The 121,896-nt window shown below is 39.2% G+C and overlaps 1 protein-coding gene across 4 annotated transcripts; it reads right to left on the reverse strand.

The window, feature by feature from the left end:
- Positions 1–33,187: 33,187 nt before the first annotated feature.
- On the reverse strand, positions 33,188–120,402 carry SLCO4C1 (solute carrier organic anion transporter family member 4C1). 4 transcript variants are annotated; one of them, XM_050716294.1, is made up of 13 exons: positions 120,295–120,359; positions 114,128–114,391; positions 106,953–107,147; positions 103,847–103,943; positions 103,077–103,198; positions 102,090–102,205; positions 101,659–101,803; positions 99,690–99,885; positions 94,542–94,695; positions 92,548–92,735; positions 90,542–90,606; positions 89,265–89,402; positions 64,121–64,202 (listed from the first exon to the last, which is right to left on the reverse strand). In XM_050716294.1, exons 1-13 carry the CDS (start codon positions 120,323–120,325, stop codon positions 64,171–64,173), a joined length of 1,743 nt encoding a protein of 580 aa, XP_050572251.1. In that variant the 5' UTR covers positions 120,326–120,359; the 3' UTR covers positions 64,121–64,170. The 4 variants fall into 4 exon arrangements, with proteins under 4 accessions (XP_050572252.1, XP_050572251.1, XP_050572250.1 ...); XM_050716293.1 differs by lacking the exon at positions 64,121–64,202 and adding an exon at positions 87,297–88,141 and having other exon boundaries at positions 120,295–120,402; XM_035570019.2 differs by lacking the exons at positions 64,121–64,202; positions 120,295–120,359 and adding exons at positions 87,297–88,141; positions 119,684–120,019.
- Positions 120,403–121,896: the final 1,494 nt, after the last annotated feature.

The following is a 121,896-nucleotide window of genomic DNA, read 5'->3' on the forward strand; positions in this document are numbered from 1 at the left end:
ATATGTTTAGAAATATCCTCACAAAAAAAAAATGTTACTTGTGCTGTCTGCTACCAATAAAAAGGAACAAAAGAAAGAAATAATTCAGCATTCACAAGACTACGAAAAGAAAACAAACAAAAAAGTGCAAAAAAGTGCAGTAGCTTAGAAAGAGTAAGAAGAGCTGGCATAATTTCAAGGCTTAATTTTGATTTCCAAGCTAACCCAACTACAGTGTCCTGTTGCCTCTAGGAGCATCAAACACTGAAGCTGCAACTAAGGTAGTGGAGTCAGTACTGGAACTGATGGGAAATTCTCCCTGATTCTTTGAAGTCCTATTTCATGATACTCAGAAATCAATGAAGAACTTGTTAATAACCCTATTACAGCTGCTTAAGACTATAAATAAACAATCCAACTATTTTGCTGAAGTAAGATTCCCATTTTCATGCCAGTTAAATTGTAAATCAATTATGGAGCCACTGATCAGCAAAAAATGGGTAGAAGATGAAAGATTAAATCATTCTAAGCCAGTGGTCTGTTTCCACAGATTCTTTAAGTCACCAAATAGTGTATATTCTCAGAAAAAGAAAAAAAGAAGAGATATGTCTTTATATCTATCACTTACACTTTCATATGTCCATATAATTACTTAAACAGGTCTTGCAGGAGAAAACTTGTAGAAATTATGCACAATAAGCTTCTTTACAAACAGTTAATTATAGAATTTATATAATAATTGTGTATCATATTCATGCTTTATCAAAGATTGTTTCCACTCCACTATATGCACCTGAAAATAGCTTTTGCTTCCTTAACCCACCTTATTAAAGTTTCATATATCACTTAGCTGAATTCTGATTTCAGTTACAAGATTTTAATACATTATATACCATTGCATGGTGGGGTTTGGGTCTGTAACATCATGTGTTCTCAAGGATTAAAGTTCTTGGTGGCAAATCCGTCTCAGCAGAGTGACAACATGCATGCAAGGATTAAAGTAGTATGTTATAGGAGGAACCTGAAATGACAAAAATACATGACCAGAAACGACCAAGTATGAGAGCATGGAATAGAAGATTAATATATGGTAGCCTTCACATTGTATGGGTTTTATTTAGTTGTTTATTTAATGGGGACCTAAATCTAGTAGGAAAAGAAAAAAGAAAAAGAAAAAAGAAGACTGTTTGAGACAGCTCACAGGGCACAGGAAGAATTTTTTAGCATACTGAATTCCTTATCAAAATTTCCTGTTTTTCTTCAACAAAACATCAGCTTCTATTTTTGCTTCAGAAATATGTTTGTATGCTTTTTGAAAGGGATTACTCTATCATTTGTAAGGATCTTGCTGGGCTAGGTATCTGAAATCACTCTGAGACCCTTGTCTGCATGCTGTGCAGTCCTGTAGAATGTTTTTTTCTGTTGCAACTGCACGTCCTTTATGGTGTGTCTGGTATAAATGCATTAAACCTGACATTCTAAAAGTAAGCACTGGATCAGAAATATACTCACTGCTTCCAGATAGATCTATTAGTGCAAATAGAATGTTTACAGTAAAGGAGGATTAAAATGCAAGTAAGCAAGATGAAACAACCATTATAAACAGAGAGCTGAACCAATTGCACATTCAGTAACCCATCTGTAGTTTTGAAGAGTGTACAGAACCCTTATTTTCAGCACATTCTAGACTGTGTCAGACATGGCTAATATTGACTTGATTCAGTCTCATACAGGTCATCTCTATCACTCAGATCCAAACATGCAACTTCTCTTCGTTAGAGTGAAGGCTAGATAAGTGCCTGCTGCAGCTGGAATACCCTTAAACATGTAACTGCTGTACAAAGAGCTTCATGGTCAAAGACCACTCCAGCATCAACTTTATGGTCCATCAATGGAGTAAGTCCAAAAGTACTTTATATGCAGAGCAACTCTGAGTTTGCAGTTACTTTTCTAAAAACAAAGCTGTGATCTTGAAGACGGCAGCTCAATAGCACTTGACAGTGTCAGTTTGTAGATTTTATCTACTAGACTTCTTCTACTAGTCTTCCTTTTTCTCCCTTTCATATCCCTTATGGTTTTTTGCCTCCACACAAGAGCAGAAATTCTGTTAGACTGGATAGGGTTCTTTTCTTCCTTTATAACAAGGTCTGAAGAAAAGATAGACACAAGAACAGCTACTGACTGCTGACACTACCCTCCCATGTAGACCTGGGCAACTTCCAACCCACAAGCATGAACATGCTGGCATGCATTCAAACTTGTACTTTACATTCACTCAGCTGTAGAAACTGACAGCCTGGAAAGGTGAGGTGAGTAAGGCCCTGTTGTTGTAATTGCCATTTTTTCAGGCACTATCCTACATTCTTTGTGTCAGAATGAGAAAAAAGGCAGACGTAACACTGTGTAGACAAGTCTACAGCAATCAGCTGGGGAGAAGAGAAACCCTAATAGCTCTAAATATTCCTGGACTGTGTGTTCCAGGACTATTCATGTGTCCTAGGACTATGCAAGTGACCTGCAAGAATACAATTTTAATACCAAATAATGTTTTGTGGGATTTTTTTTTTCAAATTTCAGATATTTTAACTAATAAGGTAATAAAGAATTCACACATGTACCAACTGGAGTCTACCTTTCCATGTTACATAAAATCTCTAAATGGTTTTCCAAATGTTCAGAAAGTCATGGATTACTGTGTGCTTCTACATTTGTATGCATGTAGTCTAGGCATTTACAAGGAGAATTAATGCCACTAAAAGTCTCATTTCTAAAATAAAACTTAGGTAAAACCCTCATCCAACCAAAATCAGTGGTTAATGCTATTTTTTCTTTAAACAAGGCTACAATTTCACCTGCAGGTTCAAATGCATCATATTCTAGGTATGTATGCACATTTCACTTTTTGTGCCTTGTAAGGAGTGGTGTTTTATTTATCTCCAGCCTGTATGAATTGAAAGTTACATACTTTAATATTAAAGTTGTTGTAATATTCTGTTACAATCCAAATCTGTGTTTCACAGTTAAAGCCATTCCTACCATTGCATGAGTAAAATAGCTCTTGCTTGGATGTATAAATCCAATCACTTCAGTAGATCAGTCACAGATTTTACAAAAAAGCAGGACCGGGCCCAAAGGCACATAATTCCCATAATGTTGAAAGGTAAGAAAATGGAGATTCACATGAATTTAAAACTTTAGGTTTTGGTAATAAGATTAACATTGCCCTCTTCTGGTTTGAATGCCCAAATAGGATAATTCACATAAAACCACTGGTAATATATATACTACTAATGCACATGTTAGTCACAAAGTCTAGTGTTAAAAATTGATACTAAGACCACGAGAAAGGAGAAAAAATAAACATTTTTGATTAATAAAAAGCAAGTCTATATTTTAGCTGCAGTACATCAGAAGGAATGAGTAGCAAAAAGAAAGAGAGCAGGATGGAGAAAGAAACCTACCATGATACCAGTCTTATAATCATGGTGCGTGGGGAAGTCTGTCGTTTTCATGGTAACTGTAGAATTCTGTCATTAATATTACTAGCTTATTAGCAATTTCATTGAAACAAGAAGACATGAGAAGATATATACTGCTACTAATATATGAGAAGATATATGCTGCTTCTGTTCTCCCACGTGCCTGGTGACAGGACGAGGGGGAATGGGCGAAAGTTGCGACAGGGGAGTTTTAGGTTGGATGTTAGGAAGTACTTCTTTACCGAAAGGGTTATTAAGCATTGGAACGGGCTGCCCAGGGAGGTGGTGGAGTCTCCATCCCTGGAGGTCTTTAAAAGACGTTTAGATGTAGAGCTTAGCGATATGGTTTAGTGGAGTACTTAGTGTTAGGTCGGAGGTTGGACTCGATGATCTTGAGGTCTCTTCCAACCTAGAAATCTGTGTCTGTGTCTGTGTCTGTGTCTAATATTAATATTATGAAATAAAAAGAAAAAAAAAATAAATAAATATAATCCAGGTCAAAAACAAAGGAAAAAAAATCTGTAAAAAATGTTGGGTCTCGTGAAAAGTACGTTCAAGTCTTATTGTAAACCATTCCACCTGGAGAAAGTCTGATCAGGGGTACAAGGATAAATGTTAAAGAAGACTCAGTCCCCTAGCTTATCAGTGGTGAGCCTTGCTTTGTCCCTTTCCCCCTTCAAATCTAGTTCAGAGCCCTATCAATCAGTCCTTCTAACTCCTGGGCAAAAAACTTTTTCTCCCTCTCAGAAAGGTGCTCCCCATCAGGAACTAGAAGGCCTGGTGTCATGATTCCATGACTCTTCTGGGCTATGCTGCCCAAGGTATGTGCTACAGCCTGGGGTCAGTGGGGCCCCTCTGTTGGGAGGGTGGTATATCTGTGCAGTCCTTTGCCAGGAGGGGTGGGATGCTGACGCAGCAGCTCCTCATCCTCATCTCCCCTCAGCCTGCTGCTGTGTAGACCATGGCTGAGGAACAGCTTGCCTAGAGAAGTGTAGAAGGAGGGGGAGGTGGTGCTCCAAGTGCCAGAGCAAAGATTCTCCTCCAGCCCATGATGAAGAAGACCATGGAGCAGGCACACATCATGGAATCATAGAATCATGGAAGCACAGAATGGTCTGGATTGGAAGACACCTCCATTGAGGAAGGTCGAGGGATTGAGTCGAGGCCGGCCCCAGGCACAGCGCCTGAGCATGAGTTCAGGGGGATCTAGGGCCCTCGCTTTGCCAAGGGAGGCCTGGGACAGCAGCACAAACAGGCCGCACCCACCAGCTCTCCAGGAGAGGCTGACAGGGAGTGGGTATTGCCAGGCCAACAGCAGCTGCACCCAGGCCCTCTGCCTAGAAACAGCCTCTGGGAGGGCGGTGACATGTTGACAAGCAAGGAGGGGCCAGCAGCAGTGTGCAGCAGTGTGCGGCTGGTGTGGCAGTGTGCGGGGCTGTGCACCAACTCTTGGCAGTCTGCAAGATCGCACACCTACTGTGGTGTCCACTTGGCAGAGAGCTCTCTCCAAAAAGTCTGTGGCGACCCAGATGCAGGGCCTGCCCAGAGATGTGGCTGTTCAGGCCTCTGGCTGCAAGGAGTGCCTGAGCCTGCCGCTGCCAGGGGAGGGCAGCGGGGAGACCGCCTGTTCTCAGGGGGAAGGGCTGCTCAGGTGGAAGGGCCTGATATGCAGAGTTGACGCTCATTGAAGGGAAGTCTGCAGTCTAGCTGGAGCCTGGATTGGGGATATCACCAGGACACTCCCCAGCCTGGTGCACTCGACAGACTACTACCCGCTACTGATCTTCCAGATAGTTGGGGAGGAAGCTGTGTCCCACAGTCTAGGGGAATGAAGAAAGACTTCAAGGCCTTAGGACAGTTGGTGAAAGAGTCTGTGGCACAAGTCATTTTTACTTGCTTCCTTCCATTCTGGGATGATGACGTGGGACAGAATAGAAGGATCCAGTCCGTAAATGATTGGCTCTGTGACTGGTGCTACAGGCAGGGTGTTGAGTTCTTTGATAATGGCTGGTTTTATAAGACACCAGTCCTGACAGTAATATGTGGGAAAGGTTTATCTCACAGGGGCAAAAGGGTTCTGGGATGGAGTTAGCAGGACTCATTTGGAAAGCTTTAAACTAGATCCGAAGGGAGAGGGGGTTGTAGCTGGGCTTGTACTGGTGGGGCAATGCCCTAGCAGTGATGAAGACCAGGAGACCTCCCACCCCTCTAGGGTGAAATCAGCATGCTCAGCTCACTCCCTGAAGTGCCTGTACACCAATGCACACAGCATGGGGAATAAGCAGGAGGAGTTAGAAATCCGTGTTCGGTTAGGAGACTATGGCGATTACAGAGACCTGGTGGAACAGCTTACATGACTGGAATGTGGTCATGGATGGGTATGTCCTGCTCAGGAAAGACAGGCCAGCAAGGTGAGGTGGCAGAGTTGTTTTTTGCTGGAAAGAGCAACTACATTTTATCAAGTACTGTCCAGGGATGGATAAGGAACGAGTTGAGAGTCTGTGGGTGAGAATTAGGGGACAGGCTGGCATGGGGGATACTGTTGTGGGTGTCTGTTACAGGCCACAAGATCAGGATGAAGAAGTTGACGAGGCCTTCTACAGGCAGCTAAATAGCAGCCTCGTGATCACAGGCCCTTGTTATTGTGGGAGATTTTAACTGTCCTGACATTTGCTGGAAGGCCTACTCAGCCAGCCATCTGCAGTCCAAGAGGTTCCTTCAGTGTATTGAAGATAACTTCCTGATCCAAATGTTGGATGTGCCAACTAGGAGAGGAGCGCTGCTGGATCTTGTCCTCACTAACAAGGAGGGGCTGGTTGAAGCAGTGAAGGTTGAGGTCAGCCTTGCTTGCAGCAACTATGAGATGGTGGAGTTCAGGATCTCATGTGGCAGGAACAGAGTACCGAGCAGAATCGCAAACCTGGACTTCAGTAGGGCTGACCTTGGCCTTTTCAAGCATTTGCTGGGGGAAATCCTATGGGACAAGGTACTTGAAGGAAAAGGAGCCCAAGGTAGCTGGTTATCATTCTAGGACTGCTTCTTCCAAGCTCAAGAACAGACCATCCCAAGAGGGAGGAAGTCAGGAAAGAGAGCCAGGAGACCTGCATGGTTAAACAGGGAATTGCTGGGCAAACTCAAGTGGAAGAGGAGAGTATACAGACCATGGAAGGAGGGGCTGACCACTTGGGAGAAATATAAGGCTCTTGTCAGAGAATGTAAGGAAGCAACTAGGAAAGGTAAAGCCTCCTTAGAATTAAACCTTGTGGGAGGGGTCAAAGACAACAGAAAGGGCTTCTTCAAACATACCGCAGATAAAACTAACACTAGAGGCAGTGTAGGTCTACTAGTGAATGAGGTGGGTGCCCTGGTGACAGAAGGTAAAGAGAAAATGAAATTACTGAATGCCTTTTTTGTCTCTGTCTATACTGCCGGAGGCTCTCCTGAGGAGCCCTCTACCCCTGAGGCCCCAGAGGAAGTTGGAATAAAGGAGGAGTTTGCCTTGATTGATGAGGGCTGGGTTAAGGACCAGTTAAGCAAGCTGGACATTCATAAATCCATGGGTCCTGACGGGATGCATCTGTGGGTGCTGAGGGAGCTGGCGGAAGTCATTGCTAGGCCACTCTCCATTATCTTTGGTAAGTCATTGGGCATTGGGAGAGGTGCCTGAGGACAGGAGGAAAGCAAATGTCATGCCAGTCTTCAAAAAGGGCAAGAAGGAGGACCCGGGTAACTATAGACTGGTCAGCCTTATCTCTGTCCCTGGTAAAGTGATGGAACAACTTATCCTTGGCGTTGTCTCTAGTCATATCAAGGATAATAGGGGCAGTCAACATGGTTTCACCAAGGGGAAGTCGTCCTTGACCAACCGGATAGCCTTTTATGAAGGTATAACCGGGTGGATAGATGATGGAAAGGCAGTGGGCGTGGTGTATCTGATTTCAGTAAGGCATTTGATACTGTCTTCCACAGCATCCTCACAGCTAAACTGAGGAAGTGTGGTCTGGATGATCAGGTAGTGAAGTGGACTGTAAACTGGCTGAAGCAAAGAAGCCAGAGGGTTGTGGTTAATGAGATGGAATTGAGTTGGAGTCCTGCATCTAGCGGAGTCCCTCAAAGATTGGTACTGGGACCAGTGTTGTTCAATATATTCATTGATGACTTGGTTGAGGGAATGGAGTGCACCATCAGCAAGTTTGCTGATGACACTAAACTGGGAGGAGTGGCTGACACGCTGGAAGGCTGTGCTGCCATCCAGCAGGACCTCGACAGGTTGGAGAGTTGGGCAGGGAGAAACTTAATGAAATATAACAAGGGCAAGTATAGAGTCCTGCATTTGGCAAAGAACAACCCCAGACACCAGTATAAGTTGGGGACTGCCCTGCTGGAGAGCAGTGAAGGGGAAAGGGACCTGGGGTCCTGGTGGACAGCAGGATGACCATAAGCCAGCACTGTGCCCTTGTGGCCAAGAAGGTCAATGGCATCCTAGGGTGTATCAGAAGGGGTGTGGTTTGTAAGTCGAGAGGGGTTCTCTTTCCCCTCTACTGTGCCCTGGTGAGACTGCATCTAGAACATTACGTCCAGTTCTGGGCCCCTCAATTCAAGAAGGACAGGGAACTGCTTGACAGAGTCCAGCACAGAGCCACGAGGATGATTAAGGGAGTGGGGCATATCCCTTATGAGGAAAGGCTGAGAGAGCTGGGTCTTTTTAGCTTTTAGAAGAGGAGACTGAGGGGTGACCATATTAATGTTAATAAATATGTAAAGGATAAGCGTCAGGAGGATGGAGCCAGGCTATTCTCAGTGACATCCAATGATAGGACAAGGGGCAATGGGTGCAACTGGAACATAGGAGGTTCCGCTTAAATATGACACAGAACTTTTTTACGGTGAGGGTGACAGAACACTGGAACAAGCTGCAGGGGCGTTGTGGAGTCTCCTTCTCTGGAGGCATTTAAACCCCACCTGGACGTGTTCCTGTGTGATGTGATTTAGGTATTCCTGCTCCAGTAGGGGGATTGGACTAGATGATCTTTCAAGGTCCTTTCCAATCCCAAACATTTTGTGATTCTGTGACCTGAAAGATCATCTAATTCCCTGCCATGGGCAGGGACACTGTCCACTACATGAGGTTGCTCAAAGCCACACTCCCACATCTTCTAGCCTGGCCTTGAATACTTCTAGGAATGGATCATCAACAACTTCTCTGGGCAAGCTCTTCCAGTGCCTCACAGCAGCCAGTCACTGCACGCTCCCCAAGTGAACCAGGAGGCTAACCAACAAACCATGCCAGAGCCTCAGATGCACCTCAAGACTTGTGCTCCAGACCCTTCACCAGCTTCATAGCCCTTCTCTGGACACAATCCTCACAAGAAGAGGGAGAAACCAACATGGCTATGGACAGCAGCAATGTCTGCAATGTCAATAATACAGAGACTCTTTCGGTAGCATTTATTTTCTCTAAGAGGTAGAGTGAGAGAAAATGGAGTGGCTCCTAGTCCCCTTGAGATGTGATGCTGCCAGCTATGGAGTGCCCACCTAGTGACACCATCACGGTGTCCTCTTGCGGGGCTGGGGAGAGTCCTCGGGGCTGCTGCTGGCCCTCCTCTTCAGGGCGTGCCGGGCCCCCCAGGCAAGCACTCCCTGCCCTGGGCAGAGGGACCTGCTGCCGCCTGCCCTGGCTCCTCAGGTGGCTCCTCCTCTTCTGGAGCGGCAGGAGCACTTGGGGGGTGGCCAAGACCCCCACCAAGGATGTCTGGGAGCTCCACAGGGCTGACGGAGTGGCCTAGGCCATGGGCACAAGTCCCCTGTGGAGAGGTGGTGTAGCCATGGGCTGCTGTGGTGCTGTCCTCCTGGCCTCCTGCAGCATGGGCGTCCTGGTGGTCATGCTGCCGGCAGATCTCTGTGCTGCACAGCTCCACAGCGGCACTGATGAGCCATGAGCGTCTGGTTTTTCAGGCAAGGCTGCAGCACCCTCACCAAGCCCTCCTCGTTGAGCCTGTAGAGGCACAGGAAGCCGACGACAGTGCTCTGGCCTGCAGCCACATCCCACCACTCGGCACCGGAGATCGTCTCCAGCTCCTGCTGCAGCCATGCGAGCAGGGGCTCGACGTTTTCTGGGTGCTCCCGGAAAAAGGCTGCCCAGACCTCGGGTGGGAAGCTGAGCTCAGGAGCCCTGGGCACCGGCTCTGTAGCCCCCTGCTCATCCTGCTGGCCCTCAGCCAAGCGGTCTGCAGGCTCTGGGACAGCACACTCCAAGTAATCTTCAGCTGACCTCACTGAGTACTTGACGGTCTTGATTGTCTACCTGCAGAGGGGGCAACTTGGATTTTTCTTTGCCCACCACAGTGCACTGCTGTAGCAAGGCTAGTGGAGACAGGGGTTCACATAGGTGACATCGTCCCAACTGTCCCCACAGGCTGGGCAGGTCCAGTCTGATGGCACGTCCATGACCACCGGGCTCTTCAGTGGGCTGGGGAGAGCTGAGGTCAAGGAGTTTCTCCCCTGCCCTGGCGCTACAGCTGCCAAAGGGTGTCCCAAACTGCCCAAGGGAGAGAGGCCAGAGTCACTCGCTGTGCTGGGGTGAGCAGCAGCAATGCCCCAGCCCCTCAGCAGAAAACCCCATGACCCTGCAGCTGGGCCGTCCCATGCCCCCCACCCGCAGCCCTGGAGCCCATGTCCCTGCACAGCTCACCTCCGCTGCTGCAAGCGCACCACATGGGTCCCGGCTGCCTGAGCCAGGCAGGGCCAGGGAGACACAGGTAATGGCTGCAGGAACGCGCACTGCGAGCAGCTGCCAGCAGCCCCACAGCACGGCTCAACCACACCCTCGCTCAACGCTCCAGGCCTCGCACACACGCTCAGCTGGAGTCCAGGCACGAGCCAGGTGACATGACCTCTGCTGGTGCCTGAAGATAAGCAGCGAGGGCTGTGGGGTCACAGCCCATCACCCAGTGGCATCACCATGGGCCATCTGCCCCACAGGGCCTGTGGCACTTTGCCCCAGCTGTTACAAAGACTGCTGGGTTGGCTTGGTGTTTTGATTTGTCTGTCTTTTTTTATTTTTTTTTCACCTTGATTTACCATGATGTTGAATATTGGTTGAACAAGCATGCTAAGAGAGTGGGGATCACTGTAAAGGTTTATTTCCTCTTCTTCGATATGCAGATCTGATCTCTGAACTCCTTGCTGTAGTTTACTCTATACACACACACACATGCATGCACACACACACACACACACACGGAGACACACTAGCTTCCTGATCCACAATTTACATGAACAGAAACAGGATCTGAGCTCTTCAGACATTACTGTTTCCAAACTCTGCTTTTGCTTCTCCCTTTTTTAACACTTTGCATAAAGGCTTATTATAGGAAAAGCCAAGGAGACAACAATTCTCATTTGTAATCACCAAACATTAAGGCGTGACAATTATTACCAAAAAGATGGGCACCCTCTGCTACTCTGACCTACAGAAGTTACCTCCGAGTTTCGAAAGCCAAAACAAGTAAGGCTGCATTAGGCTTGCATATCTTGCAATGGCAAAATCTTGGTAGCAAGGAGGCTGCAGAGGTGGTGTCTGTGAGCAGAGCGCAGCAGCTGCCCCATGTCAGATCAGAGCCAGTTCCAGATAGCTCAAAAAGGGACCTGCTGCTGGCCAGAGCCGAGCCAGGGAGTGACGCTGGATGGGCCTCTTGGAGAGCAGATTAAAAGAAGGGGAAAAAAACTGCTGCACAACAGCAGCTGGGAAGAGAGAGCGAGGAGTGAGAAGCAGCCCTGCAGCCCCCCAGGTGAGTGCAGCAGGAGGGCCGGAGGTGCTCCAGGCACGCAGCAGCAGTTTCTCTGCAGCCTGTGCAGGGAGAGGTCCCTGGTGGAGCAGGCTGTCCCCCTGCAGCCCAGGGGTCCCACATGGAGCAGATCTCCACACTGCAGCCTGTGGAGGAGCCCCCAGTGGAGCAGGTGGATGTGGCCTGGAGGAGGCTGCGGCCCATGGAGAGCCCCCGCAGGAGCAGGCCCCGGGCCGGAGCTGCAGCCCGTGGAGAGGAGCCCATGCAGGAGCAGGGGGTCTGGGGGGAGCTGCCGCCCACCCGTGGGGGACCTGTGCTGGAGCAGTTTGCTCCTGGGGGATGGATGGACCCCGTGGTACAGAGCCATGTGGGAGCTGTTCTTGAAGAGCTGCTGCCTGTGGGCAGCCCCCGCAGGCTCAGTTTGGGAAGGACGGCATCCCGTGGGAGGGACCCCAGGTGGAGCAGGGGCAGGGAGTGACCATGAGGGAGTGGCAGAGGAGAAATGTCAGGGACTGACCGATGCCCCCATTGCCCAGTCCCTTGAGCTGCTTGGGGGGAGGACGTGAAAGGGGATGGGTGGGGGAAAAGGTTTTTTTTTGTTTGTTTGCATGTGTCTTCCTTTCTTTCTTTTCTTTCTTTCTTTCTTTCTCCTTTTCTTCCTTCCTTCCTTCCTTCCTTCCTTCCTTCCTTCCTTCCTTCGTTTCTTTCCTTCTTTCCCTCACTGCTCTAGCTTGTTAGTAATGGGCAATAAATTTTATTAATCTCCCCATTCTGACTCAGTTTCACCTGTGATGATAATTGTTGAGTGATCTACCTGTCCTTATGTCAACCCTTGAGCCCTTTTCGTTGTATTTTCTCCCCTTTTCCCTTTGAGGAGGAAGAGTGAGAGAGTAGATGTGGTAGAACTTAGCTGCCCAGCTGGGTAAAACCACCACAAGAGTTCATGCATTTAAGTATACCACATATGTTTTTGGACTATCTTCTACCTGTTGTCCTTGAAGGGAACACATTGCACTGTATCTTTGAGCACAGATTTTCACGAATTAGCTGAGGACATGTTCCTCTTAAAATGGACTTCTTACCACACTTCATGCAAATAAGCTCTTACATGTTATATGACAATCCACTAAATTGTTCGGTCTCACGATCTACTTCAGTTAACAGAGTTGGTTTCATAATGGGACTCGGTACCTAGTTACCTTACCATCTTATAACACTTCAATCCAAAACTGAGATCTCACTTCTGGCTGTTAATTACCTTTCACCAGTCAGCCTCTCCTATTCACCTGCAACTCTTCCTTTTGTCATGCCTGAATCAGTCTGAGATCCCAGAATCTCAGGTAGAGATTTGTGTGACACGGAGCCATGGCAGATGGCAGATCCAGGAGGTTGATCAAAGCCAGAAATACTAGTCATGTGAACTGCTCCCAGAAGTCTATACGAAGAAAGGTAAGGAGCATGGAGCTCAAGATGCACTTAAGGACTACTCTGGGCTACTCTAGCTGTTCAGTGATGCTAGCTTTCGTGGCACTGTTCTTGAGGCTACAAAGGGCATGTGTGTATTGGTTATGGAAACACACTATGTAGATTCCCCAGTAAGACTCAGCCTCAGATGGGAGGCTCCCATAGAACAGCACTGGCATTGGATTTGTCAGTTATGGATTACTATGTCCTAAATCTTCTCTGAAACATAGACAGCTAAGGTGCCGAAGCCAAGCATGGATTGCAGTGAATACTTACGGTATTCAGCTAAAACTAGGTATGTTATCTGCAGCTTTAACCCTCACAAAATATGCAACTGAATGCCTTGCAAGTCCGTCAGCTTCTTTAGGCTAAAATGAAATTAATTGGCAATATATTGAGAACACAGCCTATTTGAAAAAAATAACACCAGATTAATATTTGCAGGTATTTTTTACCCTGTTTTACTACAAAAATATAAAAATATTTCTTCCTTTCCAGCTGGAAATTTATGATAAGCACCACAGAATGTTTTTATTATAGCGATGGTTTATTGCAAATGGAAGCTTTCTAACATTATGACATGAATTAATATGCTTTGCTATGCAAGCTATTCAATACCTTGCTGGCTGTTAAATTTTAAGCATATTAAGATTTCCTCAGTAATTTCAAACTCAGCCAAGGCTCTTCACATAACTACTGGGAATCTGGATCCAAACATGATAAAGAAGAAGTTAGAATAAAATGTTGCCTGGTGGAAACAGTGCTCAGAAGAGAATGGTAACTGGAGTTAGTTTACCAGATGAACTCTAAACAAAACACTGAGAGAAATGCTTGTTATAAAGAGCAAATATTCATCGATCCGGCACTTCCTGAACTTGAGCAATATTGTGGTATTCATAGACATACAAAGGGTGTGGTTTAGGAAGACATTCTATCATGTAGAATAGTAAACTGCCTCACCCAATTGATTTTCCAGCTCTCATTATTATTCCAAGGATATAGCCATGATTGTACCATGATGTTTGCATTTGAGTAACAAACACTTTCCATTAAAAAAAAAAAAGGCTGTGATTAGTCACATCTTTGGCACATATCAAATTCTGATAATTTCTTTCTTTGCCACCTCTACATGTACTAAAACATACAATTGCAGTTTCCCTTTCACAGCCTTAGATTTCTTTCTCACAGAGTATTTGGAGAATCACACTTTATAGAAATAATGTTTCCTGTGTTAGGCAGAAAGAGAAAAATAAAAATTAGTATTTCTTCTTGTCAGTATAATAATTTACAATTATAAACACATTAAATACAATTGAAAAATGCTCCATTTGAAGTTCACTACAGAGATATCAATGCAAAAGAGATTTATAGATGTGTATAACTAATTTCATTTTGATGTGATAGAGAACAGATAGCATTGTGTCAGAACCACAGATGAAATTTAATCTATGACATAACCTTTAATAGTTCGTAGTACTACAAGCACACCTTTTCGCATTTGCATGAGGTTATGGTAATTACAGTTCAACTGATGAGAAAGAAGTGAAGAACACAGTACAGTAGCTGTATTTGCTACAATGAAAGCTATGATAGCTTTGACAATATTGTATTCTGTGACAGGCACTTATTTTCTAGCTTGTCCTTAGATATTGATCAAAAGCAAGACAGAAATTTTTTACCCAGGAAGTTCTGGAATGTTTAAAATTAGAATGGAAAAGCTACTGGAAAAGCTTTAGGTGGAATGGTCAACATCAGTATCATGTTACTGTTATATGGCACCTGCAGAGATTTCTGTGAACTAGAACATGCAGAGATCACATAGGCCATCATGTCATACAGATCACTGTAATGAAATCATTGTTCCATGTACCTATACAGAACATGATGTGTCATAAAGTGATTTATATCATTGCTAACATAATTCAGCTTGTGAAACCTATGTATTATTTCATAGCCAACCTACACATCACAATTTTGTCTTCACAGGCTTCACCTTTCTAATTTCAAATTTCTGTTATTGCAAGAACAAGAAATAAGAGACCAGAGCACAGATCTATGCAAGTCAACATGGGGACACAGACTTATTGCACCAGATCAGGGACTGATGATAAAAGCGATGCCCAGACCCTGTCACTGAAATTTTTCCATGGGAACTGAAACCTTTGTAATGGTTTGTGGAAACCTTTTCCTTCAGTTCTAGTTTGTATGGGCTTGTACTCTTGTTTTCCCCAGAATTTGGAGTATTCTTAAAGCAAAATAATAAATAAATAAAAAGAATAAAGTTATAGAAATATAAAAATTTTGCATAGCTTTCACTCAGCATTTACACCTATCTATATGCTTACTTCATTATATAGCAGTAAGTATTCACTATTCACCATTTCCATTGACACTTATCACAATATTTTTTAGCATCATTAGAGCTGAAAGACTTCCCTGTTTATTCTCTGTAATATTGCTTTACAGTTGTCAACAGACATGAAATTTCAGTTCTCTAACATCACTACAAATTAATCTAAATGTTGTTTTTTTTATACTGGTAAGTACAGATTCTTCCATGCAAAGAGCTTTGGAATTCAAAATATAAATGTTCAGGGAAACAAAATGTTACAAGACAATGAAAATTAAATTTGAAGTTGTCTGGTCATTTGAGCAAGTCAAATGATCTGATATACATGCTATATCTTTGATTTCTTCATTCACTGTATTCCCCCTGCCACCAAGTTAGCAGAAATCACATTATTTCTGAGAGGAGATGATTTCCCCTCCTTAGGATGTTTTTCTTTTGTGCATGTGCCAAGCCAATATATCAGATAAAGGTTTGGGATCTGATTTTACTATTTCCGTAGTATTTCAATGGTTTCTCTGACATATGCTGATATTCATAAAAATTAAGACAAGGGCATGTTGTTTTTGTTGTGCTTAAAATCTGAGATAACAACAACTGTTAAGGCTGTGAACAGAACTCTTTCCCCCTATTTTAGTATACCTGGAAAAGCTTTCTTTCCTCATACCTGGAACTGCAGGCATTAAGTGCAAGATAATGATTATTCTACATGCAGTTTTAGAAAGGAAACAGTGCCTTAGAAAGATGACAGCTCTGCTGTGGCCTGACATCAGACACAGACTTCAGAAATGAAACTAGTCAGCAGGAGCAGCAGGAGTGATTTTCCATTCTCAAAACAAGGAGGCATTTTTCCAAAAAAGGCACCTTTAACAAGGGTCAACCTGAATGTTGGGTCTGGCCCTAGGCATTATAACAGCTTCCTCAGCAGTGATAACCTCCTGGAAAACCATTTAGCTGCAGATCTCAGAGGCCAGCTGCCAAAAAACGTGTGTCTAATTTACAAAATTAGGAGGGAGGTCTTAGAGGTGGCCTACAGAGAGAAGGCCACTGCTGCTCACAATGTCAAAATGGGAGAGATGTGTCAGGTCATCTGGAACAAGCTGTCACAGAGCCTGGAGAGGAAGGAGAAGCAAAAAGCTGCTGAGGGTGAGTAGAAAAGGAGAGGAGACAAGTGCAGGCTCTCAGTAGGATGAAACTGCTGTCAGATTGTCAAGGCAATGCCTCTGTGACCACAGATGCAAACTGTGTCAGTGCTACACATGATGAGTGCTGGGGATGCTGCTGCCACTTGTCTGATCTGCCTCTGCCCTGAAGTCCCTAACACAAAGACAGACCTGAGCAGCACCTGGTGACTCATTCACAACTCTGGCAGTGTGCAACACACAAGTTATACACAAATTTTTTAACATTAATGTGGGCCCACGTGCTGGAGTCCTTCTGTTGTTCCTTCTCTTGTGTGCAGACACTTCTCAACTAAATATTCATCTTTAACTACTCCAATAACTACTGCTATTTTTGTTGTTGCCAGCTCTAGCCCAAATCCCATCAGAAATGCTTGTTTAAAGCCAGTTCCCGTTGGTCTTTCTATTAATGGGCTTTATGGCAGTATTTGCTTTGCCCACCCTTAGCTGGACTGCAACAGCTGTTAAGTTAGGAATGTGAGTATAAATAATACATGTGGACCAAATATATATAACCTGCCTGCAGTGTCACTTGCCAAAAACTGAGTACGTTAACTGATTGTATTAAAGAGGAAGATTACCATCAACTGGATTATACAGCAACTAAGGAATTTCAGAAAGACTAGAAAAATCTAAAAGAATCATTAAAATTTGTAATAATTAAGTATTGCAACTTATCTGTTGAATTTCTGATACTGATCCAGAATGTACAGTTTCACTGACAGTTAACTATGTTTTGTTAGTAAAATAATCATGCACACTGATACTTATTTAAGTTTTTCCCTTCTACAGGCTTGACCAAGGAATTAGCATTGGGGAAGGAATATATCAGTGGCCATGCATGGATCAGCTGCCCAACCCCCAACCCATGTCTCACTATCTTTGCAGAAGAAAAACCGGTAGGTGAGAGGAGGAAGCACAGGATAGAACTGCAGCAGCATCAGCAGCAGTTAGACACTAACAAAATCACACAGGTGAGAATCAATTGCAGGAGGAGGATGCAACAGGCCAGAGGCTGATGAGCTATTCAAATCCCCTGGTATTGCAGCTTCCAACAAGAGTGTCAATACAATTCATGTGATGTGTGATGGCAATTTTATCCTAAACACTGTGGTGATAGAACAGAAAACACGTCTTAGTCATGTTCGGTAAAGCAATATTTTTTTTCTTCTTTTTTTAACACCAATAATACTCATCCCTTGACATGGCTACATGAGGCAATGCAGTCTGGCAGAGCTAACACCTCACAGTTAACCTAGATCCTCTACTGAGGGAATCATCTTTAGAGCAGAAAACCACTAACATAACTGGGGTACTTCTGGATCTTCAAATAACTGAGCTGGAGCCAGATGAGATGCAGCATGTTAGAAGCATGCACATAGAGGAGGAGAACATTTACAGCTCAGAGACCCTAAAAGCTGGTCTGAAATCCATGACCTTCTCTAGTATTAACAAATTGCTGATTGAAAGGATAGGGAGGACAGCAGGAGATATTTTGACAGTACTGAGGCAAAGACATAGCAAATACAGATAGCCTTGCAATCTGTGCTTATTACACTGACACAGAGAGCTCTTGCAGAAAACTGCTTGGCTATTCGTATATTGAAGAGAATTTATGAAATTTATGGCTCCAGAGAGCAGGGAAATACAAAAGTATCTTAAGTCCTGTTCAGCTCCCATGGTGAGCACAGCTGCCTGGACATCATGATGACATGCAGAACCTTCTGCACATGTTTAAAATCCTACTTTGCAAATTCTCAGAGCTTCTTTTCAAGTAATTGCATTTGAAAAGTCAATCCCTTACCTGCCTGAAAAGGGGAAACAGAAGAAAGAAACAACAAAAAAAAAGAAATGCTGGGAAAAAAAAAAAAAAAAAAACACTTTCCAGTATTACAAAGCTTTACTTGTCAGTCACTTCAGTGAAAATGAATTTCAGGCTGCTGTCCGGCAGACAATGATTACTGCTTTGTCTCCCTATGTATCACAAAATTCTCTAATTGCTTCCTTTTCACTGATCTCAGAATGTGTGACTTTCCTGCAAGAAATGCTAAGTGGAAACAGTCAGTAGCAGCACCCAGCAAACCAAGAATATCTTAATAATATATTCATATTTTTTTTCTTTGCTTTGTGCTATATATACATACTTTGATTTTTCAATGCAAAGCTTATCTACTGATTCCTACTCTGCTGTACTACATGAAGGTTGATTCTGAAATCACTGCTGGTTATTGTAACATTTCAGCTGAAGTCTGGGCATAAATATCTTACAAAGCATGGAAGTATACTGTTAATAAACAATCCTCATTTTCAACCTACCTAAATAGTTTGCATGTGCTTTCCAAGCTTTGATGAAACTGCATAAAATTTTCAAAATTATTGCATTATTGTACCTGAAGTATATTAACTGCCTTTTCTATGAAAAAAAAATGTGATCTTTTTGAAGAGATTCTAAACATTTTGCAAAGCACCTGTTCTAATATGCAGGCCCTACAAATGAACCATGAAAATATTTTATTGGGCTAAATTTTTTGCTTGTAAATTAATCCAGTTTTCCAAAAAACAGAAATGCTTATTCTTTAGACTTGACATGGCAGACCTGGAAATGAGATGTACCTGAAAACCCATTAATAAATGCATTAATGCGATCCAGATATGGCCAAGCACTGGCTGGCAAGATCCTGCCTTACCTGGTTTTCCCTTTTATGATCTCATGTACTATGCATATTAAATTATATGACATTAAATTGAATTATTATTGAATTATATATTACTAACTGTATTGCAAAAGTGTGAAATGAACTCCATACTTGTCCAGACAATATACTTTGAAATTCTGATACTTCTGAAGTGACATATTTCAGAAATTTCATTTCATAACTAGTAACTACAAGTCAAGATTTCACATTTCATTCTGGTTTAATATACAAACAAGAAGATGTTTTGACCAAGTCTGCTTCCCACCATTATTGCCTGAGTCAATAACAGATAGTTCTGGAATAAGTTCCAAATCCCTTCACTCTCAATTTACAGTCCCTTATATATATATTAGAAATTAAAGTGTGCTTGCTCTAAAACCAATAATCCCCAAAGAGGTACCGTCACATTCTCAGCTCCAACTCAGTCTTGTTCACAGCATTTAATGCCATATTCATTATGGACAACTGCTAAACCTGTGTGGAAGTGTGGAGGCTACTCTAATTTCACAAAAAAAAAAAAAAAAAAAAAAAGTTTCAGCAAGTTATTTATTCAATTTACAAAATGAACCTAACCTAGCTTTTCAGAACATTTACCAGACTTCACTAAACCAAGGATGCTGTCGTTGGCAGACAAAAAAAAAAAAAAGAAAAAATCAGAAAATCCCTTAACTCTCACAATTACCTATACAAGCTTTACATAAATAAAGTGTAAAATCATTTTCCTTTGTAATGAACAACATATTTCCTGGAACATTTCCTACTCTTCTGCTGTTAAGATGTTTAACAAACTATGAATATATAAATAGTGTCTATTTTAACATGTAGATATGTTAATAATAGCACATTAAATCATTAATACCTGAAAGCAAGCCTTTCCTTAATTTTATTTCATGTCCTATATTAATAAATAAATAGATAAATCAGATATGCAGTCAATTGATATAATTACATGCCATAACTGTTATCCCATAAAGCTCCATGATCCCAAACATGTAAGTCTTGGCAACGTATTGCACACAGAACAAGAAATTTATCCCTATTTATCTAGAAGAGTGAAAATGAATGATATGAAACTACACATGCTTGTTTGCAAATTACAGGCAAGTAGGCCTACAGACTGTAGGCAGTTTTCTTAGCGGTTCATGGTGGTCCTTTCATTATATATATTTTGTACAGCATAGGTATTGTTCTAGCTACGTAGAGCTCGTGCATTAACACACTGGAAGCCATCACTGCTACTCCCAGACAGAATGATTTGGCCAGCAGAAACAAAGTGACAAAACATCTCTATTTGGTGAGAAACAAAACTGTCCTTTGGGGTGGTCAATATCCTGAAAGATTACTGGCTATGGGCAGGTTTTCTTCTGTAAATCATTCACCATGAGTATGACAGACACTCTAAATGCACAGTGCAGAAGTGGCTCCTTGATGACAGTACACAGAAGAGCAGAGCTGAGGGGAAACCTGTGGCAACTCCCATCATGCAGCAACATCAAGAGCAGGTCTTCCTCCTGTCACAGAAAGTGGAGAAAGTCTGTACTGCCCAAAAGAGAGAAGGGCAAACTCCATTTACCATCAGCACCCTCTCTGCAATCCCTCCCTGATACAGAAATCATAGTACCCATCAGGGCAGTGATGGTTTGGCATCACGCAGCTCTCCCCAGGAGACATGAGGACAGACCTTCCCAGCTGCACTTTGGGATGCTGCTGCCTGTCAGCTGTGGATGGGTTCAATTGCTGGAAATGGATGTGCCGCAGAATTTGAGAGCATCAAAGAGGCTAACACAAGGAGGAAATGGCACAAACAGAGAGTTCTGTCAGAGTTACTTGCCAGGGAGGGAAGGGGATTTTTCCTTAAACTGTGATAGTAAATCTATATAAAAAGCTCTGGCCAAAAAATAAAATCACAAATTATAGTTTTCCTAGTGATTCACACAGGGATGGTGGGTATGAAAGTAAATCTAAACTGAGGACTGCTAGGGAAGGTACTGAGTCAAAGCAAGGAAACTTGACTGTTAGTTTGAGGAGGAACTTTTAAAGGGTTGAAAACTGACTTCTGCTGGCAGCACCAACAGTCATGGCATAAGTCACAACAGAAATATCCACAGCTTCTCTTGGCAACCTGTTCAAGGGCCTCGCCGCCCTCTGAGTGAAGAATTTCTTCCCAATATCTAATCTAAACCTACCCTCTTTTAGTTCAAAACCGTTACTCCTTGTACCATCACTACACTCCCTGACAAAGAGTCCCTCCCCAACTTTCCTGTAGGTCCCCTTTAGGTACTGGAATGCCACGGTAAGGTCCGCCCGGAACCTTCTCTTCTCCAGGCTGAACAACCCCAACTCTCTCAGCTTCTTTTCATAAGAGAGCTGCTCCAGCCCCTTGATCATGTTTGTGTCCCTCCTTTGGACTCATTCTAATACGTCCATGTCCTTCTTTTCCTGGGGGCCCCAGAGCTGAACGCAGTGCTCCAGGTGGGGTCTCACAAGAGTGCAGCAGGAGAGAATCACTTCCCTCAGACTGCAAGCCACTCAGCTTTTAATGTAGAATATTCATTCTATCTAGTCTGAACTATAATGATGTATTTGTGCCTGAGTTACAAAACTGTGCCATATCCATATATGAAAGAAAGGATCAGTGAATACATTAAACAGATTTAATCAAATAATAGGTTGAAACTATAGTTTAAAAGTAACTGCCCACATGATGAAGTTATATGAATATGAAAGACATGCAAACAGTACAGTCTATCATATTAATTTTAAAAGCTCACTTTTTAAGACTGAGGTCTCAGGCTTCTCATTCCACATCCCTTTTGCAATGATAAGAAGAAATGCATAGGATGTAGAGAAATTCAAAAGACAAAATGTTTTGAGAATTATATATCACTGCCTGTATTTTAACATCAGGAGGGAATAGATGACAACTCATTAGATCTGATTAGGAAGCAAATGCACCATTCTTCTAAACATGTTTTTATCTTTTAAAAAATATTTCTGATAGAAAGACATGGTTTAATTTAAAGTTTTAATAAGAATAAAAAATAGGTTTTAAATTCTTAAATTTCTATTTGAAATCATTGATTTTCAATTTTTACCCATTTGAGTGTACAATAATATTTTTTTTTTAATGAGGAAATAAAATATTATCTTAAAAATTTCAAAAGTAAATACCACTATTAAGACTTGTTTACATATTCATTTCCCATTTGAAAAATAAAAATAAAAATAAAAATAAAAATAAAAATAAAAATAAAAATAAAAATAAAAATAAAAATAAAATGTGAAACTGATCTGTTTCTTGCAGGAAGATTTCAATTTGAGGAATCCACATCTCTTTGGAAGATCCTGAACAGCAGTGGAGCTTAATCTTTTTCATAATACTTAAATGCAGACTCACAGCAGAACATAAAAATAATGTGTTCAAGAAAGCCATTGATAACCTCCTCACAGCTGAAGCTTTTCACAGCCTTAACTTCATCATTTTGCAGCTATTTCAGATTATTTTTAAAAATAACCCTAACAGGAATAGCTCTTCATTTTCTTGATACAAACAAACAAACAGAAACTAATCTGAGAATTACTGTGGTTTTTTTAGCCTTGTGTGCAACTGACTTAATACTTCTAACCAACCACAATGTGGGATCTTTTTACAGTGCTGAGATCTTATTCCTGAGATGTCTTTTAACTTCCAAATAAGATGTTCCCACCCCACCCCCCAAACTCTTTATCCTGTTTGTTATATTATTCTTCATAAGAAAAGTTGATAACAATTATATAAATAATGCTAATTTCAATACGAGTGTGCCACTCTTTATAGCACAAAGTTGTCCTTTGTGAGTATGCAAGACAGTTAGACTTTCAGTGATGCTCAGATGTCCACTGAGCATCTCCAGATCTGAGTGCTACCTTTACAAATATTGACCTAGAGAAAGGAAGGAAGCATTCTGAAAACAATTTACTATAGAAAACAACTTGATGTTTTACAGTATTGGCTTCCCAAATGGTAACCATGGTAATTTCTAGTTAAACAATGCATTATGAAAAATTTAAAACGTTTTACCAATAGATACCGTTACCTTCTTAGATATTTAGGCTGTAAGATATTTGTTGAGACATAATGTGCCTTTAAATCGGAATACATGAAAGCATTGCCTCAAAATCATTGACTATCTCATTACAACGACTCCATGTGAATTAAATATTTATCTCTGTATTGGAAAAAAAAAAAAGGTATGGCCTCCTGATAGTAATGTAACTTATTTACCTGAGTTCATGCTACAAGTCTGGCTATAGGAGCCTTGTTAAATGAGCCAACTTTCTTCTCTTCCTAAATGCTAGATGACCAGTCACAGCCTTCCAAAAATGACAAAGCTAAAATTTGTCCTCCTTTTTCCTTTTTACTATACTTCAAATCAAGACTGCAGGAGCCATGAAATAGTTTCATTGATACCACCACCCGAGAAACATTTCCAGTCATGACTGTTTGTCAACAGTATAGATCCAAGCAGCTTCTATAATAGGATCACAAAAAGTTTGAAAGTAAGAAGGTTTTGGGTCCGCCATTGGACAGGATTACCAGTGCCTGAACAAGAAAAATTTTGAGAAGTTGAATTGGCATTGGTTATATCATCATAGTACAGGTCTTGTTACAGTCTATTTACAGCTGCAATAGTGAAAAAAATCTTCCTTCCCTCTCTCTTTACTTCCTTCTCCTTGAGGCATGTAGCTCTATTAGGAAGGTGTCAAGGCCTCCTGGAAGGCAGGGGAGTGAGCCAGCTACATCTCTCAGCATTACTACAGCAAGTCCCTCAGGGACTGTAATAGATGACACTGCTTTCCCTTCCTCTGGCTGTGTTTTCCAGTTTTTTTCTTGTAGTCTTCAGGGCTGAAAACAGCTTCTTGTTTAAAAGAGGATCTCTGAAGTCACATTGCTCAAGACAGAAGGGCAAACACAGAACTGAGGTCTTGAACTGGCTTTGAAAATGGGTGGTGGGAGGACATACAAGGCACATAGTAAGCTTCTTATTATCAAAGCTTTGAGACCAAGAGCTGACAAGGAAGCACTTTGCTTATCTACCACACAAGTAATTCTCCAGCACACAGTTCCTTTTCTCAAATACAATGAAATGTGCAGCAAGTCAGCATGATGTTTATAAACTGTGAAGAACAGAGTGTAAGTGTGAGGTAAGTTATACATAGGTCTTATATTTGCACTGTGATGTGAATTACACCCCTTGAGGACATAGAGCATAATCTGGTGATACATAACATGTATACAACCGTCATGCATCAGATAAGAATTGCAATTTTTTTGGATTTTTCTTTGTTCGTTTTGTGTTTGTTTTTATATGAAGAGGCTCTGCCAAACAAAAGAAAAAAAAATCAGTTACAGTAATAGTAGGGCTCTGGAACAAGAGAAAAGAGTTTCAGTTTCAGGTAGCCGTGGTAGATTATAAACAACAAAAACAACAACAACAACAAGATGAAAAACTTTCAAAAATATCCTTAATTATTAACAACTTCCTATGGAATCACAACAGCACTTTCATTGAGCAACCATATAACAGGAATGAATAGCTGTTTCCTCTGGAGTTTTCTGTCTATCAGATTGCATTTCAATTTGTAATTTCACTGCATCTCTATTTCTAGAGCAAAGCAACATGGAACTGGACAATAAAGAGAGCATCTTTCCTGCCAATCAACAAAGGAAACCTCAAAGACTAATTATTAATAATTATGCTGGTTATTAAACTGTCAGGAATAAGGAGGCTGGTTCCTCAGTAGATGTAGATTTTCTAATTGAAGGAATAGGGCATACTGAGCAGCAATAAGCTATTTGGCGTGACAAGCCAGTCCAAAAGGATGTGTGACTCCATGGTCTTTTTTTTTATTCCTTCCAATCACACAGAAATTACTTAAATAAATGCTTTGACAACATAAACTGTCAAATGTAGTTAAAATGTTCCATGCTGAAACTTAACAATTGCTGGCAAATGTTGAATAGCCCGTCAGGCTCACTTTGTGTTCCAGCTGCTTTATAATATAATCAGAGACTGATGAATTCTGTTCATTGAGAAATGAAAAATGAATGCCTTGGTTACAGTGTTGAATATGATAACCCCTGAATTTGGGATGACTGACACATCTTATCTTTTGTGAAAATATTACATGATAGATAGATATGGTGGTTTCACACCAATGGCCAACTAAACCATACCACACCACTCTCTCACTCCTCCTCCTCAAAGGAAGAGAGGGAGAAATTATAATGCAGAAAAAAAAAATGCTCATGGGTTGAGATAATGACAAGTTAATTAAAGGGAGAGAAGATAAGAGTGAGAAAAAAAAAAAAAGGGGGAAAAAAAAAAAAGGAAAAAAAACAAAAAGGCCATGCAGAAGCAAAGACAGAGAAGACAATTATTCTCTATTTCCCATCAGCAAGCAATGTTCAGCCATGTCTTGGGAAGCAGGGCCTCAATATATGTAGCGGTTATCTGGGAAGATAGACATCTTCATAACGAGAGCCACCCCTTCTTCTCTCCCTTCCCCACATTTTATTGCTCATTGTGACCTCATATGGTATGGAACATGGCCTGGTGAATGAGAGAAAGTCTGTTGATGTAGTCCACCTAGACTTCAGCAAGTCCTTTGACACAGTCTCTCATAGTATTCTCCTTGAAAAGCTGGCAGCCCATGGCTTGGACAGGTACACTCTTTGCTGGGTTGAAAACTGGCTGGATGGCTTGGCCCAGAGAGTGGTGGTGAACATAGTTAAATACATTTGGCAACCAGTCACAAGTGGTATTCTCTAGGGGTCAGTGTCAGGGCCCATCCTCTTTAATATCTTCATCAAATATTCAGATGAGGGAATTGAGTGCACCCTCAGTAAGTTTGCAGACAACACCAAGTTGTGGGGAACTGTCGGTCTGACAGAGGGTAGGAAGGTCCTTCAGAGGGCCCTGGACGGGTTGGATTGTTGGGCAGAGGCCAGTGGGATAAAGCTTAAAAGGACTAAGTGCCGGGTCCTGCACTTGGGCCACAACAACCCCGTGCAATGCCACAGGCTAGGGGCAGAGAGGCTGGAAAGCTGTGCAGAGGAAAAGGACCTGGAGGTGTTGGTCAATGCTCACCTGAACCTAAGCTGGCAGTGTGCCCAGGTGGCCAACGGCATCCTGGCTTGTATCAGGAATAGTGTAGCCAGCAGGACCAGGGAGGTGATCCTTCCCCTGTACTCTGCTCTGGTGAGGCTACACCTCGAGTACTGTGTTCAGTTTTGGGCCCCTCACTACAAGAAGGACATCGAGGCCCTGGAGCACGTCCAGAGAAGGGCTACAAAGCTAGCGAAGGGCCTGGAACACAAGTCCTGTGAGGATTGGCTGAGGGAGCTGGGTTGTTTAGTGTGGAGAAGAGGAGGCTCAGGGGAGACTTTTATTGCTCTCTACAGCTACCTGAAAGGAAGGTGTGGGGAGCTGGGGTCAGCCCTTCCTTATATATAACTAGTGATAGGACTAGAGGGAGTGGCCTCAAGTTGCACCAGGGGAGGTTCAGGTTGGAAATTAGGAGACATTTCTTCTCAGAAAGAGCAGGACATTGGAACAGGCTGCCCAGGGAGGTGGTGGCATCAGCGTCCCTGGGGGTGTTCAAGGAAAGGTTGGCCATGGTGCTTAGGGACATGGTTTAGTGGGTAATATTGGTGGTAGCAGGACATCTGGACCAGATGATCTTGGAGGTCTTTTCCACCCTTAATGATTGTATGACTTTATCCCTTTTATCAGTTTAGGTCAGCTGCTCTGGTGATGTTACCTCCTCACCTCTTGCCCACGCCTCACCTACTGGCTTTGGGGAGATGGAGAGTCTTGGTGTTGCGCCAGCACTGCTTAGCAATAGATAAAATATTGGTGTGATACCAATGGTGTTCCAGCTGAAAGCACAGCAATATATGAGCTGCTGTTGGGAAAGCTAACTCCATCCCAGCTACACCCAGTACAGTAATATAGAATGTAAATGTGTAGTCTGTGCATTGCATGCAGTGCCAGTCAAAAACCTGAACTGACCAGAGTACGAACCATCCTAACTATGAAAGAACATTTGTCCTGATAGCTCCATGTTCTGTTAACTTTATATTCCTGTATGGTGCCTGATGTGGAGCTGCTATCTACTGACACTCTTAAAATGCTATAGTCTCATTTTCTTCTATCAAAATTTCATTTTACAGTTGAATTCAAATTCCCTCCATTCATGTGGGTAAAAGAGCTGCTGAACAAGATGTGTTTTTTTTTTTCTTTTTCTGAATTTATGAAGATTTTTGTTCCCCAATATCACGAATGAGATTATCGCCAGCCCTTTTCACATGAATCAGTAACTCTTGGACCTCTGATTGTCAAGATAATACAGTAGAGAATACCTTACTCCTCCAGTAGACTTCAATTTTTCCACAACTGACCAATTTGAATTTTTACAAAAAGAAAAATGAAGTAAGGACACAATGACATATCAGAACTATATGATCTAGAGAATAAGTTTTCTCAAAATAACTAAGCATGTATCATATTTTGGAAATTAAACCAATTCACTTATATAAATGATAGCTGATGGAAGAATTAAGTCCTGTAAAGGCAGTTCTACTGGATTAACAGCATGGAACTTATTTTGTGTGTGCTTAGAGTGCAACTTATAGTGTGCAACTAAAGTGCTTGTGAAAGACTTTACTCTCCACTAAAACTTAAAATCCAGTCATGTCTCAATTTGCATCCACAAAATTATTTAAAGAACATCTACATTAAAGATGTCCTCACTGAATTTTCTCAGGTTAAATGAGAAACTCAGCTGTGAATTTATATAAAAGCTCCTCTATTATTCAGGAAGTTTTAATTAAAGTCTTTGTACAGAATACCTTGCTATATTTTTTTTATTTTTTTTTTCCTTTAAGTTTCCCATGCTCTGCTCAGCCGCCAACAGTTTGGTGATTTTCTTCCTCCATGGACTGATACTGAAAATGACAGAATTTGATTCCACGGGTTATTACTATGGCTGAGTAGATGCAGGTATGTAATGCTGAGTATTATTCCTTTTCCTGCAGCAGAAATACAGCTGTCATGGAAATATGGGTATCAGACGAGATATCCCAATCCCTTCTTTCACATCAGCTTTCCAGAATGGACAAAGGACATAAAGAAAATATTTGTCTCTTATGTGACCGAGTAAGGAAGAAGCATATAGTTTTATCATTTTTATTTTGAAATGTCTTTTAAAGATTTATTTTTGTGAATAGTGCTATCAAACTGAATGTTGACAAACCTCGCTAAGAATTGGCTTTTAGAACATGCAGAGACACTAATACACTGCACATTTTCTGATATACAGACATTCTGATATTTCCATTAAAATGTGTTTTTATAGGCTACTGACTTTATAATCAGGATGCCATTCAGTTTAAAATTGTAATGCCTTTCTTCCATTCAAAACGTTGAACTCTTCATCGTTTGTTTTTAAAGATTCCTTATTATATGTTGTGTTAACTAATAGATTTGCTCAAAACCCCAAGGGCTCTACAGAAACAAGTATTATTCATTTATTCTGGAAATATATACCAGAAGTCCTGTTAGTTCCTATGCTTTGTTTACTGTGACATCCTAAAGAGAACAGGGAGAAGTACAAAAATAATCAGGGGCTGCATGGCCTGATTAAAGACTGGAGGAACAAGTATTTTACTTAAGAAAACTATGAATAGGTAAAGGACATCAAAACACTGCAGTGGGAAGTAAATATACTGAATTCCTCACAGAATATGAATGTAAAAGTTCAAGTCACAGTCATAAACTTCACTTTATTTCTTTATCTCATAGGAACCAAAGTATTTAAGGAAAAATCATGTTTATTGGCTATAAGGATCTTCTCTAATACCATCACCAAACAAGACAATGTAAAATCAGTACAAATGTGGGCATTTGTATTATAAAACTTCAGTCAGTGTCTAACAATACTTTTCCTTTTGGATCAAGATGGGAGGAGTACTGAGAATAAAACTGAGAAGTTGAAAGCTGTATTTATTTCTAAATATATCCTCAGTCTCTAATGAAACATAAGAAACCAGTAAAAACAGACATTCAGTCTCTGGAGCCACACTACCTGCCATCATTATTCAATTACTTCTACTTGAGTAAGGAGACTCCAAACAAATGCAAGTATTTGTTGCTGTTATTTTTATTTCTTCCCCTTAATGAATTCTAAAATGATTATTCATGAATGCTAGACGACAAAGAAGTGAAGCAGCTTTCCAGGGCTTATCTACTGGTCACGCAATCTGAAAAAATCAGAACCAGAATCAGTAAGCCTGTATCTCTTCCTTGTCCAAATGCACCTATTAGACCTGAAGTCCAACTCTTGAGGTTGAAATATTTGTTGTCTGTTTCTTTCTTCACTGATTGCTTTAGGTCCATTTTTGTGAGTACATTTTCGAAGAACTAAGTAGTAATAATAGTAATCCTGATTAATTTGTCTTCATTTGAACCACTGCAGAAAGCACTACCCAGTTCCTACATTTGAAGTGTTTCACGAAGTTCTAGAAGACAGAATTTCAAGCTATCAATCAGTCTAAAGAAATGCAACCTCCCTTTCCAAACAACATAATGAAGGCCTGCAATAAGCCAACAAAGCTGTCAATAGCTTTGGGGAAAGAAAAAAAAAAAACACTTGAAAGTGAAATACAGGTCTTGTCTGTTCTCTGTAAAAACTAGCACATCAAGTGTTGGTTTAGAGGCAAACAAGAAGGAAACACAGTAAAGAACACTTACCTTGAGAGTAATTGTTTTTGCAATTTGGATAATTTTTATAATGTTTTCAAATATTTTATGAATCTTGATTCAGGAGGAGAGCAAATTCCAAACAAAACAAAGAATTTATTTCTACCTTTACAAAATACAAAGACTTACTTCTATTGGTGTCAAAAAAATAGTTGGAATATATTTTCTAGAAAAAAAAAAATTATATATATATATTTTACTAAATAGCTACTTAGTTATCACTACATCATCATAAACACTTACAAAATATGCAATACAATGCTTTTTAACTGTCTGCTTTATTAAAAATTGAAAGATCCCCATTAACTTTACTTCAGGCAAAATTTTATTCCAAGACACTATTGAGTTAGTGAGTACTACTGTGGCTGAGTGCAATTCTACAAGCACAAAAGAAAATTATGTTTAGCTCTTGCCATTTACAGAAGACCTGTTTCCAGTAGCTGAGCTCTGGAAAAGCTGCCTCCTATTGATCAAAGACCACTGTGATTATGGACAACACCAGGACAATACATTTTTAGAGCATTTTCTTCCCTGTGCTCCAGATTTTGTCCAGTTCAAACCAATAAAAAAGTTCCCATTAATTTCCGATGAGAATCAGAGATGAAGTCCATACAGACTGACACGGAACAAAAGGAAGCCTTGCAAATCTCAGTCTGAAGGAAATGTTTGCTTGGTCTCTTCTGAGACATTGCAGGTCAGAAAGTGAGATTCCTGGGAACTATAATTTCAGAACATCAGAGTTAATAGCATATACAACCAGAATACTGAATTATTCAACACTACCAAGCACGTATCAACACAATAACCTGATTCAAAATTCTGAATGACACTAGCCTGTGCAGTCATTCAGCATTACTCTTACTAACAAATTCATTGCCTAGGGGCCATGGAATTACAGAATTTAGGAGGGTGATTTAGCAAAGATTTATAGTCACTCATATAACCTTTAAGATGGTGTTTTATTACTAAAATTTCTGGGAGAAGTGCTTATGTAAAAGGCAAAAAGTATTTAAATACTTTTCGGGGGGGCGGGGGGGAGGAGAAAGGAAAAAAGAAAGAAAAATTATATTTCTAAGGCATAAACAATATTCTAAAAACACAAATTTAAATGAGAATCATGTCCATATCAGATCTACAATAGCATATCATAAAATAAAATTATGGGGCAACAAGAGTTATTTTATTTTCTAATTTTGTCTTTCTAAATGCTGACTGTTTCTCTAAATCACTGCCTTCAGCAACAAGCCTCAGCAGCTCTGTCAGCATGTTTATTGCTTCCATGATCATGCTGAGAAAAACTGGGAGAACCACTATTTTCTAAGAGATGTTTTAGACTATATGAATGAGAATTATATGCCATCTTCCACAAGAAATTGTTGGTGGTGGCCAGCATTAAGTTCTTAGTGCTCTCTGAATTGGCATGCACCATTTATCTCCTTTTAATCTCTACCCCCACATTTTTTTTCTTAGTTCAGCATTTCAAGGTGGAGAGAGTAATGCCCAAACATAATTATTGGAAATCAATGCAATTCTATCTCTTTCTCTCTCTCTCTCTCTCAAAAAAAAAAAAAAAAAAAAAAAAAAGTATGCTGCTGAATATTTAAAAGATCTCATTTTATCCTTGGATTGGGACAACAATCAGAAACAAACAAAAATTTTAAAAAAAAGGAAAGAAAGAAAGAAACAAGCAAAGAGTTAAGGAACAAAGAGGAAGTGTAACATTATTTATATGGAAACTAGATGTCTGGAAGAAAAATGGAGAAAAGTCTTAGTGAAAAGGAGGGAAATAGAGGGGAAGAAAAAAAAAAAAGATTAAAAGGAATTAAACAGGAGTTATCCTGATGTCAAAAATTTAACACAATATCCATTGATTTGCATTGTCAGCTTTTTCTCTTCAGTCTCTAAGGACAGATATAAGAATATCCGTGTAAGCTCAAAAGTAGCTAACGAATGACCATTACTGAAAATATATGAAAATCGTTATAAATATCTGACAACTATAGTGAAACTCAAAGGAAAGCATTTGTCTTCACCAAAACTCAAACTAGCTAGTAAATGTAAAACATGAAAGAAATCCTTATAGTACTACATAATATTTAGAAAGTCTATTGCACCTTCTGCTTGATGGCAAGGCCATCAGAAGGCCCTAGATGTTCTGGAGATTTGGAGGGGGGACGGGAAGAAAAGAAAAAAACAGTAAGGATATGAGGGTTGACATTTTTCAAGATTTTCAAAATCTTTTAAATCTATTTGTGGTAACTTTATTTGATTATTTACCAATAATGTTATATAGCTAAATTACTTCTTTTTCTTTCTAGAGGTCATGCCTTCACTTTGCTAGGCCAAACAACCCATAGTTCTTTTCATAAAATCATAGAATCACAGAATAGGTTAGGCTGGAAGGGACCTTAAAGATCATCTCATTCTAACCCCCCTGCCATGGATACGGACACCTCCACTAGACCAGATGCTGAAAGCCCCATCCAACCTGGGCTTGAGCACTTCCAGGGATGGGGCATCCACTGCTTCTCTGGGCAAACTTGTGCCAGGGCCTCACCACCCCCTGAGTAAAACATTTCTTCCTAATGTCTAATCTAAATCCACCTTCTTTTAGTTTAAAGACATTACCCCTTCTCCTAGTATTATAGTTCATAAAAGATCCTTTTCTATCTTTCTTGGAGGCCCCCATTAGGCACTGGAAGGCCGCTACAAGGTTCTCTTTGGAGTGTTCTCTTCTCCAGGCTGAACAGCCTCAACTCCCTCAGCCTGTCTTCACAGGAGAGGTGCTCCAGCCCCTTGATGATCCTCACAGCCCTCTTCTGGACTCCTTCTAACACTCTGATGTGCTTCTTGTGCTGGGGGCCGCAGAGCTGAACACAGTGCTTCAGGTGGTGTCTTACGAGAGCAGAGCAGAGGGGGAGAATCACCTCCCTCACCCTGCTGGCCACGCTGCTTTTGATACAGCCCAGGATACGGTTGGCTTTCTGGGCTGCAGGTGCACATTATAGGCACATATTGAGCTTCTTGTCAACCAATACCCCAGGTCCTTCTCCTCAGGACTGCTCTAAATCCATTCTCTACACAGCCTGTATTTGTGTTTGGGATTGCCCCGACCCAGGTGCAGTACCTTGCACTTGGTCTTGTTGAACCTCATAAGGTTGCCACATGCCCACTGTTCAAGCCTGTCCAGGTCCTTCTGGATGGCATCCCTTCCCTCCAGAGTGTCGACCACAGCACACAGCTTGGTGTCATCTGCAAACTTACTGAGAGTGCACTCAATCTCATTGTCCATGTCACCAACAAAGATGATAAGCAGTGCTGGTCCCAATACTGACCCCTGAGAAACACCACTTTTCACTGGTCTCAACCGGGACATCATGCTGTTGACATGCAGCTGTCTGTGTGTGCAATCATCCAGCCAACTGCTTACCTACTAAGATGTCCATTCATCAAATCTATGTCTCTCCAATTTAGAGGCAAGGATATTGTGGGGGACAGTGTCAAAATCTTTGATCTTTTCTCATAAGAGACTGCTTTTTCACATACACCTGTATAAAACAATTAAAAAAAAAAACTGCTTAAGAAACAAACTTAAACTTGAAAAGAATAGAGTATACTAGCAAAGAATCCTGGGATCTCATTGTTCTTTTTCTTTTTGTGACTTTTGGCTCATAAATGTGATCAGCTGTTATATTAGATTTCTCCCATTTTTTTGTCATTTCCAACTAAACAGCTTTCAGTTAATAATGAAGCTTCTTATTACCACTCCCTAAGGATATGAGTAAGCAGTTGTACTACTAAATTTAATCTCATACCTTGCAGACTGTTCCTCAAGGTGACCCAGTTTTCCAACCCTCTTTCTGATGATGCTGACTAACTTTGTTTCATCAGCAAGTCTCATTAGCACTCTTCTGCCAAGGACTGCAATAAAAATATTAAATGAGACTGGTCCCAAGACTGATCCTTGAACACCTCTAACTGTAACTTTCCTCCAACTTGATAAATTCCTTTTCAGAACAAGCCAATGTAATTTCCTCTTTAACCACATTAAAGTTTTTGGTGTTTGTTGTTGTTGTTGTTTGTTTGTTTGTTTTGTTTCTTGTTTTGTTTTAGAAATCACCATTTTAACTTATACTCTCCAATATGGCACTACAGAAAAAAATTTCAAAGGTCAAGTACATCAGACTTACTGCATTTTTTATTCTATCTATCTATCTACCTGTCTGTCTATCTACAAATAAATGTTTTGGATTATTTTCAAATGTGTTACTTTTGGTTAGTTCATGAGGTAATTTATTCATTACTCATTATTTATGTCTGTATTTTCTCTTTCCTTAAGATGTTCCAGTAAACTCACATTATAGGTAAGAACAGAATAATGCATTTATCACTCTTTTCCTGTAATGTGGAGTAGTTGTTGGATTTTACTTAATGAAAGCTATAAAACTACCTGGAAGTTTTGACTTTGCTAAGGAAAAGAAAAATGCTGAGAATGTTTCCAAGTACTTTTATGTGCTCTTCTCCTGAAATACTTACACTTACAATGTTATAACATTTACACTGAAATATTAACACTTACGATGAAGCTTGCCTCACAGGTAATAAATATATGACACTTCTTTCAGTAGCCAAGAGGGAAGGCTTGATGGCCTGTTTTGAGAACATTCAGTTGAGTTTTATTTCCACACTAGAAGAAGCAATACTTTAGCTTTTCCCTTCACCACTGTTGTTCATTAGCTCTTTTTTTCAGTATTATTGTCCTAGATGAAAATTGACACAAAAGTTCCACCTGATTTTAGGGATTTGCCTACACTACTCTGAATCTCTATGTTCACGGGATACTAAGCCTGCTTCTTCCCCTTATTCTTTTTATTGGTAAAGTTGAAAACTATTGAGCTTTTTGTTTTACTGGTTTTCCAAAGTCAGGCTCTGTTTTCAGCAATTCTTAATTCACGCCTAACTTTCAGGATTTCTAAGACTAAGTAAGCTGAGAAAGCTGAGAAAATCTTCTCTTATTTCTGTTAATCCTAAATTAACCCGCTTGTACTAACACCTAACTTTGCTGCGGCAAGTACTTAAGGCTTTCTCCTTTGTTTCAGATAAAAATTCTATCTTGAATTTTTTATCTAACTGCTTTCCAATGTATGTAAACTCATGAAATTCACCTGAATACACAAAGTTGACCTCTAATTTCTGAGTGTTTGTTATTCTGCAGCAGCTGTGCTAGACATTCTTCATTATCCTGAACCAGTCTTCAGTTATTGCAACTGGAATAATTTCCTGAGCCAATTCTTCTATATCATCCTTATTATTTATCAAAGTCAAACCTGAAACATCATCACCTTTTGCCTGTTAAGTGAATTTGAAGAAATATGTTAGCTATCTCAGCAGGAAATATCCAGGTGTACCTGGCAGTACATTTATTTTCTAATCATCATTTAAGAAGCTTAATTCTCCCATCACTCCGTTATAATTTAAATAGAAAAAACAAACAAACAAACAAAAAAAATTCAAGTAATAGTAGTATTGCAAATCTGAACCAACTCCAACAATTTTCTCAGTGGAGACTTTCTTACTCTCATATACTTCTTTGGAAAAAAAAAAAAAAAAAAAAAAACACTTTATTTCTTTCTGCACTATTCTTGCATCTTCTTTGTATTCTATTACACAGTGAACATCATACTGCTGCCTTCAGTAGTAAAGCCTTGGCCTTACCAAAATTGTTATTCTGTCGTATATTTCTTTTAGTTCTTTTATAGCCAGGGTCAAAAGACTGCATACAAACTTTTCATTAACTCCACAAGACACCTACTACAATCAGTAGTAGTGCTCCCACTGTCCTTCACCTTCACCTTCCTACATGCCCTCACCACTTTTTAGATCTTTGTTTAGCATGCCTCTCCCCCCAAGAGGCAGTCTACAGATAATGACCAAACCACATTCTATGTTAACTATAAATAGCAGTAAACCAAGAGCTGCGAAACAATCTCATCCTTCTCCAGGAGCTCTCTTCCTTTTTGATTAACTTCTGTTAACCACAGTTGACTATCTACAGAATCATATTCCTTTTTCCCAGGAACTTCTTTCGTATCTCCTGCAGCTCTCTGGAGGGTCTGATACAGAAAATGAACATTTTCTCACAGGAGATATTTCTCACAAGATTCAAAATACACGGGACAAAGCACGCACAAACACAACATACTAGTTTTATCCTCTGTCATGGAGAATTTGAAAAACCTCCAGTCCTGTTCAAGCCTCAGGCTTTTTTACGTGAATGGAAATGCTGCCATGGGTAGCACTCTGGTCTTGCCCCATACACAGCCTCTTAGCAGGCAAGCCTCACCAGAGACCTGGCCTGCAGGACTGTGCAGGCAGCTGGCAGAGGAGATCACAGGTAGGGATCACTGAGTGAGCAGAGAACATATCAGGCAGAAAGAAAGGGAAGAAAAAATGACTATTTACATTTAAAAGGTTCTTATAGACTTCTGCAAATCAGTATCTGAGGTTTGTCTTTGCCCCTGATTATAAAACAGCAGAAAATTTGGTTATCAGGATGACACTGCCAGCTGTCATATTGCCCCTGCCAGAGCAACAATAGGAACTTGTTTACAGCTGCTAGCTGTGAATTCAACACAAGCCATTCATCGTCTCACACTCCTTGGAAAAAAATGTTTCTCGCCTGGGCAGCATGAGGAAATAATGTGCACCATGCCGCTAAGAGACAGCAGCCACAATAAAAACTCACACCAGAGAGAGTACTTGTATAGACACAGTATTTATGACTCTCACAAGTAGCAAAATCAAGGCATGCTTTGTTCTTGTGAAATGTGCTGCAGAAGAAACAAGCACATGGGCCCATCTGGTGGTGGCCCTGGCAGGGCCTAGGCATTGTCCTGTCCTTGTGGTGGTTGCCCAGGGGTTTGGCTGCTGGTATCAAGGCAGCGGGCCCCTGTGGATAGTGTCATTTTCAGCATGCCCAGCAGCCCTGGGCTTTGCTCCCGGGCCTTCTGGGCACTCTGTTTGGCACCTTAAGATGCCATCTCTGGCCAAGGGAGAGAGAGTGGCCCAGCTGTTGGCCCAGCCATTGGTGGTACAGCCGTTGGCCCAGCCGTTGCCACCACAGGCAGTGCTGCATGGGGCGCTGGGCCACTGGGGAGGGAGCCTCGAGGTGTTGTTGAATGGGGGTTTCCACTAGGGAGGACAAGGAGGGAATTGATAGCATCATAGCAGAGTGTTTGGAGTGACCAGGCTTAGAGTTGCATGCAGCAAGGACAGCAGGAGACCATGCTGATGTGAGGGGCAGAGGGTGGCCATCGAGGCAGGGAGAGCTAGAAGCCTGTGACTTCCATCAACAGGTGTACAGGTCCTGATCCACCTGCAGCTTCAGCATAGGCATAGTGTCCTGGTCACTGGCAGAGACAGATAGCAACTGCCGAGGAATTCATCAGAACCAGCTGAGCCTGAACTTAGTATCTGCAGGAAGGAGAAGGGTCATGGGACTGCTGTAGGAGACTTCCCCCCACAGGGGCTGGAGACATCACTCTGACAACCCCACCTGATGTCTTGGGAAGTCTCTTGCTTGCTAGTGACTGTGATTTACTGTCTTCATCAATGACCTGGAAGATGGCATGGAGTGTACTCCCAGCCAGTTTATAGATGACAACAAATTGGGGTGAGTAGTGAGTAGGACTGCCATTTAGAGGAACTTGGACAGGCTGTAGAAATGGACTTACCCGAACCTCATCATATGCCCTGAAGAAATGCCCTAACCAGTACAGATTTAGGCTATTTCTTTGTGTTGACAGTGACATTGTAAACAAGTTCCTCACTCCAAATGACAGTGCAGATCTATGCCAATGGGACATTGTATGCAGAAACTTGCTTCAGAACAACAGGCTTACTTTATCTGCACTTCACTTGCCAATTGTTCCAATTTAAGCTCGCTCATGAATATGCTTCTTGCTCATCTTTTGAGTGATTTGTATTGGAAATCTGTAAAGCTGCATCAGATCTTAATAGCATAAGAATGTGTTGTGGTTTAGCTCCAGCAGGCAGCCTGTACCCCACAGATGCTTGAGATAAAGACAGTTTACTAGGTAAAGCAAAAGCTGCACATGAAAGCAAAGCAAAACAAGGAATCCATTTGCTGCTACCCATTAGCAGGTGGGTGTTCAGCCACTCCCAGGAAAACAGGGCTCATCACACATAAAGGTTTCTTGTGTAGACAAACACCATCACTCTGAAATCCCCACCCCAACCCACCCCCCACACACACCTTACCCCAGCTTTTATTGCTGGGCATGATGCCATATGGCATGGGACATCCCTCTGGGCAGTCTGGGCCAGCCATCCTGGCTGTGTCCCCTCCCAGCTCCTTGTGCACCCCCAGCTTCCCCGCTGGCAGGGCAGCACAAGAAGCTGAAAAGTCCTGGGCTCTGTGCAAGCACAGCTCTGCAACAACTGAAAGATCGGTGTGTTATCAACACTATTTTCATAAAAAATCCAAAACACAGTATTGTGTGAGCCTCTCTGAAGGAAATTAACTGTGTGCCAGCCAAAACCATGACAGAATGCTACCTGCTACTTAAATGGTACAACAACTAGTATTACGTGGGTTCTGAGCTTCAGGATAGGTTTAATTGCACATCATGCCAGGTAACCTTGAGCTCATCAGCAGATATCTGAGAGTCATAAATGTATTTGTAAATGGTTAAAGTAGAAAATAAAGTGTCATAGATGTCACTCGACCATTAAAAAAGAAAAAATATATAGTTGCACATTTGATGCAGTTTCATTTTGTCAGTTATTCATTACCTCCAAAACAAGTTACTGAATACATTTTATTAGGTAAAAAAAAAAAAAAATCTGAATCCAACTTTATGTGATGGCAGCTTCAAAAAGAAAAAACAACAAAACAAGAAAAACAACAAAAATCTGTTAATTCTTCTCCTGAAAAAGCATTCATAACAGAGGCTGAAAACTGTACATGTTAAATAAGTGTCTGTCATAATGATGTTGCAATTGCTGTGTCTCCATTTTCTTCCCAGTCTGTATAATTAGACATAATTGCACATACATACATTTGTGATTGAACGGCCGAATGAAAACATTTGCTGTTTGATTATCATCCATGTTGTTGCACATAACATTTGAAATACTGCATTTTATCTGAACATTTTAAAATAGATGAACAAATACTTCAAAACATCAAAGCTCAAGAGCTATTTTCTACAGTTGGTTTATTGTTCAAATAAGGTTTTCAGTTCCCATTTCACATTAATGTTTGTAACATCGCTTAGTGTCATCAGTTGAAGTGTTATTTCTCACTAATGTGCTCAGTAGTGACCCATGAATAGGTAATAATACATATTTTAATTTACCAAAGGAATATATAGTTACCCTTGCTTAGCTCATATTTACAGAAGTTGAACATACAAAATTTATGTTCATTAAACATATGACACAATAGTTGCACAGTAGTTGAACTTATGAGATAGACTAAAACTGCCAGAGCATTAAATATTAATATTCCCATTTTAAACATGGCAGAAATAAAAATATATTTAAATATTTAAAATAAAAAATGTATTTAAATAAATTTTGTTTAAAATATATATAAGTCTAACAAAAACTACAAAACTAGTGAGTACAAACCCACTGTTAGAATTCAGGGGTACTTCTAATCTGGCTTTCTACTGAGCTTACTGAAAATTATTATATTTTTTTTAAGGTTGCATATTAATTCTGCTTTATCAGAAATCATCAAATGTATTTTCAACAGAGCAGTAAATTGAAAACAGAGGCTATGGAAACAAACTGGAACACAAGGTTCTGTCTAAACATCATGAAGCACTTTATTGTGCAGGCGACAGAGCACTGGAACAGGTAGCCTAGAGAGGATGGACAGTCTCCCTCACTGAAGATGTTTAAAAGCCTGGACAGGGTCCTGGGTAACCTGCTCTAGGTGGCCTTTCTTGAGCAGCGGGGTCAGACAAGATGACCTCCAGAGGTCCCTTCCAACCTTAGCTATTCAGTGAGTCTATAATTCTGTGAACAGAACAGCTAAGCTATAGAAGTAAGCTACAACAAATGGCCCTGCTAAAGAAGATATAAACAGTCTTGCAGGAATAGTACACACAGTGATACATTATATAATCCATACTGAATGATTTTCAATGGCAATAATGGCCAAACCAAGGCTCAGCTTGAACAGTGCAATTCTCTGCATTGGCTTAACCAAATTTAATTTCCCAAAATAAATAAATAAATAAATAATATATATATATATATAAATAATACATTATATATATATATATATATATAATGAGAAGCATGGACTAGTATTTCTCTTCTCTTCTTTTGGTTGCCTTCAGCAACAAAGGAGAGAAGACAGCCAGCACTGCCTTATAGAGGTTCAGTGGAAAGAAGCCTGTAGATCCTTGTATGTGTGAAGAAGTAGAAACGTAGATTCAGATAGCTATCGCGCAGGTCTATTGATGTAACTCATAACCAGAGTTGTGAGTTTGGGCCCAATGACCACTGGAAGAGACCTCTTAAAGCACCCAACTCTAGTCTTACTGGACTGGGGATTTTAGATATTGTTAAGCTATAAATGCCTAAACCCTATATTTCTTTTAAAATACACTTAATTGGATTTTAATATCAGGTTTTTAATTCTATACTATTACATGTTTGCAATTCTATAAGCATAGCTAGTCTAAGACTTTAACAAGGCTGTAACCAGCTTTATTCTAATTACAATATTCTCTTTATAATTGAACCTTAAAAAATTTGTATATACATCCCAAGATAAGCTGATTCCAAGATTAGTACAGAGGTATATATATACACTTGTATATATATATATATATATATATATTTGTAAGTATGTGGCTTCAGAAAATCTTCACTCTTAATCCTGCAGTACTAAATGTTAAACTCCTAATCTATTACATTTTACTGAACCTTTGTATTGTTCTGTCACTTCTGGAAGTTCTTCACAATGATCCACCTCCACCTCCTGCGCTTTCCTTCTATTTTCCTCTCCTTTTCCTCACTGTTATTACTTTCTGCTCCTTGATGTGTTCCTGCCTTCAACCATCTTTGCTTATTAGCTTTCTCCTGAGGGTTTCTCCCTTCCTTGGATTTTCACACTGATGTTCCTTGTCTTTAACCTACCTCCTGATATCTTTTTTTCTTCTTTGTTTGGTGTTGTTGAAGAAAAAGATCTTGTGGGGCTGAAATAAATAGATAAACAGCTTTCCTATTACAAGTGGCTATTTAGGAAACAAGTCATTTTCTCAGCCATGTGGTATCAGCCTAGCTAGGCATCATACTTATCATGTAGGGTATTTCTCCTGCCCTCCATGCACAAAGTAACAGACAGAAAAAATTACTTTTCTTTCTCATTCTGAAGTAAGGAGTGAAACTGGATAGTGTGTGTCAGAGAGAGGAATGTGGGAGGTAATCAATTTTGCAAAAGAATCCTGCAAATCCTCCTCTTAACAGATCACTGTTGAAATTTACTTCCTGAAAACATGCCATAGTAGATCTTGTTTGAATAAAATAGAGAAACCTTCAGCATAATCATATATTCCAAAATGATAAATCATGCTTATTAGCCTGAAAACCAAACATTTTCAGGCTAGAATTGAGTTACGTACCATAAGGGAGAAAGGAAAGTAACACCACACAGCTGAATTCACAGGCAAGGTGGGTACAAAAATCTCTACAGACTTTGGACAGCACATCTCCCTTCTCCCAGGGATCAGACTCTACTCATTTTGCATGTGGGAAATAGTCCTGAAATTTCTGGATATGGCATCATATGCCAGTAGGCCACATACTGAGTGGCAAGTAAAAAAGACTTTTGCCTAGTTAAATTAACAACTGCAATATATCTGAGACAAAAAAGTTAATGAAGGATAACATGCCCCCCTGCTAGCATTAATAAATTTGAGACCTCTATAGCCTATTTCATATGAAGAGACACTGATCATAACTTGTCATCGTGTGAACACTTTAATATAAACTGCAGATTCATTACACTTTTATGGAAATTTAAATCAGCCTGGAGTGCAGAGCTTCTTCGTAATAAGCAAGAAAATGCAAAGGAATTTTGATTATTACTAGATTTTGGTGACTCGGGTGCACAACTTAGTAGTAAGAAGACTGTGAGCTATTACTGGATTAAAGAAAACAAGATCAGGCCAGAGAACTCTTTAAACATGGATTTTTTTAAAGTAAGGAAAGTAGGAGAACTTACCATCTCTTTAGAAACATTTACATCACATGCTTTATTTTATCCCATTTAAATTCTGCAAGTTCTATGTGAATGAATTCTGTTAAATAACCCTTGAGCATCTACAGATATTTCAGCCATCAGTTCACTTTCTACATATCCATACAATCGTGAAACATAATCACTGTAACCTATCAGCTCTCTTGGAATTAAAAATAAACCCCAGTTATCATTCAAATCTCTCTGGATATAGCAGCAACTTACTTCACAATCCCATGTGAAGATGGTGCAGTAAGAAATTGAAAGTTAGAAAGCCTATGTGGTAAGAGAGGACAAACTGAAAGCAAAGAAGAACACATTAAACTAACTTTGAGCTGATTCTAGATTTTAATAAAAATAATTTAGCAATCATGACTGCAAGGCTGGAAAACAATACAAGTTCTGGGACACCAGGAGTTCTCTAAAAGGAACATTAATTTCAATGAAGTAGCAGACATGGCTTAGAAACAAGCATTTTTGTGAGAAAAATATTTTCCAGTGTTAAAGCTTGTGGGATTTGCCGCATTTTTAAATGTCTCCACAACATTAAGTTTATTAAACCTTTCCATTTTATTCAGACACTTAATTCAACAAACAGCTCTTAGGAGCTGTGAGGCACAGTTGACTCCTGTACATCTCAAAGCACTAGGTCCTATCTTGAGTTGCCACATCCCCTCAGTTACAGTGGGAAAGTAGGACATCTGTGCTTCCACATCTCCCTTGTACACAGCCATGAATCAAAAGGGATGTGGCCTGTAAAACACAAATCAGCATGAGAGCTTACAATAGCACATTGGACTGAAGCTGAACATCATTGTCACAGAAATCTCAGAACAAAAGCTGGATGAAAAATTTCTAAGGAATAATTCCCTCACACAACATGCTTTTCTGTTAGAATATGACCTATGTACTTCAGTAACATATGAATTCCACCGGAGCTTTTGAGAGAAATGAACCTCTGTAATAGCTGGCCTGGCCTGGCTGCCCCACCAGGGTTTCTTTGATCCCTGTAAGGTTCTCTTGCACCCCGAGTATTGTAAGGAAGTTGCTTGATTTAGAGTGTGATAGATAGTAACAGTCGACACATTATAAAGTGTTATCAGAACATCAGAGAAGGTTTAATGAATGATGAAAACAAAATCAAAAGGTAGGGAAAAAAAAATATATCAGGATGCTTTTACTTTTTAAAAGATGAATATTGAAGAACTGACTTAATAAGTGAATGCAAAATGAAGAATATCTTAGAAATAAATACTGAGAGTTTTTCTGCTTTTCTTCACAACATAGAGGTGGATTTTCAAAGCAATTAAGAGCAGTCAATAAAGAAAATAAAGAAAATAAAATTTGAAGATTTTAAGACTGTGGAATTCACTTTTGCAAAGATCACCATAGAACTTAGCGAAATCAAGAAATAGATTTGAACACTTACTTGCATATTAAGAAAGTACAAATGCTAAATAACTGAAATTATTTTAGAAATCTCATATAAAAGAGTTTAAGACAGTTTCTAGCAATAGCAAATATGCTGATGTGCATAAGTATGTATGTTGGGCTAGAGAGTAGAAAGAGTATTGCCAATTTATTTCAGACTTTTTAAAGTTCTTAAAGATCTACAACTGCCAAGATATATATGTACAACATTCCATTTTTGTTTGGTTGTTTGTTTGGTTGTTTTGGTTTGGTTTGGTTTTGACGTATATTACCTGATTTTTATTAGTGGCCGAAATTTGAAGAGCAGGAGTTGATATAAAAGTTTGAGATAGAGATATGCCCGAAAGACAATCTTCAGAAAGAAATCTGAATATTCCCACTTCTTTTGAGGATGAAAGACAATGTAAGATTACACCATGATCCACTTTTTAGTTATAAAACACATCAGTTGGATACAATACACATTTATTACCTTTTACATTTTCCCAGAAGTCAAGAGTTCTTTCACAATACACTCACTAAGTGTATTTTAAGCAGAAAAATAACTATAATGACATCAGACTGAAAGTATCTGAAGTGTCTCAAGATACTTTGGCTTCCAGAACATCCTAGGACAATGAATTCCACAGTTCAGTAATGGAAAAAGCAAGTTTGGTGCAAACTTTTGAGAATTTGATTACAGTCCCCCGTTGTCAATGTTTTTTTATGGTTTATTATCTTTTTTACTATGTAAGTAATCCCTTTATAAACATTATTTTGTATTTATTAAAATTGAAGTTAATCTGCCATTTTACTACCTTATCATTTGTTATTGTAAGATCTTTTTGCAATATCACTTTCACTGACCTTATATAGATATGCTGTGGTTTAACGCCAGTAGGCAGCAAAGCAGCACATGGTCACTCTCTCGTTCCCTCCTGTATTCATTCCATTTAGTATGAATATCCTCTCCTATTTTCCTCCTTCCCTCACACTTTCTGTGTGCACTTAATCATTTTGTTGTTGTTTACCATTTATTTCACAGCTGGCAGATGTCTGGTTAAAACTGCCCCATATAATCACTGTTTACATACAAGGAAAACACAAAGTCTCAAGCACTGTTTTTTTCTTTCTTTCTTCTTTTCTTTTTCTTCTGAATATAGAGCTAATGCAATACACTAATCAATATTCTAAGTGTTTGTCTTTCAGACAATGCCTCACTGCCTACACTGTGTACTTTAAAGACAATCTTGGTTTATACAGTTTCCTTCAACAATATAAAAGGTTTTCTTGTATGAAGGACACTAAAATATAGGCCATTTGATAGTAATTGCAGCATACAGCTAAGTGTGTGGATTACATAAGAAGAAAAAAAAATGTGAACAAGACCTAAACCCAATGTGAAGGGAAGGTCTTTTTGTCAAGACAAAGCATGATATTGGAACCTCTAGTTTCTGGGTGGTAACCCCACGGGTTAAAAATGAAGGTAAGTGTCATAGAAATTAAATACAGTTCCTGGTACTTTCATACTAAGAATTGTGGTAAATTCTGAACTTTACTTCCTTTTAGATGATTGTTCACATTTTGTAGTATACTGACATTGCACTACAAAAGAAAAAAAACATAATTGTAGACCTAGAAAGGAAATTTATCAAAACAAGTCCAAGACTCAAGTGGAAATATTATTTAAATAAATTTAGCCCATGAAAAGTACAACAAGAGTATCAAGATCTGAAATGGCAAGACTGTTATGAAGGTAACTGTATAATACACAAGAATATATTATATTTTTAAATAAAGATAAAACCAAAAAAAAATACGTGCGTCCCTTTGTAACTTGCATACAGAGTTTATATACACAGCCTCCATTTTAGACAGCCAAGCATTCAGTGATTTACTTGACATGTCTGTTCTCAAATATATATTGAAGTATTTTGCTGAATGTCACTGAAACTTTTCCAGCATTTTTGGTTTAAAAATTATTTCTGTGGTTTACTGGGAAAACTATGCTCTCATTTATCAACTTGCTTCTCTTCCAGAGGGATTACTATTTCTAAAGTTCTTCAAATATATTGTTTTATATAGATGTTGTATTATTGTAACTGTATTACTAATACATTACATCTGTATAAGGAACCCCCAAATACCTAAAACAGACAGGGACAATATACAACACTCCCAATAATTCTTTGCGTAAACAACCAGTGAGTAAGGAGAGTATTTCTAATCCAGTATCCTTTTTTTTTTTTTTTTTTTCCATTTTGCAGAACACTTAGAACTTGTAACAACATTCCACATTTCCTCTTGGCAAGGAAGTGAATCTTATGAATATTAGAATAGCATTATTCAAAAGCATTAAATGTCTATTAAAATTTCTCTGTATACCATGGACCTCCATATTATCCCAAAAGAGAGAGCTGCCTTCAAAGAAAATCGTATACCTGACCTTTAAATGGTGAAGGTACACATCAGCTACTTTTCTTTAAAATGCAAGGTCAAGCACAATGAATGCTGTATGTCTTGGAAGAATCTTGCTCTGATAGTAATTACTTTAAAGATAAACTTATGCTATGCTTGATTTCTTTGATTCCCATAAAATTAAGTTATTCCATCAGGAAGAAGTTATACAAGTTTGAGATTTAGTGGAATATGAACAGCTATACCCATTAAAACACATCATCAAAATGTCTGCTACCTGCTTGGATTGCTACAATAGTTGCCAAATGTCACGCGTGTTATCATATTGCGTTGTGGTTTTTGCCCTCCTGGTAGGTTTTGGAAGCTTGACAGCAGCCTGCTTCATTCTCCACTGTGAGATTAGCCTCTCTTGTGGATTAACCCGATCAGGAAGGTAAGCACCACACAGTGCTTGCTCACCTCCCTCACCCACCACCCCACCCCATGGGACAGAGGAAGAGGAAAGGAAAAGTAAAAACAAGCAAACTTGTGGATCAAAATAAAAATTGTTTAATAACTGAAGGAGAAGTAGAAGAAGAGAGAAAGAAAACAAAGCAAAACCTGCAATACAAAGGTAATTGTTTGCCTCCTCCCATGGGCAGACCAATGTCCAACCAGTTCTTGAGCAAAAGCTAGCTAAACTACCTGAAACCCTCTTCTCAATACTGCTGAGCATATGACATGGAATATCTTTTTGGTTAGTTGGTGTCATCAGCCTGGCTATATCCCCTCCCGGCCTCTTCCAGACCCCCAGTCTATTCATTGTTGGGGTAGAGAGAGAGAGATAAAAAAGGCCCTAATGCAGCACAAGCACTGCTCATCAGTAACTGAAACATGGGTGTTATCAACACTAGTTTTGCCACAAATCTAAAATACAGCATCATACAAATTCCTTTGATGAATCATAGACTCATAGAAGGGTTCAGGTTGGAAGGAACCTTAAAGATCATCTAATTCCAACCCCCTGCCATGAGCAGGGACACCACCAGCTTGCTCAAAGACCAATCCCACCTGGTGTTGAACACCTCCAGGGATGGCGCATCCACATCTTCTTTGGGCAACCTGTTCCAGTGCCTCACCACCCTCAGAGTAAAAACCTTCTTCCTTGTATCTAATCTAAATCTACCCTCTTTTAGTTTAAAACCATTTTCCCTTGTCCTATCATTATCTACCCAAGTTAAAAGTCATTCTCCATGCTTTTATAAGCATCCTTTAAGTACTGAAAGGCTCCAGTGAGGTCTCCATCCCAGCCAGACCTGGTACAGCCCCCATCAGCCACTTTCTCATGATATTTTGTACCTCTCAGCCCAGCAGTGATACCTTTTAATCAGAGGTAAGAGAGAAATTTATTACATTATGTCATGTGGCTTAGAGAAGATGTGGTACCTCCATTCCTAGAGATGCTTAAAAAATGAAACAGACATGATCCTGCGCAATCTATTGTAGCTTTGACAGCCAAGCTCTAAGCTAGGGGTTGGACCAGAGAACCACCAGAGGTCCTATCTGGTCTAATTTATTCCACAAGTCTGTGATAGTTTTATATTGCCAAAGTTAAAAAGCTCTATCTAAAAAGAGTTTATATTCGGCATATTTTTTTTTGTGCCTTTGTCATTTATATAACTAGTGGGAATATCCAGTAATTAAAAATTCATTATAGTATTAGGGCTAATTCCTTGTTCCTCCTAAAACATTGTATGTAAATACAAAGAAGGCCTTTGGTGAATTTGTATTTAATTCTCAAGCTCTGAAAGCAAGGGTAGTAGCTCTGCCCTGACCCACAATACACCTTGAGGTCATTAAAAAGGCTTTACAGAGCAGATTGTGCTAATTTAGCCATAGCATTAGCCATCCAAGAAATATCCACAGATACATGGAGCTATATGGCTTTATGAAAGCGAGACAAAAATATTAAGCATATAAATGATCAAGAAAGAATCATTTCAATGAATTCTACAGACATCTTAAGATCTTGCAAATTTCTAATATTAAAGCTATACACAAAATTCACGTCTGTGATCTAAAAAATATGACAAAATTATTGTGTTGATCTTCTCTGCTAATAGTTTACTCCTAGTAAGAATAAAAGCTGACATAAAATTCTGAAAACTCCTGAAAAAAAAATACATAAGCACAAGGTTCATTAAATACAGTTTTATTACATTTATTTTTAGAAATACTTTGTATATGTTTTGTGTATATTTATGGTGCACAATTGATTTATTTCTGAGGCGCAAAGGCTATAGAAACAATATATTCTTCCTGATCTACAGTATGTATTTTGGACCTGGAGCATTTCCACATAAACAGACGTCTGGGCCTGACATGAGCCTTGTGAAAGTCAGTGTGCCTCTGAGCAGGTGCAGTGCCTGTCAGTACAGGAGAGCCTAAAGGTAATGACATGAATCACACGTGCATAAGTTATAGTATCAGAGCCTTATTTTTAACCCAAGAAGAAACCGCAATTGATCCTGACAACAGTATGAAATGTATCAACCTTTCAAGGTCCACAGGCCATCTGCTGTGCTGGCTGGAGATTTAAGGCACTCACTCATTAACGAATATGTGAAGAGTTATAAGTTTATTTTTACTGCTGATTTGTAGTTTCAGGGTTTTCATTGTTTCCTTTATTTTAACCAAAACTTTGTCTTTATTTTAAGGCATAAAACATGACAGCATAAGTCTTTATTCCCTTAACAATCAAGACAGCACTTGATTTAACTTAAGTGGAAATTTGTTCCATAATGGAAAAATTTATCATAATTTTGCCAATATCATCCCAGAGCAATTGCATTTAACTACACACATTAGACCTTGCAGAATATCTATGGAAACCACATCTCAGTTACTGTGGCTCTTTCCCTTCACTGATATCAATCACTGCTGTCTGCATTTCTGTCTTACTCTTCTCCATGCTGCCAAAAGAAAAAAGCAGATCTTGAAATCAATGTGAGCCCCACCTATCCTCAAATTAATCCTCAGGCCTTACTCTTTTGCAAGTGATGGGATCAGCTCTTTATTAAGAGCAGCAACAGTGACACCCAATGGTCAGTTACAAATTTCAAAACAATGTCTGAGGAGTGAGGTACATACTGTTTTTCACTGCAACTGAATAGCTCACACCTGTAGTTTAAAGTGAATACCACATCCACATGTTTTTCACTATGACTCATCATAATCATGATATTTTAAGTTAATTTGAATTCATCTTGCATTTGGATAAATGACAAATAATAGCAAATTTAAAAATAATTTAAAGCAAAGAAAAAATAGCAAAGGAAAAAAAACAGTTTAGGAATCCTGTAGTACACTGGAAAAACTCGTGAAAGACCTTGAGCTTCGACCATTTTCCTAGTGGACTGATATCACAGGGCAAACTTACTCAAAGGTTTAATCACTTTAATGATTGCCATCAATGATGGAATAGCCAGCTGCTCAGACTTCCTTGAACTGCTCCATACAAGTTTAAAGAACATGATGATGAAAGTACAGAAGTAACTAAAACTTTTACATAACTGTCAAATCTTGAAAAACTAAATTCTGTATGGACTAGCACGTTGTACCACATTTGGAATAACACATGCTTCTGACAGTAAAAATTATCTTACAAATATTAAACATTGTCACTTATGACTGAACCCTAAAGTCATAGGACATTTATAAAGTTAGTCAAAGGTATTTATTGATCGTCACTGAATCTTTCACTACAAAGCAATTTATATACGTTATCAATTTAGAGACTGAAGATTGGGGGATTGGAGCTGTTTTTTTGTTTTTTGTTTTTGTTTTTTTTCCCCTTCAATCAGCATTTCTGTTGGCAGTAGCTTTGACTGACTTTAGTAGGAGTTAGTTTGTGGTGATGAAAAGACAAAGATTTAACACGAAGTAGTTCTAGAGAAATATGCACCAGAAAGAACAAAACACATGAGCTACAGTCTTTTCTTTCTGTCACAAGTAGACTCTCAGATTAATTTATTTTTATTCAGAGAAGGCATAGATCTCTGATCTCTTTCTCTCTCTCTTCTTTTTTTCTTTTTACAGTTGAACATAGTCTAAGTGTGTAAACTGATGAAAAATATGAGCTGTGGTTTTTTTGTTTGTTTGTTTTTTCATATTTTTTCATAACAGGAAATAACACATTGGTTTCTAAACCACTCTGAAATATAAGACTTGAAAGTCTCTCCATCCACCAATACTTACTGAACTGTATGAAGATGTGCAGATATATTTCAAATCCAAGACAATGTAGCAATTTAGTTATTTAAGTTAATATCCAAAGAATGAATTTGAGATTGAGCTCTGGTTTTCAACTATATCACCATTTAACTAGATTGATTATATGTAACAGCATCCTCACTAGTCAATGAATGCACTCTTTTGAATTTACAACTGCTGCACAAATAATCTGATTTGTATTTCTTCTTATTTATCATGTACATATATTAGATTGAACACATAGTTAAAGTTTCCCTTAAGTTGAAGGTTTTAATAGTTATATTTCAGACTTCACACACAATTGATGTAACAGAAATTTCTTCATACATTCAGGGTCCAAACCCACAAATATTCCCTTTCCCTTACTTCGACTGAACCAAAAAAAAGCTGGTAAAATGAGTGCTCAGCGGCACATTACTTTTAGCTGAGGTGTTTCTGTGAAACCATATGTATCACTCTGTCAGCCTTCTGTACAGTCCTCACAAACACAAGCCTGCAGACCCATCCTGTTTGTGAATTCTCCAGTCCTGCTTTCACTAGTGTAGAAGGCATTTCAGTCTTCTTTTGTTACATTTATGGAAATCCGTATCAAAATATATTCACATCCTATCTGGATCTGGAGCCTGTTTTATGTTTATGAATCATAAAACTTTTCTGCATCTGTTAAGACATTTTTAAACACAGAATTTTATAAGAAGAAAAAAAAATGAATATTGTAGTTTAAAATGGCAGTTTCAAAAAACAGTAAAAATTCCAGGCATCATACCAAATCCTTCATCAAAAATAGATCTCTCTTATCTCTCTTTAAGAGTAACTGGTCTTAGCCACACAAAATTAATGGCTTTAGAAAAAATCAAATCAAATAAAATGACATCCATGAGTCATGATAAAACAATGTGAACATCATTAATACTGTCATTTTTTATTCTTATTTATACAAACAAGTTACTGTCATCCCTAGTGATAATTCTGACCCTGTTTAATAACTGAAACATAAAATGCTGAGGTTTAGTCACTATCTTTCCTCTGATGATTACTGGTGCCAAACAAAATGCTCCTGGGTAGTAACATTTCATGTTACTGCACAAGTCACTAAATGAAATGGTCAGTAACAGATCAAATTCAAACTACCCCTGCAATACTGTGTCAACATGAACCCTGAAGGTGGACAGAAGAAAGGCAACTATTTCTGACACCAGAAGAATGAAATTTTCAGGAATTTCACACCACTAAATCAGCAGGGAACTATCAATTCAAAAATCCTTCAATGACCAACCCGATACAGTACATCCATCCAGACAAGTTCCTGTTAATACTGCAGGCTATTTACAGCAGCTTGCAAGGAAGAATATGAAGACTTACAGGGTGGTTTATTCCCTCACCTCTACTGACGTGGCCTGGAGGCCACCTTCAGTCCCATAAACTAGAGGGCAAAAAGTCACAAGGCTGCACAGCTCCTACAGCAGGGTAAATGCTGAGCCCATCTTCCATCCCCGTGACTGCACTCCTAAGGTGTCATTCCCAACCACCCCTGTGAAGTGCGCTTCTCTTCTTATAAGCCTTGTAGTTTCAAAAAGGTCAAACATTTCTGTAGCTGATCTGTATTCCATGTACTCTCATGACTTCACAGATGCAAGGTTAAGGTGGTACTTTTTCCTCTAAGCCCACAACAATTTATTTTTTTTGCTCCTTTTGAAATAATGGAATAGAATCAGAATGGGTTGGGCTGGAAGGGACCTTAAAGATCATCTAATTCCAACCCCCTGCCATGGGCAGGGACACCTCCCACCAGACCAGGGTGCTCAAAGCCCCATCCAGCCTGGTCTTGAACAGCTCCAAAGATGGGCCATCCACAGCTTCTCTGGGCAACCTGTGCCAGGGCCTCACCACCCCCTGAACAAAAAATTTCTTCCTTATATCTAATCTAAATCTACCCTCTTTTAGCTTAAAGCCATTACCCCTTGTCCTATTATTACACTTCATGATAAAGGATCCCTCTCCATCTTTCTTGTAGACTCCCTTTAAGTACTTGAAAGCTGCTATAAGGTCTCCCCAAAGCCTTCTCTTCTCCAGGCCGAAAAATCCAATTCCTTCAGCCTATGAAGACAGGAGAGGTGCTCCAGCACTCTGGTGATCCTTGTGGTTCTACTCTGAACTCACTCAAATGGATCCATGTCCTGCTTGTGCTGAGGGCCCCAGAGCTGAACACAGTGCTCCAGGTGGGGTCTCACAAGAGTGCAGTAGGAGAGAATCATCTTACTTGACCTGCTGGCCATGTTGCTTTTGATGCAGCCCAGGATATGGTTGGCTTTCTGGGCTGCAAGTACACATTGCTGGCTCATGCTGAGTTTTTCACCAACCAGCACCCCCAGATCCTTCTCCTCAGGGCTGCTCTCAATCCATACTCTGCACAGCCTGTATTTGTTCTTGGGATTGCCCCAGCCCAAATGACTTGCACTTGACCCTGTTGAAATTCATGAGATTCACATGTGCCAATATCTCAAGCCTGTCCAGGTCCCTCTGGATGGCATCACTCCCCTCCAGCGTGTCAACTGAGGTTGCTGATGGCACCACACAGCTTGGTGTCATTGCCCAACTTGCTGAGGGTGCACTCGATCCCACTGCCATGTCACCGACAAAGATGTTAAACAGCGCCAGTCCCAATACTGACCCCTGAGGAGCACTACTCATCACTGGTCTCAGCCTGGACATCATGCCATTGACTGCAGCTATCCAGGCAATTGCTTACCCACTGAAGGGTCCATCTGTCAAATCCATGTCTCTCCAATTTAGAGACACAAATGTTGTACAGGACAAGGTCAAATGCTTTGCACAAGTCCAGGTAGATGATGTCAGTTGCTCTTCCCCTATTCACCAGTGCTGTAACCCCATCAAAGAAGGCTACCAGATTTGTCAGGCACAATCTGCCCTTAGTGAAGCCATGTTGGCTGCCACCAATCACCTCTTTATTTTTTATGTGCCTTTGCATAGTTTCCAGAAGGATCTGTTCCACAATCTGGGGAAGCACAGAGATGAGACTGACTGGCCTGTAGTTCCCTGGGTCTTCCTTTTTTTCCCCTTTTTAAAAACAGAGGTTATGTTTCCCTTTTTCCAGTCACTGAGAACTTCACCTGACTGCCACAGCTTCTCAAACATGATGGAGAGGGGCTTAGTAAATTCATCCGTGAGTTCCCTCTGATGCATCTCATCAGGTCCCATGGTCTTGTGCGCATTCAGATTCCTTACATGGCCTCAAAACTAATTCTCTTCTACAGTGGGCAGTTCTTCATTCTCCCAGTCCCTGCTTTTGCCTTCTGTGACTTGGGTGGTGTGGCTGGAGCACTTGCTGATGAAGACAGGCAAAAAAGACACTAGTGGAGTCCCCCAGGGCTCAGTACTAGGGCCAGTTTTCTTCAATATCTTTATCGATGATCTGGATGAGGGGATCGAGTGCACCCTCAGTAAGTTTGCAGACGACACTGAGTTAGGTGCGTGTATCGATCTGCTCGAGGGTAGGAAGGCTCTGCAGGAGGATCTGAATAGGCTGGACCGATGGGCTGAGGCCAACTGTATGAAGTTCAAGAAGGCCAAGTGCCGGGTCCTGCACCTGGGGTGCAAAAACCCCAAGCAGAGCTACAGGCTGGGAGATGAGTGGTTGGAAAGCTGCCTGGCAGAGAAGGACCTGGGCGTATTGGTTCATAGACACTGAATATGAGCCAGCAGTGTGCTCAGGTGGCCAAGAAGGCCACCAACATCCTGGCTTGTATAAGAAACAGTGTGGCCAGCAGCACTAGGGAAGTGATTGTCCCCCTGTACTCGGCTCTGGTGAGGCCGCACCTCAAGTACTGTGTTCAGTTTTGGGCCCCTCACTACAAGAAGGACATCGAGGCCCTGGACTGTGTCCAGAGAAGGGCAACGAAGCTGGTGAGGGGTCTGGAGAACTAGTCTTAGGAGGAGCAGCTGAGGGAGCTGGGATAGTTCAGCCTGGAGAACAGGAGGCTCAGGGGCAACCTTATCGCTCTCTACAGGTACCTTAAAGGAGGCTGTAGCGAGGTGGGGATCGGTCTATTCTCCCATGTGCCCGGTGATAGGATGAGGGGGATTGGGTAAAGTTGCACCAGGGGAGGTTTAGGTTGGATATTAGGAAGAACTTCTTTACCGAAAGAGTTGTTAGGCATTGGAATGGGCTGCCCAGGGAAGTGGTTGAGTCACCATCCCTGGAGGTCTTTAAAAGACATTTAGATTTAGAGCTGAGTGATATGGTTTAGTGGAGGACTTGTTAGTGTTAGGTCATAGGTTGGACTGGGTGATCTTGGAGGTCTCTTCCAACCTAAATGATTTTGTGATTCTGTGATTCTGTGAGTACCTCAGCCTTCTCTTTATCCTGGGTAACCAGGTCTCTTGTTTCCTTTTGGAGTGGGCCCACATTTTCCCTACTCTTCCTTTGATCTCTAACATAGTTACAGAAGCCTTTCTTGTTGTCTTGATGTCCCTGGCCAGATTTTATCAGGGCTTTAGCTTTCCTAACCTGATCCCTGCCTGCTCCAATGATTTCTCTGTATTATTCCCAGTCTACCTGTCATTGCTTCCACCCTCTGTAGGCCTCCTTCTTCTGTTTGAGTTTGGTCAGGAGCTCCTTGTTCATCCGTGCAAGCCTCCCAGTGTTTTCACCTGACTTATTCTTTGTTGGCATGTGCCATTCCTGAGCTTGGAGAAGGTAGTCCTTCAATATTAGAAACTTTTCTTGGGGCCTTCCTTTCCTCCAGGGCTTTACTTTTCTTATTCTAGCAAGCAGATCTCTGAAGAGACCAAAGTCTGCTCTCCCAAATTCTAGGGTGCTGAGCTTGCTGTGCTCCCTCATTACTGCCCTAAGGATCAGGGCATTTCATGGCCAGTGCAGCTAAGGCTTCCCTTGAGCTTCACATTCCCCACAAGCCCCTGTGATCATTGTACAGTTTTTCTCATTTCTTTATAGGCAGTTAAGAGATGGTCAACAAAGATCTAGAATTTCCCTTTAATAATTCTTTAACCCTCATTAGTGCTGATAAGAATTATAAATCTGACTAACAAGAATCTCAACTGGAAGAAATTACATTAAAATCACAATAAATTACATCATGACACATATGTAAATAAACCCTAAATGGTCTTTAAGAAATTGTACTTCAGGAAGAAAAGAAACCGTACATCGAACTTTTCCAGCATCCCTCATCTTGGCACGGTAAAGAGAGCTAAGTATACAGCAAAATCAGTTTGGCTTACAACTGGCCTTTTTCTCCAATTGCAAACTGCAGTAGAAAAATGATTCTACAATGATTCAAAAAAATAAAATAAAATAAATAAAAAATAAAAAATAAAAAGAGGAACTACCCTCAATAACCTCCAGAATAAAAATATAAAATATTAACGTTAGTATAAACATAGTGCATCAGGATACAATGCTGACAACTATATAAAAAAAAAAAAAACCTTGGTATTGCAAATGCATAGCTACCCATTTTGTCGTTCTTATGTTTTGTGTTTTTTTTTTTTTTAGATAATATTTTTGCTACTATTTTATTAATCAAAAATTGAAACACATGTAGTTAAGTAACTTGATAAGTGAGGTAATGAATCAAGGTGCATACATATGGTGACTCGTCAGTCCAAAATACTGAAAAGCACTTAATTAGGACTTGAGTAAGAAACATTTAACTTAAATCTAGAAAAGAAACAGAATGTTGGTTCATTCATGGTTGTGCTAATTATCAAGATATTTATGTTTCCATAGAAGCATGCTACTCTGGGAAGTACACTATTGAAAGCATGCACAGTCATTAATTATTTTAATGCTACATTAAGTTAATTGTGGCTCTGACTTAACACCAATGAGAAGAAAATATAATACTCAGAGAGTTAACAGAAGGGAATTTACATCTGAAAGTATTAATTTTATTTTGTAAACTTCTCAGATGAGGATCAAATAAATAAAGTTTTGTTTACCAAAACAGATTTCAGAAGTCACTAGAGTACATTTCACTGAAGTTCTTTCTTGGCAATAGACCTACCAGTTTTTGAAACAGATTCTGCCATATAAAGTCATCTCTGTCTTGTAATATTTTGTAAACTTGTATTTGTGATATCCATGTTTGTGAAATACCATAAGCCCTTCTTTGTGTTTTGTGCTTAGGCATTATTGGTGCACAGGCATTTTTTAGGCTCTGCTATTGATAAGTGGAAAGTCTACGCAAAACATTCCCCATTGACTGAGAAAAGAGGTTACTGAGGTAAGGTAAGACAGATGCATAAAATCATGAATGGCAGGTATAAGGTAAATTACAAAAAAGTGTTTATTTTTTCTACAGATTATCCACTTTTTATTCTAGACCAAATAAAAAGAAAAAAAATCACCTGAATCAGTGTTCGAAGAGTAAACCTTAACCCAACATCTATGGCACCTTCTCCTGAGTTGCTTTACACAACTGTGCTGACTTCATGTACCTTCTTGTTATTCATCCCAGATATTTAATATACCTTTCCAGAGATAAACAGTATACTATAAAGAGAGGCTCAACACCTAAATAGTTGAGGTTCTTCTCCAGGGTCAATTGCCAAAATAACAGGAGTACTTTTTTCTGCTTCAGACCCTAATCCCCACTTTGAATGGTACTTGAACTCATAATTTCTTTTTGTCTATTGAAGATAGTTTACACCTTGTCCTCTGAAAGTGTAGGAAATTAGGAAACATAACTGCCTTATCTATTTCAGGCATCTAAATACTTCTGAAAATCTTGACTTGAAAATCTTGACTCAAAATCGAGAATTTTATAAGCATTTCTTAGACATTGAGAAATGCTACTTCTGGTTAACTATTGTGTTGTCATATACAAGTACACATTTTAAATACTACTCCTAAATTCCTCCTAAAATGGGGCAAGGTAGAGCACGGCTATGGACTATACAAGACCAACACTAAGTCTTCTTAATATAATGAAAGTTAAGTTTGCTGAAGTTTACATCACAAGATACATAGCCATATACCTTACTCATTGTAAGAATTTTACAGCAACAGAATCTGTGGAATCTGAACCCTAAACTGTTGAGCTTAAGTTGTTTATGTGTGCTGCAGCTGCTGTAGCACTGAACACATGTGAAAGTCAAAAAGGACAAGTTTACACTCTAAATCTAATAAACTGTATAACCAAGAGGTTAATGAGAGGTTTCAGAGACTCTGAAGTGTGACAATTTAATACCAGAGTTTACACTAATTGTGGGGCTGATTTATGTACTAAACCAGTATGTTAGTTGGCTGTGAGGAAATAGAAAAATGACAGTTTGGCATGGTACCATTTAAAGTTAGGACAGGAAAAATTATTAAATTTAGGTTACTAAATAGGAAATGCACTGATCATTGCCTTTTCTCTACTCCCCTTCTTCAGATTTACTGGAGAACAGCTTTTGCAAATAAACTTTTTGGACATAGACCTTAGAGTATCATCCCAAAGCTCAGTTCTGTTGCTGAGATGGAAAAGAATCCTTTTCTTTGCAATGCATGAATCCTTTCCTAGGATAATAGGCTTTGATGAAAGGCAATAAGGATTTTATTTAAAAGAGTTATTTAAATGACATTGTTTATCAGTGCCAACTGTTTGATGCAACCAAACTCTCACTAATGTAATCTATCTGCTGCAGTGGGTGTGTAAAGCATGTAATCTTCTCACAAAGCTCTAAAATAAAAAACATACATTTCATTAATGCTCAACATTAAGAGAGAATGTATGTTTGACCAGCTAGAAAACAGACTCTAGTTTCAAGACACAAATGTTGGCACACTTCCATTCTTTCCTATTCTACATCAGTCAACACTTATTTAGTTACTTCAGCCTTGCTGAAAAAAATGTGCTCTTGCACCGAGGAACAGTAAATCACGCACCCTCTGTCGAGACCTGTTTCTGCCCAGGAAAAAAAAAAAGGCATAATGGAACTCTGATGCAGCAAATACTTACAAGCATTCTCCAAGTCCCATAAAATCTTCCTTCACAAAATGGGTCAGAATATAAATGAAGATATCTGAACTAATTCTCACAGGCTTGAGAAGTGGGCCCACATGAACCTGTTGAGGTTTAACAAGTCTAAATGCAGGGTGCTGCACCTGGGCCAGGCAATCCCAGACGTGAGAACAGACTGGGAGAAGAACTCACTGAGAGCCGCCCTGCAGAGAGGGACTTGGGGGCTCTGGTGGACGAAAAGCAAGACATGAGCTGGCAGTGCGCACTTGCAGCCCAGAAGGCCAGCTGCATCCTGGGCCACATCAAAGGATGGGTGGCCAGCAGGTGGAGGGAGGTGATTGTCCCACTCAGCCCTTGTGAAGCCCCACCTGGAGTACTGCATCAAGGTCTGGAGCCCGCAGCACAAGAAGGATGTGGAGCTGTTAGAGTGGGTCCAGAGAAGGGCCTGTAGTGGGCTTACCTGGCAAGATTTTGGTAGTGGGGGGCCATAGCAGTGACTTCTGTGAGAAGAATCCAGAAGCTGCCACATGTTAGGTAAGGGCCCCGCCACTGGCCAGAGTCAAGCCAATCAGCAATGTTGTTTGTGCCTTTGTGAGAGCATGTTTAAGAAAAAGAAAAAAAAAAAAAAAAAAGGAAAAAAAAAAAAAAGAAAAAAAAAAAGGAAAAAAAAAGAGACTGGGAGAGAAAAAGGAGTGAGAAGCAGCCCTCCAGCCCCCAAGGTCAGTGCAGCAGGAGGGCAGGAGGTGCTCCAGGCATGCAGCAGCAGTTCCCCTGCAGCCTGTGCAGGGAGAGGCCCCTGGTGGAGCAGGCTGTCCCCCTGCAGCCCATGGGTCCCACATGGAGCAGATCTCCACACTGCAGCCCGTGGAGGAGCCCCCCAGTGGAGCAGGTGGATGTGGACTGGAGGAGGCTGCAGCCCATGGAGAGCCCCCGCAGGAGCAGGGCCCAGGCTGGAGCTGCAGCCCATGGAGAGGAGCCCATGCAGGAGCAGGGGGTCTGGGGGGAGCTGCTGCCCAGCCGTGGGGGACCCGTGCTGGAGCAGTTTGCTCCTGGGAGATGGATGGACCCCGTGGTACAGAGCCATGTGGGAGCAGTTCTTGAAGAGCTGCTGCCTGTGGGCAGCTCCCACAGGCTCAGTTCGGGAAGGACGGCATCCCGTGAGAGAGACCCCGCATGGAGCAGGGGCAGAGAGGGACCGTGAAGGAGTGGTGGAGACGAAGCATCAGGGACTGACAGCAGCCCCCATTCCCTGTTCCCCTGTTCTGCTCGGGGGGAGGAGGTGGAAGAGAGTGGGTGGGGGAAAGTGTTTTTGGTTTCTTTCCTTTGCTTCTCACTTCTCTAGTTTGTTAGTAATATGCAATACATTTCACTAATCTCCCTACTCAGTGTCTGCTTTGCCTGTCACAATAATTGTTGAGTGATCTCCCCATCCTTATCTCAAACATTGAGCCACTTTGTATCATATTTTCACCCCCTTTTCCTTTGAGTAGGGGGAGTGAGAGAGCAGCTGTGGTGGAAATCGGCTGCCCACCCAAGTAATGATCAAGGATGATCAAGGGGCTGGAGCACCCCTCCTACAAAGGTTGGCTGAGAAAGCTGGGGCTGTTTAGCCTACAGAAGAGAAGGCTCCTGGTTGATCTCATCTCAGCTTTTCAGTACTTAGAGGGGTCTTATAAGAAGGATAGAGAAGGACTCTTTACTCAGATAGATAATGATAGGACGAGGGAATTGTTTTAAACTGAAAGAGGCAAGATTTAGATTAGAAGTTAGAAGGAAATCCTTCACTCAGAGGGTGGTGAGGCACAGGAACAGGTTGCCGAGAGAGGTTGTGGACGCCCCATCCCTGAAGGTGTTCAAGACCAGGTTAGATGATGCCCTGAGCAACCTGATCTAGTGGGTAGCAGCCCTGCCTATGGCAGGGGGGTTGGAACTAGGTGATCTTTGAGGTCCCTTACAACCTGAGTCATTCTATGATTCTATGATAATTCAGAAAATGGCAATCCTAGTTCTGTTTGTTAAAATATATTTGACTTAAATGGGCACCTTTATTCTTCAATGTGTTCTGACAGTTTACTCTTTTTCAGTGTCAAAGAGGAGTATCTCAGTCCCATCTCTCAAATGAAAATGTAGCTTAATGATTTTGTCGTATTTTTAGATGGCTGGTATAGCCATAAGTATTTCTATTAAAAAGAAAAAATGCTTATTTAAGTAGTTTAAAGGACCCCATTTATAGCAAACTTGCCTGAATGTCAGGACAGTTGCAAATTGTAGGGTCAAAAAACAAAAGCATTGGGAGGACACCCATGAATACAGTTGAAGATCACCTTTGCTCTCCACAGAAGGCCCCAGCAGGTGCCAAGAGATTCTCCCCATCAGTGCTTACAGAATGAAGTACTTTCCATCTGCCTTAAATGGTCCCTTGTCAATATCAGAAAAATTTATATCATCAACCCCAGGTTCATCTCCAGAGGACAAGTCTTTAAGCTCTGCAAATTTTTGGCATCCTTATAACAATCATTCAGTGTACAGTTTTATGGATAACATATATTGTTCCACTTTGTGCCATAATTCCTTTTCTTGTCTGTGAAATACCAGTTCTGAAAGTCTATGCAAAAATAAAAACAATGGGACCCTACTTGCCCAGGTGGTCTCTTTTACCAGTACCAACAGTCCTGCCAGACCAGAATCTCAAGTCTCAGGACAATCTTCCACCAGCTGCTCCTGGGGTGCACAAACTACAAACCCTAAACTCTCCAGAGCTTGGTCCATAGCAGTCCCCAGAAAGGATGCAAAAACACTCAGTGGAGAAGGGGACATGAAACGGAAAGTCTCAAGAGCTTCATCTTCATCTTGGTGAGAGATTCATCAGAGCTTCCCCTTAGGAAAGAGTATATATCCCTTCTTCCAACAAGAATATTGTTTGATACTTGAGGGCAATTTATACAAACAAAAAAATGTAGTGTAAAAATGTACATTTTTCAATGAATTGTCATGTTTGTTGGGAAAAAATCTGCATCCAGCTTCTCCAATAATTTCTCCTTAAGCAGTGCAAATCTTGGTAACATAGTCTGTGTTGTTTGGAAGGGGGATAGGGAGAGGTATATTGTTTTGTTTTGCTTTTTTTAACCCCTAGCACTGATCTCATGATTTCCTGATATATGCTTTTGAAGGGGGAAGACACGTAACAGTAGTATTAAACATGCTATTGGTCCTGCCTTGATGCAACATAGAAGCTGACACAGAGATAGAACACTTTCCATATACATAACAGAGGACTTCAGTGCTCTGTTAGCCTGAACAGATCCTGGTTCCTTAGTCATTAGAAAAACAGTGAAAATACATCACCTTTTCTTTCCGAATCCTTTCAGGAAGTTTATGCTGAATAAGGCTGAGAATCTGGTGCATGATTCAGCCATGCAATTTATTACTTAAGCATATGAAGAAGTTACTAGAGCTCTGCTACTATTTTAGAAAGGAGGCCTATACTCACAGCTGTGACCTGCCAACCCTAACATCTGTAACCTGTAGACGTTTAACCCAGGTAATGCAATAATTACTTTTCAGATGGCAGTGGGATCTTTAAAATCCATAAAATATGATTATTGGTGCCACGTTCTAAGTTATATGTTATTGGATATACATTATAGCCAACTACTCTTAAAATGTGTAGCTGATGCTGTAAAGAAGTTTATAGAGGAGTTCAGTAAAATTCTAAGTAGAAGCACAGTAATAAGTGTATATTGAGACAGCCTAAATGGACTGTTTGGAGCAGAGGCAGCATCCTCCACTGCTATGCTTTGGAGTTAGCTTCATTATGACATTTCTGGTTTACTGCCATGATACAGAACACAAAGTGATTTACAGATCCATTCCTTTGTTCAATTATATGTGGAATCTAGCTTCACTAGAGATTCTCCTGTGTTTTAAACTAATGCTTCAGAGTGTTATGATTAGCAGCTTAAAAATTTACTCAGCATGGTCATAAATCCAGCCCACCATAGGCATCTACGTATAAAAAAATAAAATAAAAAATAAGACCAAGCTTCAGTAGGTCTGTATTAACATTTCTCCCAACACACACTTTCTCATTTTAATTAAAAAGTCTTTGCATCATTTCAAGTTGACAAATGAAACCACTAACAAAAGCTTGTTTAGATTCTGCTTAAGTTCTCTTATTTACTTAGCACAAGACGTTTCAGCACCAATTAATCTCAAGGGCAATTCAGAGTTTTTAATTCAGTGATTTATATGATCCCTTGATATAACCGACATGTCAGCTTGTTAGGTTTTGCAGCATTTTCAAGAGAGTCACTACCCATTAATGTAAGATCAGTATCATCTTTATATACATATTATTATTTCAGTAGGAAGTATTTCAACAGACACTGTTGGTTGCGAAGCTCAGCACTTTTACTACATTGAAGCCCTCCAGAAGATCATATTAGAAGAAAGAAGCAGGATCACCGGTCACCTGTTGAGGGGGAGGGAAGGGGAAGCTACCTACCTCTTAATATAAAAATAACTGTTCGTAGCTCTTCATTATTCCTTTACATTTTAGTACATTCATAGAGATAACCTTGCACCTCCCATCCAGACATTAGGCACTTCTGCTGTTTGCAGCTAAACACAGAATTGCAATATATTTGTAAAGCCTGTTTCTGTAAAGTTATTGCACTTACAAGTATACAAACCATACATCATTAATGTTTTTTACAATTAATTTACCTCTGTGTATTTAAGTTTTCAGCTCATTCAGATAGACATAGTTATTCTGTAGAGTCACTCCCTCAAAAATTTCTCCAAAAAATATATATTTTTCAGCATATAAACTATTCACAAGCCATTAGCTGTGAATATTAATTCTTTATTGGTTTTGACTGAACATGAAAATCTCATAATAAGACTTTCCTTATTAGAGAGATCCAAAAACAAGTGTGGCACAGCTTTTGCTCCCACAAAAGATATGCAACGGCTGCTGCTACTGTTAACTGAAGAGTGGAAGTTCGGGTTCTTTTGACTTGCTAATCTTTTACTAAGTGAAAGTTACTAAACATTTAGTTGCAATTATTTAGGAATTAATGAGGGAATTTTGTCTTCCCTCTCTATGCACACTTTGAGCTATCATCACGTTAATATTGCTGGAGATATTCCTGGATTACTAATGGCTAATGAACATGTAAGGCCTCTTACACTCTCATGCCAAAGTGCTTAAAAATGAGACATTTATTTTCACTAAAAAAAAAAAAGGGGGGGGAGATTACCAAAGGAAAAAATAAAAAATGCCATTACTTGACCTCTAAATTTCAGCACACTTCACATTTGTGTGGGGCTACTCTCAAAGTAACTAATTTTCTCTAAAACATACATTTTTCCCAGTGAATAGACACTAGCTACAAATTCCAGTTTTAAAATTGCAAAGGGAACAAACAAACAAAAATCCCAAGGACAAAAAGGTAGTCTACTTCAATTAACTCAAACTTTTTAAAATAGCATTTGAAATCCACTTTAATTTAAAAAATCACTTTTCAGATATTAGCACGTCACGTAACAGCCTGGCTCTTCCCAGAACAGCAACACAACAGAGGAAAATGGCCAGACTTTTGCCAGAATTTTGTTTAATTATAATTTAATTATATTATAATAGTACAAGTTACATCTTGACATAGCACATAAGTCAGAGGGCAGGGGTACCCTGCTCCATTTGCACTTGCCAAGTCATAAATAAAGAAGCAATAACACTCCAAAACTCTGCCCCAGAGTTTGCCCTGATCTCAGGGAATCCTGTTTCGTAATATCCTGCTCCATCTAGCGGCTGAAATTCTCAAAATCATCAAATCATCACAGAGACGATGTATGCAGACAAGAGCTGCTTTGCCAAGATGCAGTTATATATATATCTTAACACATGTACTCATATATACACACACAAAAGGTGGAAATTATCAAACATTAGGAACTTCGTATGAAGAAGTAACATTCTGCATTATTAATTTTTCCCTAAAATATTATTTATTGCTTCTCATACAACATACCATGTGTCCTTGCTGCACTCCATTCTCAGCATCAGGCCCCGTGAAAAAATATTCGATTACAGTGCTGTAATTGCAATCACAAACTTCCCTACAAAAAAAATATATATAAAAAATAATAAATAAAAATAAAAAATAATAACAAAAATGCACTATTTTATTGCCAAATCTTGGAAACAGTTCCACAAAATACCACTGATAGCAAAGTGCATATGTTGGGAGGTTTGAGTTTCAAAGTGCCCAGCACTGTACAAAACACATCTATTAAGTTCATGTACAAAATATAAAAAAGACAAGCTGCAAGCACATATCCACAATGTATTTGAATTTATATTGCAGAAAAAGAAAAAATATAGGTCAGCACAACCCAGGGTATCACAACCTAAGCTTATAGTGAGTAGACAACTGACGTATTTCACAGAAGTATTTCTGTCAGTATCATTTTAGTGTATATTTAGTAAATTTCACTATACATGTCCAAATTAAGCACTATCTCTGTTGAATAAACTACACTGTGTTACTTTGGTAAAGTGGTTTTTGAGAAGTAACTGTCCTTCCTGGGTTTTGCATTGTGGTTTTACAGTACTATTTCCAGGAGCGATGTATATTCAGCAAAACACATGAAACTAGTCAAGTTTTTAAACTGTGCAAAATACTAAACGTAATATAAACATAATAGATAAAAGTAAATCCAAGCAACTAACATTAATACCAGAATTGAACAAAATGACAAACAATAATTAATTTTATATGCTTCTCTTAAAGGGCTGCTGTCCTTCATGGATGTGCCTTCTTTCAACCATATTTTGCTTAACAGCACAACTAATTATGACATTCCATAGAAAAATCAAGTTCCTATTTGCCTTTTTCTAGATTTTGCTTTGCTACTTGAACTCTAGGTAGGCCAGGCATAATGTGTTCAGATTCAACCCCAAATAGCAAAGTATTTATTCACAAGCTACATGTTTTCAGAGCAGCTATAAAGCAGAAGACCAGACTGAACAGACCTATAATTTGAAGCAACTGTGTTCCATTTGATATATGTTATAGTAAAAGAAAAGTAATTAGTTTCACCTTACCCCCTTACCAGCGAGGACATAAGAGTTTTTAAAACACCTTTCCATCCTTTCATCTTTACACATCAAGCTAAGCATAGAACTTCCACTACGACATCATCTTTTGCCATATTTTGGTTGTCAAAGACTACTAGCTTGTTGGGTTCCCTATGAAAATAAAGTCTGAAATACAGAAGCTATTTGATTATGAATTCTGCTACAAGTAGACATACTGTAATATTATGGAGTAGAAATACTACCTTTTATGCTACTGGAAAGATAAGTTTTGTGTTTAAAGCTGTAGTAAGGAAAAACAATAAGAAAAATGCTGGATAACTTCTAGAGCTTTTGTTATTTCTAGTGCCAGTATATAGAAATGTTAATAATATTAGAAGTACTCATTCAAGTGGAAAGATTCCAGAGTAGACTCACTAACAAATCTAAGACTTAGGACTTTTCTGATGTTAGGTGCATTAATTAAGTTCAGACAATACAAAAATTTCATGATCATTCATCTTAAACTTATTTGTACAGCTATTGAATGTAAAGGGAAAAAAAAAAAAAAAAAAAAAAAAAACAACAATGTTTTCATATATGTACAGTGTGCATATCCCAGAGATATCATAGATGCTGTACAATCTGAATAAGCAACAATCACAACACTACTTAAATTGTGACAGTTACATATAATCACCATCCTTGTGCCCATGGTATCCCCAAGCATACTGTGAAGGATAGAAGTAGTTTTTACACAATGTTTCTTCCTTGATCTAGTGGATTAAAAAGAATGGATTCCAAGCCGCTCACAAAAAATAAATAAATAAATAAATAAATAAATAAAAATAAAAAATAAAAAATTCTGCGTACTGAGTCCTTTTAAATTAGAAAGAACTTTCCTTTTGTTGCTTTCTTTGTTGACATTTTAATGGATCAAATGTAAAGGTAAGTATGGGCAATGACGTACACAAAACATTTTAAAGAAAAAAGCACAAGCATTTCAGAAGACATTAAAATACATTCAGCTTGTAATAGCAAAATTCTTAACACTAGGCACTTACTAAGAAATAATCTCCTCAGGAGTTAATGGTCCTACATGCAGTTGAGGACCATTAACTCCTCCCAACTGGTCATTAAGTGGCAAAAGAACAAGAATTCAATTGTGATTAAGAATCATTCATTTAGTTCTTTGGGTATTAAGACACCTTCTTCACACTGAAACATTAAAACACAAAGAATTTAGCTTTTCTGTTTCTTCAGTTAACATCAGAGTTGAAAGAAAAGAGAATCACCATCCATAAAGAATCATCATAATTAAGCTGTCAACATTTGCAGTTCATTAAAATAAATTTCCTGCCTGATATATCCAGAGCACATGTACCTTGTCCGAATATCCAACCAGGAACTATCACAGGGGATTAAAGGAGAGAAAAAACATTATTTCTAAAGGTTAAGTTCAGATCATTTACTAACGAAAAATGGGCAGGCTGCATAAAGACTACCTCCCACTGAATTGAGAGACATGATTTCTCTAGGAAATTGGGGGCGGGGGGGGTGGTGGTGGTGGTGAGGAATGTACTACAGCTTCAATATGCAATCATGAAGATGTGACTTCATGGTATTATCATAGGATCATTGATTTGAAAGGACTTCTGGAGGTCTTCTAGTATAATGTCCCACTCCAAATGCTCATTCAAATGCTAGACCAATTTGCTCAAAGCCTAGTTCAGTCACATTTTGAAAATCTTCAAGGATTCACATCCTCTCCAGGAAATCTGGTTAGAGTCATTGCGTCACTGTAAAGCCCTTTTTATATCTTATAATGTATCTTTCAGTTGCCCCCTTATAGAATAACAACATAAACACCACTTTCATCTGCTTCTATTCCTGTTTTGGTAGAAGGCTTTTTAAAAGTAAATGAACTGTCATGCTAAATAAGACTAAGAAATCTTAAATGATAGGTGAACAAGCTTGAATCTTTACTCGGTCAGATAAAGCATGCTTTTGATTAATGCTTCACCAGGCTTCCCATCCTCCATGGCAGGGTGAATATTGTTCCATCACTGTGTAATGAGCTTACTCTAATTCTCCCAAATCGGTACCCTTAGAAGGAGACTGTCCCTTCATCGTCCTCCTCGGTCAACCCCACCACCACTACCTTTGCTCATCCCTGCAATGGCCTCTTCTTTTTGTCAGCATAACATTTTGCTCAAAAAATCAAATCACAGAAATGGACATTTAAAAAATACTCACCTAAGGGATGGGTTAAATTCTGGGCAATGTGACAACACAAGCACAAAAGGTGCTCTAACCTGACTGGGGATGTCTCAGTGCTATTTCAGTAAAATAAACATAATATCATATCATGTTTTAAAACTATCGTGTAGATTTACTTTTAATATGACAATGACCACTTCTAAATATTTTCATTATTTCCAAGCAGCACTTGGAAGGAGATACTAGGCTGTATTTCTGAGATTTTAGTCATTCTCTGCACCATAATAAAAAAATCAGGCTGATTTTGAACAGGAATGGACCAAAAGCTAGAAGTACTGAAGTTTAAGTTGTCTGTGCAAAGAGGTCCTTATTCTTTCAGTCCTGAAGGGCAGAGGGGTCCAGGAAGGCTGGATGCTCCTCAAGAGGAAAACCTTAAAGGCACAGGAACAGGCTGTCCCTGTGTGCCGCAAGATGAGCTGGTGGGGAAGAAGACCGGCATGGCTGAACAGGGAAATTTTGCTGAGTCTCTGGGAGAAATAGAGAGTTTGTGTCCAAATAGAGAGTTTGTGGAAGAAGGAACAGGCAGCTCGGGGAGAGTACAAGGAAGTTGCCAGCATATGCAGAGAGGAAATCAGGAAGGCTAAAGCCCAGCATGAGCTCAACCTTCCCAGTATGGTAAAGGATAATAAAAATGTTTTTATAAATTTGACTTCAAGAGGAGGGCCAAGGAGAATCTCTGTCCTTTACTGGACACAGGGGGGAACATGACTACTGAGGATAAGGAAAAGGCTGAGGTTGTCAATGCCTTCTTTACATCTGTCTTTAATAGTCATACCACTCAGGGTACTCAGCCTCCTGATCTGGAAGTCTGGGACAGGGAGCAGAAGAAACCACCCAGAGTTCAGGTGAAAACAGTTAGAGATCTGCTGCTCCACCTGGACTGTCACAAGTACATGGGTCCAGATGGGATCTACCCAAGGGTGCTGAGGGAGTTGGTAGATGTGATTGCTGGGCTGTTTTCCATCATCTGTCAGCAGTCATGGTCATCTGGAGAGATCCCAGATGACTGGAGACTTGCTAATGTGACGCCCATCTATAAAAAGGGTCATAAGGAGGACCCAGGGAACTACAGGCCTGTCAGCCTGACCTTAGTGCCAGGAAGGGTGAAGGAACAGGTGATCTTGAATACAATAATGCAGCATATGCAGGACAACTGGCAGATCAGGCCCACTCAGCATGGGTTCATGAAAGGCAAGTCTGCCTGACCAACCTCATCTCTTTCTATGACCAGGTGAGCCACCTGGTGGGTGAGAGAAAGGCTGTTGACGCAGTCTACCCAGACTTCAGCAAGGCCTTTGACAAGGTCTCCCACAGTGTTCTGCTGGAGAAGCTGGCAGCTCATGGCTTGGACAGGTACACTCTTTGCTGGGTTAAAAACTGGCTGGGCGGCCGGGCCCAGAGAGTGGTGGTGACTGGAGTGAAATCCAGCTGGCAACTGGTCATGAGTGGTGTTCCCCAGGGATCGGTGTTGGGGCCAATCCTCTTTAATATCTTTATCGATGTTTTGGATGAGGGAGTTAAATGCAACCTCAGTAAGTCTGCAGACGACACCAAGTTGGGAACTGTCGGCCTGACAGAGGGTAGGAAGGCCCTGCAGAGGGATCTGGACAGGTTGGGTCGATGGGCAGAGGCCAATGGGATGATGTTCAACGTGGCTAAGTGCCGGGTCCTGCACTTCGGCCACAACAACCGCATGCAGTGCTACAGGTATGGGAGAGAGTGGCTGGAAAGCTGTGCAGAGGAAAAGGACCTGGGAGTGCTGGTTGAACATGAGCCAACAGTGTGCCCAAGTGGCCAAGAAGGCCAACGGCATCCTGGCTTGTATCAGGCATAGTGTAACCAGAAGGACCAGGGAGGTGATCCTTCCCCTGTACTCTGCTCTGGTGAGGCCGCACCTCGAGTGCTGTGTTCAGCTTTGGGTCCCTCACTACAAGAAGGACATCGAGGCCCTGGAGCATGTCCAGAGAAGAACTACAAAGCTGGTGAAGGGACTGGAACACAAGTTTTGTGAGGAACGGCTGAGGGAGCTGGGGTTGTTTAGTGTGGAGAAGAGGAGGCTTAGGGGAGACCTTATTGCTCTCTGCAACTACCTGACTAGCAGTCAGGTATTGGAATGGGTTGCCCAGGGAGGTGGTGGAGTCACCATCCCTGCAGGTGTTCAAAGGAAGGTTGGCCATGGTGCTTAGGGACATGGTTTAGTGGGTAATATTGGTGGTAGAGTGATGGCTGGACCAGATGATCATGGAGGTCTTTTCCGACCTTAATGACTTTGTGATTCTGTGATTCCATATGCAGTCTCCAAACCACTTTGGTTTGTTTACAATCCTGATCAAACGATTTTGATAAAACTGACTCTATCACTTAAATGTCTTAGAGCCAAAACAACTGGAGAAAGGAAAGATATTTAATTTGCAAAATGCATCAACAGGATTGGCAGTGAAATTCCGACTCCAGACTGTTTATATTAGTGCTGATATAGGAAGTGGAATGAACACAGCTTGAATTTCACATAAATCACTGGGCATGCTGTGTGGGCTCTTAGCAAAATCTTGCTTTGACTTATTAACTGAGTTCATCTGATCTGGAAGCTTCAACAGAAAATAAATAAGGACCACCAAGATGTAGTTTTCACAGAAACACTTATCCAATCATGCTTTACATGACTGTTTTACAGAAAAGTTGTTTCTTCTTTTCATAGTGTCGCGTTAAGGGGTGTAGCCAATTAACCGTTATGGGTCCGGTCGGATTCAGGGTACTGAACTATCACAATCACAGATTCACCAATAAGGCATTAACCAATATGGGTCTGGTCAGAGTCAGAGCACTGAACTACCACAGTCACGGATTCACCAGTAAGGTATAACCACCCTTACTCTAGTCACATTCAGTGAGAACTATCACGGCTAGGAACAGTGCCGGTAAGTGCAATTTATTAAAGCAACAGGTACACAGGTTCTTTGGATTGCTGGCAATAGTTACTGTCTGCAAAAGCAAGCTAGCATGCATGAAATACACAGGTGCGCAGCCTGGAAATTAACATGTTAAAAGGCACAAAGACTCTATAGAGATTTCTAAGTTTCCGCAGAGACACACAGTATAACCAAGTGTTCAAATCTCACCTAAAGGCGTCCCAGTGGGGGGGGAAGAGAGGCTCAGCTCGTCGACTCATCCCAGGAATCAGGAGGTCCTTGGGATGGTATATTCCCTCGTGATGGTATCTCCCCTGATGGTGGTATCTTAATGATAGTATCTTCCCCTGACATCCCCTCTCTGTTAGGCCAATTTATATTATTTTCTATCTTTTAGGTGGAGCTTAAGTGACTCTAGTCAAGCATATCTTAGTTATGATTGGTGAAAAGATTTCCCGTCTCCGTTTAAAGGAATAGGCTCGGAGAAATTCAGAGTGTGTGCTCAGTGAGGGATGGTCACACCTTGGAGGCGGGTATCTTTTGGGATGGACGTGTGTTTTGGTATTATAATGAAATTATAATGAGCAAAAGTACACTAGAGTACAGCATTTGTCAAAACATGACAGGTCGTTGGCTCAGGGTAGCAAAAAGTGCGGCTTATCAGTCTCGGTGTGCACAAGAACAATCGAGTCCCCACCTGGTCACAGAGCCTAGCCGTGGTGTCTCCACTCCACTCTATGCTCCATACTGTTCCTTAAAGCCAGCACACCAGGTTCCCCCAGTGTGACAGCATCTAAGGTTGGAAGCCTAGGGAACGCTCAGGTAATGCAGCTACACCCTAACCCGAAAGCCTTTTCAATGCTGTACATTTTCTTTAAAATGTGAATGTTAGTTTTATTTTCCTGGTTACTTTAGGCAATTGCACCACACATAGTATGTTCTGTTGTATGTTATTGTATGTATAGTATTTTCTCCTAAAAGTAAAGATGGTTCTCCATTTATGGAACAATCCGGAAAAAAAAAAAAAAAAAGGGGGAAAAAAAAAAAAAGCTTTCACCAGATATAGGATATTCAGCCTTTCTTGTTCATCATATTCCCTTTTGTACCATACTATTTACTAGTTGCTGCTCAGAGAGATTGGAGGTAACATGACTATAGACAAATAAATAATCTGCTCAGTGTAAGCTGAGACAATCTTGTTAATATGTTGCTGGGCTTCAGCTACAGTCTTTTCTTTCAGCAGGTCTTATTAGCTTGAGTTTAGCACCAAACCAAATAAAGCCACATGTCTTGTCAAGTCAGAACAGGAGCAGGACTAGATCCCAGCTGCTTGCAACATACCATGACAATATTTTCATTAAAGCCTTCATTAGGACAATTAGCTGGAAAGTAGAAGATGTGCATTCCAACTTCAATTAGCACAGAAATATAATTAGTTGAAATACAGTTATTAAGACAAACATAAACGCTCATCTTCAAGCACATGGAGAAGTTTGCAAAACAGAAGCTGAGGTATCTATACAACAATTATAGCTATTATGGCAATACAGAAAGTACTCCCACATTTTTATTGCTTCTCCTAAATTCACTAGGAAGTATTTCCTTCAATAAATCTAGTTGTTGGTGTGATATGCACAACAACTAGAAAGTAGGACAGTTAAAACAGATCTATCACCATGACCCAATACAAAGACAGACTGATGGCTGCTCCCAGTGATATTGAAAGTCTGTGCAGTATTTGCTCAAATGGAGATGGAGATAACTGGGGAAGCTGCTCTGAGGAATGAAGGAAGGAACCCCAAATCTGAAACCACACATCTCTCTAACCTCACCTTGTATTGTGGGAGCACAGCGTTATTTACTGAAGAATGCAGATACTAAGAACTGGTCTACATTCAAAGGTAAAAAATAACCCTCAGTTTCAGGTACTTGTGGCTTAAATCAACAACAAATTAAGTTAGACATTAATGAGCCTGGTTAGAAAGATAGCATTATAAACAAGACCATACATAGCATATTTCTCTAACACAGTTCTGCAATCACATTGTTTCACAATAAAGCCCAACACCAAACAGAAATACCTCCATAGGACCCAGAGGTCATTCAATTCTCTAATGATTACATCTGCTCCTGAAGATAAAATCTGAGGATTATGAAAGAAATAAGAGGGAGGAACTGAGTAAGGGAAGAAAAAAAAAAAAAAAAAAACGCTATGCATATAAAGGATAAACTGGCTCATCTAGCTGTTTCTGAGCATGGCACCAACAACTACAGATTTGTACTTGTCACCTAACAGCCTATTATTGTCACCTCAGCAATCATTTTAATAGAATAAAACTCTGAAAACAGAAAGTTATACTACCCACTAAAACTCTACCCTGGTTGTAGCCTGTCACCAGCAGATTTATTTGCACTTTTAGCATACAATTCTAGTGTTCAAAATCACATTTTTCAAGAGCTTTAATTTAAGAGAATATGTTTTTTATCTGTTGTCCCAAGACCTCTTATAGGCTAATTCGGTTCCTGGCATTGTGAAAGTTTTAATATTTCCTCTATACGTAAATTCTACATTATGTAAAAAATATTCTAGAAAAAAAAAAAAAAAGTATTGCATACAAGTTGTAATTGTTAGATTTCCATACTGACAGGCCCTTGAAAAATTCAGCCTCACAGCTTCCACTGCTAGTGTAGCAACCCAAACCTTCCGAATGCCGGTGAAGCATGTGGCACTGGTGTGTGACGCCTTCCACAGCTTGTAAAGAGCCATTCGGGCCCCATACCCACACTATGCCCAACAGAGGCTCACCTCCATGCTGGATCTGTGGGCACAGGTACTGCATGGAGCAGGCATCTGTCCTGCTTTTTGGTGCTGAGTGACTGAACCTTTATGATAACGTTTTATCAAGGTCAAGGAAGAAGAAGGGCAGAAAACAATTCCAACATGCTGACACTGACACTTCATGTTTCAGATTTTAGTCCATTTTAGTTTTGGGGAGAAAAAAAAAAACAATAACAACAACAACAAAAAAAAAACACTAAGTTTGTGAGAAGCTTTACAGGGCTAGGATACCCCGTGAAAAATAGCAGGCAAACCCAAGATTCTGAGGCTAATGCTGTAGAAGGGAAAAGGTGTTTTGCAGAGGCACATAATTCTTTCAGAAAAAGGCTCTGCAACAGGGTTGAATTGGAAGTGATAAAAAAAAATCATCATCATCATCCCTTTCCCTCTGCAGAGAGAACAATAAGATTTAATGGTTACTGGTGTATTGCCCTGCATCAGATGCTGACAGTTACAATTTTACTTTCATTTTAATTTTCTGCTACCAATATGCTGATTTCAGCAAATGAAGTTGCTGCTTGAAGAAGTAAACTCCCATTAGGATCATAATTTTAAGAGACCAGAAACTGCTTATACTTGTATTGTTAGATTATGTAGCCACTACAGTGTAGTTAATAATTTAGAAGCATTTGGGGGAAGGAGGGAAGGATTCCCCAGTGCCCAATTTTATCTCGATTACTCTTACTCTCCTAATATCCTTTTTGAAAAGAAATTACTCACCCAAAAAGAATGAGACATTGGTCCCTGTGAGAACAACAAATAAACACTTTAAATACCAGATAGATGAATCAGAGAAGGCTTTGCTTTTTAATGAAATTGAAGTTTAGGATCCCCTGAGGATGTCTGCTTTGAAGAATGCTGTTCACCTAAAGTTACCTGAAGCAGCATAAAAGCTGAAACATTGGATAAATTAACCCATGCACAGCTTCTACCTTGAGTATTTAAAATGAAGCTCAGGTACCTCTAAACTTTACTGCAGTCAGACATATAGATAGTCGACTTAGGTATCTCATTAGTTGGCCTGATTTTTCAAACTGCTGAGGACACAAGACTTGCAGCAGAGCTTCCCCTGGGCATTCTAAAGGATGTCAACAATGAAACACTTGACTCTTTCTAACAAGGCTCACATTAAAACATATAATATGCTGGCCTGCTAAATAATATTCTCTTACCAGCTGCAAGTGATGTTATGCAATATGCTGAAGCAACATTACTGTTCAGGCAAATACTAATAAACCTGATCAGCATATCTTTGCAATGTGTTGTCATCATTTTACTTCTTCACATCAAAAAGTAATGAATGCTACCCATTTCTAATTCCATACTGAATGTGTTGGATATTGTCACTGTGCAAATCAAATTTAAAAATGGAAATGAAAGGAAAATATTTTGTCTGCCATAAACAATGTGAAGAAGTTACAAGATAAAATTAGAAACTATCACTTTCTGCTTTATTCATTGAAATATGATAGTGAAGGACAATGAGATATATAATGAATGCATCAATCAATCCATGCAAACTGCTACTAGGTTCACAGAAATACCAATCAAAGTAACCCTGAAATTTTTTCAAAGAACACAGTCTTAAAATGAGACACTATAGCCCATTCACTCTGGGTCTAAAAAGATTTTGGACTTTTTACACAGAACACATAGTGACAGTATTGAGCCCTTTAGGTAAGCTGTATGATTTCAAAAACACAGTATTTGTGTGTGTATATATATATATATATATATTATTATATTATATTATATTATATTATATTTATATATAAATATATATTGTGTGCATATAAATATATACACACAAAACTACACAATCCAACAAATGGAAGAATTTAACAATATCACCACTGTCAGTCTAGTTTAGTTTATTATTCTTCAGAAAGAGGCAAACTTCATCATCATGCTCATACCAACTTTAGTACAACTGTTTATATACACACGGTGTATCAGGTTGAATTGCACCTATTTCAGGATCAAATGTCACCAAAAGACAATGAACAAAACACAAAGTTCCGCCAAACACTGAAACTGAAGAGTAAGTTCCAGAAAGCACATTAATATGCAACTATATATTTAAAAGCTACTGCATAGTATGTCCACTCTACTGATTACACATTTTTTTCCAGATTTATGCCTGTACTTCTTTCTGAGACTTCTGAAATTGACTTCATGGTATAATAATTTTCATTAACAAACAGCATATAATAATGTATTTCTGCTGAGTAGGAAACACTACTGGTACAAAGCTAGATGAATATAAAAACACCTAACTAAAATGTGTGTAAGTTTATTACCTGTGTATTTAATTGTATCATCTTAGGAATGTACCTCCTGATCTGTTCGCATTCTGTTCTTGCACAAAATCTATCTTCATGGCCTCTAGGTACTCTAAGTAATAATGTGCTAAAACTTACCTATTAACTTCTGACTTGCCATTATTTATATACCCTTTTTATGCCGGACCATTGACACAAGTGTCTCTTACTTCTAACTCTTAGGACAGTTGTTCTACCATATCAACTTCTATCCAGCCCACACCGATTTTCATCACTGTTTATTATAAACAAACTGTTGATCTATAGCTTGAGGGACTTGGAATGGTATATCAAATCATCCCATTACATGATAAACTTTCTTGCCCAGCAGTGTTATAACCATAAATATTTCAAGCAGTGATCACGGCACATGCTCATTATTATTTCTGAGCTTTACAGAAATTTTAGGCAGAATTCCCCATGCTGTTCAAAGTAATTTTACGTTTCTTAACTTAATTAAAAGCAAGAAGGACAAAAACAGACTTTATTTCTCAAGTAAAGTACGAAGTCTTCAGCAGCAGCTATCTTACCTGCTGCAAACACTATTGCACTAAAGAGAGAGAGAGAGAGAGAGAGAATGAGAGAAAGAGGGAGAAAAAAGAAAGACTGAAGAGGGGTGAGAGAGAGAAGAAAGAAGAAGGAAGGAGGGAGGGAGGGAGGGAGGGAGGGAGGGAGGGAGGGAGGAAGAAAGGAAGGGAGGAAGGGAGGGGAAACCAACCACACAACTGTGCATAGTAAAGAATACAAAGGAATGCAAAGCTCAATCAAGTTAGTAAATAGAACATTATTTAATAACATTGTGCATTGCACACATCTGTGTCATGGGAAAAGCAGCCATTATAGAAATACATTTAAAACAGCCTGATTCTGAATTGATTTACAAAAACCTTAAAATTACTTTAAATCTAGTACATCTTTAGCACAGCATGCACACTGTACAAGTGTGTACAAGAGGAAAAAAAAAATCTAAATTATTACCATCTACTACTAATTGGCTAAATTCTTGCCTGTCATACCTTTCCAGTCTCCTGTTACTTTATCGTTGAATTCTGAAGTTTTTTACACAATTGTTTGCTTTATACATGTAATCTCAAAGTTTGTATTTGTTGTTTTGTTTAATTACTATTTTATTCTTCACTTTGCATGCTTTGAAGTAATACAAAATAACAGAATGATACATAACATAGGAAAACTCCTATTGCATTAACCAATATCCCTCTAGTCAGTTTGAGAACTGTTCACTGGCAGCTGTGGAAAGCACTTAAAAGTTTGCATGGGAGACCAAATAACAATATTCAGAAAACTCCTGACTATCTTAGACTGACTAGAATATACATTAAATCCTCTTTCATGCCTTAATCCCTGACTCTTGCTATTATATAGGAGGAAAACTTCATTAGATGAGTAATTTTTAAACTTAGCAAAGCTGAGGCACTTGGTAGTTTTTTCACCTTCATAGCCTCAAATTTCTGAAAAATGAAGAAAAGGTAAGCAGTATACCTACTTAATCATTCATGGGCTGTAGCTTCAGTATTCAAAAACTTCCAGTATACTTCAGTTTATTAGCACAAGAGGCAAGATAGTTTTTTTGCGATATAGCAGTAAAAAAAATTTCTAACTCCAAAAGCTTCAGAAGCAGACTTCCCATAGCAGTTCATAGCAGTATTCAGGAAAACAGAAATGCCTCGAAAGGTCATAATAAATCCTATTGACAGATGCAGGAAGATCCACAAATTGCTCATTTTCCACACCGGCATTGTTTTCAATTTCATCTCTTCCAGTAGTTCTTGCTAAAAGACTCATTTACACAGGAACTGAATTAATAACATCTAATTGTTTTTGCAATTTTTTTAATAGCTTTGCCTCTTTCCTTTGGGCTTCGTGATTTAAATGAGAGCATAAAGGCTTGAACATGATGAGATAACTGGTTCATGGTAGATGCCACTGTCTCAGAAGCTCACAGAATTATTTTTATCCTTTTCCTTGCAAACATTTATGCATCTGCTCTCTTCAAAATCTACAAATACTTTTAGGGAGCTGCACACACAATTGAAGTTAAGGATTTCCACATAGATTGATAGGATCAAAATACCAGTAAAAATCTTTTCCAACTATTCCACAGAACAGGGTGAGTGGAAGACAGTTCAACAGTAAGTGGTAAATAATGGCAAAAATGGTGCCTATGTGAAGTCAAAGACTTGTCTGAATTAAACAAAGTGAATTTGAAATTTGTCTAATCTTGAAGATTTTTAAATGTAATAATAGTTGCCCGATTACTCTCAGTATTGGCCACTGCAAGTTTAAACTAGAAAACTTCATTCTGCCCTCCAGTTCTTAGTGAAACATTTTGAAAGAATAAAGTTGTTTTTCAGAGTGTTCTTAAATTCTCTTTTTCTGGGGAAAAAAAAAAGTCAGAGTAAGACAAGAGCAGAGAGGTCACACAAGTAAACAAAAATGTTATGAAGTTGAAAGGAAAGCAAAGGGTCTTACAAATAGAAACGAACAGCAGAAATATTAAAAACAAGCCGGTTTTGTTGTGGGCTTGTCATACACCTGCAGCACCACTCCCAGCACTGCCCCACTGGGCATCTATGAGCAGCAATCACTCCTTCAGATCTATATGCAATTGTCTGGCTGACTTCTAGCTTTTAGAAAAGATAGATGTCTGAGTTGCAACTTTCTTTAGTGGATGGCAGCCAGCTATCAGTTCTGATGATGTCTGATGAACTTTTCTGGAAGTTTCACATATTTGTGTCCCCTGTTTCTGTTAAATTTGGTACAGATTCATTCACATCCACAAAACTTCCCAAGAAAGACATGGCGGAAATCTTAAAGAAGAAGGGAACTGACAGAATAGGTCAAATTTGTCTTGTTTTCTTAGCAGATCAATCTTAGAAGAATTCTTATTGCAGTATTTTTTGTTTTGTTTTGTTTTGTTTTGTTTTTTAATGATAAGACAAACAAAGAAAAGAGGCATGCTCAAGAGAAAGTCATGAAAAAGCAAACCCAGCTAACTGAAAAGAAAATATCAGCACATTACCTGGTAAGCAAAATCCACAAAAATTAATTAGCATATGTACATGAAAAACACAGCCTTAGAGCTTTTACAGCGTCAGAAAGTTAAATTTAATTTCATATACTGCATCTTGTTTCTTCTACCTATCCTACCATATATCATAATGTGCCCACAGTATCAGGTTGTTTTTCTCTGCAGTTTGTTTCCAGGAGGCTATGCCCCTATGCAATCAACTACTGTATGTCCTTGTGCTCCTTTAAGTACAAACTACTGATTTACAAAGCATTTCAAATGAAGGTCATTCAGTTTGACTAGAACAAAATATAACAGGTATGTAATCTTCATCTCCTGTATGAATTTCCTTCCATGTGTCTCATTTTCAGCCCTCATTACTTTTGTCTCATTTCGTATCTCCAATTATAGCTGTTTTTGGGTGTTTATTTGCCAATATATTGCTGGAACTGCTTCAGTTCACTTATTGTAGGTAATTACCTTGGTGTTTTGGAGCCTTCATTATTTCTAGCCTGACATTTTGCCATTCAAAGGAATGACAACAGATGCCTGAGAAACACTAAGCACAAAGGTGGAGATATGGATTTGCCTTAATTGGTGGTCGTTTCCCAATCTACAAAGCCAATGCATACATCCAGCTGATAAAAAAAAAAAAAAAAAGAATTGAAACATCTTTAGAACGTGATTAGGTAGGAGAAAAACCTCATGAAAAGCACTTTTCTCTGCCCAGTCTGCATTTCTGTCATTGCTCAGTCATATCTTACTAGGTTTATAGGTTATCAAATACTTTCGACGTAGTTACACCAACTTCTGCCAAGTACAACAAATACTAAACTATTGTCATGCAATTTGTCTAGATATCTTGGTTCTTGTTAAGTAAATAGCAAAACCTTCACTTTTCTTCAGACCAACTGCTGCTGCTTTATGGTTCTGCTTTTATTTCCAAACAAGTTAAATTTCTCATCATTTTGATTCTTCAAATAAAATATCATAGTAAAATGGGGGTGGGACAGGGGTGAAAACGTGCCTCCAGTTAGCTTAGCCATTGTTAGAAATTCTTGAATAATTTTGAGGGAATAACAATCTCCATGATCAGCTTGGATTTTATTTTCCTGGTTTATACTTCACCTCTGCTCAAGGTGAGGTTTCGAGTCATGCTACGAACAGAAAAGCTTTACATGTGTCCCTGGACTTCCATTTACTAAGGTATTCAGTGGGCTGTGCAGGTGTAATTGTCTAACCAGTTACCAGCACTCATATTACAGATTTGAAATGCATACACTGCATAGAGCTGAAGGAAGCTCTAATTTGTAAGACTCCTCTGTAAAGCAGCAGACTCACTCTTTCTGGGTATATATGCTATGGGAGATGCACACATATAATATATTTCAGCTTTTTTCATCTTTACTGCTGAGATACAAGATTCATTGGCTCTCTCTGTATTTTTGTAAAGCTTCTCCAAAATAAAACTGATCCTTGTTGCCTGAGGATATTTTGTCTTTGGGGAAAAAGACATAAAAGAACCCATATAAAAATAGAGTTGCATAGAGTGCTGCACAAATGTGTCAGGAAAAAAAAAATCATAAACAAGCATATTCATATATTTACCACAACAAGAAATCCACACAAGAAATCACAGACAAAATCACAGACAAAAGAGAGCAGCCATGTTTCCATTAGCAGAATATTTCTGGAAAAGCTGCACATTTTCTTCTCTGCACTCCAAAAATGACTTTTGTTAACAGAAACAGAGCCATCTACTGGCAAAAAATAAAATAAAATAAAATAAATAAAATAAAATAAAATAAAATAATAAAATAAATAAGGGGGGGGGTAAAAATTTTGTTTTCCTTCTATAACAAAAGATTATAGAAGTATTTCACATACATTCATTCCAAAACTGAAATACTACTCAATCCACAACCCTTTTGAAGACTTTCAGAGCTGAAAGATATGTTTTCAGTAATTTTTCAGTAAAATTCAGTTATTTTCTTAAATACATTCACACCCGATCTAATTTTAACATGTTTTAGACCAGGAAGCAGTACAATGCCAGTTCTTACCACCTCAGTAATGGTCAGCAACTAAACATCAGATATGTAAAAACATCTAGCAAGCTGCACCATTCCTTGTCTTCCCATCTTTCAGACCATGACTTAGGGAGAAACACTAAGGTGTACTCTGCTTACATCTAGCCCACTCCAGGTCATCTTGTTTAAGTACATATAGTCATGTGCAAAGAGACACTGCAAGCAAGGTGAGTATACAAATGAATTTATACATTCAGTTTTAAGTAATGCTAACTATCATAGTCACATGCAAAATAAAATTCAGATTTTCCCCTTTCTCAGTATTCATGAAGCTGGGAGGAATGTTCTCTTGTCACTGGAATGAACTTCAGTGTTAAGCTATACATACACTTTGTAGAAGTACTCAAATACAAAGAATTAGCTTAACAGAGTTCCAGCTTCAGCTCTCCAAATACAGCTTGAGATTCTCTTATCATTGTCCTTCCTCTGCAGAACAGAGAGAGTCTTGATTTTCAGATAAAAGGAAACAGTTTGGATCAGAGGTTTAACCTCAAGCTACTGTCACTCCCTGGTAAATCTCATGGGGAAAAAAAAAAAAAAAAAACTGATAAAGCTAACTAATTAGCAGTACTGGCAGTCCCAGTGTTGGTTTTTTTCCCGTTTATTCAACCATACAGCATGTCACAAAATTTCACTTTCTTCTATGATGTTTCACAGAATGGATCACTAGGACATGCTGTAAACCTGCCCTTTTGACTTAGCCAAAATAGAGAATGAATATATCTAATTTTCTAGAGTTTTGGATGCTCTTGATTTCTCATCTCATGAGCAGAAAAGCTGTTGATGCTGAGGAAAGGGGGAAAAAAAAAAGAAAAAAAAAAGCATGTTTGTTAATGTATGAAAATGCAAAACTGACTCTTGAGGAACATACAGTCTGCTAGAGGTAATGGCAAAACAGAAATAAAGGTCAAGAAAAAATGTTAAAATGTTTAAGTTAAACATTAATTTTTAAAAGAACAAAGATCCTGATACAGTAAGGTCAACAAATGACTCTTGTATAGCTGCTTTCCATCTTAAGAGCTTCACAGAATCACAGAATCATGGAATGGCTGAGGTCAGAAGGGACCTCTGGAGATCATCTAGTCCAACCTCCTTGCTGAGCAGGATCACCTAGAGCAGCACATTGCGCAGGATGGCAGCCAGGCGGGTTTTGAATATCTCCAGAGAAGGAGACTTCACAGCCTCTGTGGGCAACCCGTTCCATTACTCTGTCACCCTCACAGTAAAGAAGTGCCCCCTCATATTCAGCTGGAACCTCCTGTGCTTCAGTTTGTGCCCACTGCCTTTTGTCCTGTCACTGGGCACACCTGAAAAGAGACTGGCTCCATCCTCTCACCATCCTCCCATCAGATATTTATACATATTGATGAGGTCTCCCCTCAGTCATCTCTTCCAGGCTAAACAGACCCAGCTTTCTTAACCTGTCATCATACAACGGTTGCTCCAGTCCTCTAATCGTATTAGTAGCCCTCCTCTGGACTCGCTCCAGTAGTTCCACATCTCTCTTGTACTGGGGAGCCCAGAACTGGACACAGTACTCCAGGTGTGGTCTCACCAGGGCTGAGTAGTTCATCACCATTTCCAAGTAAAAATGAAGGAAGAAAGCTTTAAATAAACATTTGCAGTTGGAAGTATCTATCACTACGGCTATTTCATTGTAGCCTTATTATACTCAGGGAGAGAACAAGATTTGCAGATAGAAATAGTTTTAGGAAGATCAGTTCACACACCTGGAACATTAAAATTTGTTTTCAGGAACACAAGGTCTTTTCTCAAGGGAGAATCAGCAAAAAGTGACTTCAAAGCTAAATACATTGAGAACAACCCTCTAGTCTTTTCTGACACGTGTTCCTGGCAAGATCATGGAGCAGATCCTCCTGGAAACTATGTGAAGGCACATATAAAATAAGGAGGTGATTGGTGACAGCCAACTTGGCTTCACGAAGGGCAGATTGTGCCTGACAAATCTGGTGGCCTTCTATGATGGGGTTACAGCACTGGTGAATAGGGGAAGAGCAACTGACATCATCTACCTGGACTTGTGCAAAGCATTTGACCCTGTCCTGCAAAACATCTGTCTCTCTAAATTGGAGAGACGTGGATTTGACAGATGGGCCATTCAGTGGGTAAGCAATTGGCTGTATGATTGCACAAACAAACAGCTGCAGTCAATGGCATGATGTCCAGGTTGAGATCAGTGATAAGTGCTGTTCCTCAGAGGTCAGTACTGGGACTGGTGCTGTTTAACATCTTTGTCGGTGACATGGCAGTGGGATCGAGTGCACCCTCAGCAAGTTGGGCAATGACACCAAGCTGTGTGGTGAGGTTGACACTCTGGAGGGAAGGGATGCCATCCAGAGGGACCTGGACAGGCTTGGGGTACATGTGAATCTCATGAATTTCAACAAGGCCAAGTGCAAGTCATTTGGGCTGGGGCAATCCCAGGAACAAATACAGGCTGTGCAGAGATTGGACTGAGAGCAGCCCTGAGGAGAAGGACCTGTGGGTGCTGGTTGACGAGAAGCTCAACATGAGCCAGCAATGTGCGCTTGCAGCCCGGAAAGCCAACCATATCCTGGGCTACATCAAAAGAAGCTTGGCCTGAAGGGGGAGAGAGGTGATTCCCCCCCCTCTGCTCTGCTCTGATGAGACCCCACCTGGAGCACTGCGTTCAGCTCTAGAGACCCCAGCACATTAAGAATTAATGTGCTTAAGAATTAATGCTTAAGAATTGCCACAAGGAAGACAGACATTTACATAAAATAATTGTCTAGCTAACTTTTTTCCATTTGCTGAAGAGAACTTCAATGGCTGAGTATACATGTGTTTATGACCAAAAAAAAAAAAAAAAAAAAAAAAGGTGTCCTAACACTGCCCTTAAATCTGCCATAATTAAGGTATCATTTAATGTTAAGATATCATTTGCTAAGAAATATTCATCTCATCTTTTTCAGTTAAAAAGAAGATTGCTGTTGTTAATAGCAAAGAAGATGTACTCCTGAAAGATCCAAATATTCTCCTGAATTCAGAGGTAGGTTATCAACTAGGAAAATGTACATTTGAAGTCAATACTGAAAATTGTACTGTTTTTTTTTCACTCGTGGTATTCTGCAAGTACTTTTTTTACCTGTTGGTGGAGCTCTACCCTGCAAACCATGCAAGTAGCACATTAAAATCTAAAAAGAAACACAACGCTTTGAAATTTACTATTACTTTAGAAGTTTAGATATCAGAAAGATACAGCAAAAACAAAACTAGCTAATGTGAGTAAGTAAGCTATACTTCAAAAACATTTTAGAAACTTAAAAAAAAAAAAAACTAGCCATGAAAGCAACAAAAATTTACCAAGCAAAGGCTCCAGTAGGACTCTGGAGACCTTATCTGAGCTGGAAATGCAAGGTAATATACTCAGTTAGAAGCTTCCTTCTGCCTCAGAGATTAATTAAAACATTTGTTCTTCTACAGTGTTGGATATGCTTTAATTGCACTAGGAATTGTTTTTAAAAATAGTCATGCTAGTTAGAAGATGCAACATTCAAAAACTTTTAAATCATCTTTATTTTGGATAATACTCGAGATTGTTCCAAGCACATTAAACAGGAGTTCACAGAGCAAATATAAATCACAGAAGGCTGTTAACTGCTGTTTGAAATGTTTTGTTGATCAGGAGTACAGTGTTAGCATGAATGGAAATATTATCACCTAGCAGGACACACACATAGTGTTAGATTATGAACATATTTGAATTTGATGTACAAGCTGATATATACATATGCCAGGGAAAAAAAAAAAACAACTGTTCAATAACAAATAGGTCTTCCCTTGCCAGAACCCATACAGAAGTTAAAGAACTAACACATCATACAGAATGGGGAACAAAGGCCACAATAACTATTTCAGAGAATCACTGAACCAAGTAAGGGGCCTCATGAGATCATCTAGTCCAACTCCCCTGACTGAGGAAGGTCAGCTGGCATAGGTTATCCAGGATCACGTCAAATTGGGTTCTAAATACTTCCATGAATGCAGACTCCACAACATCTGAGCACTCGGTTCCAATGTTTCACAGCCCACATAGTAAAAAAATAAAATTGCTCCTGCGTGGGCTCCTCTCTACGGGCTGCAGTTCCGGCCCGGGGCCTGCTCCTGCGGGGGCTCTCCATGGGCCGCAGCCTCCTCCAGGCCACATCCACCTGCTCCAGCGGGGGCTCCTCCACGGGGGGGCTGCAGCGTGGAGATCTGCTCCGTGTGGGACCCATGGGCTGCAGGGGGACAGCCTGCTCCACCAGGGGCCTCTCCCTGCACAGGCCGCAGGGGAACTGCTGCTGCCTGCCTGGAGCACCTCCTGCCCTCCTGCTGCACTGACCTTGGGGGCTGCAGGGCTGCTTCTTACTCCTCTCTCCCAACTGCTGTTGTGCAACAGTGTTTTTTTGTTTGTTTTTGTTTCTTCCCTTTCTTAAATCTGCTCTCACAGAGGCCCAAACAGCATCTCTTATTGGCTCGGCTCTGGGCAGTGGCGGGTCCCTTTGGAGCCAGCTGAAACTGGCCCTTATGTAACATAGAGCAGCTGCTGGATTCTTCTCAGAGAGGCCACCCCTGTAGCCCCCTGCTACCAAAGTCTTCTCACACAATCCCTCTACAGTTCCAATGGAACTTCATGAGTTTGTTCATGAGTTTGTGACCATTGCTTCTTGTCCAGTCCATTGGGCACTACTGAGATAAGTTCAGCTTCCTCCTTTTCATTCCCTGCCACCAGATAGATATTTGTACATGTTGGTAAGATACCCCTGAGCGTTCTCTTCTCCATGCCAAGAGCATCCCCAGCTCTCTCAGCCTGTCTATATGAAAGATGCTACAGGTCTTTAGCCATCTTCATAGGCCTGCAGCACACTTGCTCCATCAATTTTGCAACTTTCCTGGGCTGAAGAACCAAAAACTAGACAGCGCTACAGCCTCACCAGTGTTGCGTAGATTTTAAAATGCTAGCAGTGCTCTGCTTAATGTAGCCTATGACCTTGTTGGCTTTTTTTTTTTTGCTGAAAGTGTGCAACTGCTGCCTCTTCATCACCTTGCCTATCATAGGACCAAGGACCTTCACTGCAGAACTGTTTTCCAGGTGGTTAGCCTATATTGTACATTCTCACCTGGGACTGTTCCTCCCCCGGTGCAGAACTTTGCCCTTCCCTTCATTTAACTTCATGAGGTTTCTGTGTACTCATTTCTCCAGCTTGTCATGGTACCCCTGGATGGCCCATCATACTTTTGTAGTATCTATGATGTTGCTGAAAGTACACTCTAATCCCATTATCTGGGACAGTTTTTCAATCCACCACCCATCTAAATATCAAAGACAGACCTTGTCAGCTCATCTGTGACATTTACCTCTATTTAGTAAAACCTTTAACACACTATCTACCTCTGTCTGAGAATTTAATGTTTTTATGATACAAGGTAAATGAGTAAATCTACCCAGTTCTATGTATTTTGTCTCCCTTCTATCTATTGTGCTGGTCTTCCTAACTAGCCCATGTTATACTTAGCAAGTCAAAAGTTAAATTCTAAGTTGCAACAGCCTTTAACCTTAACTGTAAGTTTACACCACAGCAATACTTCCTTCCTTATCCACCCAAATAACCACCCCCATAGCAACTGAGAGCAACTAAGAGTGTTAATAACTTCCTCAGAAGAGGAAGGTCCTGTTGCTCTGCCCAACAAATTTTGTAATACACCCAACCATGATAACCAGTAGAAACTGTAAACTATGATCTCACATCTGAAGTCAGACCAAGAGAAGAAAGTTCGCCAGTTTAGCTACCATACTACACATCTTTACTACTATTAAGTAATTTCCTATGCCTCATATGAAGAAACTCAGAGCTGGAAAGCAAATTCAAAGTTTTAGGCCATATTCCCAAACTTTGAAGACCACTAGTTTGTTCAAGGGAAGTTAGCCACCTCAGTGGAAGTCCATTCATAAGGCAGCTGTGTTATCAGGAATTTTTCAACTAGAGAAAGCCTAAGTTCAATTGTCTTCTACCACTTTTCTCCTGTCTTAAAAAGATGAAGTCTTGTGCTTTAAGGTTGTATAATCATCTTCCGCTCAAACCTCTCCTCCTCCCCCCTTGAACAGCTCTATCTGAATAACTCTGCAGGATTCTCTTGAGCTGTCTACTTACATCTGCCTAGTTTAAGTACTACATTTGGAGAGACAGATGAAATATGACTTATTTGCTACAAAACTTTGTTGTAGTACTTGTTTGAAGTTTCGGTGGAGTCAATAAGCAGAGTTCATGTAAACACAGAAGATGGGTACACATCACTACATAAAACTGGCATGCACTACCAGTGCACAAGATAGTTGGTTCACATTAACTAAAGCAAGTGCAGAGAATATCTTGCTTATTAAAACAACCCAATCAATATTGAATGGTATTTCAGCAGAAGGCAATGCAGTTTAATACCCAGTAAGAGTGGCTAAGTCACATCTGTCACGTGAAACAGAAAGAGCTTTAATAGTATGCAGTAAACAAGTCAACAGGATAACTAAAGTCATGTTTTCCTGCTTCTGATGCTGGTATACTTATTTGCTGTTTTCCAGCTTTTTGTTTCTTTGACTCCTAGGCTTCTCAACTCACTCACATAGAAGTGACACAACATACGCAGAAGTTTAAGAAAATAGGTTTTATTTTCAAAGTTTATAGAAAAATGTTGACATTCCCTAAAGAAAGAAGCTTGACAGCAACTTTCTGTATATATTTCAAATAGAAACTAAAGCACTTAAATTAACAAACACTGCTGTCAAAAATGCAGCTACCTATAACTATTTACAGTTTTCTACAAATACTAAAAAGTGAATTAATGCCATTAGGATAACATGTAAAAATATTTAAAACATGTCCATACTTGCATGCTCCCAAGTGTATCTACAGTCAAAATCCATATCTGAAGTACTAGCCCAGGCAATGTGCACATAAAAATAATCCCCATTTTAAACATTGACAGTTCCCTTTAACGTATCAAGTTCCACATTTTCTCCCAGTAGAGTTCCTCCCTTAAGTATTATTACTATATAAACAGGGAAAATGTGACTCACTGTCAGTCCAGTTCAGCTCATTTTTGCCATTTGTTGATTGGAATATTCTACCTTGTTTCGCTTCAACATTCAAAATTAGACTAGAAATGTAAGGGCTTTTTTTGGATATACAGAATGGAATACTAAATATCACATTCAACAAATTAAAGAACACTATACACATTCATAAATAGTTTAAAGTTCAAGAATTAAATATTATATTTTATATTTAATGTTGTACAAGAACTTTGGTATAAGTGTCTTAACAGTGCTTTCTCTTATTGGCTTCTTTTGAAACTCCCTGATTTGCTCACAATTTATGTGTGTATAGCAGCCACCATTTCTGAATCCTTTTGTGACAGGGCTGGACTTGTTTGTGGAGGCTTATACAAAAATACTGCCATGATCACAAAGATGATTGTGATGATTTTGCAAGCAGCACCTGAATGCAAAGAATACAAGAATCCTTCAATGTTGAGACAAAAACATTTCAGCTATTCATAAAGTTTCACACATTGAATTATACTGTAAGATTTTAATTGAATTTTTAATTGATACTATGAATTTCAGTGTGTTTTAGATGAGCAAAAGGCAGGTATAGTCAGTATTTCAACTGACTTTAGACCTCGCGTCTGCCTGTTGGTTCTTGCTTACAGCAGCTGCTATTGCCATTACTTCAGTTCTGTATTTCTTCACCCCATTCTAGCCTAAAGTGCAAGTCTTCCTTATTTCTTGCTTCACTACTGTTCTTTGTTGCGTCAGTATTCTATTTGCCACAAACTAGAACTGTCCATGTACAACAGGCCTGATAAGTATTCTTCCTCAGCTATCTTAAAAAGTTATTCAACTTACCCACCAGTGGTGCTGACTGGTGTTTTGACCAACTTTGGGTGGGATTATATTCTATCACTGAAATATACCTGAGAGATACTGAAACCTGAAGTTAAGATTTTTGATTTTTCAGTTTAAAGATTAGATGCTAGCAGTTCAGTTTATGCACTTTAAGTACTACAATTACTAGAAGATATGACAACTGCATTTATCACAAATGTAAGCTTAGCCTGCCTTCCCTCCCCAAGACATACATACACTTGAAAGGAGCAGCTTGTTAGACAAGTTGGAAAAAAAATTTGTCTACTGTTCAGAGATTTTCATGTTGTTAATTGAATAAAAAGAAATGAAATATGGAAAGAGTGAGTTCCTCTTACACCTTAACTATTTTGGCCTGCTGACAGCTTAAGACCGAGATGTGTACTAAGCCCTTAAAATTCAGTAAATAAAGTGTGACAATAAAAAAAGAGACTTGAAAAGTAAAACAATTTTGTATTGTGATTAAATTTTTATATAGGCTTTTTTTTAGAACCAGTTAGTGGAGTCTTGCTCCTTCCCCCAGTATTTTGCTTTTTCTGTTTATGGAAAACAAAGGTTTTTGTTATTGCTGATGCTGTTTTCTTTAAAGACCACTGCTAAGACAACAAAAGTTGAATGTTGTTTTAAAACAACTCCTAAGAGTCAAGGTCAGCATATTACCCTGTACATGTGTTTAATATAAAGAAGTCACTTACTTATGCCCATCAGCAGATACGCCATTCTTTCATTGTCATACACCCAACAGGCTCCTTTAGTTTTACATTCATCAATATCCCACAGAGTACAACTGTTATCTATTGCAACACCAAACAAAATTGGTCCAGGGATAGTACCTAAAAAACCATGGCAACATGTTGAAATGTTAAGTGTTTGGAATAGTCTTACCTGATCTTAATGCATACTGTGAAGCGTCAAGCTGGTGGGGAAGATAAGGTGGGAGAGCCACACACTAAAGGTAAGCCCCATGACTTCAGCTAAAATGCTTGTATTAATTACATAGCAAGCGTCTCTTCAACTGATCTCAGTGAATAAATAGGATGCACAGAATTTGTTATATGTACAGCTCCAGCTTTACCAAGCAAGTTTTTTCAAAGACTTGAGCTTTTCATAACTTTTTCAGTTTTCATTGGAAAAGTGTAATTAACATTAGGGGATAAAACAGGTAATTATTGAAGTAGGATTTTAATGGAAGGAAAAGAAAGTCCCTTTGTGTAACACACACTAACCTGTTCCAAATACAGAGGAACAAAATATTGTTATGTTAATGTGTTCAATTATGTATTATTTTCCCATTACTCTGATGTAGTCAAGCTTCTAGGAAAAATTTCATGTAGAATGAATGTCATTTAATATTATTCCTGCTTAGAATTCACTACATTTGTGTGATTTTTATCACAACAATGCTTTATAAATCACAGGTGGTTTGCATCCAGTTATAGCCAGTTTTACTATAAACGCTTGAGGTACATCACTGCATGTCTACCTAACCTGCTCAATGCCTAAGCTGTTCTTGAGGAAACATGCAGCTATGTCATCACTACAAGTCCTCTATCTAGGGTCCCTGCATGATCCATTAAGTCTATAGCATAAATATCTTATCAGTAATGCTGTTAGTTGCTGCCTTCTTTAACTACAGTCGCTGCAGGCAGTTCAAGCTCTTAGTAAAATTTCCATCAACCTTTAGAGTGTGCTTCCTTTTGGAGAAAGTGACAGAAGGTACCTTTTGCTGAAAGAATGACATTTACTGACATTTTGTTCTTGCATATAATAACAAGAAAGGCTAAAATGGACATGCATCCCTATTTAAAATGAATTTGAATTCTGATTGCATTTGCCTTCTAACAAGTACATTTTCTAAGCCAACAAAAGGCTGCTACACACCCTTCTGAAAACTTCTTAATACATCACGTTGAAGTCTAGAAAAATGTCAAAAGGAGACTGAGAAACAGGAGTTTCAACAAGAAAGTCATACCCAGTAGTCGTAGAAATACTGACTGTACTCCAAGAGCAAATGAACGCTGTTTATCTGGAACACATCTGTACACAAGACACAATGTAATAGAGAAAACAAGTTTTAACTGTTCCATTTCTCAGCTATATTCCTCACCGAATATGTTTTAGCTTAATATATTCTTTTCACAGGGTTTTAGAAATCCTGTGTGCAGAACAAATAACTAAAGGACTTTGAGATTCTTTGACCAATGAATATTATATATATAAATATAAAAGCAATTTCTATAAAAGGTTAAAGGAACAGAAATTAAACTAGTTTAACAAAACAATCTAAGTAAAAATCTAGTTTAGTAGCAGCACCCTGATACACTGTTGAACATCTCCACAGAACAACCGTTTAAACAACTTTAAGGACAGTGCCAGAATGTTAGTCCTGAGCTACTGTGCGTGAAGAAGCAATACGTAATTGAGACTAGGCTACAGCACAACACCCTTAAAACCTTTACATAGGCCAGAAGTGATTAATTATAAGGTTGGGTGACTATCTTATAGAAGTCAATATCATTTCTAACATAACAACTAGTAAAATTTACCTCCTATCCATTTCTTTCAGATATTTCCTTAGCAGCAAACATTTTATCCTGATAATGTCTTAAAGATACTATACAAAGATTAACACAACCTGATCTACCTCTTTTACAGAACTAAGTTCCTGCAGCATTTTGTTTACTCATACTGCAGCATGTATATTGAAGTATTTCATCTAAAATGAGCAGTTAGCACTAGCCACTGTTAGGATTCCCTTACCCATAAGGGCAAACACAGGTAGGAGAATGAGCAGTCTTGCATAGTGTGGGTGTTTATTTCTAGCACTTGAATACTGTCACAAACACCTAGATTTACACTTCAATGTGTACAGAATAAGCTTGCTGAAGAGATAGAATATGCTATAGTCATTTAACTCACATTTAGCTATTTAAATTATTTCAACTTTTAAACTGCTCTACAGTCCTCATCAGAAACTGTTTCAGCATTTCAGCTTATATAAAAGATTCCAAATTCCAAATGTTACTGCTTAGAATTAACAGAATAAAATTGTCAGCTCAATTCTGAGGATCATGTAACTTTTCTGTAGCCAGACTAACAGGACAAATTCTTAAGCCCAGGTTTACACCAACCCTAACCAGGAGATTACTACAAAGTAAAGTTGCAGAATATCATTCCTCATCCCACCCCCACCCTGAAACCTGACAAAAAAATAACAGCTCCCCCTCACCCAAGCATCATGTGATCAGTATGCACGTCTATTCATCACGAATATTTTCTCTCCACAAATATTGGAGGTACAAGTCACATTTCAACAAAGTGAAACAGCTCCACTTCCACTAAAAAAGTATATCTAGCTTTCATGCATATGAATGTTAGAGTGTTAGGGATCTGAAAAGCAGCCAAGCCAGCAGTTAAGACACATACATGCTGTCAGATTTTATATTAATGACTGTCATAGAATCCCCCTATTACAACATTAATATGATAGGTAGTCTACAGTTCCTGTCAGTACAATTTTGTACATCAGAACCCAATTGAGATAGGAGTCAAGGAGTGAGAATTAAGCACCTATTTACTGTTTTATTTTATTGGTAAATTTTGAAAAACTGGAACTACGTACACAGGGTAGTTGAATACTTTCTTCATCCAAGCACATGGCATATTTACTCTTTATTCTTTTCAGAAAAGCAGCCAAAAGAGTGCTCTCATGAAAAAGGGAGCTTTTTACTTTTGCTACAAGTTGGAAAAAGTTATTTTTACAAATTCAAAGAGTATCTGCTAAGCAAATGTAACTATAGAAATAGTAAACAGTGACATGACTGTCCTCTGCTTCAAGTACTGCCTGCCTTATGCACAAAATAAGGTAACAGGAAATCCCCTTGCACATTGCATCCGTACTCCAAAACAGAATGAATTAGATTTCACTGATCACAGTTTTCACTAAAATGCTTTTTTCCTCTGAGCCCAAAAACTTACCTGAGAATGGCCACAGTTGTTGGAGTAACAGCCATAAATGTAAAAACAACAGCAAAAAAGAAGAAGATCAGAAATAAAGGTAAAACTGTGCATCGTGTTGGACATTTCCCAGGGATAGCTTCATAGAGAATGTCTTCTGAACCATTTTCTCTTTTCGGCTTCCCAATACAGGAACAGTTGTAGTAAGCCTACAAATAATTTGTAAAACAAAATTTAGCCCTAAGAGCAACAAAGAGTGACAGTAACATTGTAGATGTTCAGTATGTCTGCATCCCACTGAATACTAGGAAAATAAACTTACTTTACAGTATGGGAAACAGTCTACTTCCTCATGATCAGATAACAGGTAACCCTCATTTTTAAAACCGGTTCAGCACAACTTGACTGATCCGGCTCACCTGAACAGCAACTATGTCTGTTTTTTGATATAAAAAGACAGTGACAGTCTATTTTTGTGTAACAAGTTGAGACAAACATAAGAGGCATAAAGCTAAAGGCAGATCCTACAGCTAGAGCCACAGTCATATGCAATACATGACATTATGCAAGACCAGCAAAATAAAACTTGAAAAGCTAGCTTTCACACTCAAGTCCTATTATCCATCAGTGAAGGTAATCAGCACCAAACATTGTTTATAATTAGGAAGGGGCAAGCTTCAGAGTCTTCAAACCTAGTTTTATTTTTACATATAATTGTGAAAGTATACAATTTTCAAACAAATCTCCTCACAAATATTATAAACGCCATGTAGGGTGTCACTGGTTAGAGTGTCCCTTTTTTTGTTTCTCCAGATGAAAGAAATGTTTCATTTGCAATGTTTCACTTCTAAACAAAGTATTGACAAAAGCTGAAGTTCCCTTACAACAAACCATCTCTAACATGGTTCTCAGAAAGTGTTTTTCCAGTACTGAAGTTAGCTGGTGTTAACTGTTACCTTATTAAACAAAGCTGCTGATTATTTCTGTTCAATTGAAAAGTTTTACTCCAAGCAACTTTAACTACAAAAAAAATTGTTACGCTAAAACAGTGTCACTCTTTAGATTCAAATCTATTTATGCCACTATTTCCTTAAGCCACATTCTTCGGGCTTAGTAAAAATTATCCAGTTACAGCAGGAGAACAAACTAAAAACTGCAACAGTCCACATTCTTCAGAGAGCTAGAAAGTCTCAGGTCATCTGTCTCTATAGTCTTGGTTATAAAGAAGCTGGTTTTCACAGCAGGCTGTACTTGACAGGAAAGTTTTTGAGTAGAGATCTTTTAAGTGGAAAAGAACAAAAGTAATGAATTCCTTTTGTAAGGATGTTAACAAATGGGATAGTTTCAGGTTCTTCATTTAAATCCACTCAAGTTTGTTTTCAAAAAAAAAGTAGAATTTAAAGTGTTCAGTCATCCACCAGAAAGTAGTCACCATCATCCTTTTCTTGCCTACATTTTAAAGACTTATCTGCCTACAACCCTGCTCAAGAGTTTCTTGTGCTAGTAGAGACTAGTGCAAAACAGACAGGCGCAGAAGACTCAATTCTGGAAAGTCTAGATAATAACCACCACTTTCATGGCTTTAGCTTACCGCATTCATGGCATACCACCAGAGCAAACTGACATTCAAGGTTTGCAGACACACGGATTGCCATGCATGCAATAAACATATTATGCTTAAAGATCTAGGTAAGTACTGCAGCTTATGTCAAGGCAGTTGCTGATTCCTATTTTTCTTACTGCCACCTTTATTCAAAGTAAACTCAGGTTTGATGTATTTTCAGAATAGAAAGTTTAGCAGAAGCGACACCGCACAAGTGAGAAGCATATCAACATTCATCCTACGGACAAATATTTGCTTCCAATCCGCATCAATTTTTCCTGTAGTAATTACCACTGAGTTTCAGAAATACTGTGATTTACTGGCATACTAAGGGAAGAATGCTTTCCACATTTAATACATTTTGTATGAAACAAAAACAGACCAGGTCAGCTACCTGCATAAGATAAAGTACCTTTTTCATGTTGGTAAGAAGAGATGATGTACATCCTGCGTAACATGGAGAAAAGTACTGGACTTTATCTCTGCCACAAACTGGGTAGTACGTAGAACGCAAGCATTTGCAGTTAGCATTACATGGTGCTGTTAAGTTATATAGCATGCCTGTTCTGGAAGGTAAATAGGCTTTTTAATAAAAAATTAAACCAGCAGATATGTAAATAAGCAATACAGTATTTATAGGATAATAGATCTCAGAATATTTAGTTCAGATTATTTATGTACACAATTGTTCAAAAACAAACCAACATTCCTAGTAGCTACATGCAACTCTAGGAGAAATTCCCATTTATTCTGCACATAGCTATTTTGTGCTATTATTACTTCCATACATTATTTCTCCACAATACATTCACAAAACAGATGAAAACTCAATGTCTCAACTGAGTTCTTCCACTGTCTCCGCTCTCCTACATACATATTAAATTGAGTAAATTGAGTTGTAAGGTTTAAGAAAAATGCAGCAAGATTAAACCCAGTATTTGGTGACGTTTATTCTATTAATCATATTCCAAGTTTTTTGTTGTTTTGGATTCGAGTTGCAAACCCATTGCATTTCTACAAGTTTTAACCCTGTTGTGCAGGCATCTACATTATTCCAGAACCCAGATGACTGCACACAGTAAATGCAGGATTGCCATGACAAATTCTTAGCCTTAAAACATCTTCTCTGGCTGTTTAGGGAATAACTAAATAAGAACAGAGTTTAATTTATCACTTGCTTATTACAACCATTCTTGATTTATTCATTTTGCTTCCAGTACAACTATGCTATGGCCTATATTTGAAGTGGTCCCAATATGTTGTCAATATATTGTTAACATAAAGTCAACTTGAGATGTGAGAAGACATTATGTCTTAAGGCATAACTGGAAAAAATAAAAACACCTTGATTTTCTAATAGTGGTGCACATAATAAGCACAGAAGCTTCATAGGTTAAAAGTTCAGTCAGTTGAAAACAGTCAGCTGAAAACAGGATTCTGAGTCAGTAGCTGAAATATTGTTCTGTAATCTGAAAGTTTCAGATTCGTTACCTTAAAGTAAGAATCCTTCAAGAGAATTTAACATGGTCATAAAAACTATGAACAGAAATAATTTTTCCAGGAATTAAGCTGATTAGTTACATTGTATTCAAACTGCATATGGAATATAGGGACATCGTATCTACATATGTACTTAGTTTTGTAGCAGTACGAGTGTGACATGGTAGGGCTCAACATCTCATTCTTCAGATAGGGAAGAATCAAGAGTCAGTTTGCTCTGGTTTAAAGCATCCCAGTACACCATAAGCAAATTCACAAGTAATTTACTAATCACTAGTTTGTTCATACAGCGCCTTATTAGTATAGAACATTTGTCAAGCCTAGAAATATTTGATCAATTGAATGACAACATACGACCTCTATCCACATGTGCAGATGTCTCACTTCCCTGACCTAAAAAATGGACTGAAACTTGAAGTACTCTCAGAGAAAAATTAGAATACAGAAGAGTTTCATGTACATAGGTTCTTATGAAATGGAAATTCTTGTTCTATCATTTTTTTTTCCTGGAGAAACACAGCACTATAAGGATGTAAAAGTCTTTAACAGCTCTCAGGTTGTGTGTTCTGTAATAGAAAACAAAACAAGGAGTCCCATAGATGTGTGGGAATGAACAGAAAATCATAAATTTCTGTTCCTTCAAGCTTAAGGAAATACTAGATAAACAAGTGTGACAAAAACACTTCCTTGAAGCGCATACTAGATTAAACCATACATATTCATTCTGCTTATAGTCTAATTTAATAGTACAACTCACAGTTAACACTGAGGGCTATTAAAAACAACATACTTTGTTCATCAACATTGGAGCTAAGAAGTAATCCAATATTCATGTGCTTCTGCTACTAAACATACAAATGCTCCCTCACGACCACCACCAACCTATTTTCAATAGAAATGGAATGTTTGCCATAAAGGATTTCTTCAAAAGTCTCCACAGAAGTTCATCTACATCAGTTGCCAAGTCAACTCTCAGAACACCCTCAAAATTTATTCTTTCAGAATCATTTGTTCAGTAGCATATGCTATTTAATATGTTATTTATATGTAAGCTATTGTGTAAGTGAAACACTTGGCTATTGTTCCACAAGCTTTTAAGTTTTTTTAATTACCACTACATATTTCAGCTGCTTATTCCTTCATGGAAAGGAAGCTCAGAACTAGCACTATATTAGTGCTACTCACTCTGATGGAGGTCTTATCTCGAAAGAACTAAAATCCAATGTGTAACAGTGAATTAGATAAAACTGAACAATTGGTGATAACGGATACTGAATGGATAGTTATTTCAGGATTGGTTAATGCTAAGCTGTTGTAAAAGGTCTACAGCAACACAGTTGCAACTACATAACTGCTAAGGTTATGCAGAACTTAAACCAAATTAACTGCATTTATCTTAGGATGAAAATCAATTCAGCTGTACCTTTTGCTAGCTGATCATTAACATTGGATATACAATATGATTATGAATTATTCACTATATATATATATATGTATTAGTCACAACATAAATAATTTCACATGCTATTTCCTGTACAACCTCTTCAATAATCAGCAATATATTGATTATTTTGCTGAATATGTAACTATAAAAGCTTTCCACAAGTTTACATCCTAGTTTTCACAGATTTGAAGTGTCTACAACAACCTTCCTGCTAGCATTTTTTCATACCCTAAAGCAATGCCATGTTTTAAGTATCAACATATTCAAAGGCCTGTGATGACATTTGTTATAGCAAGTAGTAAGGATATAATCAAAATGAGTAATAACTTCGGCTTTCAAGTTCTTTTTTTTTTTTCCTCCAGTCACCAGTGTGAAGTTTGTTTTATTCAGTTTGCCATCTAGATGAAGTATAAAGGAACAGTTAAGGTACCATGGCACTAAATTTCTACTCTGTCCTCAAAGTTCTACCTGACTTTCCTGGGACCAATCCTTTTAACACCTTAAAAAGTCTGCAGAAACAAGTGATACACCTTCTAAGATACTTTTCCCATATATGCATACAGCAGATTTTACTCATCAGGACAGTGCATAACTCTGATATAAAGACATGATCAACATACAGCATGCCATGATGGCTTCAGGAACGTGCTGTGCAGAGTTTAAACAGAATGTATCCTTTTAATAAAAAAAAAAAAGGAACTGTTGCAGAATCAGAAGCCTGACAGCCAATCACTACTGCCTTCAAGGCCTCTGAATTTCTGACCTATTAACCTAAAGTTTTCTGAGTTAAAGTTTTCACATTTACCTGAAAGAGAAACATGAAAAATATCTGGTCAGTCTTTCACATCACTCTTCACTATTATGGGGAAAAAAATGTAATATCCCAGTTATGTTTATGTGACATAAGAATATTGGTAACTCATATCCTATGAAATTTGTGCACTTCATTGCCTCTATGAGTAAGATCTGATTATTCTGTACTATTCTATTATTATATGCTCATTTAAAATTAGTCAATAAAAAGCCTGATTAATATCAAGTGAAGAAACCATATAAGCCTAATTGTTGATTAGACGTTTACCATTTTTTCCTAGAAGTATTACCCACATGCATTTGTTTTAGAGACAAAACCAATTCCACTGTCCATCCCCCAGTCTTCTACATCTTTATGGTGCATTTTATAGTATTGCACCTGCAAAATTGAAAGATCTTCTTCCCCCATTCCACTTGGGTGAAAAGGCATTTATTTGGACCTTTTGGAACAGAGCAGATTCTACCTTTGTAGAAGTGCTATGGTGACTTAACTCTCTTCTAAAATGGGGGATTTGGGTAGACAACATTGAAATACTGAGAAGTTAGTCATTCAGCTGCACAGCACACTGCTCATGCTCTGTTATTGGAGCCATCTTGGAAGTATTTTGCACATCTTCTGGCTCTTTGGCATATCCTCAAGCAGCTGGAGTTGCCTTTGTGTTATGAATTGAGGGAGTAACTGACCACTTGTCAGTTTTGGCACAGCTAGCTCTCTTCTTCCTGTGTTTAAGTATTGCTCACTTTACAGAAGTGTTTACTGGTTAAGACTATATGAGAATTTAAACCTTACAGTTAATTCCTTAATAAGGCATGATAATACATTTTATATAACATACTGCCTATGCTGGTGATAGGATCATGTGCATTTGATGCTGAAGAATTCTTAGAATTGCAATCTCTTAAAACATACTTGTTCTTGAGGATAATGATTTTTAATCTTGCTTCATTTTTACTGTCACTTATTTTTTCTACTGCCACGCTTGTTTCCAGAGTAAGCTTTATTCACATGAATAGGAAGAACATTCATCCTAGAGTTCTGTTATTATAATTTGTATAAAGATCTAGAAACGAGTGATTGATTGTATTCTCATTGCTGATGAGAAATGTATTCTTTAGGGGATAGAGAAGTACATATTGTTTAGAAGAGTCCTCCCTATACATGCTAATCAAAAATATTTTGAGTCATTTCTCTTAATGATGTTATTCTACTCATTTTATTATTCTGCTTCAGTCACTAAACTATATCGCCTTTGCATAACATTTCTGCCTCTCACTTCAGAGTATTAGACATTACGATAATTTTTTTTTTTTTCCTAGGGAAGAGCTTGCAAACTGAAATCTATTTAATTTGCAGTGCCCCTCACTGCTCCCTCATGAAGCTGGTGCAGACAGACTCCTTTCAGGAAAGAGCTGCCCAGATTGTAAAGAGTTGAGTAATAAAAAATACACAAAAGACTTGTTACTGTTTTAAACAAAAAGAAAACTAGTTCTAATTTATACCATTTCTATTACAACTAGACTGGCTACAGAAGCAGGTACCCATCCCTCCACCCTTCCAGTTCCACTAGGACCAGTCTGCTCAGAACATTTTAAGTACTATGTATCCTTACATTCTCTTATTTATCTATTTCATGCAGAATCCAAGAACAAGGTTTTAGAGTTTTGTTTTTTTTTTTTTTATAAAACTTTCATTTTCCTACATCAAGGCAAAGTGATATGACATTTTTAAAAGTCTTGTATTCTGTGACATAACTTATTTTAAACATTAACACTAACCCCAAGAGTGCATTAAAATATATTTACCCATCATATGTTTCAGAGACACCTGCGAAAGGTTCATTCCCACACTTAGCAAATAAAAACACTGTGTTTAACAGTAGAGCCACTGAACAAGTGCCTATCATGAACTTGATTATGTTTTTGCAATCCATTTTGCACTTGGATACCAAGATGCCACTTATGACTTGGCCTAGTGCTGCTGCTGGAACTAATACAAGCCCTAGAGAAAAACAAGACACCAGCAATTACACAAGAGTGCAAGACAATTAGTGAAGTACTTCAGAAAGCAGTTTCACGTTAAGCAAAAAAACATCACAATAGTTACCTGCCTCTTAAGATGCAGCCCATATGATGTCATTTTCAAACCATCCTACCAGAACCTCTCAGCATGAGTAATTTAATAGTTTCACTGAAAGTCATTTCTTCTACCCTTACATTACCTTTACTCTTTCCAGAAGTTCAGCTTGACAGTGTAATTTATAGATGTACAAAACCAAAGTTCAATACAGCAAACCTAGATTACTTAACCGTAATGCATTCTGTGCAGGAATCTCTGAACACCAGTAGGCTGCTTTATGAAAATAGAAAATGCTAATTCACGTCTTCTTAGTATTTTTCACATCCATCTTTTGTTACATATTTGTGCTATAAACTTTTTATAATAAGAATTATGTTCTGTTATTACAACAGGCAGCACAAGACAATGAAGCATCTACAGAAACTTAAACCAAGTTCTTCAAGACCTAGGTGGGCCAGTTTTGCTATATTAATCAATACGTATTTATCCTCTTTGCACTATTAGGACTCCAGATAGATAACCAAGTATTTATATGTATGGCTAATCTACAGTAAAACACTATTCAATGTAATTTGCACTGAGCTGAGATAGCTAGTTTTACAGACACTTCTGTTACATTTGCAGAACTGTACAGCCACAGATGCACAGTCAAAAGAGTTTAAATAGCTAATAGTCATTGAACTAACTAGTCTGTATGTTATCAATGTTCGTTCAGGTGCAGCTGGCTTTCAACATTAGCACAGGCATTTCTTTAAAACTGTACATTGGATTTAATTCAAATTAAAATAAATTAAAACAAGGTCTAAAGGAAAAACCGAACATTCTGTTTCCCATATCACTGCTAATGATGTCTAATGATGTTTAACAGTTGAGCATGCATCCCAATTTATTTTTATGTAAAACTTGCAGATATATTGTCCTGAATCAATGACTGAGTAGCAATAGTACTAATTAACTAGTACTATCCAGAGGAGGAATAAGTCACTCAAAGTCTCTCATGAACACATTGTTATTGGACAAAGAGCATTTCAACTACCTTATGTTTATATTGCAGCACTATATAGCTGAAGTAATGTAGCAAGATGTTCCAAAAATAGGAAGTCTGACACATTGCAAGTATTCATTTGCCTTTCTGCCTTGATCTGGTTGCTATCCTTTAGAAATAATTGTCATTTACTCATGTGATCCTACCTAGTGCAGCTTTTTCATGTTATCACATTTATTTCTGCAATGATCAGCTTTTCATAGCCTTCCATTTTCTACCTATTTCTTCTGCCTATCAGATAATAGGAATAAGTTACAGTGACTAAGGCTTCATGCTCCTTCAGCTGATTTTAAATAAGGAAAATTAAATGCTATTCACCAAAAACAGAGTAATAAATTGTAAGTTACAGTTTCAGCTGCACAGAAATTTCCACCTTCAATATTACTACTAGGTTTACTGAACCTGCAGACAACTCAGATTTGCACCCTCAATGAGTGAAGTACCAAGGTTTTCCTCAGACAGGCATAAATAGATTAAAATGACTGATTCTGCTGTGGAAAACTGAATTTCTATTGTTTTCATATAAATATCTTCACAAAAGTCTCAGATAAATATAAGATAGCCTATATCACCTGAGCTATAAACACCAGTAACTGGTTTACTATAATATTTAAAAATTAAGGAAAAAAGCAAACAAGAAAACACATTACCTCCAAGAGTTGCTGAAAAACTTGATGTCTTTCCAAACTGATTTTCTATGAACTTTGGTAGAAACGTGGCAAAGCCAGTGGCAACTAATGCTTCCGAAGAACTAGCTATTATTAGACTCATAAGCACTGGATTCTTCAATAGAATCTATGGAGAAAGATTAGCAAAACACCCAGGAAATTTCATCGTTGTACCTTGTAAACTAAATGCCACTTCAAAGCAGATACTTTCATGAGCTTCACTAATATGCTTTTCAAGCTTTAACAATCTCAAGCATCAATAAAATGAAGTAATATGTTGTTCTCAACAGCACTGGAAACTTCCCCGTCACAGCATGAAGAAGCAATTACTTTTATAAACACTTATGTAAAATCTGAAAAAGAATCTCATTCTCCAAACACTATCAGTTTTAGTAAATTCCAGATTTTCTTACCAAAAGAGCAACAGGAAAGTCTTTAAAACTCTTTCCAATATTCTTGGTTTCAACAAGGGCCTCACTTCCATCATTGTGGGTTTCAGAGATTTTTTCAGCCTGTATTTTTGCTGTTCCTACGAAAGGGCATATTTATTGACAAAGAAATTTTAAATAGCAGTGTTCATAGACTTAAGGTCAGAAAAAACATTACAATACATGTTTCCTTTCCATGGGAAAGCCAGCTCAGACACCTCAAGACTTCTAGAATATTGTATTGGTACTGATCCATAAAAAGATCAATGCATTATTGCTGTGGAAAAAAAAGAAGTGGCTGAAGGAATCATACTTCCATTTGAGAGCCTTGGCTGTATTAAGAGATTATCAGGGTATCCTAAGAATTTCAGGCTACCCTGAAGGCCATTCAATATTTTATCCTCAAATTCCCCATTTCCTTGCTTCACTGTTCCTTGTCCTCCATCATTTCTCCTTCCACATAATGAATAGTAAGTAAGTTCCTTTAGATGCTTTTCCAAGAGGCTCTGCCTGAGCAGAAAAAGTATTATTTTTAAACAGACTGCTCTGGGATATTTTGATTCATGCTTTCTTAATATTCTACCCATAGCCAAGACTACAATGCAAGAGTTAAGTCAATAGGTGTTACCTGTGATTCTTGGTGCTAACTCCGCAGCTTTGAACACAGTCCTGGAAGCCTAGCTGCAAGCATCTTTCAAACTTTGACCATCAGTTTCCACACTCTACCTGTTTCCAGTCCTACTATACGTATTTCCCCCCCCCAACCCCATATCAGTACTTTCAAGAGCCTCACTCTGGCCAGTTCCTCTCATTTTAAAGGCAACATATTGGAAACTATACGTATGTGTGTGTATATATATATATATATATATATATATATATATATAAAATCACGTTTTAGCCAAAATATATAAAGAAAATAAGAGAAATAAAAACAAAACCCAAAAACACACCAAATAAGCACACATTTACCTGGCAAGTATTTCGGAAAGCATGAAAATGGTATTATTAGAAACCAAATTGCAAAAAAGCATGCAAGGAATGCTATCCACCATGCCCCAAGCCAGCGTGGGTCATCTTGGTCTATCTGTGTACTGGAAAAATAATTTGCAAAGAGTAGGTTTACTATTTATGAACTCAAGCCAGTAATTTCAGATGTCAGCAAGCTGGAATTATTTTTCTAATAGTAGATATGACAAAAGCCTTTGAATATTGTCATTTTCTTGTCTTCTAAATGTATTAAATTTCTTATTTGTTGAAAGAGTAGTAAGCACATTAATCAGCTCTGTTATAATAACACTACATTCCACCAAATACAGCTTTACAATTGATTGTTCAAATTCATTCTGATTTGAAGACCACTATTTGGTCTTGTTTTCAAGATCCTGTAGCATATTAAAGCATTGACAAAGGCTGTCTTTAAGAGAGCATCGTGATGATCACTGAGTTGTATGAGGACCAATACAGAAAATACAGGAAATGAAAGTATAAATGAGGCTGTCAGTCTGGACAGTTTTATAACGCAAAATGTTACTTTTCTGAATACAGGACTATTTGTCAACTGATAAGTTTTCTAGAAAACTATCCCCCAGAATAGAAATAGCAGCACCCTACCCCTTACGTTAAGTTCATGAAAATGCGGTATCTTCCAAACAAGAATCCTTTCTCCTCATGTGAAGAAAATTCTTATTAAAATCTTCAACTAATTAGCAAATGAAAATAAAAAACAGAAGGCTTCTCACCTTTCTGGGATCTGGATATCGATGTAAACATTAAGTAGCTGTCCTCCTAAGACATAGCCAATAGCAGGCCCCAGCAGTGACATGGCATAGCCAATTCCTAGAAGAGAAAAAACATCATTTACCATACATATTTAAAGCCTTCTTTTAAAGGAATCCCTAAATCTTATTGTTCTTATTAATGAACTTAATGATCTTATTGATGAGAAGAGAGAAGATCTTGTTGATCTTATTAATGTTTATAAATACCTTAAGTGTGGGAGACAGATTTTGCCAACCTCTTTTCAGTTGTTTGTGGGGACAGGACAAGGGGCAATGGCCACAAAATGGAGCACAGGAAGTTCCGCACCAATGTGTGAAAGAACTTCTACACAGTGAGGGTGACGGAGCACTGGAACAGGCTGCCCAGGGAGGTTGTTGAGTCTCCTTCTCTGGAGATACTCAAGGCCTGTCTGGACGTCTAACTGGGCAACCCACTCTAGGGAACTAACTTTGGCAGGGGGGTTAGACCCGATGATCTCTTGAGCTCCCTTCCAACCCCTACAATTCTGTGATTCTATGAATTCTGTGAAATCAACTTCAGACCAAATGCTTTCTAGAAATCAGCTTGTTCTTCCAGTGTCATTACTTAGGGTATAGTGTGCAGAAGATAGTTTGTACCTGTACATCAACACAAAAATTAGCAGCTCTCATTAAAAGCTGCAACTCTAAGGTGTAGCATAGACACTTCACTGATATATTTACACATTATTAGGTTGCCTTTTGCATATCTTGTGCCTACAATTTAATCTACCTTGTGGAAAAACTTTCTGAACTAAAACTGTTACAAGCATCAGTTGTCAGTAGTACATGCATACAATATTTAAGAATGTACGTATTCAGATACAGTTTGAGTGTTAAGAGTTGTTTTTTTTTAGATCTGCCAAGATGAGAACAAGACCGTTGACAGAAGTAATATCTGCCACTTGAGTTTGCGGAGAACTCAATCATGTGCATCTCAATTTACTGATGTGAGCCTAAGAATATAAAATCAGAGCTCTTAACAGCTTCTGGCAGTTCTAGAGAAGAAAAAATGTTGCAGCTGTAACTACATGCTACTGAAGAACACTCTTAGGTTTATTCATGTACTAAAACACAAAAATGTTTTTCTTGATGTCACAACTGTCTCTTCGGCTTAGAGATTTGTAGCACATTAGTACGGATGGCAGAAGGACTGTCTCTGCAGATAGAGGCTTGCAAGTAGCAGTAAACTAGAGCTGTCTAAATAAATGGTAGGACATGCATCTTTGTTGCCTATATTTTATGCATTTCCCCAGGTTGAAGAATCTAGACTTTCCAGATTTTCCAGTTTTTTCCACAGTGTCTGTTTTAGGAGTATTTAGCCCTCTTGCAAGAAGTAATGGCAGGTGAGGGTAGAAAGGAACACTTGCACACTGGTAAGTCAGAATAAATATGGAGTTAATGTATTCCATTTTCTGTATTTTAGCAATAATAACAAATTCAGTGTGGTCCTATGAGTATAAGTCCACATTCCTCCAGCAGAATATTAAACTTAGCTTAAAAGGTGCTTATTTCCTCCTACAGACCATTCAGTTTAAATTATCATTTGGAACTGCTTAACTTTTCACCAGCTCTATATGTAAATGCCTCAGTTAAGCAAGCAGAAAACAGTCTTCATGAGAAGACAACCATTTTCAGAAGACAATGAAAATACCAGTTTATAAATTGCAAACTTTTAATCAAAGATGTTATCAGCTATTTACAGATACTAACAGAAACTTTTAGGTTTTTTTGTTTTGGCTTTTTGTGATGCAAGACGGTTTGTGTAAGACAGCAACACAATATATTTTAAATCCTCGGTACATAGCATTAGAGTTAAGAAAGAATTAGTCATAGTGTAGCTTTCTGTCCACTCCTCATCTATTTTTTGATGTAGCATCCAGAGTACACTGCTGTCCTATATTCAGCACGTGTCCAGAGATTGTACAAGAATCAGTTTATTGTACTACCAGTTATGTTTTACTTCTCTACACTATGCAAAGTCTTGAGTTTTCAGGTCATTTCTTGATTCCTTAATCATGTGGGCAATCCTATTTCTGTCCTATTTATTTCACTAGCCTCAAAATGTACAAGACTCCTCTCCCAGGACTGAGAAACAGCAAAAATAAAAGCTGTTTTTGTTATTTAACATAAGCAACCAGCCAATTTGTTTGCATCAAATGAAGTGGCTTGCCTGAAAAAATTAAGCAAGAATTCTTTGCAAGTAGCTGAAGATTTCAATTTTGCCTCCTTAGATATCCATTCAGAGTGTGGAAAACAACCCAGGCATCTAAGATGTTGTAAATTCCTTCTGGGAGTTTTCAGTACAGCTAACATACTTCTACCAGTTTAAGTGAAATAGGGAAATCATCTTCACATCCACTGAAAACACACTAAAAGTTCAACCAATTAGGCAGTGAAAATGCACATAACACAGAATGCTGATTGGAAAGATTAAAAACTACTACAAAGAATTAGTATTCCTTCACTTTCCTAACAGCCCCACAGTAAGATATAAACCCATTCTCCATGTTTCTAGTCAATCCTTTTACTTTCCATTCTACTTTCATGTAAGGGAGCATACTTCCAATATTTCCTCCTTAAGTGCCAAATTTATATGTGGCTGGAGGACTGCACTGATCTCATGATGTACAGGAGTGTCTCTGCAGACAGGAATGCCCATTGTTAGAAGACAGCCAAATAAAGCATAAAGGAAGGTATGGCTATTGGGCTGATATACAGTAGCTTTCACTACCTATGAGAACAGAAAGCAAATTTTACTCAGAATTCTTGTTGTTTGTAGCGAGGCTATATTAACCACTTAATCACTTTCAGTTGCTGATAAGAAAAAACAGGAGAGGTGCACAAAGTGACCTTATGGTACACCATAAAGTAACTATTGAAGAAATTTCACATTTACAGAACACTATCAGTTAGGCATTACAGAACTACTTTAGACATATAAGCAAGAATTGAAGAAAGACTTGAGGTCAGTACATAAAAGAATTTGTAAGACAGTGTAGTCTATGATCTATCCAGACAATGTGTTATAAACAGTTTTAAAACTTACCTATATAAAGGGAAGACTTGTGCTTCGGGACACTATCATCAATAAAAGCTGTCCCCAAAGTATACAGTGGAGTTCCTCCAACTCCCAGCAGCAACTGTCCCAGTATAAAGACATAAAGGTAGTTCGAAAGTGAAGACTTTGTGTTGGCACTGCAGGTGAAGTTTGTAGAGCTTGTTCCTAAAATTTGGCATGTATCTGAATGACAGAAACAAGACACCTTTAAAATTGTTACCCAATTGAAGAAAGATATGTTGGTGTTCTACATGTACATACTAGAAACTAAAATATTCTGCACTGTTAATGCTAGGCTCCCATTTTAGTTTTCACCCCTGCTAAGGAGTCCTATATGACACTGCCCAAGACTATGACATAGTGCCCTCTGAAAGAAATACAATTATGGCTTGGTTTTTGTTTCTATTCCATGAAGAAAATATGGATGAAATGGCCTTATTAAAACACTTTAGCTTTTTCAAAGCATTATTGACCTTATGTATGCAAAAGATACCAAATGGTTATTCAAGAGTTACTTCGTGAATATTCTTAGGAAACAGACATTTTTTTGTCCTTGTATTTCATAAAGGTTCTGAGGAGCACTTACAGCAACCTCCATTCTGAAGTGGAAGAGGAAATAGTGGCCTGAAAAACAGGAGGAAATTTGGACTGTTGGAGAAGAAAGAACAGCAGTGAGAGTCATAAGTGAAAGTCATCTTCCCTTCTCATACTCTGTTCTTGAGAAAAGCATTTCCCTGGGAAAAGCACACCCCACACAACAAACCACCACGCCTCTATCTCTATGTGCACGCACACAGACAAAAGAGGGAAGCAAAGGCAGAACAGCCTAAGGTTGCATCCACTCCTGTACTGTTTGGCTTTATGAGGAGGGAATCAAAAAGAAGAAGAAATGAAGTCCAGGAGTATGTTTTTGCTTCCCCTCCCCCTTGCTATCACTGTACTTTTAGTAGCACATCTTTCTTTCCAAGCTGCTCCACAGAACAGCATACAACCCTGAGGAAGGAAGATAATATACCTGTCAGTTCGGTGGAAACAAGCCATCCTGAGCAAACATGAAAACCATCCCCAGATCAGGTAAGTAGACCAATCAATGCTTTGGGTTCACAAAACAAAGAACAAGAAAGCCTGCCATGCAGTTTGCTTAACCAGAAGGCTACATGGGTGTTGTCATAAATGCATTCCTGAGGTTTAGCACACCTTTCTCCAGAAAGAACAGCATCATAGTTTGATAAAACAAGAGGAAATGGCCTTAAGTTGCACCACGGGAGGTTTAGATTGGATAGTATGAAAAATTTATTCACTGAAAAGGTTGTGAAGTTCTGGAACAGGCCACCCAAGGAAGTAGTTGAGTCACCATCCTTGGAAGTCTTCCAAACACGTGTAGAAGTAGAGCTTAGTGACGTGGTTTAATGCTGGACTTGGCCGTGCTAGGTTAAAGGTTGAACTAGATCACCTTAGAAGTCTTTTCCGATCTGAATGATTCTGTAATTCTATGATAGTGGTAGTAGAGTCATGTACCACACAATCAGTAAGTTAGTGCTACTGTACAAAAAGCGGCCAACATGGAGTCATGGAATACCTCACTTCAAGAGGAGTCAATATTTTCCTTCCTTTCCATTTAGGAAGGATCTTCATTTTAATGTTACAATGAAGTCACATAAGGAACATTATGAATTAATGTTCTTGAAACTTTAATTCTGGAGCAGATTTTCCATTTAGTGTCAATTCACTTTATTAACAAATTTTCTGCAGAAAACAGCAATGCTAAAATCTTAAATTAAGTTCACTTTGTGTTATTAATATGCACAGTACCTAAAATTAACTTCCGCAAGGCACCATGTCCTGCAATACTTTGTTAACCATGTTCATGTACAGCATATATAACTACAGGTATGTTCTATAGGCATTTAAGGTTAAATTGTATTAGGTCAGTCTAAAACAGCACCTAGATACTTATTGAGTGTCATACATAAGTATCTTGTTAATATACATAGCTGAAAACAAGTAACAGTGCAAGAAAATGGCATGAATTTTATTAAATGAAAAGAAAGATACGGCCCAGTTTGAGATATAGGGACAGCCTCATGAAATAAGGAGATTACACTCACTAATGGCAATCCAGCTCTGACAGTGATTCATCAAGAATCGCCATCCATCCCCACACCCTGTGGATTTGTTCACATAAATCTAAAAGCTTGTGCCATTGTGTTACTAATTGAGTATTGCCTCTCCTTCAGCTCTTCAGTCTACATGCCATAGGATAACTTATCTTGATGTCACAATAAGTATCACACTAGTTTGTTTTCAGAACCACACAATCCAGACTTTAACTACAAAATTAAGTCAATCATCAATATATACTTTAATACGGTTATAATCCTTTATTTCCATCGCTTAAAAAATTATCAATAAATAAGTCTGATAATTCAGTAAATATACATGCATTTGCTGATAGGAATCATGGACTCTATATTCCATTGCAAGAAACATTTTAGAAGCAAAGAGGATTTACCAAGGAAGTTATGAGACTACTTTAAACTAGTGTAAGTCAAAATGGCCATCAAAAGACAACTTACTGTCCCTACTTCAGACGTGTGTCATCCCACCTTCTTGTACTAGTACAAAGTTTTAAACAGTTAAACAGATTGGCACAGGTTAAACCTAACCTCGGTTAGTTCCACAAGACTGTTTGCTGCAGTCATAAGAACTGTGGACAAAAAAGGCACTGGCTTTTACATGATCACAGAAGTCTAACCTGAGAAAAGCCAGGCTGTGGGAAAAGTCTAGATGAGTGGCTGACCACTTATCTACTTTTTCCTCTATAAACCTGTTCTCACTTCTAAAAGTCACTGGATTTAACTGGTATTTTGAAGGGCAGAACTGCTTTAATGGCAACATGAATACAGTTAGTCATTATAAACTTATTTCCATTCTTTCCTCTGACATAACCACCTGAATCCAAACTATGTAAAGGCCAAAGTATTCCCAAAGACCTAATTCAACATAATAGCCAAGGAGGCAGAACCAATTGTGAGATGCTTTAGCAATTACATTAGTTAGAAACAAGACAGGTCAAGACTAGCTTTACTCACACCTTAAAATGCAGCTAGTAGGTGTGGTCATTTTTGTTTTGTTTTGTATGTGTTCTTACCTTTTAATATTTTAAAAAGCAAGCTGTGAAGAATAAGAAATAAAATAGCTTGGTTTCTATTCCTTCTTAAACAAAAATCTGTCTCTCCTGTAGGTTTTGAAAGTGAAGGTCTTTTTGAAAGCACCAATAAATATTCTAAATAAAGACTAAATTCTTAGCTTCTACAGACAGATGTTCTGTAATATCATAAGTGCTATAGAGAAATAGATCAAGTAAAGAACAGCAGTGCTACCCATTATCTGACTAATCTCAGTCTCAGAGAGCAAAGCTAACAGAAACAGCACAGGCATGCCAGCAGTGCAAGAGAAACAGTCAAATTAGAAGCTGGATCACAAACAATGTCATCATCCCCCCTCACTTTAAAGTACTCATCTATCACCATTAGTACCCACGTGCCACAGTCTGCTTCAATCTTTAATTTGTCCTCAGCATGTTCTAAGAAAGAGGATAAATTACCGCCCTTCTGAGAAGATTCACTAATTCTCAGACCCTAGAAGACTAACTCAGAGCTTCCAGCAAAACAGGGAACTGAAGAAAGGTGCCCAAGTCATTCTCACTCATTACCTCGTTAGATCACACCATACACATTTCACCTCAAATGGCTAACAACTGTTATTATCCCAAACTGTTATTTTCCTAAAGACACATTACTAAAGACATTCACAGAATAATTCAGATTGCTAGAGACATCTGAAGGTCATTTAGTCATTGACTGCCAACCAACTTGCTCAGAACTTAACTCAGCAAGGTCTTGAAAAGCCCCAAAGACAGAGACCATACAGTCTCTTTGGATAACCTGTTCCAATGCTTGACAGTCCTCACAATGAAGTTATCCTCCATCTGCGGAGTGAAGACCTATGTTTCAAATTTGCTGCAAAAGCTATCTCATACAAAGTTAATTGTTTCAACTGAGATGGAAGTTTAAAAGTATGTTGATTGTAACATCATTCCTACTGTGGTATTTACAGTACTCTGTACCATCTCAGTAATTAAAGAACAGTTTCATTACAGAAAAATTCACTAGATGGAGCTCCTGACTCCAAATACAAGAGCCAGCTCAGAACCTGAAGACCCTACGTAACATAACTAAGTCATCATAACAAACAGATGACTACATCTAGATTACACTTTTTAATCTGAAGAAGTTTTGGAGATCAGACAAGATGTGTTTGGTATGGCTTTTTTTTTTCCCCATAAACAGGTAGTCCGCTGGTCAGCTACTCATTCAATAAGAATGAGATTAGACTATTCCTACAGAGTGATATAACAAGCATTTCCAAGGGAGTAGTTTTATCAGGTAGGGATATCATTTATCAGGGTATCACATGTGCATACTCAGAAAAAAAGTACATGAGCATTCCACACTAAAATAGTAACTTCCAGCTGTCTAGCCTCCATTATAAGGCTTGCATAGTTTTTAATAGTTTTAATTCAGATTAGATTTATTTATTCACCTGACAATCATTAGATGTTGCACTGAACTATACTTCACAATTATACTTCAGGTGAAACTCACTGTTTACATACAACTGATGAACAGAAATGACCAAGTAACCAGCTAGTTAACTGTTCAACAAGAGATGAGGTGGTACATTTTCATACAAAGCACCAAGAAACAAATAGACTGCAAAATTAGTATGTTGCACTTCCAAATGGAGTTCACTCCCAATAAATTAAGTCTATAAAACAGCCATCCAAACAAATAAGCAACAAAGAAGGCTTTTGGGTGTGTGTGTGGTGCTATTAAATTCTACAACTAAGTGTATAGCCAAGACATTTCGTCAACATCAGGACTAGCTAAACCAGACATATGATAAAATCATGTACTGTTAATTTCACTGTTAAAGGATGATGTTGAATGGCACCTGTAGACTTATATTCAGTCTTCCATAGTCCACACACGCCCTGAACTCTGTAGCCATTTATCTTTGATAGTGTTTGGTTTAAGTTAGGACCTTAAATCTGCTCATCTCAGCAGTCACAGCTTGGGCATCTACATTACAACTGTCAAAGAAACAGCATTATTTCAATCTTTCAATCAGCTTAAAGGGCCATGAAAAAAAGCACATGCTCCATTTGAAATTTTCTAGCTTCTAGATTTCAAAAAAGTTCATATAGAACTTAAGGTATTGAATTCCTACAGCATCTTTAAAGGCAAATGAAATGGCAGATGTATTGATAAAACAGGAACAGACTCTAAGATTCCAAACAGAACTGAGACAAGGGGGAAGAGATCAGTTGCAATACTTTGACTCCCTTCAACACACCTGCTCAGTCAATATTTCATTTCAATACAAAACAAAGCTACAAACAGGTCAGAACTTTATTTAAATTAAGTTCAGCTTCTCTTACATACTAGTAGAGTAGGGAGGGTAATACAAAAACTGAAGTTGGGAAAAAGGTCTGTAGTATAGCCAGAAGCAAGTAAGCTGTTGCTGTTCTACTATGGGTTAATACATAATCACTTGTTCATAGCCTCCAAACACTGAAAAACCTTGTTTTGGTTTTCCTCCAATTTGCCCTTACTCCATTAAAAATTGAACTAACTTCTGACATCTATTTGTTGGATGGCAAACAATTTACCTATAACCAACCTAAGTTGTTAATGGTCAATATCTGGATACCTCATGGAAGTGCATGGCAAGATGTGATGAACACAAAAAGTGACCTGAGAATCAACAGCTGGAATACTGGGAACCTTCCATAAGATTGCTCAGTAGCTACTGATTTTTTTGATTAGCATTCTAATATGATTAGTCATTAAAGACATATCTGGTTAAGCACTACAATAACAATTAGGACAATCATGAAAGATTAAGTCAACCTACTTTAAAGATATCTGGATGTTTCTTTGTTAACTACAGGTGAGCCACTACACAGAGGTACAAGTATATAGCATTAAATTTACAGCACTCAAAGTCATTTTATGAGGAAGGCTACGTAAGATCTCAGAGCTGACTACCACCACTATTTCAGTACCGTTTTGTTCTGTGCAGTTCAGTTCTGAGTGTTTCCTCTATTTCAAAGAAACCCACAAGTTTACATCGTCATTTTAGACAAACCTAGTGAAACTTCTTAATGAATTATTCAGGATGACTTTACAGTAGACAGTAGTTCAAAGCACAACAGAATTGCAATATGCAGTAGCCTTTCAACAGGGAGACAGTAAGTCTGACAGCTTTTCTGTAAGATTTATTCTACTTCACTGAACTAACATTGTAGTGGGTCTGGCTGGGATGGAGTTAACATTCCCTGCAACAGCCCATATAGTGCTGTGCTCTGCACCTACAGCTAGAACAGCATTGGCATCACACCAGTGTGTTGTCTATTGCCGAGCAGTGCTGGCACGGCACCAAGACTCTCTCCAACAGCCAAAAGCCAGTAGGATGGCAAGAGGTGGGGAAGGGCAACAGGGCAGCTGACATCAACCAACCAAGGGGATATTCCATGCCTTATGCAGTCACACTCAGCAATAAAAGGCATGGAAAGGGAAGGAGAGTGGTGCTCTGTTATGAAGACATCTGTCCTCCTAAACAACCGCTATGTGTGTTGAGGCCCTTCTTCCTGGGACATGGCCAAATGTTGCTCCTTGATGAGAAGTACAGAATAATTTTATCTGTGCTTCTACAAGGCCCTTGTTTGAAGTCCAGCTGCCCAGCAAGGTAAAAATCACCACATACTTGTATCCTTATTCACAAAGAAATGTGAAATCAATTTTAATCAAAATAAGTTTTCATTGCATTCATCAGTCCAAATAAAAAAGCATTTTACTCTACTATTGCACGTAAGTACAGATCTGACTCAGATCTCTTCTGAAAAATCAAGTCTAGTGTAGAGACAGCTCTTGAACTCATGGATTTCACAGAATCCTTTCACTTTCATTGTTAGAGATGTTACCCCACTTTTAGGGCTTCAACAAAGATTAACTGGGGGTTACCAAATTAAAAGTTTCACTAACTCACTATGGAGATTTCAGAAAAAATAATAAATCAAAACATAAGAATAAGCTTACCTTCACGCTTAGCTCCAAAGTGGTATTTTCCACTACTGAAGTGTGGTAAGGAAAATATAAGTGAGCCCAATCCTAGCATAAATGCTGAGAAAGCCAGCCATCGTGGTTTGTGCCCCCTTTCTCCAAAGAAAGATACAAACAATGACAATATACAAAAAGCAATGTCATAGCTTGCAGAGATTAAGCCAGTGAGGGAACTATTCAACTCGTAACGCTTCTCAATTGTTGAAATACTAATGTTAATCAGGCCATTTACCACGATACCTGCAAGAGAACAAAAAACATAATTAGTCAGAAGTACTTAATTTGATGGGGTTGCAACAGTAAACTTACTATTGTGTAACAGAAGGGTTACAATGAATATAGTTGCAAAGCCACATTTTAAGGTATTTATTAACTTTAAAATCTGGGCATATAGTGGATTGACACATTGCCAACTTAAGCCAGCCAATCTGCACAGGACCTATTCAATTTTGTTCTCTCCTGTGGGTATTAAAGATTTAACACTCAAGCATTCATCCAGCAAAATATCATGCCCCAAGCTCTGTTAGTGTATTGAGGTTCCAGATTTAGTTTGAAGCACAAACTTCACGGTGACTATATTACATTTTCAGAAGATACTGTACAAATTAAAATTAGTCAAGGTAGCTTGTACTCTCATGCAGGTCACTAAGACTGAATCAAGTTATTTAACAAGACATAGCCTTCAAATAATTATGTCAAACATGTATCTTTCCTTTGTGATGGTAGGGAGGAAATATAAGAAGGCTTTTGAACAGGCATCCTTCACTACAATATTAGAGAAGCATAAAGCCATTTGAAAACACTGCAACTACTTCAGAGTAACCAAGTTGATTTACTTTAACTGACAAAAATGTTTGCCCTCTGAATCTTTATTTTCTCTGAAGCTGAAGTATCAGATGACCTGGAAAAAATAGACCTTGCAAGAACTGCCCTACTTAGGCAGAGGCAAAAAACAAACTCCAAAAAATAACTGATCCAAAAGCAGAAGTTAAGCCAGTTGCAGTTTCCAGTGAATGCTTATACACATTGTGCATTTTTACAAAAGATTTGGCTGCAGGTACTAACTTTAATTTCTAACTGCCTCACATTCTGTTTGCATTTGGGACAACGCCAAGTAGCTAAAGTTTACTTTTAACAGTCCCCAAATAGGATTCTGTTACAAATGAGATGAATATCTATACTTCATAACATTGCTAGATAACTTGCTGATAGTCTAATTAAATTGTGCCTGTAATAAAATGTATACCTTGGGAAAGTTAAGAGATCTTGAAGTCACAGCTGCAAATAAGATTAAGAGTTCTGGAACCTCTGAGAGTACTGATTAGCATCTCTTAAGACACAGGCCCTATAGTTATCCCTCTTATTCCTAAAAATTCAGACATGATTCCCTATCACCGTTCCAAGAATGGCACAGGAGGACTGCCGGCGGGGGACAGCAATAGATTTAAGTCAGCTTTCAACAAGCATTGCACTATCCAGAAGTGCAACTACACAAAGCTGAATTTCAACAGAGCTGTCTAGAGTCCTCTACTTATTGAAAAAATTACACCAGAACTGTGATCAACCAACTGTTTTCTTATCACTGGAATCTTCCCACAACTAAGCACTTTAGCTTTCTGTACCAAGAGCTGCCTCCTTACAATCTTAATTTTCTGATACTCCACTATGGCCTTTTTATTAAGATAGTTTCACCTGTCAGTCTGGCCACCACATGTAAATTCATATAGGATTAACAGAAGTATTCAGGTGTGTCTCCATGCGATTATTTATTCCTTTGGCAACTATCTTTTCTTCTAAAGGAGCAGTGACCAAAGAACAATACTAGCATGAAGGAATGAACAAACAAATTTTCCTATTTGAAAAGCACTTTGAACATTTGCTAAAGCTTTAAAACATTCATATGAAATAGGTTTCCTACTCAACGAGTTGATTACCAAATTAGAAGACATTGTCTTTTGCTTGTAGTTTAGCTGTCTCCTTTAAATTTACATCCTAAAAGCCATAAAAAAACTTGCAATGCAATTTTATTGGATTATTAGATATCAACTGTAAAAATGCAGATGTGATAAATGGCAGCATAATCTCTCCGATGGCATCATTTAGTGAATAACCACTAAAGTCCCCTCAGGAAAAACACAACCTGTTTGATTTCAGCTCTACGTGAAAAACAAGGACATCTCAACACTTAAATAGTACTAAAGAAATTATGTTTTAACTGTCAATATCCAAAACATTTCTGTCCTGCCACATGCTTAAGTACACCATGCACTGATCCACAGAACACCGATTAATCAAACCAAATTCTTTTGCTCTAACAAAAAACAAGACCATATTTTATTCATCCATTTACCAAGGAGTACTCTACAGTTGTTGTAACAGATTTAAAGCAGTAGTTTGCAGACACTCCATTAAAATAAGTGTCCTTTCAGTAACAAATCTAATCAGGGTATAAAACATTAGCGTTACCTAGAATTTACAGCTAGATGAGACTGGGCCAGTCTCAAAGACTAGTTCTGTTGTTTTGTTTAACAGAAGTATTACTGACATCTGAAATAAATAGACTTGCTTGTGTTCAAAGTAGTGAGATAACTTTGTTTGCTGCTGTAACTATGAACTGCAGCATATCCAGTTACTGTATTACAAGATGCAATCATACATTTATGCAATTCAAGTGCCATACAGAAATCAGGTATTAGTCATGTAACCATGTTCTACGCAAAGAAATGTTTTCTGTTCTGGAAATACAGGTTTCACCTGTACTTGAAACAAAAACAGCCAGAAACAAAGAGTTAAGTTTCGCCTGGAATCTCCTAATTAGCTGAAATAGAGGAAATCAGCTGCTACTGATAACAACCACCTCTCTTCTAGGCCAGCTAGAAAGTAACCTGACAAGCACATGCCCTCAGTTACACACACACACACTTCTTCACACACTGCAGATAACTACCTACTGTGTTCACCCACTCTGTAAAAGTTCAACTGCAAAAACTTCTACACATCAGGAGCATGTTAACGATTACTTCATTATTGTTCAGCACAGTAGGATAAAACTTTCCTACAGGTACATTATCAACACAAAATGTTTACATTTTGCCTTCCTCAGTGATTATTGCCGTAATTTGGAGAGTGAGTCAAACACTTAAACAAATCCAGAGTACAGCAGCAGTTTAGATAAAAACACGCACCACACAACTAGGATTTGGAAGTTACCTAAACCCAGAAACTGCAACACCTGAATATTTTTGCAGCATCACATACAGCACTGAATTCCTTATCTGCAAACTGTTCTTGTTTTTTCTGCTTCTCAAAAAAAGAGTGGCAATTCTAGCCTTCAATGCCCAGTTTCCTCCTGCAGGCTAGCCAAAGCAAAAGGTACTTGTTCTGAAAGTCCAGATAACAAATCTTTAGAAGTGCCACAAGGTCTATGGTAGCCAGGCCTATAACAGCTTTCAAAGAAGCATCAGATGTTTCCATACACTAAGGCCCAAAATCTGAACTAGATTAGACAGGTATCCCTCTGAGGTCTAGCATACATCTATGGTTAGATAACAGGACCAAGATAAGCATCGTAAGAAATGCACATAGCATCTTAAGGGGACAGATATTCTGGAAATACAAAAATTTTGCTATTGAGAACCTACCCTACTACCATTTAAAGATAAAATTCAAGTGATATTATTCAACCAAACAAGCACCCAACACAAACTAGATTTTAAGAAACATTGCTACAACAAATTGAAGTGCTGGAAGTAGTCAAGATGCTGTTTAGTGCAACACTCTGAAACATTTCAATGTCAGCTTTGGGACATGTTCTATCCCTATTCTTCTAAGTCGTCTTTGGCAACTCAGTTGCCACTGAAGTCTGTTATGTAAGAAATTCTTCCACTCTGTATCCAGAGAAGGGCTACAAAGCTGGTGAAGGGCCTGGAACACAAGTCCTATGAGGAGTGGCTGAGGGACCTGGGGTTGTTTAGTCTGGAGAAGAGGAGGCTCAGGGGAGACCTTATTGCTCTCTGCAACTACCTGAAAGGAAGGTGTGGGGAGCTGGGGGTTGGCCTCTTCTCGCAAGTGACAGGACTAGAGGGAATGGCCTCAATTTGCACCAGGGGAGGTTTAGGTTGGAAATGAGGAGACATTTCTTCTCAGAAAGAGCAGTCAGGCACTGGAATGGGTTGCCCAGGGAGGTGGTGGAGTCACCATCCCTGGGGGTGTTCAAGGAAAGGTTGGCCATGGTGCTTAGGGAGATGGTTTAGTGGGTGACATTGGTGGTAGGGGGATGGTTGGACCAGATGACCTTGGAGTTCCTTTCTAACCTTAATTATTCTAAGATTGATTCTTTTTACTGTTAGAGAAAATATGAGCTAAGGCAAGAAAACAGTAATCATCTCCTGGTCATAACAGCTGCAGCATGGTCTCTCAAATACAGAGAAAGAACAACAGATACTACCAAAAACTCTCTAGATGCTTTTCTAACCCAAAAGATGTATTATAAGAAAAAAACAAGATTGAAAACAGGTTGAAATCAAAAAGAATTTGAGAAGACATGCTCTGAGAGACACTGGTTCTTCTACAGAATTTTCCCAAGCAATATGAGCAGCAGTCATATCTTCCTAGGTTTAAGGAGAGCCTCCAGCTCAGCTCTCCCAAGACCATCCCAATTACCTCAGTTTGGTTCCAGGCAGGTGTGCAGCCATCCACACCATGGTTGCCTTCAGCACAGGCTACTTGCTCTCTTAGCACAGGACCTGTGCACACTCTCCCCCAGCCACATTCTTTATGTGCAACACAGACCAGCTTTAAAGCCTCAGACTTCTTCAGATAACACAGCTTTCTTTTCTAGCTAGTCCAATAAAGTCCTAAACTGAAAGTTCTCCAAGGTCCTAACAAATCTTGTCACCAACTACAAAAAATAAGGATGAGAATACCTGAAGCTAAACAACAGAAATTAAGAGCAAGCTGAACTTCACATTCTCCAAAGTTAAGCTGTTAGTTAAGCATTAGACAGATAGGTGCACCGTGATCCACAGAACAGGATCAGACCTTTGAAAGCCATCTTAATCACCCAGAGTCCTACCCAACCATGCCAAGCTTTTTTTTTTTTTTTAATTGGCAGTCAGGTAATGAAATGCACATAGACAAAACAGCAGCTCTGTGCATGTTTATATCACACACTTTGTTCTCTGGCTTGTATGTTTCGCTGTGAGTGATGGGGAAGCAGTACCAACAAGAGCATAAAGCAGGGAGCTGACAGATCTATAGCCTCGGTAGTGTTCGGAGGTAGACAGGAAAAGGAAGAAGAACAGAATCGAGTATGGAGAGTAACGCTGCACAAGCAACTTCCCTCTCCAGCCCTGGGGTACTTTCTTCCCTTAGCAAAGCCACTACCGTCACAGCTCAGCAATGGGACGAGGCTCGGGCAGCTCCAAGATCCCCACACTGGAACCGGCACCCCTGTGCCCTGCCCTGCGGCCCGGCCCCGGCTCACCCGGGGACACACCGTCACCTGCCCAGGGCACCAGGCCCGCGGATTACCTTGGAAGATGGCCAGGAGGCTGTAGGCAGCCAGGTAGCCCTCGGGGTTGTTGCAGAGCTGCAAAGCCTTGGGGGTGCAGCGGCCCCAGCCGCACGGACCCTCCTCGGTCACCACCACCGCAGCTCGGGACGGGGATGGGGATGGGGTTGCAGCCCCAGCGGGGCTCGCATGTCGCTGGCCGCTGAGGTCGGGGCTGGGGGGCTCAAACGCCGGGTTCTCAATGCCGTCTCCCTTCATGCCGGTACCGGCTGCGAACAACAACGGGGCGCGACGCTCCCCTAAATACCGGCGGGGAGGGAGGGCGGGACGGCACCGGGCCCGGCTCCGGCACCGGCCCCGGCGGGGGCAGGGGCAGGTGGCGGCGCCTTCCCCCTCCTCCCGAGGCCGGGCCCGGCTCCGCCGCGCCACGCCCTGAGCGGGACGGGGACAGCGGCAGCTGTCCCTGCGGAGAGCCCGGGGGCCGGGCAAGATCGGGCCGTTACGGCTGCCGCGGCCGTTGCGGCCGCCGTGCCTCCGCGTCGCGATCGTGGGTCGCGATCGCGGCGCTGGAGGCGGGAGCGGGGTCGGGGGGCGGCGCAGAGCGGGAAATGGGAATAAAAATTTGGAGCACCTGAGGGGAAATGCTCGTGAGCCGGCTTCATCAAACACCTCCGAGTACTCCTCGGGACGGCTGGGAAGAGTGAAAGCAGCGCTAGCCCCGCCGCGGTGCTTTCCCGCTTTAGGCAAGCGAGCTGGCACGCTTCCCTCGGATGTGGAAACCCACTTACAACGAAAAAACCCTGGCCTTTGCAAATGTCATCCTTACAAAATATCATTCCCCGGCTGCAGTGCAGAAAGTTTCCACCCGCAGGAGCTTCCCGTCACCGAGCAAGTCATTCGGACACCGACCGCGATTACTTGTCAAGCACACAAGGAAGTACAGGGTTTGTTTGCATGTGGTGGGAATTATTTCAGTCAGCTGTACAGGAACGACCGGGAAGGAGTCCAGGGATCACTTAGCTGGCACCACTAGTGTTAATCTAGGTGTGTCCCATAGAGTTTTTCCCCTTTCTAGAGTGCAATGCGTTTTCGAGGCAAGTGAAATAAACTGGAGATGCCAGCAGCGGCTTTGGCTCAGGGTCACACTGAAAGCTTGGGTATCCTCCCAAACTCCCTGCTGAATTCCCCTCCTGAAGTCCCATCCTCACTTCCCCTGGTGTCACATCTCATCAGAGGGAAGCATGCACTTTCAAATATTCGTTAGCAGCTACATGGAGATAACCATCTGAAAAACAAAACAAAACAATGACAACAAAAAAAAATCAAGGAGGGGAATGTGTGTCTATATATCTGCATGGATAAATTGCAAATAAGAAATCAGCTGTTCCCACTGCTGCTGCTCTTTCTAGGGGCAATGGCAGGAGCTGGGGCCTGTGGGGTTCCCTGGACCTTGGACCTTCCTCACCTGCCTCTGCCTCAGCTACCTCAGGCTCTGACCATACCCCACAACCAAAGCCCACAGGTAGCTACTCCCCTGTAGCTCATTCCTCTGCTAGTCAGTGATGGCCCCAGACCCTGAAATTAGCTTGTCATCACTTTGGTCTGTAGGCTGGGATGGTTTTTCCTCAGCTGGTTACCAAAATATATCCCTGTAACTAGCCTCTTGGGAGGTCTAAGGATGTGCCTAAACTAGCTGGCAAGCTAATCTGTTTCAGGAATAGCATATCAATAAGGTCATCTTTGCCTATGTGGATTTTTTTTGATCGTTTGTTTGCATTTTATTGTATTTTTTCTTTCCTCTAATTAAAATAAAGTAGGACATGTCATTTGAAGTAATATCCTGATCTTCACTAGAGCACTTACATGCTAAAGTAGTAAGAATGATCCACTGAATTGCTAAATAATTGTACTACTAACGAGACAAAGTCCTCCCTTGATCTGCTTGGTCTGTTGGGCTTTTTGTTATCTTCGTCTACTGGGCCCCCTCCCAGACGATGGTTTTGGTTTTATCATCACAGGAAGGTTACAGAAAGGAAGGGAAAAAGAGAAGTGGAGCTCACTATGAAAAATGGTCTGCCCAGCTGAAGTCAAGAACATTTTTTAAGAAAGTGTAGGAGTTGTAGTACTGTGGTGTCTGCTGTAGGCCCTGACAGAACGATCCAGAGAATTAAATAGGAATGAACTCTCAAGAGGGTTTGTGCCACCTACTAGAATACAGATTTTAATAGAAAGC

The sequence above is a fragment of the Cygnus atratus genome, chromosome Z (genome assembly GCF_013377495.2).
Source record: "Cygnus atratus isolate AKBS03 ecotype Queensland, Australia chromosome Z, CAtr_DNAZoo_HiC_assembly, whole genome shotgun sequence".
Taxonomy (NCBI): domain Eukaryota; kingdom Metazoa; phylum Chordata; class Aves; order Anseriformes; family Anatidae; genus Cygnus; species Cygnus atratus.

Bases quoted from the DNA above. Each gene is read 5' to 3' on its own strand.
- SLCO4C1 (XM_035570019.2), bottom strand. From the start codon at position 119,921: ATGAAGGGAGACGGCATTGAGAACCCGGCGTTTGAGCCCCCCAGCCCC. The intron at 94,696-99,689 runs GTAAATATATTT...TTTACCTTCCAG, and splicing joins GTCTCTGAAACATATGATGG to AACAGGCATGCTATATAACT. The intron at 90,607-92,547 runs GTAAGTTTTTGG...TCTTGTGTACAG, and splicing joins ACAACTGTGGCCATTCTCAG to ATGTGTTCCAGATAAACAGC.